Raw genomic sequence first — 144,179 nt, forward strand, 5'->3', positions numbered from 1 at the left:
CATTTTAGGAACACCGTCATAACCTTTATTTTAATTCTATTTTTAAGTAAGTTTAAGAAAAGATCAGAAGTGATACCAAAAAAAAAAAAAACCCAAGTCTAATGGAATATGAAGTCTAGCAGACTGAACGTTGCAATGTACTTTAGCAAATACAAGTTTCTTGATTCATTTTGGCATACCATTTCCCCTGCTGTAGCTCAGTTTCCCCATCTGTAAAATGCAAATAACAACACTGATCTGTTCTGGAAAATATGCTGACATGTATTCATTCAAAATATTAGTAAAGAATGTTTGCAATAATATGCAAATCTGTTATTATAGACAGACTATGCAGGCAAGATCCAGCAGCAAAAAAGAAAATATAATGATACATGAATTTCTCATTAAGCTTTGGTCTTAGTGTTCCTATCTCCACCTATTGCTCATAATTTAAACTAACTTTAAGTGTTACCAAAATCTTTGTGAATTTCGTACTTTGAAAAATGAGATGATCTTAGGCATGTTTCAGGGATTTGACACAATCATCCATTCGCCATAGCTAAAGCTCACAGAAATCAACAACCTCAGCTCAGGGTCCAAGAATCAGGACTAATCTTGTGTACAACAGAATATTTAAGACATTACACCCATTTTTTACAGGTCCTTCCTCCACTGACAGAACTATACTGTTTTCTAGACCAGAAGTGAAACGTTGACAGTGAACCTACTTAGTATTAGATGTCTCCAATTTACCTTTCCTTACTCCATTTACACTGCTCACTTCCCACAGTGGGCTGAACAGCAGTTTTCATGGGCATGATTTGTAAATCTGATGGTCAGCCGAAGAATGTAAAAAACGCCTCCCAACTGTTAGAATATATATGGTGGCACAGAAAATGGATAGTGGTAGAGGCTCAATAGTCCTGCATTTCAGAAAACTACAGCTTTAAAATATTCATCATAATATTTTGAGAAGTCGCCTATTCTGACCCAGATTAATTTATCAAATGAGTAAAATATGAGAATGTTTAAGAAAAATGAAAGTCTTGGATAGATTCATTTAAGAAGCACCTTTATGCCTTCTCTTGGATGAAATTATTTACCTTTTTCCACAAAATATCCAAAGAATTTGTATGTAATCTATTGGCTTCAGGAAGCCAAATACAGGACTGCTAGAATACCAAAGAACATAAACATTTCATTACCTATTAAAGGAAAGAACAAATAAGACTGTGTAATTTATATATATACACTGCAACAATTTTATGAGAATCAAAATATTAACAACTAATAATTAATAATACATCACACTCAAAACAAATACAGGAATTTAGAGAGTCTTATTCTATACTTTAAGTCTATTGAATGATATTAGATTGAAAAATGGGAAATGGGAATTCAGGACAAAAAGTTACAAAGGAAAAACTAAGAAAAGCATCTCAAATAACCTGAAGTATAGATGTTGAGATCTTGCATTTTCCTCCTTGACTGGCAGAGATACAAAGGCTTCATAGAAGTTTCTGTTGTACAGGCAGTGAAAAAAGCTGAACAAAGTAGACAGATTAAACTAAATTTACAGCCCCCTCCCATCAAACACCAAATTACATACAGTTTTTAAAAAGCTTTTTGCTTTCAGCACTACGATTTTATTCCAAGAGTAATTTGAACTTCAAAAACTTTCACTAGCTTCAATTCATTACTTTTCTACCTCATCAGAGAAGCTCTGGGGGAAATAAATCTTTCAAGAATTGATAAAATAGGTAAGCCATTATAACTGAATGATGTTACATAAAAACGTACACAAGACGACTGAGAGCTGTTAAATCAAACGTGGACAGTAAATCTTCCCTCCGTTCGCATGTCACTTCTGTTTGTGGTACAGACTCACAGAAAAGTGCTTTCCTTACACAGATAATGATCTCTAACCCAGATAATCACACTTAGAACTAAGCTTATTTAATTCCCCAGTGAATATTCTAAAGATAACCTTTCTTTGCCAGCTTGCAGGACAGAGTGGCTGTCTCATCTCTCACCTTCACCTCCAAGGTTGAATATTCTTGTCATCAGTTACTATGCACTTGACTTGCACCATGCTACTAGCAGGAAGCAACTCTGTGTAATTTTCTGTTTGTAACATTATAAAATTAACGCATGGCACCACACATCTGAAAAGAAACCAAACAGCCAAATAAAACTCAGTGTAAAAAGCTACTTGCCTGTCACGAGTAGAGATTTAAAGTGAGACAGAATAGTAACTCCAGGTTTTCTGACTATGCACTAGCTTTTTAAACAGTAAAACAAAACAAAACAAAATCCCCAATTTGCTTACTTGCAACAAGAAGCACTTCAGAGAAAGCTGCCTTTAACACACTAAAAATACAAGAAGAAGAAAATATTGTTTATCAGCAACTAGTTTTAACAGCAGAATTTTAAAAAGGTAATATTCAAATAGAGGGTGCATTGCTCCCTCTACTGTAAGGATACAAAAATCACAATAAAGAATACATTGCAACAGCCACGGAGTTAAAATGGTGCATCAGTGATACAGATCATCAAAAAAAAAGAAAGAAGTCATCACCTACTCATGACTTTTTCTTGTAAAAACTATATACTACTATTTCTTATATTTTTAATATAAAGGATAACAAGTTTTAACTTAGGTTTAACTTCTGATCTAGAATTCTCACACTTCATTAGTAAGAAGTAACCACACTGGAATCGGCAAGTGAATAGGCAAATCTACACCCCTGCGTTCATCCCTGTAACTCTCCCTGAGAAAACCATGAGATACCTTTGAGTTTTTCCCCTTCTTTTTCCTCCACTACAATACTAACTTCCTCTCTACTACTATTTTACAGTTATTAATGGTGTCATATAACTACTTGGTCCAAAACACAGGGAAGTACATACTTCTAGGTGTATATTCATCTGACTATTGTACTGGGTTAGACGATAACTTTGAGGAAAAAACCAAAAAAAACAAAAAAACCCGCCTTTGGAGATCAAGCTTCCTTTTCTAAATAGGTATGAAATCCCTTAAAAAACACAGAAGTCACACTGTATAGTAACAAGTCTGAGGAGATGTTTTAAACTCAAACACAATCTGCAGGGCCTCAGGATCATCTCTGATATTGTAAGAATCTAGGAAAAACTAAAACCATTGCTGCAGACAGCCTCTGAGAAGAACTCCTGGGATAGTTTCCAGGCAATTTCACTTTCTGCTACATATACAAAAGAAAAATATCACCTTTCTTGTGAGTGTGCATGAAAAGAATATGCATTGTGTTTTACACAGGATGTTTAATGGGTGGCTTTTAATCAATAATAATGCTTTCCTGCTTGGAACTCATTTAAGTGCATGCAGATACCTGTAAGACCAAGAAAGCAAAGTTGCCTTCTTCATGGAGCTGCTTCTGCAGGTAAAATTCAGAAAGTGAAACTTGAACTCTCAGCCAAATTCAAATCAAAGATTTCACTCAAGATGTGCTAAACAATTTTGTACAAAATAATAGAATTAACTGCTATTATTTGCAAAAGGGAACTTCTTCCCTTCAAAACTCCTACTACCAGCACTTGATGAAACAACTTGGAAAACCTTCTCAGTGTGTGTATATCCCCTTTTTACTCTGATTTCATGCTTTACAGATTTCAAAATTCTTATTATATAGGTAACAAATCGCCACCTCCCCATTCCAAGCTGTAATTAGTTTTCCCAGAATCTGAGAGACCCAAAAAATCATTTTCACTGCTTGTCTGAATGAGGCTGTGAAACATCATTCAGTATCATACACACTAGTTTTGAGGAGATTTGAGGGCCCAAGCCTGAAATATGATCTAATGCTGTTTTATGAAGACTATGCTATTTTATGAAGACTCTCTTAAAAGACAATTTTAAGAGATCACAACTCGTTTTACTGTCTTAATACCGGTGCAAATTGAGCTCCATTCCCTTCTAAGATGGGCATGGTTATACGGTAGATCTTTCAAGTCACTCCACAATTTCTAATCAAGGTAAACGATTTTTATCGAAGTTTTCTATCTGATGTAGCAATTGTTTCTATCACAGCACAGCACTACAAAGGCAGTCCTGATGAGATACCTGCTGTCATTAGTCCCCCTAAAGCAATGTTTACTATTAAGACTAGCACAACAATTTGCTCGATCATTTGTGAAATTTATCCAGTCAAATTTAAAGAATCCACATAATCTCTGTTGTTATTAGAATCCACTATAAGCAACTGGTTTCAGCTAATATAAGGCAAGTGGAATACCTACCATGTACAGGTCTGAGTAAGGATGACTCTGCATGCCACAGCAAGAAAACAATCGGGTTCTTGAACTAGCAACTTTTTAAACAACTCAGTCATGGAGGAAGAGAATGGGTACTACAGCAAAATTTCAGGGGGTCAATTCAGGACAAAATTAACAGTTGAGAAAGAAATTTTATTTCAAGCTTCTAAGGGGGTATTACAAACAATAGAGAATAAAAACATTAAAAACTATTTAAAAAGTAATTGTCCCTTTAAAATAAAGATTCAAGCAGGTTTAACAATGAAGTATGCTATTCAATGAAGTTTTAAAAAAAGATTTAAAAAGTATTGGTTTTGCTGTATTTGCTAATCTTTTATAAAAAAAGCTGGGCATAAATACTTCGTGCATTCATATGCATTATTTGGTGTTTCATATTATATAACTTGGTACAGTATTTAAGATATCACTGCAAAAGAGTTCAAACACAGTGCATTTATAAATAATGGAGTCATTATAAATCACATTGCAAACATACCTTGCCATTTTCATTGTTACAAATTCAGTATTTCAGTGAAGGTAGGAATAAAGTAGCTACAACAATCAATATCTTGACTTTATTTTTGTTTTTAATATAAAAATGCAGTTCTGGAAACCCACCCTCCTTCTTCCCCCTGCCCAAACATAATGCTTTACTTCTTAAAAATAAAAATAAAGTACTAATTCTATATACATCACATGTACCATACAAAAATGTATCCAAAGTTTCTATTGCTACCAAAGTGTTCTAAATTAAAAGTTACATAAATCCCCTCATTGGAAACAAAAGATTACAAGTTACAAAAAAAATCAAATTACACACAAACCATCAAGTTATTTTATACAATTTCCAATACATTTTTCTCCCAAAGCAAGTTGTCTTCTCATGTGCCTGTATAAAAATGCATATCAATATATTTGTCAATTTTATTTTTCATTATAAAGCAAATTAATACATTTTCTACAATAAATAAAACACAGGGAGGCAACTATAGCAACATAATATAATCCATGGGAGATAAATGGGATATGGTTTTGAAAGAAATAATGTGCTTGCAGGCTTTAAGCCAGGTTTGTTTAAAACAAAAACAATCATAAGAAGTTATTTTGGGCAACAATGGAGTGTTTTTGGTGATTTGCAAGTGATGTACATAGCATAATTTTTCTCTTCACGTCTTTCTCACAAAGTACCCTCCAAAATAATGCAACTTCCTTTCTTAAAATACATATTTGTAACTGTAAATTTACATCAATCTTAAATACGTGGTACTTTGTGCAAAGAGCAATGATTTACACAAACATTCAGAAGTCTTTTTCAGAAGCTACAGACCAAGGAAGAAATGATACAAGCAGCACCATATTGTATACGATTTAGGCAAACATATATTTGATGTCATTTTGATATTAGGCTTCAAATCCACTAAACACCTTAAGCTGGAAGATGGTGCTTAGGTAACTAAAAGGAAAAGGGAAAAAAAAAAAAAAAAAAAAGGCATGGAAACAAAAACCGACTCCCTCCCCTGCAAAATTATAAAAAGAATTAAAGAGCTACCTCTAAAATCAGAATAAGTTAAGTGTTGAATATACATTTATGTACAATTATGAACACTATGAACAAGACATTTTAACAGGTTTAGTGGAAAATCCTCCAAACTACAACACGATAAAATCATTAATCAATATGGCAATGGTGATTTAGAAGAATTGCTCTACTATTTCAAGTTTGCAGAACTCAGCCACTGAATCAACAATTAAGGGGTTGAATCTTCAATACATTCTTTTAGACAAAGAAGTTCATTAGTAGAGTTCGAGTCTGCGTGTGGTATTTTTCACGCCTTGGTAGAACCTTTGTTAGTCAATATCACTGAAGTCACTGACTGGCTCTCCATGTACTCTACTCAGATGATTCATAGCACGATCAAAAGCAATTCTTACTGCTTTACGAATGCTTGAGTTACGGCCTTCCATCATTTTTAACTTGTCTATGGTCTCATCTATCCCAAGGGGCACCATTTTGGATTTGGGAAGCCACTGCCTGTAAGAAAGAGCAAAATAATTAATTATGCTAAATACAGAATAAAATGAAGAGGTTCATCCAGTCTGCCCACCGTAAGGGCTGTTACATCTTATTTTTCATTTAGTGAGTCAAGAATTTGCCTTCTTAAATGAAGTGACAAAATTCCAATTAAGTTGGTACTTACCTGCCTTAAATCTTTCTTTTAAAGAGATGTAGCACTAAGTAAGCGTCTTTCATGAAATAAAGACTGCATTCAAATTCAACAAATAATGTATTGTGTAATGACAAATACCAATTAAAAAGAACTATAATTAAATACTGATAATGTATTTATTTATTTAATGTATTTGCAGAGGACAACTGCAACTAACAATGGACGTGGCTCAAGATTCAGCTGACACAGTATAACTTTTCTTCACTCTTTCATTTCCAGTATTACAAGGAATTTGCAGATGATGAATTTTTGCCTTACGCTTTGAAGACATCTCAGTTTGGTCTTTATGTGGAAAAGCAGCATGCTTTTTACCCTGCAGTATGAAATCCCAATAAGTCAGTATTCAGAGTACTTTTCTGTTTTAACTTCCAGGAATACCATTAACTACTGGGGATAGAGGAGCGATAAGGGAAAAAGCTTTACACTCCATGCTTCTAGTTGAAGGAAAAAACATTTTAACTGTTTAAATAAAAAGTTATCTAATATATTTTGTGCATGTCCATAAAATAGCATTTTAATTAATTTTGTTTTCTTAAGTTACATATATTAAGAAGAAAAGTCAATGAACTAATAAACATTTATTAAAATGTTACTGCAGTCTACAATTCCAGCCCTGCAAATGGCAGGAACCATGCTTCTATTTAAAGATTTCAGTTTGAGAGGCCATTTAGAACTTAATAAACTGTAAATTAGATGTTAAAGTATCCAATATTAACATTTTCATCTGAGTCCCGTCCCCCCCACCAAGAGTAACAGAAAAAGCTTCTCATGAAACATTATTTGTATTACAGTGCTCTAGACTACAACCCAACCGTACTGAGCACACAGACTGAGACCAAAAATATTTAAAAAGACAACACAAGGATACAGATAGAACTGCAAAGATTAGTAACATCAGTGTTCAGCATGATGGGCAGCAGTCCAATCATGATCATTTTAGTACAGATCATGAGAAAAGTTTTAAGAACGCACTCTTTAGAGCAAGCTTTCAGAAAGACCTCCAAATGCAAGGGACAGAGCTGGGGGTGGGGGGGAGATATGTTTATTTGAAAAGATCCATAGATTACAGAAGCTCGTATCACAGACTGATGATGACATACACCTGAGGTGGGTAAGTCTTAGACATGGGTTGAAGAGCAAGGTCAGCTTACATTTCATATAAAGGAAGCAAAAACGAGCTAGCGTGATGAGTGCTGAAATGGCTGAAATAATCAGGATAAAAGAAGTGTTAAAGAAAAAGGCAGTACATTAGTCAAAACATAGAAAAAAGCCTGAAAAAATACTTAGCCTTTCCTGTTCATCCATTCAGGATATGTATATTTGAAAAACTTGGTCTTCACAGCTGGGTTATCCTAGGAGAGGTTAAAGGACTCCCAAGACCATGCAAGAGGCAGTGACAGCAGTGATTAAGAAAGTGGCTAGAGAGATCTTGTGTTACACATGCGGTACCAATGACAGAAGCACGAGACTCAGAATACCTGAATCTCTTTGAAAAATACATGTTCTCCACTGACAGACAGGCAGAAGAAAGCAGAATCTCACAGAATCATGCACAACTGAACAAGGAAAATCCTCTGAAGGATATGCCAAAGCAGCAATTAAGAAAAGAATCAACGAACAGGAAGAAGTAAGCCAAACAATCATGATTATGCCAACGATCTAAGAGGACAGAAAGGAATCACCAGTTCTGAATCTGAGGCAGGAAGTCACTTAGGCAATAGCGTACTGGGACAGAGAGAATCAGAAGGATGGCAGCATTTTTAAACATCTCAGTTAATCAGCTAATAAGAAAAACAGCATCTGGAAACATAAGTGAATTCAAGAGTAGAACAAAGATACGGAAAGATTTAAAGGTAGCTTGAACTGTGAGGAAACCGAAAAAGGAGAGGGATTAAGGAAAACACATGAAAGAAAGAGAGGCCTGGATGAAAGGAAGAAAAAGTAGCAGATGAGAAGTTTCTGTATCTAACAGAAAACAAATGAACAAACAAATCAATGAAACAACTAACAGAAGAGAAAAAAATGTTGTGTGTGTGCATTTTCCCTTCAGACTCCACATAGGATAGTGCTGATACTGAAAGAAATGGAGAAAAAGGAAGGTTTGATGAAGAACTGAAACAGGACAAAGAACTGCAAATAAGAGCGTTAATGAAGCATTTAACTGTGGAGATCATAAACGTAAAGAAAGTACACCTGAGCAGAGTGGGAAAAGTGTTGTCGTTTGGAAAGCAAAGATGAAGGCTGACAGAGACAAATGCTAAAGAATACTAACTTAAAAAAATTCTGTTTAGTCCAACGAACAATTTAGCCAAGTCAAGACCAAAAATAGAAGGCTCATAAATCTTATATTATTTACTTCCAAACTGGCTATAAATAAAACATCTTTCAGTGGTGATACGCCTTGGTCCAAGAACAGATTCAAATATATACATCCATAGGAAAGCGTGTTTCAGTTTTCTTTCAGACTTAAGGAATAGTTTTTTAAAATAGTTTTTTAAAAAGTCATTGCATTAACCAATATGTTTCAATAACATACCAACTTCTTTTATTGTCAAAAAACAGTACTAAGAAAAGCTTCTCATCTGATTTGGTCTGCATTTGTTCTCCAATTTTCAATACATCCAGAGGTGGCACTGGTATTGTAACACCATTGTGATGGCCAGCAACACGAGGCATCTTAGGGTCAATAATCTATAAAAACAGAAAAAAAGGACAGTTTCTAATTTTTAAAACTACATAATCCAGGGCCTTTTTATTATGAATAAAGTTAATCAGAAAAGAACCATAAACTGAAGAGCCACCGTATATAAATAGGCTTTGTATTACATACATTTTTAATTTTTTAGCTTAAGTTGAATAGGTATGAGGGTTAAATTAATTGAAACAAACAGGGGCCAGAGGGGGAAAAAAAAACCCAACTATCTATAGAGCATTTTCTACCCTTACTAGCTCTTCTTTAAGTCACTTCTGAATTTCACTTAGTACAATTTTGCAGATCGACAAACAGGTTTTAGAATAAGAAATTCGAACGAAGGTTTCTAAAAACAGCTAGTGATAACTGATCTCAAGTTTGCGGTTTTGAATTTCAGACAACCTAAAGAGACAGCCTATATTCGGGTATGATTATCTCTTTCTGAGTGCGTGGCATGTTCTTCCAGCAGCTGAAGCACAAAAAACCCTAACCAAGCAAAAAACGCAAACAAGCAGGAAAAAATCCTAAAGTAGTGTTCAAACTATTGCCTAAGCAATTTAATGATCAGAAAAGGCGACTCACTTTTCCATTCAAACATGTAATGACAATCACAAATTATTTCAGAAGAAGGTCCAAAGATAGAATAAAATATAATGCAACTAACAACATAAAACTAACTAGGCTGATGGAAGAACCGCTTGGTACGTAGGGTACCATGTTATTAAGTGTTCAAACACTTAAACAGTATCACTAGTATGCTAGTGGTGGGAAGCTCTGTACTCACCAGAGCTGGGTAAGAGGGATATCCACTGCATTTGGCCCATACCACTTTTAGAGGCTCAAGAACGGATGTTGCAGCATCAGTTGAAATCCACATACTGCTGTGCCCAACTTCTAAGAAGAAATAGTAATTCAATACATTAATACTGTAAACAATCCCTCTTCAGTTGTTTTCTTACCCATACCTCATGATCTTTAGAATCAAAATGTATCTTAATACCAATCTTCATCCTCATACCAAAAAAAAAAAAACAGAAAATGTTCACAACATCTCTTTAAATAATAGTACTTTAATCCAAGTCAACAGTTAAAGAACAAATTTTTAGAAGCCTATAGAGATTGCACATCTTAAAATATCTTAATTCTCAGAAGACAAGCGTTCAAATTCTAATAATAATTTCAGTTTTTAAAAATCTCAAAATATGAAATTAAGGTACTCCAAATCACTAGTTTCTTCTGAAGCTAAGGCAGCCCTGTCAAAGGGGTGGAGGCACTGAAAATGCGGGTTGCACGGATGTTCCAAAAGAATTGCATATAATGTATAACAAAATTATCACCTGACAATTTAAAATGTTTGTCTGATACATACATCCTCCTGTTCTCTGTCTAGCTCTTTCATGCAACAGAGTTTAAAAGGACCAACAGGATGCAAGGAATTATGTAGCTGCAATAGCGGTTTTCCCTTCTCCGCAGGTAAGATAACAGACAACTGAATTTATGTTACTGTTCTCCTCTACCAGTGTTCTTACGGTTCTCTTCTCTGTAGCTCACCATTAGACTGAAGGACAAGATGGGTTTAAGTCCTTCAGTCAGCCAGAACCATGGCCCCCTAAAGACACACAGGGTAAGAAAGGTCATCGAGTTATCCCCTCAAGAGGTAACTGGGGAAGGAGAAAGTAGGAAGATGGAAATGAAAAAAATTCATTAGCTGGAAAGATGAGGCACTCATAGGAGAAAACTGGGTACCAAAAATGCAGCTCAGAGGTTACAGTCACAATTTTTTAGCTCTGAGGCTAAAATACTTGATAAAAGTAGCTCTCTGCTTGCCAAGCTAAAATTTTTCTTCAGTTCTCCCGAATCTGCTCCCATTTAAAAAGGGTAACACATGCCATAAGTGCAACAAAACCTGATAGGCAGATATATGTTCCATCTCAAGATCAAGAAAAGTATTAGTAGAAGGTGGCCTCAAACCTTATAAAAGTACAAGCAGCAAAGAGAAAGTGCTTAAGGAAATCAGCGGAAGAGGGCAGTCAATTTCTGCAATATACTCTAGGATAAGTTTCAAACATAAGCTTTTCATTCATAATTTATTTTTAATCAATAACAGTGTCAGCTTTACCAAGAAAATACTTTACTGGGAAATACAATTTTAGAGATTCCCAACTTTATATAACACCCACTGTTATTAAGCAAAATATCATAACTTGACACAACAGCAGGAGCCATTGCTTACTGAGCTATACAACCTTGGAAAAACTACTATTAAATCTATTGACTGGTTAAACTCCTATTTGTTCCTTCGTGTATATTTTTAGAGAAACTAAAGGGTCTGTCTAGGACATTCTTCACTTTCTCATGAAAAGACATAATAATATTTTTCAGGTGTATAACGCACAAAAATAATATATACAGGCATTCCTATACTTCTGACAGCATAGGTAAATACATAGCTTACCAGATATTATGGAAAGACATGCCAAATGCAAACGAACAATTTTGGTAGCATCTCAAAATAAAAGAGTTGGTCAAAGTAACTTCCAATACAACAGAAAAGCTAATTTAGGCAACTTCTTTATTTCTCTGCTCTACGAATACCAATACACTGAATATTCAGATTAACAGCTAGACGCAGTCATAAACATTTAGATGAATGTGTCTTTCATACACAGACTATTTGTATTTTGAAAACATTTACGTAACAGATACCATTCTGCATAAGCAATGCAAGTCTTGTTCTCAAGGGCAGCTAATAAAGAAAAACTTTAAAGCCTACATTATTTTCAGCTGCAGAGGTGATGCAATAACGCCAACATTTAAATGCTGGGAGGCATGAATAATCTCACTGGATACACATAGCAAGGCTCCCTCAGAGAATTCTCAGGTATACAACCCATAAGGGAGATCCCTGCAATCTCTTCATTCTAAGAATTTATTCCGTTTGGTGATCGGGGTTGCTACACCAATATGCATGGCTAGTAGTTTTGCCTGTTTTGTTTGTTTGTTTCTTTTCCTCCCTCTACTGACTTTCTACCTCTTGCAACATTTTTAAAACTAGTGGTGGTGGTGGGTTTTTTTTTTTTTTTTTCCTATGAACGTTCTCCTAATGAAAATGATGTTTAACTCCATGTGGGAAACCTGAGAAAGAAAAATACCATTTAGCTGTTTGTGCCATAAGCATCAAAACTTTAAAGCCACTTATGTCATCAAAACTCAGAGCTAAGAGCTTCAAACCACAGCTTTCAGAAAGGAACGTGAGCTTTTCATAAGTCAGTTGTTAATGAACTTTGTTTTAAACTAGAAATAGACGGGAAAGTCTATTTACTGAAACACGGCTTGAGTAAGTGTGCACAGTGTTGTTTTCTTCTCTTTTCTTTCCTTTTTCAAGGCATACAGAGACTACTTTGATTTTAACACCTAAGGCTGCAGGCAAATCCAATGATCCTGAGCATAGCACAATCCTACTGCTGATCAAGAGGTACCTGTGATATTTTCAGAACAAACGATCATGCTTTACCAAAAATGATATAAATTGAGACTTTCCCTTTTACTGTGTAACTCCTGGCTGGGCAAGTCTTCTCTTCGATCTCTGTCAGTGACTTACCCGTTGGAATGAAGACCATGCAAAGGAAAAAGCTATCTGAGACAAATGCAGAGAAATATTCCCCTATTACCTGCTCCCCTAATCAATTCTCAAAGCAGTCAGACCAGCACAGTTGTATGCACAGTGTTTATTCCTGAAGTATGTACACTCTGTCAAGTAAAATTGTTTGAGATGTTTTGCTAAGAATGGACGACCTTGTAGCTTAGTTTTTGTGAAATCAGGGATTTTACTAGTGATAGTAAATCATGATAAATTTCCAATTACACACAGAACGGATGCAGGATATTTCACTTCACTCCTACTTGTTTCCTGCTTTTGATCTGCTGAGGTATCAGAATGCAGAAGGTGGCCAAAACAGCACAAGTTAGAGGGAAGGTATAATAATATATAAAATAATGTTGCTAAGTGTAATCAAGAGAGAACAAGAAGAGTTCAGGGTACAAAGAAGAAAAAAATGAAAAAATGAAAAACAAATGAAAAATGAAGAAGAGATGAAGGAAAAGAGAAAGGGGGTGGAAAAGAAAGGGGGCAGAAAAAGAGAAGTGCAGGACTTCCAAGTAGAAAATATTAAATACAAGACTGCTTAGGACAGAGGGGGAGAAAAGCAGATCGAAAGAAAAGTTTAAACACGTGTATAACAGGTTACAATACGTAAAATAAATATATTAAACCTGTGAGCAAACAAAAAGCAGATGAAAATAGATTAGCTGCAAGAAATAAAACAAGTCTAATCATATGGAGAGAACATAACAGACTAAGGTAAACAGTCATACAGAAGCACCAGAAAAACCTGAAGGAGTCCTGGACAAGGAACACCACAGATGAGAGGGGGAAGAGTTTTAATCTTAGAAACTGGAAACAGGCCTGACAGACACAGCCAGGTCGATGCAGAGGGAACACTGTATTCCACAAATACAGTTCTTACGGATGAGACTACCTATTTAAACCATGAAATACAATTACAATACAGAAACTCGTGGAGAACATACCACCAAGCACAGTATTTTCCCTAACATGTGGTAATCTATTATGTTGTTCTTAGAAATTTCCTGCTTTTAAAATTTTCTCCAATTTCAAATTTTTCCTGGATAAAAGGGAACCACGTCTTTATTCATCTTTCAACACGTTTATGCAAAAGAGTATATAAAGAATAAACCTCAGAATAAAAAGCTCAGCAAAGAAAAAATGCGGACAGAACCACAAACAGTACCTCATTCCAGGTTTGGCTTGTGCTACTACAGTAGCCTTATTTACATCAAATCCAACTTCGCTTTCAAAAAAAATCTGGTACTATATTCTCTTTAAAGTTTAAAAACTCAAGAGCAGACATCAGTAGTTTCTGCAATGCTATGAACACCACTTTCACAATGCTCAAATGTATTTCAACAGAGAAAACAAGAAAGTTGGAATCTGTTAAGTAAATGGATAAAATGTAATTATATCGTATTCTTAAGAATACAATTGTCTGCAGTTACCTGCTGCAATTCTTGCTGCTTTGGCATAGTTTCCATTTTCAATGCACGATATCAGTTCGCTTCGGTCTTCCAACGTGTGTCTTCGTATAAGTGCTGGTTTACCCTTACCACACTTTGGTAGGCTGAAACTGTGAAAATATTAAAGCCATTACCTGATAATTAACTTCATTTACCACAAATCAAGACTTTGAACAGGAATTTAAAATTTATCAGTACATCCTGCAACGACAGCAGCAAGCTCTGATTTATTTCATAAAACACGCACAAATTAACCAACAATATAAAAGCTAAAAAAGAGTATTTTTGTGTACATAACTGGCTGGTTATTGGCAAAAGACAAACGGTATGCGTCTGCAACACAACTGCAGTGCAGACTGTACACGCACAAAATGAGAGAAGGTGCTTTGTCCCAAGTGTTTCCATTTAGCCAATATCCACTGTAACATGTTCCCTCTGCTCCAACTGCCCGACTATGTATAAAATGCAATTACTTTTTCTCTCATTTTTCCATTACAAATTCAAATCTTTCAATTGCAGATAGGAATGTCCCTACATAAGCAGAAAGATTTTTCTCAGGAGTCTCTACTGCACACCTGAATTTTCCTTAAGAAATCAAAGTATTTGAAAAGGAATTATTCTAAATTGTATCCTGAATGTATTACATTCACAAGAGATGGACTATTAAATTCTCTTTGTTTGTCTTAAAGTCAGTTTGACACAAATGCATTAACCCCATCCCCTTAAGCAATTTAATAGCAGGCACGAGCAGATGAACAAAGCCTTTTTCAATGGATTTGTCCTACGTTGTCGTATGCCTCATCCCACTCTAACAAGCTCCATTCTTCTATTACATTATTTTCAACCTCATCACCTCCCACGCTGCATGAACAACTGAAAGTTGTGTACTGTCAACAGATCACGTTTCTAGGCCAGCAGAGCGAAAAATAATTGCCATTTCACGGCCCCAACCAAATCTATCAAACCTCACGCCTCCTATATATACACGGAGTGTATACTCCACTTCCTTCCAACTCTCACATCCTAGGGCTGGAGTTAGCTTCCTTTTACCCAGAAATTAGTATGCTTTTGGAAGATGTGCACTGGTGACAGAAACATGCATCAATGATGACAGAGGTCACCATCTGACAGACAAGTGTCCTTCCTTCCTGTTCTAAAGCACACAAATGGATGTGCAGTCCCGTATGACCTCTTCTCGTCTAGTTCAAGGATCTTTAACAAAAGATTCCACAAAGAGGTGGTCAACAGTTCGTGCGTAGGTACTATCATCATTGCAGTAACTGGCCAGTAACTCAATTATGGGCTAATATTCTAGAGTTCTGCAGCTACGGAAATTATCTTCCCTGGGCAGAAGACTGGGCTTTGGAATTCACTTTCCTTAAGGACTGTCCCCAATCCCCCCAATTAAACACACTCATTTTTAGTTTTTAGGATTGGAAAGGTAATTAAAACAAATAAAATTATATAAACACACAACCATATATATGTATATGCAAAGAGATCAAGAGAGTGAGAATGTGCCCAGTCAACTGCAAACGCCTGGATCTGCAAGTCTGAATATAATAAATGAATCCTAGCAGTCCTCAAAGGTGTCTTAGATTTGACACACAACTTAAAAAAGAGAGAAAGAGACATTTAATAGCTGTGATCCTCCAATAAGGGTCACAAGTAGTATAGAAAATTGACATATGCAACCTCAATTTCGTATTTCAGATTTGCATTTTTACCTTGAATTACATAAAAGACTGTTACTAGATGAGATACTAGATTCCGAAGCACAACGGCGACGAGGTTCAACTTTTCTTCCAGGAGTATCATCCAGTGTTCTCTCTTTACTTCCATCTCCAAAACCATTTGACAGACCTGTAACATAACATAAAAATACACTGCATTAAACCAGAAACCACACTGTTTTCACTAACAATTACATATTTTCATTAAAAAGTGTGTATATACACATATGCATATCATTATCGCTCTGTTAACTCTTAAGTATTTTTATGCGACTGAAAGGAAAGAACATGAGAAATTACAAAACACTTCATTTTCAAAATGTAATATTGTAATTAGGAGGCTCTTGCAGTCCAGTTTTTAAAGTTAGGATGGAAATTCAGGCAACGTTAACAAGGTGAAGATTATAGTATGGGAAATGCCAAAGGGATTATCAAATCAGTCTATGTAATGTTTCCCACAGGTAGTATGTTAAGACAGTCACAGTCAGTCTGGAGAAGCTGGGTAGAAAAATCAAGAAAAAAAAAGAAGCGTTACAAAACTTGCAGAGTCATAATGTCAACACAAGACTCATCTGTATACAACGTTGCACCCGTAAGTCCAGCACTACTGAAAATCCTTTTCAAATACGCAAAGTAAAGCAAAGTAGGCATTCTCTTATGACCCTATTTAATTCTTACCGAAAATTAACAGAAGTCTTTCCATTGGTATCTTTAGGCGTTACAGAACTTTTAAATAAGCTCATACTGAAATTATCCTGTCTGGTTCTGGCACCAAAATCAGTAATATTTGATTATCTGACTGTCCTTCCCTTGGCACCTGACTGTGTATACATTAGAGACTGTTTTATTTTCATTTCGTAACTGCAATGAAAAGGTGACAGAAAGCTTTTATATTACTTGCTACTGATTTGGTATTTGTACAAGCTGGGCTGCTACAAGTCTATCTCTGGTTTGCTTACTCTTTAAGTATAGTACTTATTAAGCCATTCCCATATTTAATTGAAGTGGATAAATTATGAGGTTTAATGTGTAGTTTTCTGAAGCTGTCCCCAAAGCAGGGGGAGATGGCAGAAGGAGAACTGGACACCCTTCACCCTCCTTTTTTAAATCAAGGATCCAGTATAGACTCAAGACTGTCAAGGGAAATGAACTGGCTTAAGACAATGCAACTAGCTAACAATCAGTTATTGTAGACCTTAGACTGTAAAGAGAAAAACAATTTAACCTGAACTCATTTCTCAGAATATTTACTTCCTTATAATAATTTTAAGTTTAAGATGTATGACCATTATACTTCTAAAATGGTAAAAAAGAACTATCCATTCAAGCCATTCTATAATCATAGTCTTAAAGGTCATCACAATCTCTGCTCATTCAGAAATAGCTAAACAAACTTCTTGCGTACCATCGCATGCCTCTACATAAAGCATTGCATTAGAAGATAATTATGAACTACTTTTAAAGTTCTAATTCTTTCAATCTGTCTGCTATACAGGTCTCTGCAAAGAAGGTTAAGAACTAATGAACTTCTGTTTAACAAGTTATTTTATGTGATCCAGTTCTATTTCAAGGTGTTCCCATACAGCGATTCAAAAGTTTTGTTTTTTTTTTTTTTCCTCAGAAGAGCGTCCATTTTGGATTAACAACACAACATTAGATTTTTAAGACAAACAAAAGAATTTATTCAATGCTCTAAAAGATTTAAAGAATTCTTTTGTTGACATTTATCTTACATTGTAAAACATTTTAAAAGCTTCCAAGTGTTTTTAACTCTCTGATTTGCCTAAATAATAACTACATATACACATATATAGTACTTCTCAGATTTTGATTTCCTATACAATAAAAAAAAAGTAGAGTTGGCAATGTCTTGACTGTTGAAGCATCACAGGCTATTGATTAATCTTATGCTCATTCTACTAACAGCTGGGAATCAAGTAGGAGTTCAGTCCTAGGCTATGCTGAAAGACCTTGCCAAATCAGAGTATGTTTTATGAGGATACTAACTTGAACTCCCTTATGAACTATCACAATATACTTTACAGAGCATCTGAGACAAAAAACTGAAAAGCCATTTCGAAAAGATAAAAAGGTAACCTCTTAGGTCTCTGCAGATAACTTTTATTTTTTTAGTCTTCAAAGACTTTAGTCTTTGAAGTCTTTAGTATCTGGTCAGACCTATTTCGAAGTGAGGTCTAAAAACTGCCACATCCTGCCACAAGCCAGGGATGCGTTACTCAAGTTATCACTCAGGTATCTAGTTATTAGGTCATCTGTCACCAGAAACACATTATATTATAGATTAATCACTTCATTTTAGAGGATTGAATAAATAGTTACCAGAATCAGAGTAGAGCTCAGGTTCCCAATGGACTGGGAAAACCAAAGGAGATGTATGCTTAATTTCTGAAGAGTTTGTCTAAAACATTCTACCATGTATGTCACAAACATGACTTTGTTTATGTGGTACGTATACCAGTTCTGGTTTAAACTGTTTCTTATCCGATGGTTCTTTCTGGGCCAAAAAAAAAAAAAAAAAGATTGCTTTTCAGTTGCTTCAGCCAGTCATACTGTCGCTGAAATGGACAGTTCAGCTCTCAATCTCTAGTAATGTTTTCTTCTCATCTTCATTGTGTCAGTACCAACAAAAATATGGTACTAAAATAGTTTTCAGTCCTACAGTGAGCAAAGCAACCAAAACCAGCCTAATCAATAAGTTAATTCACCTAACCACGTGATCACATGATTGCTGATGCTGAAAAAAAGGAGAAGCGATGGAAACATGCAGCTACAGCAATGAAGACAGCTCTGTTCAGTAGTAGTCTAGTCTTGTACTGGTTTAAATGTAACCCATATTAAAAGTTAAATGATTCATTTAATTCACTAATAAAGGTTTTGAAGATTACAGTAAGCAAAGTTTTTGAGCAATCATAAGTGGTGTTAAGAAAACCCTGTACAAACCACAGTCTTCGCTGTTTGATAGAGGGTTTGAAATTCCTGAGCTTAATTCCCTTAAGGAGACTCAGACACAGGATGTTGTGAAGGATAATAAAGGTCTGTAGCAAGAGTAATTGGAGTTCAACTATAAAGCAAGACTTGCAGTTTGCTAGTCTCAAATTGTGTTTCGAGTTTAGTAGTATATGGAAGTGTACGGAAGTTTAGAAGTATATGGACGTGCTTGAGAAACTCTGTAAAGCTTACAATACATTCAGCTATTTCTCATTACTCTTTTCTGAAAAGAGCTAATTTAACTAATTTCATTTTCAGAAACTGTTCTTCTGGAATCCGTAGAACAGTCATCAATAGTGCAAAACAATATTCTCTTCTCCTGACAAGTAGGAAATATTAAAGTGCAAAAGAATTCAGAGCCTCTTCGTCTCATCTCTCCCTTGTGGAAGTATGAAAAAACTAAACAAATGAACAAGTAAACCCACACAAAACATGCAGGCTATAAACAGGAACAAATTTCCTGAATACCAAGCCCTGAATGAGACTCAGCATACACAATCAACTTTTCAGAAATGAAAAGGAACAGGCATTCTTATTTTAAGAAAGGAAGACCTCAATACATATTTCAAACAAAACACATTCACACCTAGTTACAGATGCAGCAGTTGCCCAAATGACCTCATAACTTAACAGAAGCATCTACGCAATGAAGTTCTGAAGAGCTTTATACCATCTCTGATGTGCAAAAAATAAACAAATGCACTACATTTTAATGCTGAAACCGGGAACTTGTTTTCTGGGTCACTATAAGAACTCCTTCTCCCATGCACAAACACCTAATCTCCTGTAGCTATTAGGAGTGGTGAGATTAAAGATCCCCATTTGTTTTAAGGCATTTGTATTTTATTGACTCAGCACAAGATATTATTAAGAAGGCCGAACAGTAAAATCCATGGGAGAAATAGCTCATCCTGCTTGTTCATGTTAGTAGCCTAGGTAAGTTTGTAACAAAGCCATGCATGCCCATATACATTTTCAAAAAGCTCGTGACTTAACATCAAATGAGCTTCCTCCATGGTACATGATTTACATCAAACGAGCTTCCTCCATAGTTAAGAGGAATACATTATAAACAGCCACGCTTCAGCGGAGGCCATGGGCCAGAACTTCATTAGGTCAGGTACTAAAATGTTGACATCTCTCCCGCCCTCAACCCCAAGTGAAAAAGACACCAAACTCTTTTTAAAAGGTTTCATTACCGGATGATTCCTTTTTCTTTTCCTATCTACTCTTTCGTTTCTTAAAACAAGCAAACAAACAACCCCCTTCCAACAGACAAATAAACAAAAAAAGCCGTCAACTCTTACAGGCAGAACTCAACATTTTTCTTAAAAAAGACTGGTAACAATTTTAAATGTAGCACTATTGTTCCCAATCTTAAGTTCTAGACTTCAATTTACATAGAAATTTTATGATGTGAATCATATGAACCAGTTTGAGCCACGTGAACCATGAAGTATAAATGCAAGCATCTAAAAACAAAGAAACCCTAACGAACACAAATGGCTATAAACTTAAGAAAAAAAGGAAAACAAAAAAGCCAAGGAAGATCTGCCTGATAGCTGTTCCCAGGTTTCCTACTGCCCTGAAATTATATTAGACAAAGTTTCCACTTTGCCTTAACAGTAGCGGTTTGTTCTTTACATGGCAACTAAAATATTCACTAACTGCCTACATCAAGTAAGTCAGAATCCTGATGTCTGTATCAAATTGACTGAAGCAGGAAAAGGTAAACTGCAGAAAGACAGAGGAGAAGTTTGGAAAACGAAAGGGGAATAAAACCCAGGAAAGTCCAAAGAGTAGCATGTTCTATGAACGTACAGAATGCTACCACAGAATACACAGTTGTGCATTTAAGGCTGCAATCTCATTTTGTAGCCCTGCTGACACAAAAAATTAAGCAGCAGAACTTGTATAAATTTTTTCAAAGCTATTCAAACTTTATTATACACAGTTTAATGCAAAAACTAACATATCCAAGCACAGGAAAGTGCTACACTAAAGCCACAGCTGAAGAGCTGATAAATGATGAAATTTTTAAAATAATTTCAACCACTAAACAAGTCCAGAAAAGATTGCATACAGTGCGCCAGTACTTACATAACACTATTTAAGTTCATTTTACCAGGCAATAGGAAATCAAGCCCTGAATTGTGCACTTACCAGTATGAGTTAAAACCTCTTGGCCAAACTCTTCATTAAAAAAGTAGATTTTAGAAAATGTATATTTTAACAAAACTATATAAATGCACAAAAATAGGTAGAGCATTTCTTGTACGCTTTATTTCTCCAAGGAAGGTTAGAGTGGTTTTGGGGGAAAGGAAAGAGGATGGCGATGGAACATTCGTAACTAATCAGCTCTCTCAGGGCACAGTTCTTGGGGAATAAGAACGTTGGGACTACTAAAAATCTGCGACCAATTTGTGTCACATATAGTATAACACATACAACTTTATAACTTACGGAAATGGGGCAATATATTGAATGAAGAACATAGTTTCATATATGTCAAAGACTTCCTCCAACAGTGTTCATGTTTTTTTTGATTTGTTTTGTTTTAAGGATGGCTGGTGTCTCCAACACGATCCAAAATAATTACTTCAAATGTAATTGTCTTTCTGCGTTCCAAAATGATCATTTAATTGAACTCCATTCCATGTTGAGGTTAACAGAAAATAATTAGGATCCAAAGAGATAAATACCCAGCATGATATTAGTTAATATGAGAACCTGGAAGACAGTGAAAAAGCCATTAAGTCTCACTGAAAGGAAACAAAGCTTTTAAATAAATAAGCCATCCTTACAGCAGGGTCCAGAGACAGTGCGAATGATACAAGTGTTCCATGTACTCTAATACCAGCACTCAGCATAACTTTCTAAAGGGGCAAGACTAAATCAGAGACTTCCACTTTGAGTCAGTGCTGTTTTTTGAGAAAGAAAATTTTTGTAAGTTGTTGAAAGAACAGAATATAATCTTCATCTGCATGGTATGCATCAAGAACATGGTTTTGAAATGTATTTGAAATCCTTCCAATAAGAACAAGAAGAGAGATGACCCTGCTTCAAGAGAATTTATGTATACAGTTATGCACAGACAGGGTAAAGGAATACTTTATGTTAATAAATAATCAGAAGTCTTGAATGTGCAAACCTTGACAATTTGCAAACGGTAGCAATAGGAAGGCATCCATGAAGTTTTCAAAAAGTGAACCTTAGAGTAACTCTAAGAATGCCTATTTCCAACAGTAAATTCTGAAGTGCATTAAGAATATCAGGAACAATCCTTCTGTCAGGATACACTGATGAATATTTGAGCATGTCAAAGTTCACAGATTCTCAAAACAGTCCTCACAGTATGCAGATACCACAGGAGCCAGTTACTTTTAACATGAAGATGACAAAGGCTGGGATGAAGAGTAGCCTTAGAAATAAAGTTTCCAAAAATTGCCCAAATCTTGAACATGGCCAAACGTTCAAAGATAGCTAAGAAAGCTCAGTGTGAGCCCACGATGTGAGAGTGCTGACATCTACATGCTAAACAGAAGCAGCTTTTAAGAACCTAAACAGGAAATTTTCACGTCTGGAAACGTGGACAACATGTAATGAATACAGTCTGGTGGCTTACAGAAGAGTCAAAGTTTGATACGTTTCAAAAGAATGCTTAAGAATTCATCATGTATCTATTAGCATCCTTCTAAAACTGAGAATAAAAAGTCTCTCTGGCTCATCAGAAGAATCTACCAAAACAGCTGAACGCGAACTGTACAACAAAGGAAAAGTAATCAACATCTGTAACTGCAGCTTCTACAAGAGAAGGATTATCTGGTGGCCTGTATACTACAACAACAGGATCACTATATTGCGCAACTACTGTTGAAGACATTTTAAAACATACAACTGGGAGGCAACAATGGTGGAAGAATTTGAAAACATTCCAGACAATACGAAAGGAAAAAAAAAAAAAAAAAAAAAGAATATACCAGCACGAAAATTTCATAAAAATATTTTGTTTTCTAGAAGAGAGTTTAAAAAACTGTTCTAACAGTACACAAATGATGACTGGGGTATACACTACATGCCATCAAAAATGCACACGTAAAACTTGAGGAATTTAAAATTACTTTATAATATGAAATCAGTCAACTCTAGCTTGTATGATTTACGGCAAGTCAAATACATACATAGGTGACTATAAAATACAAGACTAAGTGCCTGAATCACATATAGATCAATGATATGTCATTCTAGATCAAGAAATATGATGACCATAGAAAGCCATTAATATTTAGGATTGTTTACTTCTGATGTATCTTGGCATAGACTATTTATGAGAATTTAAAAGCAGAATTTTTTTTTTCCTCCTCAATTATGCAGTAATACAAACAGTAAAGGCATTTTAGGAAAAATACTTTTGTATTTTCCATTTAAGTACTTCTGTCCTCTCATCTATTGAATACTGATATAAACGAAAATTTGAAAGAGCTGTTAAGAACTTGAATGAATAAGGCTTATTTGTGTTCCCAACCTCAATTATGAGAAAACATGACAATTAATCTGTCAATATCTTTTATCAAAAACCTAGAGTCCAGCTGTCTTTCACAGCTGCCCAATAGGACTCGCTCAGGCAGACTATTCAATTTCTTACAAACTTTTTTTTTCTTATATTACCATCTTAAAGATTTTATGCAGAGCTTTTACCAACACATTTTTTTATTTGAATATAAATATTTCCCATAATTTGGGGACTATAATTGCTGGGCCTGGTATCCAAAGGAAAAGAAACTGATACACAAGCGACCTTCAAAGTTCTTATGTAAGCACGTCCAGAAATCCTGTTCTATTAGAAAGGTAACAAGCCACCTTTATTTACCTTTATTTAGAAGAAACAGTTCTTAATTTCCGCCTCATTCTAGAAGAGTGAACAGAAACTGCAGTTGCCATCTGAGAGAATGACGAAAGCTGAAACGTTTACCAGCGATTTACACTCTTCAGATGCTCATGCAGGACTATATAGTAAACTGCAAGTACCTGAATTAGTCAGTTATTAAAGTTATCCAGCTGCACTTTTTTTGACCTATTTTTTCAGGCCTTTTGCACCTTGAGAGGAATTTCATACAAGGAGGTGAAACTTCAACTGATTCTGTATAAATGACCCAGTGCATCTTAAAGACGTGGAACACCCTTCTATGGTAATTTGCGCTACACTTGAAGAAGCTAGTGACATGCATTCTTTAAGAGAATGCAACACCACACTAAACAATTTTATTGCTTAGTAAAAATTAACAATGCTAGTAACTTATAAGCAGTGCTTGCAATTCTAAGACTGTCCTCCTGGCTTCAAAAATAGGACCTGATAAGATAATACAAGATGTTCCAAAGCTCATGCAGTCTGCCTACCAGTGCTTGAAGTGTCTTCCAGTGAAGATAATCAAGGGCTATTAAACACCAACTCAACTTTGCTATGCTTAGGCAGCACTGACCAAGAAGAGTTAAAATATGGCTGAGCCACATATTCATATAATTCATATATTTTAATCTAATCAGATGGATCTACAATATGTTGTCTCCTCTCAGACTTAAAATACTTTTATTTTCAACACAAATATTCTTAATAGAATTTTGAGTAGTTATCCATTCTCATCAGTAGGTTAGTTCCCTTGTCAATGTCTGCTTTGATCTCTACCTTTTCCAATGAAATGACTTCTTAACGTCATTTAAAGAGTAAAATGGGAGAAGAAAGGAAGCAAAAGGAAGGAGGAGAAAAAGGAAAATGAAAGGGGGAGAGGGGAGTTCCTATATTAGGACAGCATAGCCTCATAAATTTAAGCCATGAAATGACAGAGGAACTGCTGTGGTTACCAACAGACTAAAGTAGCTTCTCTTCAAGTATTACTTGTTTCATGAACAGGTAAAGTATTTATTACTTTGTATCAGATATCAGTTCCTCCATGCACTGAAGAAATTATGTCTGGGTACTACAACAGGAAACATGTGCAAGAGCTATCAATTAAAAACATCCCACAACAGTGTATCTACAAGTAAGGGATTCTTAGCCAGATATGCCACTTGAAACTATTTTAATTGTGAATGGATTACAAAGACTACTCAGCAAAATCAACAGAAAAATCAAAGAACAAGATTTTTTGAATGAACATTTTTCTTCAAGTTCCCTTATCAGCTTAATAAAGATAACAGGAAGCAAGCAAATTCTAATTTTTAGGGGAAGCATATTGGTCACCACCACTTCTGCTGATATTCTCATTAAAACTGTGTTCCTGAAATTACAGAACTGCAGGTAATTATACACTACCGGACCTGAGATAAGATATACCTCTTCCTACTGAGTAAGTCATACACAAGCCTACCATGCCAATCTTCTGTACAGTATACCGATTACATCATCAAGGCAAAAATGTTACGGTTCAAGTAGCTCTAATTTCAAAGGTTTACTAGTTTACCCTGTCAACATCCAGAGTTCACTGAGTCTTCACTCATTATCCATACCAAAAGCACATTATTATGTGCTTATTAGTATTCTACGTGCCTCATTCAATAAAGCGATGAATTCTACCATCCTGTGGGATGTCCTTGTTAAATAAACAGTTAAATAGCACTTACCATAACAACAAAAATTGTAACACCGTTCAACTACTTAATACTGCCGCATCCATTAAGTTCTGAAACACAAGATGGTTATGATTCCTATCTCCTTAAGTTAGCTGACACCTATGTGAGCCTAATGGTGAACAAAAAACTACTCAGTTCATAAAAAATTTAAAATCATCTTGAAATAAAAGCAATGCTTTAAGGTATTTTCTTAAATATTAATATAATTTATCGCAACACTCTCATTGAGTTCTAGCTACAAAAAGAAAGCATAATCTATTTTACTTCGAGGAATAAACTTAACAGGACAGTTCCATGTAAAAAGTCATTGAGTTAATAAGCCAAGAACACATGACTGAACAGTAACTGTCCTCTTTATTTTAAACAATATCCCCAGATTTATAAGATTAATTTGACTGTCTTTTCCTAACTTACCAGTTGGAGATATTACCGTTATTTAGAGGATGTCATAAAGTGTCACTCCATAAACATTATAGAGAAGATCACAAAGATTCAGGGGGAAAAAAAAAAAAAAAAAAACCTAGCTCCAGGTTTAAAAGACTAACACTAAATATTTTCCATAGCATGCAAAACATAATTCAGAAATAAGTTTTTCTTTGACAATATATTGTGCAACTACCACAAATGATTTCCTAAACAAATTTTCCTTCCCAGAAAGGAGCCTTCAGAATATTAATTACCTTCTGCTTCAAATGCTTAATTTTGCTTACAGTACTGCCTCAGCAGAAACATTAATCAACCTCCCCTCTGACTTTGTAAAAAAAAAAAAAAAAAAAAAAAAAAAAAAATTCAAGCTCTATTTTTGTAGAGCGCTTAAGTCCAGCACGGCACAATGGAAGGATGCCCTCATCGAAATGCATATGAAAGATTTTTGGTTTAGAAAGAAAAACATAAAGAAACAGATAGATTATGTAATGACGAACATGGCCAAAGGCTTATAAAACACTTAGGCACTCCTGAATTTAGAAAAATTTGCTCTGCCAGAACAACAGCTAAAAGCTAAAAATATATCACAAACGGAGGATTAATATTTTGCTACTAATGACAATGCAGAAAGACTGCAATTGTTGCTGTTTTCTTTCAAAACAAGGAGGTACAACACTACTGGAGCAGTCAGAAGTTGTTCACCTTGCTATAGATGCAATGCTTTTTGAAACATTATGTCCTTTGGAAACTAGATTTCAGACCCCATTTACTCCCAGGAGTAAAACTTACTAATACATTCCTAGCAGTAAAAATACTGCTTATGCTTTCCAACACACAGCGCTAGAAACTTGAGCAGATAGTATTTCGTCTTCTGAGAGTATTTCGAAGCCTAAATTGCATAGGGCCTTTTGGTGGGGGTGGTGAGGGGAGATGCAAAAACTAGCTAGTTAGTTAATAAAAACAAAGAAGTAATTGTTTTAAATTAAACACAGCTTAAAGAGATCTTACACAGATCTTGTATGTCACTTGAAAAAAAGTTAATATCTCCCCTCACCCAAAAAGCAAAGAAAACACCCAATGAGAATAGGTAACCATGTTAACATACACCACAAAGAAATAGGTAATGGCAAAAAAGATATATGCAAGTTTTTCTGGAATGCAACAGAAAGAAAGTTAAAGAGCTGTGCAGCTCAAGAAGCGTACTGCCAGGAGTATTCACTCTAAACTGAACAGCTCAAGACTAAAAGGTACATTCCCAATACAACATTGTGATGAACCTTATACCTCTACAGGGCAAATTCTTTTATTACTCATTAATAACAAGATACCTGAAAAATTGGAAGAGCGATAGTAGGAGATCCGTGAGTTAAAAGTGACCTACAGGAATTTTTATTTGGTGAACAAAAAAGGAAGATAAGCCAGGTTTCTGTTACAATAAATAGCCAGGTGACAAAGGTTTTCTGTCTTTAGTATTGTTTACACATTTAGCTTTCAAACGTAACTGCAGCCTGCCTAAGTTAGGCCAGGGTTTGTCCCCACCATTTATACGAATACAGCTACTTGCGGAACTGTGCTTTAAACAAAAAATGATCCAGGTAAAAAATAAATTGGGATTTCATTTTTTTCGGGGGGGAGGTGGAAGGCATGAATCCATTTTCAAGTAAAAGGATTATTAAAAGAACAACACACTTCAATCCGTATCCAAAAGCTACATAGGAGGAAGAGATATTTATTTTTGGCCTGTAATATATATTAAGAGTTATATTCTGGCTCTCATTTGTATACTGAATAGAGCTGTGATCTGAATATACTGTAAGACACAAAAAGAAATACTATTTTACAGCAACACTGAAGCAAAAAGTATATTGTGCTTGCACTACCAGAAGAGAGAATTAACAGGAATTATATTGGGCTGTCAGCTCTTAACTCTATAGCTTAGAATTCTCCACTGACAAAAATATTTGAGAGTCCTTCTTCTAGGGTCAGTAACCTTGGACAATAATAGACCAATACAAATGTTAGATTAGCTTTGCTCTGCTTCGATTTTTCCTGTTTCCGATGCTGCCCTCTGAAAAATATCAACTCTATCTAGTTTAAGTCTACTAGAGTAAAAAGGGAAAGATGTTTAAAAAGTAATTTAGAACAGCTGTACGTCCTTTCTAAATGCATATATTAAATAAATAAATAAAAGAGTGCTAGTCATTACTGACATGGTAACACAGATCTTTGCAAACCCGACATGAGAACTGCTCTTTCAAATTGCTGTAATAAAACTGTTTCTGAGAAAAATGTAACATTTACGGGTTTATGATTTCGTACGCCCTCTTTTTTACTTCAGATGAATATAAAACATTGTACAGGAAAAGAATGAAAAGAAACACTTCACTCACTGACTTAAGGAATATTCCCAAATTTGGAATATTATAACAATGGAAGGAAGGATTCAGACAGCATCTATGATTCAGTGAGAGTACACAGTCCTGTGCACCATAATCCCTCTTATGGATATCTCTCTATGCATGTAACTACATAATCTGTTCTCACCTAGAAAAGAAAAAAAATACTAATTCTGACAGACATTCATCTCACAGTCAATCATACTGTGGGAACTGTCTCCATCTCTCATTAGAGGAAGGAAACCTAAGATAATTATATTTTTACCTCCTCAGTTCAGTGCCTGAAGTTACTGTGGGACTTAACTACGAGTCACATGTTTATGATCATCCAACTCTTGAAAAATCAAATCTTTAAGCAAATATGTTCTAAACAGGTCAAAAATAAGATGGCAATATGATCAGCTCTGGTACTTTCTGTACCTGATATGAGGGACTTTAGTATAGGGAAGTTATGAATTAGAAGTCGCATCACCTATACTCAGCCCCAACACCAAGGCAAGTGTGCCCTTAATTCATAAACATAATGCAGATCTCTAAATTCCCTAGGGTTTTTTTTTTTTTAATACCTTCAGAAAAAACACAGATAATTTATTCTCTGATTACCATCAGCACCACAAAGAAAAATGAATTAGTGTTAACTGCCATAGATGAATAACATAGAGGATCGTGACATTTTGTCCTTACATAAAGGCAAAAATAAAACACTGGTTATGGATAGCTAAAGGTAGAAAGACCTGACAGCGCACAGACTCTAAAGCAGTGCATGAGCACTGATACTAAGCAAAGAGCAGTCTAAGCACAGCCCTCAACCACTTCAAATTCTTTCTGGAGTCTAAAATTTCAATGCCTTGTATACTAAGCAAAGTCCCTTTTTATGACTTTTTCCCTGTATCCACTAGAATTGATTATATTTAACATTCACGTCAGTCAAAGAAAATCCTGTAACAGCCAATCCTTGTCATTTACAATGATTGCAGCTGAAGTAGCTAACTCACAGGAAAGAATGCAAGGAGCCTGAAGCATGCCTCACATATGACTATATGTCTTTCAAGGGAAAGGCTCATGATCTGCTGAACTCTTTTAAACAGCAGCATTTTACCAATAGCATGAAATTACAATTTCATGAACAACATCCAAATAGAAGGAAAAAGAAAAAAAAGATTAAAATTACATTACTGTATAGATCTCATCTTTTTTTAAACAGAGCACAAATATCTGCATCAATTTAACACAGTTTGCATATACAAAAATGAAATAATTCAACAGGGTTTACATCTTGGAAAGCATTTGGGGTTTGTGCAAACAGAACTACTTCCTGCCGAACCACAGCTCAAAATAACCACCAATAATAAATTGCTCACTCAAATTTGTATGAGGCCACTAGTTCAAAAATAACATACAAAGAAACTCTCCAGCATGAAAGCAAAATTTTTGATCGTAAATGGAAAAAGAAACATACAAATAAGATTTAATAAGCACATATATCCGTATATTCTTATAAAAGGGAAAAAGAGAGAGAGAAAAAAAGAGAGAGAGAGAATAAACAGATGCTACTCAAACCTCTGGATAAATTCAGTTTTGGTAAAAGCTCAATTAGCAGATATAGTCTCTTCTTAAAATGAAAGAAAATGTTACAAAACATAAATGCCTCCTAGGTATTAGGTCAATGTAAATTTTATTTCTATGCCTAATTTTCATTAGTTTCAAGAAGAGGCTACATAATTTTAATAACAAAAAATCATGGCTTCTAACTTTGGGGATTTTATTCCCATCACTGACTTAAATATCACAAACTTAGAAATTTTGAAATGGGAAGTGTACTAAAACTAGGAGAGAATATACATAACTTTTGCTTTTTTTTTTTTTTTAAAGGGATAATCAAAACATATTTCTGCCACATGCATGTATACCACAAAGAGAAAAAGAATGAAATGACAGATCTGAAATGTAATTCAGAAGTCTGATTTATTGATTCATTTATTACGAATTAAGTCAGTTTTCCCACAGTAAAAAATCTTCATCCCTATTCCTGCTATAAGAGCATGTACACATGTGCCTTCCTAATTTATCAGATCAGATATATGGGCTCTTTCCAGACTTTCTTCAAAAGGAAACCAAAAAAGGTGGGGGAGAGGAGAGGGAGGAAAAAAAGATACCCCTCCCCCTAAAAACCAAAAAAAGCTCACCTCCCAGCTTTTAGAGCACAACTTGACAACAAATGATTTTTTAATTAAATTCTTAAGGGTTTCATTCAAAGGCATAGAAATTACATGCCGTGTTCATGCCTGTGTACGCGTTACCAACACAACTAGGAAACAGAATGTTTACTTTAAAAGGTAATAGAAATTGTAGCAATGGCCATAAAAAATATCAAGGAAATGCACTTTAGTAATTTCCTGATGTTGCTGTTCTTCTTTATCCAAACTTCTCCAAACAGAACTTTGGTTCATGAAGAAAAGGTGCAATTAATTCCTCAACTGTACTGCACCATCTAAATTAGCTTTCTTTTAAATTGCTTAGCGAAGTCTCATTAAGAGCATAATTCTGCATTTAGATTCTTCAACTTTTAATAGGTAAAGCGCACAGACTTAAGAAATGGAGGAAATGTCATTTTACTTTGGGATTTAAACACTTTCACATAACGTGTAAGTATAGATAGCATCTGACATACAGTCGTCAGTTTTACAACCTAGAAATATGCTTGGAGTAACATTACAGCGAAATAAAGTTGTATCCAGAAAATGTATTTTTCCATGTTCAAGAGAATTCTAATTTTGGCACCATACACGAAGTTTCTTTGTAATTCAGCTCATTCACCTTTTCTTTGGATGCAACACAAGGAAACAGAAAAGAACTAAAAAAAAAGAAGAAAAAAAAAAAAAAAAAGCAAATACCACACACACAGGTAACTTGAGGTTCTAGTTACCAAAATGAAAACTGTGAAAAGATAAAACCTGGTTCACCCTAAGTCCAACTGTGAGGGCCAGCATAACAATGAATCAGTAATTTTCCTACAGTAATCAAATAACTATATGTACTTATTCAACTATAAGGAAAAATTGCTAAAATCTGAAGATTAACAATTACATTGTATGCAAAAAAAATTAACAGGTATGCTATCTTTCAAGATCTATCCATTGAAATAAATTGTATAACATTTACCTGTATCCAAGCGCTTTACAGGGGACTCATCATCAACCTCAGAATCTCCACATGCACTCCTTGATCTTTTCCTTGGGTGCAGAAGTGTCTCCAACCTTGGAAGGACTACAGACAAAAAGGTTTTGGTCCCTAGCTGTGGAGAAGTTGGCTGGGTTTCAGTGTTCTTTGCAGACTTTTGGGGGCTTATACTTTTCGATTTGCAGAAGAGAATGGATGTACGTCTGTTTACATCAGTTGATGACTCAGCTACAGCAGAAACAGTCGACTCATTGAGATTACTGTCAAGTAAGTGTTCTGGAGTGTGTCCATTTATTTCTTTCTGAATGGAAGTGCTATATAATTCATTATCAAATTTTACTCTTTTGTAAAGCTTACTCTGCTCTGGATTGAGTTCTACTGGTTTGAGGGTTGGTGGTTCTGAATTAGTCTCCAAGTTTGAAGGAAGAGGTAATGCATCTGATGGTTCAAGTTTAGGGGGAGATTTATCTCCTGAAAAAATTATAAATAGAGTGTGATTTTTGAAAACTCGTAGTTATAAAGTCTATTATAAAACTCACTACAAATGTGCAGCCCACCAAATAAATTGTTGTTTGGAAACAAAGCATAACATTTTAAAAACAAACCTTGTCTAGTAACAATCTGTCCTAGTTAGTAATTCCTACTTTTATACTGGGAACGTAACACGGATAGAAAAGTAGGTGTTTATATTTGGTGTGTTAACAATTTACATCTGGATAAAAACTTTTTACTTCTCATGCAGTAATGTTAATTTCATAACTAAAAATCTAAGAAATTTACTTTTTTTTTTTTTAAACAGAAAATTGGGGTGGTGTACAATTTCTCTCTTAAGCACGATTACACCACCATTGAAGTAAAATGTTTGATAAATTACACTTTGCAATTTTGTATATTCACCTTATCTGCCTAAGGTAAATTTTATCAGGTAAGCATTTTAAAGAAAATGGTGTTTCTAACCTGATCTATTAGTCTGAGCTAGCGAGTGTTATAAACTTTGCAGATATGCAAGTTATGCAAAGCTGCCTTACAACTGTGGATAGTATTTTTTTTTTTTTAAATCAAAAAAAAAAAAAGTCTTGCTGCTTTACTAGCCACTACACGGCAAATACACTTTTGCAGACTTGACAGGAGAAGTCAGAAAAACCACCCTCTACCAATTTTTTCTTCCTTCCCCTTCTTTTACACAATCATTTCCCAGTTAATTTCAATAGTTCCATGCTGGGAAAAGGCAATGCCGATTTTACTGTGAGTGTACAGAACTAGTTTTAGCTTTTCATCCCAAGTGATCAGAAAAAAAACAAAAGAAAAGTAACATTCTACTCTCAGAGCATTCCCAAATACCAGTAAAATAACTTCCTAACCCCAAAATAACAAACACATACAAAGATACTAAAACTTTCTAGCTTTGATAGGAAGAATCTTTTAAGGTATGAATTAATAAGGAGAAAGGTGGGTTTTTTTCTAGAGCAGCTGTATGAGAACAATGTATCCAACAGAAACATTCATGCTGTCAAACAAAATGTTTGTTTCGATAATTTTCTATGTCACCTGAAAAAAAGATGTGAAACACCAAGGGCTTAAACCCTGTATCTGCAATGGATTATCTATTATCTATGTATTGTTTTGATTTTGGCTCCACAATGCCTATTTTGAAATCAATGACTTGTGCACATCAAAGAGACTGCTCCATCTGTATAAGGCATAATTCATATTAATAACAAAAATCGTTAAAATAAAGTGCGACTATGTTCACATCCTTTGAAGGCATGCAAGAATTAGAATTGATAAATAGTATTTCAAGACCACCTTAAGAATGAGATCCACAGGCAGATAAACACAAATTTAAAGCACCATCCCTTAGAAAAAGAGAAACCGTTAAGAATGCCCTGTGCTTTTTGAACAAATTCTCATTTTCTTACAACTAATTTGAAAAGATTCCCATAAAGATCTAAGCACAGAAAAACACTTGTAAACTATTTAGACACTACAAGACTAATTTCACTGAGTTATTTTGGTACCATACGCCACAGGAGTTTAGGACATGATTTATCACATGTTCAGAAGTTCAAAACGTAAAGGGTAATTCATAGCAATTCCAAAGTCAGCTCATGTAAAGATTCCCTTGTCTACCTTGTCAGGATTCTACTGATTACTTTCTATATCTCTCTTTTTGGCAGCTTGCTTCTTTCCTCCTCCATTTCAGAATCTAAATTTGAACTAATGCTTACTATTCTTGACTAGATCAGAATTATAACTTACAGTGCCAATTAGCTCTGGATAATGCTTTTCATTAAGTTTTTTAAAAGGAAGTATTTCAGACCAAAGAAAATAGTTACTGGTCAGAGATCGTACCTACACTTTTAGACTGCTATTTGTACAGCTGCTGCCAACAATAAAAGGCTATCATAAAAATGTCAAGCTAGAAGTAACAAAAAATAGTGTTTTTATTACCTGCCAGAAAGTACATTCCTAAATAACAATATTCATTCGAATAACTATAATGGTTCAATGGCACCATTACTAGAAGGGGGAAGAAAGAAAAAAAAAAAATCCCTACACATGCACATGTACACACACAAACCCCAACTATCATTAAACATTTTAAAGAATAATTAGCACCTCAAAATTAGATGGATAGGTTAGATGCTGATTCTGGTACAGTTTTTCTACCATTGTCATTCAAATCTCAGGGAATTTATACTTTTGAAAACCGTTCTTTTAACTGCACTAAGAATTAAACATCAAGCTGCTGTATGAACTGCAGTTAAGGACAGTCATTTTATTCAGTTCGGCTTTCAAGAATTTTGATAGCATCAAGCTGCTCAACATAGACTACTATTTTTATCACGCTTACACTTTCCCTTCCATCTTTTCCTCCCACATCCAATACTATTAGATGAGACATGCCTCTGCCTCTCCTCAAGAAAAACAGGTAATAACTTTTTAGAGAAGAGAACGCAACGCTGATCATGGGACAAACTGTCAATTACACTCTTTTTCTTTTCCCGTCCAAGAGGCTGGATTTTTGTTTGAGTTATTTAAGAGGGAGTAATAAAGATATCAGTAAGTGATTTCAAAGCAAAAAAACAAACACAACATTAAACTGTAACTTGAAGTCAGGCCTTGTATGTTGCTCTCGCTAAAATCAGCGGGAAATGCACAGGAACAGGTATGGATCTGAGATCGCTATTTTGAGGAGGAAGAGAGGCACAAGGGGAAGGGTAGTTAGACATGGCAGCCTTGATTATAAAACATCAAGTTTGGTGAGTCCTACCTCTAGTTAGCTTTGCTTCCTTTAATAAAAACAGAGTAACCCTCCATTCTTCCAAACCAGTCTGCGTTAAAGGACAGAAAAGCTACAAAAGACAGTATAATGCCTACTTTTCAGCACCAATGACTTAAACTCACACGGTTCCTACATACATTTTGACATGTAACTGGGTTTCCAAAAATACCAAGATGGAATGAGACATTTTGAAATCCTTTTCCATTCTTACGTTGTTTGTAGTTTAATTTCTTAACACTCAAAACTTTTTAAAACCCTTGCTACTGTGAAATATAAGGGAGAGGATATTGGTCAAAAGCATCACTTTGATAGTCCTAAAATAGTAACTGTAAATAAGCACTATTTGTCCATTTAAAAATAAACAATAACATTCATTTATTATACTATTTAATTCACAATATTAGAGCACCTGACTGAAGAGGTCCACGGTAGGACTGACTTAAATATAGTTTAAAATCTTACCTTCTTCTTCTCCTTCTTGTTCTAATGCTGCAGTTTCTTCTTCAAAACTTCCAATACCTGACTCTATTTGAGGAGCTTGATTGTGTTGCTGACTTAGCTTGTTGCGAATAATGCTGATTTCTTTCTTTAACAGCTTTGCTCTTTTGCTCCTTGACCCACTCGATTTCATTGCACAGGTGAGATCAAGCTTTTCTAGCAACTCTCTCAGCTGTTCTTCCAAGGACATATGCACTCTGTTTGCAGGATTCAGTAACCTATCCACTGCAGTCAAAATATGCATAATTGAAAATGTGTTAGTGTTTATCAGAATATTAACAATAATACCAACAGGAATGGGGGGAAAAAAAAGGTGCTGTAATTAAAAAAGTCAAAAAAACCTACTTCAATTACAGTTTTAGTAGCTTCACTGTCACCAGTGAAGAACTGTTGCAACAAACTCCTACTGTGCAATATTACTAGAATTCTTCTTGATCAAGATTTTGTTTAAGAAAACTAAGTAGAAGGGCAAAGAATTTTTAGGCCTGAAGGAAGACATCTTAAAATGTAATTTGCTTCTTTTCAAAGAGCAGGATGAGATTATGGTTCTAAACAAAGCACGTTATTTCTCCTTCACTGCCACTTGTCTCAGCTTTCTGAGTTTTTAAGTCAAAAGATGACTTTTGATTTCCCAATATTACAAATTTGCTTAATTTTTTTATTGAAGAAAAAAGTTATTATTAAACATTAAATTCCTGATTCAATAGGTAGTTTAAGAATGTGTTTATATTTATGCACACTGTCATGTTCTGACTTATGAGCATATATGATTATGTGAAAGAAAACACTCAAAATTTAAAATCTATTTTCATATATATATATATATTTAAATTAGGCTCCAAGCTTGTTACATTAGAATCTAGAAAACCGTTTTCTAATGAAAGAAGCAATAGAAGAGAATTAATTGAACCTTCAAAAAAAGAAGTGTGTAGTAGAAAAAAAACATTTCTCATCAGAAAATCCAACAGGTACAATTTTAAACATGTGTATGGTATGCAAAGACTGTATTTAATAAAAAACACAACTTAAAAAACAAAAACTTCTTACCATCTTCCCATGAGAAAGGCTGGGGTGACTCGAGTTTAGGCCGTTCAGGTAAGTGCATTCCAGTTTCATTATTAAAACCGATCCCTTCAGCATCTCGCCTAGCTTGCCTGAGAACAACACCTCCTTGATCTCTTAACCGCACTGCAGCTCTATAGAATATTGTATCTTTTGCATTATATTTCATACAATTATCTATGATAAGATTGAAGTCTTCTTCAAACTCAATGAGGTTTTTATAGCCTTGAGCATCTAACCGTTTCCTCATGGTAGAGAAATCCATAGGATGTTTAATATGATCCAAATAATCTGGAACCTTTGAATAAATATTTAAAAGAAAAAAGGGTTAAAGTACAATCAAATTATTTTATTACAGACAAATTAACATTAGCTATTAACCGAGCCAGGTTTTTTTCTCCCCATTATTTGGTAACATCTCAAATCAAGAACTGGGAAACTAGTTTAGAAATGCACATTTTGATCTTGCAAACGTTTACACACACAGAAGTTTACATATTACAAGACTCTGTATCCTAGATAATAAACCTACGCCATAATAACAGATGCCCAAGCTATTCATTTTTAGAATTCTGGAAGAATACCTGTGTGTGCGTGTGTGCATGCACATGCACACACACACACACACACGGATACACATATGTACACACCTACATACATATGCACACACACGTATGTACAGCCTAAGGCGATCTAGTATCCCACTTAAAGAAATGGAAATTTATCTTCAAATAAAACATAGTATCTACATTTTAATTTTTTATTAAGACATCCTTCAAACTTACTTTATCAAACAATAATATGTCAGAGAAGTAAAGCAAAAACAAAAATCCCAAAACAACTCTAAAAAACTCATTTAGCCTGAAACGTGTTTAAAATAACCACTTTATACAAAGCTTAAAAAGTAAGATTAGTATGTTCTCATGTTATACCATGCAAATGCTTCCCAAAAGACATTATTTGGGATAAACAGACATAAACTTATAGCAGTAAGTCATTATGTAAGTTACCATAATAGAGATAAAAAAGATCTACTATTTAGTAGTAGATCTAAAAGATCTACTACTCCCTATTTTGCAGTGCAATTATTTGTTCCTTGTTATTAAATGCAACAAAATTGTACCCAAACACAAGCAAGCACTTTGGAAACATTAACTTTAAGACATACCTCTTTAAGGTTCACTGGCTGAGCAAATATACGAGCAGGATCCTTTTCCTGCAGCTGATCCAGAACTGACCGCAGAAGTACAGTGAATGGAGTAAGCTGAAGTTCCATAGCAACCTGCTCAATCTTGACCTAAACAAGAAATAATTACCCAGTTAAGTATTTTCCATTAAGATAGTGTTTTGAGTTGTTTTGCAGCAAGAGTAATGTACTTCAGTATGAACTTGATACAAATATTTTAAGTCATTGAGTTCTTTAGTTGGAATATCAAAGAAAATGAAGTTTCAATTTCAAAAATAACACTTCTAGATCTTAGGTTACTTTCAATATCATTAGTTGGCATTGGTCTGACATATATTTTCAGCTGATGTCTACATAATCACTCTCATCCCTTTGCTGCAAACTCAACTTCACAATTTTTCAGAACTCAGATTCATATTTTACCTATAAGAATTGAATTTTGTTCTATTTTTTAATTGGAATTATTTTCAAATAAAAGATATTACACCAGAACAGCTTTGCATAACACAGCCAATTGCAAAAATAAGAGCGAAAATTTAAAGGTAACATGCTTAAAATTAAGTCATAGTAGTAGTTTAAAATAAAATAATAATAAATAATAAAATAAATAATTTAATAGATAATTTAAATAATTAATAAATAATTAATAAATAATTTAAATAATTTAAAATAATTATTAAATAATTTAAAAGACCAAAATCTACAACTTCTTCAAATATTTGGTTTCCCTTTAGAATTTCCATTTTTTTTGACAATTTTAAGACTCCTTTATAGCTTTATTTTCAGGACATTTAAAAAAATCACAACACTGAAACCGGTTTGTTATGGCAATGATACATTAATGGTGTGTTTGTCAGTGTGTGTGTGCATATGTGTGTACTTACATAATAAAAACACAAAGTATACATACATATACAGGCACACAATCAGGTATCTTACAGACAGCAAGTGATACATGAATATACATAAACAATGCATGGGCTCCAAAAAGAACTTAAGAATTTCTAATTAGATTATCTTGCAATGAATGGTGCAGCTTACAAAACAGAGAAATGGAAAGCTGTTTGTATAACAAAGGATGGCTAAGGACTCAGAAGGGCAAACTTGTTGCTTTCACAGTTTTCTTATACAACGTTATCCTTCTGTATTATTGCTTCCTCACTTTCCTTCTCCCAGCTATTAATACTTCATAAAGTTGCATGATTTAAATGTAGCTTTTTTTTTTTTTTTTTTATAAAAAGCAACTCAGTATAGGCACATGTGCTGGCAGAATCAATTTTTTTTAATAGTTCTTTAGAAATATATCAACTTTGCAAGTGTAACTGAAAGGCCTATTCAATAATTCTATGTATTTTAAACTGTGTGTGTGTGTATGTGTGTAAATAATTCTATGTATTTTAAACTTGGGGGGGGGGGTGCACGTGTTCCTTAATCCTAAAGGAAGATTAAAAGACAAAAATTGTAGTTTTCTTACTGAAAAAAATGTGCACAAGAATACTTTAACTACCTGTTGTTTCAGTAAAGTTTCACCAAATTAAAAGATACTCTATTTACCTGTTCTCGTTTTAATTTTTCACGCTTACGTATAAGTTCAATTAGCAAACGAGCTCTTTCAAGATCATGGCGCAACCTTTGCCAGTACTTCAGTTTTTCTTTTAAGGCTTGCATTTCTTCATCATCTTCTCTCTAAGAGAAGAATTAAAAGGTTTTAACAAAATGAAACATGCTAACCTTTTTTTTTTTTTTCAATATACAATGTATTCAGTGAAAAGGAAAAACTCTTGTTTTACAGTCATAGCATTCAGTCATGACCTTCATACTGAAAACAAAACAAAACAAAACCTTCTGGTCAGGATATCTTCTTTAACTTCTAAATTATCTAGTTGAAACCAACATCTGCAAAACCAGAAAACAATCCTATGATGAAGACAATTTACATCAGAGAAAAACAATATAGCAAATAGCAATCTAGCAGTATAACAAGCTGCAAAACAAGATCCAATCTTTTCACATCAAAATCCAAACCAGCAGGAGCATCCATTACCTTCTTCAGAAACATCCCACTCAAACCTGGTAGAAGTAAGTTCTTGTGCTCAACACAATCCCCCTCAGGCAGAATTAGGACGCACGCCTGATAGAGTAACAAGATCACTATGACTTCCGAGGACAGGAAATAAAAGCAATTCTCGACCAAAGGGAGAGGAGAAGGGAAAATAAAATAAGTAGTTTCTGAAAAAGTTAAGACATCCTCAAAACTGTAAATACAGCCAGTTACAACCTCCAAACTGAAGCAAATAACTTCAAATGGTATAGGCAAATGGACAATACAGTAATAAAACCTTTTAGTGAATGAACAAAAGAATCTGATTTACACATTTCTTGGAAAAGGCAGTGTTTTAGTACCTGCAGTATTTAGCTTGATTTGTACATACAGTGAACAAACCCTTTCCCTGTTGTAATTTTTACGATTTTTCACATACCTAAGAAAAGGAAGAGTATCTAAATACTCCATATAGTATTAAAAAGGGATGAGTAATTCACCAGAAACAGAGAGGTTAAAAAGTAGAAGTCCTGAAACTAGTCCTAAGTACACAAAAGAAACATCTACTTTACAGAATTATTACATTTAAAGAGAATATTTAATAAAAGAATCTCAGAAAGATCAAAAGCTTCATCTACTTGCCAGGGACTAGCATAAAACAATATCAACTTGATAAGCAACTTTTTTTTTTTCTTTTAAATCAACAAATCCAAATTCCCTAAGTTATAAAAATTAGATGGCAAATGAATAAACAAAATTGCCTGGTAAGCAGGGGATCAATGAAAACGATCACACTACAGACTGTTACACACAGGCAAAAAATTTCCTAACTGAAGGTAATACAGAAATATTATAGATCCTCTAAAGGAAGCTTGTGCAAATTTTTCAGACAGAAAGTTCTGAAAACAAAGTTGCAAGAACTGGCAGTTTAAAAATTCCATGTGGATTTCCAAGTGCTGACAGATCCATACAATATTTTATTGCTTTACATACTTTGGAACTGTAAACTCAAGTACCTATGGAAGCTATGAAGTTTGTTTTCTTCAAATCTCTGACTGCACTACAGTTGAAAATACTTATCTAACCAGTATAAAATATTGTCTAGTCCAGTATAAAATATAGCCATCTGGAAACAAGGATTTGTTCCTCTTTTCAAAAAAAAAAAAAAAAAAGACTGAAAAACGGGAGGCATAAAATTCTAGTTCCTTTTCGTAATTACTACTGCTATTGACAGTTTTTTTCCCCATTTCTTTTAAGTCTAGATTTAGGCACTTATGTAATAATTTAACTGATGAGGGTGATATTTCAGAGTTAAATTTGACAGGAGAACAAGTATTAATATAGAATTATTCCTTAGAATAATTATTCCTTAGAATTCTCAGGGACTCACTGAACTAGAAAATCTACACTGCCACTAATGCCTGTCCTCGCGCACACCTCATCATCTTAGAGTACAGATCCCATGTGTGGAAAAGTAATCTGTTAACTGCTATATATTTTTTTTCCACAGTTTTACTGTTTTTTCAGGATAAAACATAAGTTTTGACTGCTGCTCAAAGTGGAGGTCTTGTCCTCTCTTCACTTGCAGCCACTCAATATTGTCTGCTCTTTTGCCCTATGCAATTGCATAAGAACTGATCCTGCTGAAAGCTCAGCCAACAAAAACAAACCAGTTTTAAGGCAGAACAAGGAACTTAAATACAGCTAGGAAGATGTTATTTTCTTATACCAGGTTTTAGGGAACTTTATTTGAGATCTAAGTATTTGGCTACATCTGAAGATGCAGTTGTGTGTGTTTTTTTTTTTTTTTTTAACATAACTTGATATTAATTTTTTGTTAGAGGGATTATTCTTCTATTTGGTTCAGTTGTTTCATCTGGTACAGAAACACCCACTGGACAAACACACGATTTCATCCCATAAGGTAGCCACGTTGGTTTATACCTGCAGAAGTGACCCAAAGTATCAAGAGCATCTTCTCCTTTGCTTTTTTGTTGTGCGCATCCCCTTGAGTGCTACTTCTGCTTGCAGACTAACAAAGAGCCTCCAAATTTGTGCTACGCCTACGTAAAGTGGGGTCGGCAGACATGGCTATACTGGCTGCGATTAATTCCCTTTACGCTAACCTACTGCCTGACATAAAACATATCTTTAATAAGATTAAAAGTTCCAGACAAGCTGGAAAGAGCCATGATGCACGGGCTTCTCATATCTATCTAATGAAAACAAGGGTAAAATGAGTTATTTCCAACATTTTTAGTTCCATAAAGCCTTTTGTCAAGCAAAGGTTCTCGGTTCTATTAACCTCCACAGAAATTATTTTCCAAATTTCTTTCTTTCTATAACAAATCCAGAAAGTTTCTTGCAGCCGACAAAACAAGAAAAAATTAAAAGTTTTACGACATTGTCTGATATACTTTCTTCTTACCGAACATCAAATATTACATTATCTGGAAAAGCTTACATTGCCAGATTTACCAATACAGAGGGAAGAAGAAAATACTTAAGTCTATACACCATATAGACATATACAGTACATATAACGTATAGAACATACATGAATTGAGAACTAGCCTTCAGCTCTAATTGTCACCATGAAGAATATGTTACCACTCTATGTATAGAGGTAGGAGTACTGTGACCCTGTATCAACAAATCATTCCTTGTGCTGGATGCAAATACGTGGGGACAGCCTCACTCTTTACAGGGACTCTAACTTAACATAAGCCAAGGAAAATTATTTGTATTGATCAAGATCCAATTTTATCACTATAATTCTATTTTAAGATTCTCTCCTGACACTTGAATGACAGTCAGCCAACACCATTTTATGACTGCAACTAATGAAATGTTCTTGCTGAAATCTTCAGTGCAGTATGACCTTAGTTACAAGCAGTTTCTACTTTGTTTTTTCCAAATAGCAGTTTTAAAACAATCTCACTGCAGCAGGAACAGCTATGGCACTTCAGTTTCATTCCTCATCTTTCTCCGGACATTCTTTAAGCACAGAAACAAAAATAAAATAAAATAATGAGGACAAAAGCTTGTTTAGGATAGTTGCAATCTCCCCTGAACTTCCAGATGGTGAGAGAGAAGTGATAGGACAAAGACAAACATTAACCATTCTTTCAGAGTGTTCCTCTTCCTTCAAAATATCAAGTAGTATACAAGCCAAGAACTTTCGGTTCTGTTTAGAACTGTTAGAAGTTTATAAAATAGCACCTTGAAAAGCGTATCATAATTTAGCTCTGAAGAACACTGATTAGGCAGTTGCTCTGTATCATGCAAAGTTTTTCCCCCTGCCAAACTCATTCTAATAAATCAAATGTTATTAGAAAGGGATCAAAATACCTTCTACTAGGTGTTTTGAAATCAATTTCAGAGTTTTCGTTTAGAATACTTGATTTTAGTATTTCATTTCAGTTTAAATGAAAAAAAAATAAAAACTATTCTGTGGTTCTTTAACACTTTGACTTCTCCCATAAAAAAAAAAAAAGACACAAAGAATCTTCCCTCTAGATTGAAATTACCAAAACAATTATGCTTGCTTTCCCCATCTGATTGGAGCAGGTAATCTACGTTGCACAATTTTGAGTAGTTCCTTGTAACAGCTATACCATAGCTGACTATTAAGACCTCCCTTACGGTTTGGCTTACACTTGGAATAACAAAGATGACTAATGCATCAAATACTTTGCAGTTACAACTATTTCAATAGCTGTTCATAAGACTAATTGAAGATACTATGGAAAGATGTACAATGTCACACAGAGGATGCTTACACGCTTTTCATCAACAGGACCATTTATTATTCAACTTTCCTCGAAACTTACATTTTCTTTTCAAAAGATGAAGTTCAGATCAATTGAACTTGTCAAATAAGTACCCTAGTTTTTAATCAAGCAGTATAAATATTTCATTTCAAATTAAGTAATATAATCTTTTAATTATTTTCTTCACTTGAGAATAGTGCATTGTTCTAAAATTTAGAAAGAAAAGACAGAAATCACATGTTTGGACAGAAACACAAAAAAACGAAGGCATTGGAAACAGCTGCAGTTTAAGGCTTGTTTTGGCTACAATCAAACATCAATTATAATAATCATCTTATTTTGGCAGTTATTCATTTATTCTTTGGTAATTCTGTGCTTCTGATTCACCAAAACATGACACCTTAACAGCAGAAGTACTTCTCAAACATCAACCAGTAAATATAATGTTTTCAGGAACTGTAATTATAGTCTAGCTAGGTTTGTGCTTCCACATGTGCCCTGGATTTTCTATGCTTGATTTTAGTATTTTTTAGGACTTAAACTCCGTTTTAGAGTTTACATGAGCAACTCGCAACTTCTGAGCCAATCTGAACAAGCAGCATGTCACCTTTACAATTTTCTATAGAAATTTAGTGCTGTAACCATTGACATTAACATAGAAATTCATAATGATGTCTGATAAGCAGTTATCTAATAGGTATCAAATCATATTCTGAAATCAAAATTTTATAATAGAATATTTAGGGAAGTTACAACCCCCCCAAAAAGTAGCATAAAAATTGAGATAACATAGAAGCAAGGAAAGAAAGATAAACAATTAGCCAATTTATAAAGTTAATTCCACCTAAAAAGATAAAAATCAGTTACTGAAGTAATATTAGTATCAATGAATTAGCAATTAGGTTTTTTCCTTTAAAAGCTAAGAAAAGAAATACAGAAGAAAAAGGAAAGATCAAAGAGAATTAGGAAGCAACGTTGACCATGATGCCTTTATGACTGTACCAATTAATGATTTACCAGCAAATAACAACACAATACAATTCCAACATAAATAAGAGTTAACCTCTAGTTAAGCTCTAGTTAAGCTTTAAAGGAAAAAAAAAATCTCAATTTAACACAAGTAAACGATAATCATATACAAATTTTTCAAAGTTATAAAACGCATTCTTAAGTCCTAGAAGCTATTTTACATGAACAGTTCCCCTGGAAGTCATAAACATCCGGACACTGACAAAGAGCACAGCCAATTCATTCTCAGTTAAATTTAAAGAGACTAACAGGTATGCAATAAGAATATCTACATTATGCTCTTTCACTGCATTTCAGGGACTGCATACACAGGTCTATCTACAGAATTCAAATCAGAGGTTTTAACTATTTTCAGAGTCATCTAGTGACTTGAAACGAGACGTTAAGACCTACCACTCTCTCTAACGTCCCTAAAGAGTTGATCGTATTAAAAAAATGGGAAATAAAAGCACTGCCTTCTGAATCTGATACAAATTTGGAGTGACTGTTTTTCTTTCTGATTTTCAGGAATTCTGACTGCTAAATGAGTGTAAGTTTAATCAACGTAGATGCATTTTAGATAGGGTGCATTTTACCCTTGCAAAATAATCAGGATAAATTTGTGCTTGTCTATAATCCCACTTAACTATGTCAAAAGTGAAACTGAAAGTGGAATCAACAGGTCTTTGACCTTCAACCATGATTCGTTCTTTGTTCTGTTATTACCAAAAAACGTGGGCAAAAAGGATCCAAACATCAAACACTCTAAACTAAACTAATACTTCTAATCTTTACTCCGTAAAACGTTCCCATTTTTCTTAGTTCTATGTTGCAAAGTCTAAATTTACTTTGCATCTTGCAATGAATTTAAAGTAATATTTATTTTTATCTTACTAAGATTCATGGCATTTTGAGGAATGAGTTCCAAAAACCATAACAGTGATCAATAAACAGTAGTATTAGGAGAGTTTTGGTGACTGTAATTTTGTGAAAAATTTAAGCAAAACAAAAGATAATTTTACACAAATATTTTGCACATCTCACAAGAAATTAAAAAGAAGTTGTAAGAGTTAGATAATGTCTAATTTTAAGTGTAGAACACATTACTTTAAAAATATGGAAAAGTTTTCACTCAATGCTATGTTTCCTGGTTAGTATTTATTCCTTAAAATAGAGACTTTTTGATTTCTTCTTGTAAGCAAAAAGTATGTCACATACCTGTTGTGTGTTTCTTTGTGACTGTAAACTGGACTGCAGCCTTCTCAACAGAGGAACACCATTCCTAGACAGCCTTTTAAGCAACCAGTAACTGTGCACTCGTTCAACAAACTGCTTCTTCCGTTGAATGGCCACCTGATTCATAATTTTATTTAATCTAAAACATGGAAAAACTGATATTGTATTTTTTGCAGCAAAGCATATAGTACATTTGTCTATGGAAGTTCAACATCAACATAATGAACGTATAATAGAGTAACAGCAATGATCACCATATCACTAGTGTCTTTCAACTACACTACTTTTAGTCTAATGACTTCCTAGCAGTAAATTACGATCAAATACATCTCCTTGGCGTTTTAGTTTCTACTAAACATTCAGATTGAGACTAAAGCTTCATGTGAATTTTAAATTAATTCTCCTATTCAAAATAAAATCGGAAATAAAGCTCTAAATCTACACTGAAGTTTTCAGATAGTTTGTTGCATATTTAATACATGCAACATAATGCAGAATTAGTAATCACTTACACACAATTAGTATTTTTTTTTAAAGAGAATGAACCTTCAAACTTTTTATGCAAAGAAGTATGAACGCTCTCTCTGAAGTTCACAATAAAAAGCTTGTTGCTGAAGTATTAATGTTAAGTAAGGGGAAAGTAAAGGGGAAAAAAAACTTTACAAGAGCAAACACTTATGATTTTCTCCTACACATATGATGAAAATATCCACAGAGAAAGGCTGCAAAGGAAGATGATAACATCAGGTAAGTAAAGTATTTTGATTAAAAAAAATACTGTTTTCTTCAAAACTTGTTTTTTTTTTTTAATAGATACAAATAATATGTCCCAGGGCTCCAACCACCTGTATTCTGGTTTTTCATTTTTTTATTTGTTTTTTGAGGGGGAGGAGGGACTGCTAGTTTGGGGTTTTTTTGGTTTTGTTTTTTTCTCTCTCTAGCTGACCGTGCTTGAGCAGAGGGATCAAACAATCTCCAGAGGACCCTTCCAGCCTCAACTCTTCTGTGATTCTGGTTTTTTGTTTGTTTGTTTTGGGATGGGGAGGTAGCTGAAGAGAGGTAAGGATTTTCCTGAGCAGAAGATAAAAATGGAATTACAGAAAAGGTAATATAAATGAACAGAAGTGTTAGTTTTCTTTCCAGTAGATTACTACTTATAGCAAAACTTCTAATACTAAAATAGGTAGCAGCAAATTCAGAAGAGATGTCTGATTTGTAGAGTGCTATGATGAGCCTTTAAAAATAACAATGTTCTGAACACATACGTATCAGTATTCCTAATATTAAAAGAAGAAAGCAGAAAAATAAAGCACCTTCTCAGCTAAGTGACAGAAGAAAAATAGTCAAATACATAAATAAAATGTAAAGTTATAAGTAAACCTCAGATAAAATGATTTTTGAGAACACTTGAGAAACTTGTATGGTAGTTTTCAAAGAAAGATACAAGTGAGTTTACTGTGAGTTCACCAAAAGCAATCTATCCACAATCATTTTTTCTAAGCTCCATAGGAGGTAAGGCATAGCAGTTCTGTTCAGTGCGATGCTAACTGCAGCTACAGACCTTTTGGTCACCACAGAACATAGGCAGAGCAAGCACAGGTCTCCTCCTAAATGTAGTGTATAGTACCTTTCCCTTCTTCAGCGGCTTTTGTTTCTCAATGAATAACCAAATAGGCAGCTCTGAAAAACTCTAGCTTAGTTCAAAGGAAGCTCAGAAAGCCTGCAAACAGACTCAGAACTATTTCAAAAGTCTTTTACTGAACGACAGAAGGTGTGCTCAGAGTTACATGACCGTATTAAACGTCATACACAACAACAGAATTACAATTAATTATAAAACGTAATCAATTACTTTCACATCCCTCTCAGAAAGAGCAAAACCCACTGAACTAAGCCACAAAAAAGCAAAGTCAAATATACCTATCTGGAAAGACCAGAGAATCATAACTCAGCATGAAGAAAGGTGCCTTGGCTTCATGCCCATCAGATGTGGCAAGACTAAACAAACATCTTTAATTACAGCTTCAAGTACAGTTGCTTTTTCACAGATGGAACCATTCTATTCACAGATAATTGTGATAATAAAATAGTAGAATAAGCTTTGAAGAGATGTTAGCAGAAGATATTCTCCTACTTTCAAAATACTAATAAACACAAGGTACTTCAGACTGCAGAAACTAATTTGGCACGTTGTAAAAACCTACTCTTCTCTCCCCTCCAAAAAAAGAACAAACACCGGCTGTTCATATTTCAGTTAAATATCAGACTTAGGTAGTGGCAATATATCATCCATCAAATCATGCCTTAATTTATCTAACTACAGCAAAGCTCAGAGGCCCTTCACATGGCACATATCTACAAAGCATCTACACTATGGTCTTAATGATACAGCAAGGACGTTTCATCTACCACAAAAAATCACTACCTACAGCACAGTTCTTTCATCATCTTTCTGCTTGGTCATAGGCTCCGAGGTAGACTCTTATTGCCTGCAACTATTCAAATGCTGACACATACAAGAGAAGCATTTGGGGGAAATAAGATTCATCTGCTGCTGTAGAACCCTGTGAGCAGCACAGATCAGTTACTGATTTTAAAGTTACCGCCCTTGATCATCATCACTCACTTATCACCTTACTGGGAAAGAAAGTCTCATTCACAAAGATGCATGCGGCTGCAATGAATTTGAACACATTAAATACATACGTGTCAGTCCCGAACAAAGATCCTCCTGCTTCTACCTGAGCTAGAACTAAAGGTAAGATTTTAAAATTCTTAGAGGTCTCAAAGGAGGTTGCTGAACACTCAATTGTTTAATACAAAGACATAATATAATTTAAAGGAATTTCTTGAAGAATAAAGAAAATGTATCTATTTTAGGCATGTAAGGGAAAGCTGCCGGAAGACTTTATAGTTTGTAATCCAGGGTCCGATTTGCACAAGACAGGACTAACTGCTGCACCACACCGACAAATTTCCCAAGCAGAAGCAAAGTTTACAAAAGGACTTAGATCAGCTCCCAGAATAAACACAACAAACAAGCAAAGGCTTTCTTTTTTTTCTTCAAGATAACTGTCAACCCTAGAGCTTTTACCCAGGGTAAGAATATCACAGAAGAACATCATTCTGTCGTTTTATCTTCTCATAGCAAGTGTCCACTGCAAGTCAAGCATACTAAGTACTGAGAGAAAAAAATTTTGAGATTTAAAACATGCATTAAACTTTGTACTACTTTAAGCTATAGTATTTTCTCTTCGGAAATAATAGACCAATCTCAATGCTTAGGTATTTCTAATCTCTCTGTTGAGACTGTCAAAAGCAAGACTACTGTGCGAGACTGCCCAAAGAAGTTAATTCAATGCACATGTGGAAGGTACAACCAGAGCTACCATCTCCCCTATCATATAATTAACTTTAGATAGGTCAAAAATAAAAACCTCAGCTATGGTTACCACAAAGAGCAAGCAGAAGGGATCAAAAGTACTATTGCTGCTTTAGTTCCTTATAGAAGGGAGAATTTGTTAGACAAATTTTCAAGTGATCTTCTGAAAAGGATCGTATTCAGTGCTAAATATGTCTCTCTCAAAATATCAAAATGATTAACACAGTTAAGCTAAACACAGAGGAAAACTGTTCTTACACTGTACACAGACTGAGCAACTCTAGCCCGTGTCAATGTGTTGAGGGCTGAACAGCATGGCCCAAAACATGTTCCCCTCTCTGCCCCACAATTTATCAGTTATTAAAAAAAAAAAAAAAAGAGACAAGATCGATAAATAAGATTAACACATTTCTCTAAGCACTATCTCTATAACAATACAAACTGAAACAAATTTAGCAGTCAAAAAATCCTTGTACATTTTAGATCTTTCAAAAATTCTTTAAAAGGTAACTGTGTTTGCATGAATTTCAGTAGCTCTTTTTGCATAACTGATCCTGTAACGGAAGCATTAGGTTTCAAGTTGATAAAAGCCAACAGTACTGATGCATGAACTATCATTCCAGTCCAGCCATTTTCTCAAGCTGTCTGACTACTGCTGCCTTTTGATTTCTTGGCATGCCGACCAGGCATACTCCCTGTTGATTTTCTGTTTTTTGGGCTACGTTCCAAGACTACATAGATGTCAAAACATTTTTGAAAACTATTGTATTTGTGCAACAGCAACTGGGAAAGCCAGTACTGCCTCCCTCCCCCAGCTCCACTTGTATCTTACTCTAAAACACTGTGATATGTACTACAAACATGATATTGAGGTATCCTACAATCCCTCTGCTTATCTTTCATATGGGGAAAGCTCCCTTTTCAACTGAAGTTTTCAAACGGCATTTGCAGTCCTGATCCTGAACTGTAAGTTAGGAAGAGAATAAATTACAGCATTAAAAATATCCTGCATTTGTAGAAGAAACAGAAGGATGAGGGAAGGAAACTGTTCTGTCTTGAAACAGTAAGATAGACTCCAATCATGTACATTAAATTTAATTTTAAATTAAAATATCTTTGGTGAGAATTTGTCATTTATCAGCTTTTCTGCACTAACCCTCTCTTCACACAGAGGTACTTGATGGATAATCCACCACATATCGAGGGTGGTGCTCTTAATGCAGTGGTCAGAGCATTCAGAGAAAGACCATAAACATAAACACTTAGTCCTATGTTTTGGGGTTTTTGTTTGTTTGTTTATTTTTTTAATATAAATGCATAAAATATTTCCTCCAATATAAGAGATCTACTCTTGTCATATTTGGGGTTTCACAGTCTCCCTCTTCCTACTCATGACCACTTCCTCTCCCAGTTTCAGTTACATATCACTGTGGCAACTACTGCAATTAGTTACAAGAAAAAGTGAAAACAGTATTTTTAGTGCCTAATTATACAGCAGTTTAACATAAGGAAAGCCAGCAAAGAGATAACCAGCCACTTTTCTACTAATCATCACTAACCAGTCCAAGGACTGTACATTAGTTGGCGTTAAAGAAACAGTTAATGTACAATAATGTATAACACCTGCTTTCTGACCCCCCAGAATTTCATTTGTATTAAAATATATGAAGACTTCTATAGTGTCTTTCCATTCTTAAGTTTTCAAAATATAAGTTTTTCAAAATATTAACCAGAGAGAAAATTTCCATCCTGCAGCACGTAGGTAAGAAGGTAAGAATATAATGCAATAATTATTAAGGTTCAGTAAGATTAAATACCTACTAGAACCAATCAACTTTTAAACCGCAACTAAACCTAGTATTTCATTACAATGCTTCTACATAACTTACATTTAGCATACTAAAATACCATTTTCTCTTGATTTACGGTAATACCTATAAACAGCCAAATGAGGTTCCACTGCACTGGGCAAACAAAACAGCCCTATTTTCCAACGCAAAGATTATAGATACTTTTTTTAGAAGTGTCGGAACAAAACATAAAACATCTAAATTGAATACATTTTAACAAAGTAAACTGACTTTCAAGAAGGTTTGAAATTCTAGGACTTGTTCTGTTGAATTCTACAGAATATACTAACACTCATAAGAAGTAGGAAAAAAGACACAAAATTAATCCCACACAATTGCAGTAATACCACTAACACTAATTGGGAGAGAATTAGCAGAAAACCAGAATTTAAAAAAGCTACGAAAGTTTCTATTTTGGGAATTGAGATGAATTCTGAGGTCTTGCCAATTAATCCTCCTAACTCTGTATCCAAAAAGTTCTGCTTCTAGAGATGAGAAAGAGTGCTTGGACTGACAAAACTCAATTCTTCTCATTTAAACCTTCGGCAGCAGCTGCCTATCCAAAAAATGTTTGCAAATCTTTGCTTTTCAATACACTATTTTTGCTGTGGGGAGAGACAGAGACAGAGACAGAGACAGAGAGAGAGAGAGAGAGAGAGAGAGAGACAGTTTTGTTATTTCAACTTCATCCCTCAATAAGAAATCCAATTTCCTATATGATTTCCATTAAAAATATATATAATAAAAATAAAACACATACATGAATAACTGTAAAGTCAGGGCCCATTTGAATTTCATATTTCCTTTTGAATAGGGATAAGATTTCTTTCATAACTAGCAGAAGTTAGCGGACAGACGTCCACCTGTTTCAAAGGGATACAGGTCAAATCCTGACGACAATGGCAATTTCATTTAAACTTCTGAGCAACACAAGTCTATAGAATTTCCATGTCACTAATATGTGTCTTCCTAATTACGACTGCTTCCTAGCTTTTGCATTGAAGACTTCAAGAAACGGGACTTTCAATCATTCCCCTTACTAGCCTAGTGCAGTGTTGAATCACTTCACAATCATAGGCTTCTCCTTTTGGTTTGTATGTGTTAAACTTCTTCCTATGAATTTTGCTTTTCTCTGCTAGGTCGAGGATCCAAAAGATCCGCTGACATATTTTCTGAAGCCTGGAAATTTCTCCAGGTTGCTATTCTTTACTTTACATTTACTGTTATTCAAACAATATCTGGTTTTGACGGAACACATAGGAAGCCCTTTTTCCTGCCTCACATGACTATGAAGCTGGGCATCTACTTCTCGCAAAACCTTGACTCGAACAAACAGCTTGCAAAATTTTTCTTACACAAGAAAGTAGAATGTTGAACTTAAGAGTTAAGAAAATGGTTTGCTGGCACAAGTTAATTTCCCATTAGTTGTTTAATGTTACTCTGTTCCTACTCTAACAATTAAGTTTGTGATCTTCCAAACCTTCGGGGAAAACACAAACAAACCAAAAAATTACAAAAAAAAAAAACACTGTCACACTGGAAAACCTTAGTCTTCTCTGAAAAAAGTCACATGCATAGATTCACTTCTACCACTCTCTAGACATCATACATTCTGAGTTATGACTTTTCTTTAAAATTATTCAAAATATTTTCTTTGCTTCACTTTTTGTATATAACCATGACACACATGATTTTGAAATAATCTCAAAAGGCTAAATCCATTAGCAGAAGAGAAAGTATTAATTAAAATTTGTCTTTTATTCGTAATAAAAGAAAACTCAGCATTAACCTGCTAATTTTTTGTGCCTTCTATAACTTGACAATTGAATAAATAAGCTGCTAGGAGATAGCTCTTCAGACATGCTAAAAATCATGCTTTTATATAGTATTTGTAAGATCCTGCAACCTGTAATTGCCAAAAGAAAATTTAAAGGAAAGTCACACAATTGAAAACAAAAATTATTCAAGAATAAAAATATTTGAAATAGCTGTAGGGTTTTAATGTTATTAAACTAGGAGCATGGATTTTGATCTTATCAACCGAAGAACAAAAATAAGCAGAATCAGATATGTAATCACTGAAGCCTGACACCCTCAGAGGATGCACAGCATACTAATGATGCACCTTACAGAAGTCTCTAACATATGTTAATTTCCATTTTAAGCTTTTTTTGCTTAAAAAAAGTGCTTCTATTGCTTCTATTACTGTATATCCTTCACTGTACCTCTGAAAGAAATAGAAAAGAAGACATGGAAAAGAATAAAAAGATATCTACACCATATTCCTATACTCCCTTTTCAAAAAACTTTAAATAAGATGCATCCTTTCCACCCTCTGGACTTTTATAGGAGGGAAACACCTTCTCTCCCCGACAGCAGTCAAAATAAATACTTTTAATGCCAGACACGCAACCATATTCCCCTCCTCCTTTTTTTAAAAAATAAAAATCCACTTTTACAGCATATTAAGAAAATTCACACTTTCTCAACCCCATTCATTAATTCTAATTTAATAACCCAATCAGAGTCATGGTGAATTAGCATGAAAAGAAAGCTTTGAAGCTACCTTATCATTTTTTAAAATAGCAGTGAGGCAAAAGTAGTGACCAAAATCTAGTAGTCCTTTTCCCGATTTAAGCAGAACTATTTTTTGATTTAAGCAAAGAGGGCACTGTCTTCAGCAGTAGTTTCCACAGTGACCAGAAAGGTTCTAAAGTTGACTAATCTTAGAAGAAACATCAGATTTTACTAGTGACACAAATGTCTTACCTCTTCCAGAGTCCACAGGTTTCTTATAATGATCTGATTATTCAAACAACTACTCTTTCACCCAAAATCAACGTTATACAATAACTGTTCTGCAAAACTATTTCCCCTTCCACCGTACTAAGGTAGCTGCATTTTCTAATTATTAGGTGAGGCTATAAGGCATAATCTGCATCATCTTCTTCTGTAATTCAAAGAAGTACTTTCAGATCATTTTGTGAAAGTATACGTACTTATAAATTCAAGGATAAATGGCTAACAGACATCACTCCAGATTTATTTATCTTTCCATCTTGTTGCAACACTGTCTCTAGTGGTATATTACAGTAATTATTTATGTTTACTTTTAAGTAGCATTTCTTATTATTTCCCCCACACACACACTTAAAAACTTTCTGAAAGTATTCTGAAAGTATTCTTAAAAAATAAATGAATAAATAAAAGCCCAAATTAGTTGAAAAGAAGTACTGTCTGTGCATGCATACAATACTGTTTCAAAATACAATAATGCTTCAAAGGAATGTTTGTAAACGCTTGTTTGTAACTGTTCTTATCAGCTTATTCTGCGTTTCATCACTCTCTGTGTCTTTTTTTTTTCCTGGTCCATACTTAACTTGAGAGGCAATCAAGATTCTTTTGACCAGAGATCAAGAAGACAATTATTTGGTAAGTTAAGTTCAGGATAGTTGTGTTGGAGAAATTATGAAATAAAAGGAAATATTGGTTGTACACAGCACACAGTAACAAAAATCTGGTTTTTACTACCAGGAACAATGTGTTCTCTAAAAGGTCAACCCAGAAAATCCAAGTAACTTGAAGCATATGAAAATATTGACTGGAAACAAAAAAAAAAAAAAAAAAAACCAGCTGTCCTAGAAATTAACATTTAGGAGTCTTAAAAATTTTTCCTCTGAGCTATCTTCCTATCTTACCTACTATTGTAATGATTATTTACTCTTCTTCCAATAGTATGGAGTAATACAGCTGATGCACACAACTTGATGAAGAAGCATAACACCTTGTTCTGTTTGTTATGAACATGTAGGGGGAGCTGCCTATTTTTGCTACCTGTAACTACTGCATTTCAGATGCTTTCTTAATTTTACAGAGGAAATATATGCCTTGTAGAAAGAGAAATTAAAGATGAAAGCAAAGATTTAGACACTGTAAGATAGCTGCTTCCATTCAAAAGAACAATACTTGCACAAATGGCATTGTAACAAAGCAGTTTACACTGGATCTCAGTGCATGTTTCCAAAACATTCCGTTTTTCCCCTGAGCATAGGCCCACACAACATCCTAGTTACACAAGATTTTTAAATGATATAAATATTGATACTGGCTTTACATTTCACGAGGCAATCACATTTTAGATGCCTCTTTTGGTACACAAGAACAAGAGACTACACCAAAACAACATCGTTTGTGCTACAAAACCAAACATTCAAAAATAAGAGAAGATAGCTGAAGTTTTCCCAGGTAACACTATGATTTTGCTTCTTTATGCATCCATCCTATTCACTATATAAGGCAGCTGTTATTAAGGACGAGGAGGAGCAGCAAAAGGGGGAAAGAATCCACAAGAAATGAAACAGACAACCAGTAGAGAATCGTAACTCACACAGACAAAGAACAAAAGTTAGCTTGTAAAGTCAACCATAAAATTTATGATTTTCTAACTTTCCAGTGTTGTACCTGCAGTCTAAATAAAATACTTTCAGTATTTCTATAGGGAAGAAAAGAATAATTTATCTATTAGGCACAATTTTACCATCACATATCAGCAGTAGAGTATGAACCTTGGCACCACAGACATAATTTGCCACTGTTTACAGATAAATAAATAAGCTGGAGGCAGCAGGAGGCCAGCTTTCTGACCACCGTTTACCAAAGGGTACAAATACTGTCTGGATTCTAGCTTCCCCCACACACACAGTCACACAGTGCAACTCTTCTGACACTCAGCAGCTCTTCCCAGAAGCATGTGACTACTTGAGACTAAGCTCATGTCTGCCTCATGCATGCTTACTGTTTTTTCATTTTTTATTTTTATTTTAAAGAAAGGCACCAAAAATCTCCAGCTTTAAAAAAAAGCAGTGAAATCAAGCAAGCAGGCATTCACCTCCTGTTATCATCGTTTTAACACTTCTAAAATCTGACCCTACGTGATAGCCTGTGTGAGGCCATATCATTAGATTACAAATGATCTATAGAATGACACTATCTACATAACTTGTAAATGAAAAGCCTAGAGTACGACATCTGTGTAAGAAATTCTAATAACTGGAAAGGGTACAGTTCTGAAAATCATTCAAGGCAGTAGCTCAGAAACCTGATCTACAGATAGGTCGATAAAGAAATTTAAGAGCTACAAAAAGTTGTTTAGAAATAATGAGGTTATGTTGGTTTACACCTTTTAACAAATCTTGACTATCGAGACAGCTGTTTTGGAAAACAGCATTACTGCAAAAAGTGTCAATAAGATGCTCAATCTTTCGTACACATTCACCATCCAGATCAGGAAACAGAGTATCACTATGATCTTAACATTGGTGTATTTCTACAGCTGTCTTCCCTAAATAACCGACTATATACCAAGTAGACCTATTACTAGTATTGATATCAATCATTAAGAAATTAAATCAAAATAAATAACTCTACACAGGTGTCCCAGTTTTCTGAGATGTAGAGAACATGCTTATTTCAAACTCTTTAGGGCAAAGAGGGAGGAGAGAGAAATATATATATATTTAAACTTGGAGCCTATATGTTTCTTCTCTAACTATTTAAAAGGCTTAATCGCTTTTACTCAAGGTCTCTGTCTGGAAAGGCAAATCAGGTTTCAGCTCTAAGTAAAAAAGTGATTTAAAGAACAGATTAGAGAAAAGGGATTATTTAAATGAAGATTGCTGTGAACTGATTTACATCATTCATTACGGTATATGGATGTGTGTTAAAAAAATGCACATTGCAGTTTTTCTAAAGAGAAAAGAGAAGTAAAGAAAATTTAACAATTGAGATTTGGGTCTGCAGTAAGACCACTTCTCCTTTTAACACACCCATTTCTGTTTTGCTTCTTATTGAGAGTTTAATTTTCTAGGACTACAAGCATTCATTTTGCAAAAAGTAATTAAGCAAGAATCTCACTGAGCCAAAGACAAGAAATTCACAATAAAGCTTAACTTTAAAATATTTTTTAAACTGTGCTTGTTTTTAAACTTCTGATATAGAATATAACATCCAGAAATTTTGTCAATTAATATAAGGATATATGTTAGTTTTCAGTAACATGAAATCGAGCATGTCCACAAGAAAGCTGAATTTCTCTGCAATCTTGGAAAAAAATCAGTTCTGATTAAAATAAAAAAAAGGGCTTTATTTATGTGTTCCTGACATCTAATGACAATGTTAAAATTATAATTTCATTCTGATGATAGTATTCTTTTAGTATTAAGTATTATGAAAGTTATATATGAGAAGAATCGCCAGAACTAGAAATGTGCATTCTAATTCCCAACTGTCATTTAGTTCATGTTCTTTCTTATTTTGTCTTTCACAAAAAAACTCAAACCAGATTGTGCTAATTTAGTATATCGTTTTATATAAACTTGCCGTCTACCACAAACATGGGTACCTGTTTAAATAACAGCATTTGTTACCTGCTGTCACCTTAAGCTTTCCTTTAATATATCACTAAACAGAAAAAAAATCATAATTTTATCAGGCAAATCATGACAGAGAATAGTGCAATTAATCTGACGTTTGTAAATATCACACAGGACCTACAGGCTGTTTGTCAAAGTCAGTCAGCAATTAGTACATACATTAACAATAAGGGAGTGCACTCTCAAAATTTTTATTTATTCAGATGAATTTCACTAGCTTTCCCTGTCCACTACCTGAGACTTGGAGTCAGCTTTCAAATAAGCATGGTTTGTTTATATTATCATAAGAGCACTCACTGTCTCAGCATTCAGAGTCCTGTCACAGTATATATGATGAAACTGCACATAGAAATTGTGTGTTTTTTAGAAACTCAGAAGTACTGTTCTGTCAAATTCAAGGGGTAAACAAACACATGGATGTTCTAAATGCTGAAAATAAATCAAATATGGAGTGGTAAAAACAAACTTGTACTTAGCTCCCATGCATTTTTGCCTTTTTGGTTTTGCATTTTGATTGACACAAAATTTTGCATTTTTGAGCGCAGTGTAATTAAGTCTCAAACATTTAGCGAAGCGAAAGCTTTATTTTTCTACCCTAGAGCTTTCTTTCATTGCTTAAATCCCAGAAATGAGCTTGTTTCCACTGCTGAAATGCATTATAACTCAGCTCAAGTGAAAGAAATCTGAGAAGAGATGCTACTGTTCTAAGAAAGATATAGCTAGATTAGAAAACTGGAGTTCATTCTAAATTAGTAAGTTCTGAAATAAAGAGGTTTGAAAATCTTCATTTTTGCTCCCATTCTGTTATTACCTATGAAAACATCATTTAAAACAGCTTTCTGATCCAAGCACCACTTCACTAGCCTCATCAGATCTATAACAGTATGCCAGCTCCCTAATCAACACTGGTAAAATACAATAACATGATATTAAATGTGAAGGGCAACTTCAATTCTGATTTTTCTTTTTTGCACTTGCACTTACAATACTCTTGAAACATGTTTTATATTGGCAATTACAACAGCTCCTGCAAGAACTGCAGCAGATACACTAATATAAAGGCAGTGTAAACTAAACTAACCAAGTATACATCTGTAAGTAAACACACAATTAAGATTAAAGCTCTCTTGTCACATGCTCTAATTGCTTTTTGTTCAAAAAGAAATGTTCTACTTAAGCCATAAGACAGGTATTTGCATCACTACAGCATCACTGCATGGGAGGGCACACATTTTGGGGGTTCCATGACTAAGAATGTATTAGCCAACTGACTTTTCACCACTTACTTCCTTTTTTTTTAAAAAAAAAAAAAAAAAAAGTCTGCGAAGTACCAAATTCTCCCAAGCCTTGATAAACACCACTGCACTTGCAAAAGGAAAATGCAGATTTAGGAAGAGCCTCCTGAGAAGTTACTCAGCACCACAAGAGAATAACGACTAGTGCAGTTTTTCTGCACTACTTGCATAGATTTTAGGGTACAAGTTTATATTTAAGTTAGGCAAGACAAAACAAGATTCAAACCTGACCATACACAGATCTGATTTTCTTTTTGGATCCCTTACAGTCGGGAACAGAAGTTCCGATTCCCAATTTATGAATACAGTTAACCCCCACCTTGCCTGTATTTTGAAATGAAGGAGTGTGTGTATATATATGCGCGCGTGTGTGTGTGTGTGTGTATACATGTATACACACACACGCGCATATATATACACACACACACGCACGTTATTTTAAACTAAGCAGTTAATTCTGAAAGGTATTGCAAACAACAACAACTAAGGCACAAACATCATTTGGTCTGACAAAAAAACATTTCCAAAGACAAGATAGAAATCTACTGATTTCTACAGGGAAGCTAATGCATTTTTAATGCAATTTCAAAAAAGTACAGCATACACAATGTACATTAATCCTTGGCCTTTAAGGAAGGCATATAAGAAATGTATGAAGACCTCTAATCTGTATCTTTAGATAGCATCTTTAGATGGCTTAAAATTAAACAGACAAATTAAGCGCACGTTTCTCTCAGCTGGATGGTTTGCTTACCTCTGGGGGGGGATATAAGGAGCAGATACTGTTGGCATAACTGTACAGGGTTCAACCACTGTTTTCTTGGCCTTTTTTGTCTTTTTTCTGACTTTTGATGTAGACCTAGCAGTTCTGACTGATCCCTCCTTTCTACAAACACCGTTTTTGATTTCAGCTTCTCCATAAATATTTAGAGGTCTCCGTATGCAACCTGGTGGAGTATGTACATCACAATATGCAGTCTTTTTCACAGAGAACGTTGTCCCACTGCCAGTTAGTTCTTTCACAGGTTCCATTTTCATATATAGGCCAGCTTTTTGAGCACACGTCACATGGAATGCAGTATAGCAATTTGCTTTGTGGCACTGGATGCAGGCACCAACACCTTTCTGTTTACAGAGGTAGCATGTTAACTTCCATCTGGCGGGGGGAATGTTCCTGACACCATCAATTGGCTCAATAAAAACTGTATTGGCAAATCCAACTTCTGGAATCCACAAAGCACACACAACATGTCCCCATCGATCATCATCAGTCTTTTTAAAGGCACCTCCCTTGTTTGGGCACAGCACACAGTCTACAGGCCGAGAACGGGATTGCAGACAGTGTCTGCAGAGCCACTGGCCCTCAGGTATATATGGCACCCCATAGCATTCCTGATGTACTGCTAAATTACACATATCACAAAATAGGATTACATTGCTGTTCTGACATTCACCATCCATGCATATACAACACACTGCATCTTCATCAATTAAAGACTGATGATCACCCTGTTTTTGGTTCTCACAATAAGACTCTTTTTCAAACCTATCCATAAGGAATTCAAACATATTTTGTGACACAACTGACACTCCATCACTTTTCCGCTTCTCATTTATTATTTCTAACCATGCATAATCTTCTTCATCCATGTCATACTCAACTTCATTATCAAGTTCTTCTGCTGATTTTTCAATGAATTTATAATAAACTGGAGGTCGCCGAGGAGCAGAAGGTGGACTGTATTCAACAATCCGTACTTTTGGTTCTGGAAGTGGAGCTGCTGTAGCGGGTATACCATGTGAGCTTGGAAGAACTTCATTTTTCTTTTTCACTTTGTTATTTTTATGCCGTTTGCTTCTTAGACAAACTGGTGGTCTTTCACTATTTTCTTTATTGCTGTTGCATTCACTCATTTCCTGGGCTGTAAGATCATCTTCTAATATAATCTCTAACGGATCAAAGATACTGATCCTATGCAGGCGACCTTCAATTTCTATTTCAACCATTCTTTGAGCTTGAGCGTACGTCAAGGTTTCTCGTGTGGGGGAGTGCTTAATACTGCATGGGGAAGAAGAATGCCTTGCTGCCGATACTCGATGACATCTTCCTTTTCTCCTCATTTGGTAATGTTTACCTACAATAAGAGCAACAGTTAGTACAATGAACTACAAACATTTACATTAAAATATTAGCTTTATTTTAGTAGGAAAAAACCCTTAAAAGTTGTATAACCCCCAAACTATCTAACCAATTTCCGAGAGATCAGTTAACCTGTCACCTTTACTGAACAGGACTGCTCAGGCTGTTTTGAAAAATTTTACCTAACGACAGAAAGTAAGATCTCCTAAATATTAGCTTCTTACATAAGTACCACTGTACAGAATTCATATTATAAAATAAGTGCTACATACACACTAACTGTAGCAATTCTGTAACAGAGAGAAAACATTTCATAAGTGCCACCAAAAAATACAGTTTTGATATACTGTAAGAAAACGTCTCTATAATACAAAACTTCCAATTCATAAAGAGTGTCTGTAGTTTCAAATTTGTTCAACATCAACAGGTTTTCTTCATCTCTCCCTAGTTTCTCTAAGTGTTATATTTAAGAATCACCTCACCTCGTTGTCATTACTAGAGAGTTACTAGCATCAATGTAATTTTACTGTTTTAAGTGGGCCCACATTAGGAGGACGACCCTTATTCAGTGTTAAGACTTTAAACTCCAGTGAGATGCACCAAAGAACAAGAACACAATCTGACTTGCAAAACACTGAAGCATGGACCACAATTATGAAACATTCAACTCGTAAAGTAGATTTGACCTAGAACATACTGAAAAATTCACTGTGCTTGTGTGTGTGTGTAAACACACATATAAACACCCTTATCTTTCAACCAATTCTTCAGGATTTGTTCTCAGAGCAATTGGGGTAGATAACAATCTCACTCTCTTTAAATCCAAACCCAAGGCTTCTTCTAAAATAAAATAACATCATTTTCAAGTTGCTTTTCAGAACAACATTTTCAAAATGTTTTTCTTTTCTGGGGGTTGAAAATAAGACAAGACAAGAAAGATGAAAGATAAGAAAATAAGACAAAAGACAAATTAATCAAGTCAAGCTAATAAGTTCGTTCTCTATTCCCCTCGCTTTTCTTCCTAATAAATTCCTAATAAATAAACAGCAAGCATAGCTGTCAGCTACAGAAAAGAAATACTCCTGATGTTTAACCGTTTGCTCAAAGTATTAGGGCCTCACCATTCCAATTCTGATCAAGTTAGAAATTCTGCAATTCAAGTCAATGCTATTTAGTAGCCAAGATAATTCAACTAGCGTTAGCATACAACAAATAGACAAATACAGAGACCAAAATACAATTACAGTGAAAGAGAACCATAGCTAACACATGTAGAAAATCGGAAAGACTGGAACAATTAATACATCAATTATCCACAGCCTGCATTTGCTTTTGTTCAGTCTATGATGTCAATCTCCCTGAAAGTGTACCTTCACAATTCTGCAGGAACTCCATTAAAGATGACCAGATATTTTAAGTAGCTACCTTAGATCAGACCCTCTGAAGAGCTAGTTTTATCTGCTTGCACAGATTGATCTTGTTTTCCCAAAGAGAAGTGAAGAGAAAAAAAAAAAAAAACTAAGTTTTATTATCCATGCAAGTGTTACTTACAGATCTCGCTTTTAGATGGATATTCCTTAAATCTTATTATATGTTTCATAGGCTAAACACAGACACAAAAAAGGACACTCAGTGTTCAATCATTACAGGCCTCTCACCGGCTCTCTATAAACAGATGAACAGAAAAGATCACCTCTCTTCATATAAGTTTGGGTGAAATACTTAACTGAATTCTACAAGATACGAGTTAAGCACACCAATTTCTTACCGACTGAAGAAGTTTAAACCACTAATAGTGGTATAAAAGGTCCAATAACTAGAAATAAAGATACACCGATAATTTATCTGGAATTAAAGTTCCCATATCAGAATTTGTAATTCAGGGGCCAAAGATAACACATTTGCTCTGATTTCTGTTTATTAACATACACACCTAGCAACATTAGGGATTATTCAAATAAAAAACATATATGTGCTGATGTACAGCAACCTGCTACTGACTAGTACGGTGTCACTTTATATTGTTGATTTTTTTGATACTTGTCTTTCATTTAATCAACAAGCAAGAAAAAAAAATCATTAAAAAAGTTTCCCTCTTAAAAATCTAGACGAACTTAATGTCTCTTCCTACAACTACTAAACATGCGCAACCACCCACACTATTCATCATGACAGTGACTGTTTTGACAAATTAATGGGGTAGGGATGAGAGAGGTAGCCTTCAGAAATCAGAAAATAGGCTTCTTGTCCACACTTACCCATGTAACTTAACCCAGTATCATAGAAAAAAATCCATTAATGTTAGATTTCCAACCTCTTACCGTTCCCCTGCCAAAATTCTTACGCAACCCGGCAACAGGAACAGGAAAAAATATTTTAAAGCACAAGTTCTTGCACTGGGACTTATAACTGCTGTCATAAATGTCAAATAAAAGAAATTGTATGAACCTGAAAGATAAAAACGATTGGACTAGCATCTAAGCACCTTTTCTGTAATATTCACCTGCAAATAAAACTAAACTAGAAAACAAATTACAACCACAGTTACATGGAAAATGTATACCCTACAAATATAATGAAATGAACACAGAATTGGAATTGGTGCTCCTCTGGCCTAATTTTCTAGAAACTCAGTGCGAGTAACTTAAACGCTCTGGGAGTTAAAGAAGTATTTTGTGTTTTGTGTTTTTATTTTTTTTAAAAACTCCTATTTACAAACTTCCTAAAAATATTCCAGAGGAAGACCAGGTTTCTGCATAATGAATCTACAGCTGGCAAACTGCTTTGCTTTTCCGAGTTACTTATCACAGGCACCTTTCTTCCCTCCCCTCAGTAGTAAGCTGCAGATCCACAGGAATGAAGACCACGTGCACAGGTTTGAAAACCAGTAAAGTCAGATAACAGTTTCTGTTCAGCATTAATAGCGATATCACACTGATGGGAAAATACAAATAACGTATTTCTGCTAGCACTCTTCTGCCTCTTATAACAACTCAAAGGCTGTAGGAGATAAAACTGGAAAGTTATCCATAGCTTTCCTCTCCTGGAATTACATCAGCTGCTTGGGAAAAAAAGTCATCGGCAGACACTTTCCCTCACAACAAAAGTGCACGAAGACAGCTGGTTATGTGGAATGCGCAGTATGAGGCAAAAGTAGCTTTTACTGAGGTGTAGGATAGCTAAAACCAACAGAAAAGTATAACACCACACGCTTTCTGATTACGAATCCCTTTGCAGTCTCTCTCCTAGTTACCCTCCTCCACTCCAAACAATCGCCTTTGGTGCCTGGATCCCCTGTCCCGTGGAAAAGAGAATGCCATTCTCAATGGATACTTTCATGCAGACCATTAAGAAGAGAAAGACACAGGAATGCTCCTTAGTCCTAGACAATGAGGGTAAGCAAACACTGCTTGCATGCACACAGGGAAGACACCACCCTCAGTTTCAGCTGCGGAGCAGGACCATTTCCCTCAGGGGAATGCGGAGAATTAGCGCTCACGTAACCCGCCCGATCGGCCCGGCGTAGGCTACGCCACTTGGCATCACCACAGCCGCTCTTTCCCCTGAGCGTGAGGGGTGCGGGAAGGAGGCCGCCGACGCTACTGACGCCCCGGCAGCTCTCCCCTCCCCCGCCTCCCGGGATCAGGCACTCGCCCCGGCTCCCGGCGCGCCCCCGCCGCCCCACGGCGCCCGCGCGCGGGGCCGCCCTGCCCACGGGCCCGCCCACAGCCGGCTTCTGCGCGAACACTTCCTGCCCACGCCCAGGGAGCCGCCAGCGCGCACACACCCCTCCGCGCCGATGGTTCCTGCCCGGCCGCGGCATTCCCCCCTCCCGGCCCCCGCCAGGATGGTTCCTGCCCAGGCCCATCATCTCCAGCCCTTCCCAACAGCCACCTCCCTCCCCGCCGCGAAAATACTCGGCCCACCAATATGGCGGCTGACAAAACAGCCCGAGCGGCGCCCTCCCCCAGACCGCCGCGTTCAGCTTCCCCCTCGCAGCCTCCCCGCCCGCTGCGCCCCGAGCCGCCCCGCGCCCCCCCGCTGGCCGTGCCCGACCCGCCTTTCCCTTCCCCCCCGCTCCCCCAGCGGGCTCTGCCTCGCCGCGCCGGCACCCGCCGGCTCCCGGCCCCGCAGCCCCCGGCGCCCGCCGCCCGCCCGCCTTCACTCACGCTATGGGAGCCGCTGAAAGCGCGGCTGACAGACCCTCCCGCTCCGCCTCTGCGGGCCGACGCTGCGGCCGGTTTAATGGCGGAGGTCCCGCCGGCGCTGCCGCCTGGTCCCGCGCCCAGCAGCCCCGGGCGGGCAAGCGGGCGCCGCGAGGGCCGCGCTGCCGGCGGCCGCGACCCGTCGGTGGGTGGGGGGCTGCGGCTGCAGCCGGGCGCGGCGCATTCGTGAGGCACGGCGCAGGTCGCGGTCCGGCTGCGGGCTCGGCGCTCAGCTCCCGGGGCTGAGAATCTCCCCTCCCCCCTCGGCACAAACAATGCGGCTTCACCACAGCGCTGCGCCGACGGGGGGGGGGGGGGGGAAGGGGGGGGAGGGAGAGGGAAGGGACGTGAGGGCGCCAGGCACCGCCCAGCCCGGCCGCCGCCGCCGCGCCGCCCTGCGGGGCGGGGCCTCGAGCTGCCGCTGCCCCCGCCCCGCCGTCAATGGCCGCGGAGGGAGGGGGCCGCCTCGCGCCCTGGCTCGGGCAGGCGCGGGGCGCGCGGCGAGGCGGCAACGCTGCGCCTCAGGGCGCAGGGCGGGAAGGGGCCGCCGCGGCCCCGCGCCCAGCCGCGCCGCGCCGCGCCGCCGGCTCAGGCCGGTCTCTGCCGGCCCGGCCCCGCTCCGCCTGCTTCGAGACGCCTGTTCCGGCGCGTTGCGACGCGGCTGCCTCGGGCTCGCCGACCGAGCTCGGTCACGTCCGCCCTTACAGAGAAAGCCGAAACACCCAGCTCACGGTCAACAAAATGGGGTGCAGGAAACAGCACAGGACTTGCGTGTTGGAAAGCCAGGGCTCAAAACTGCAATATTTGGCACTAGTTATTTCTTTAGGGAAAGTCAGAGCTTGCAAGTTAACTCGTGTAGGTCAGGCTTTTGCTTTCAAGCAATCAGCAATATCCTTACATTTTGACAAAACAAAAGCGAGTTATTTCTAGCTCTCCATGCAAAGAGCACCCTTTGTTACGTACTATTTTTAGACTGCCGTTGCAGCCATAGTCTAGATTTGGCGGATTTTACTGTATCTGCTTCTGTAAGACAGCTGCACCCACATGCTTAAATGTCTCCTTTTCAGCTAGCCCAGTCCGGGACAAACACTTGTCTTTGCCTATCACACGGAGCAAGCCCTGTACGCACTAAACAGAAAAGCAGTGAGGAGTACACATGGTACTCCTCATCCATCTGTACCAACCACACATTCGTTAAAGCTTTCTTCAAAATAACTTACCTGTTTACTCTTGCATGGTTTCTAGTACTACAGTGTTGGCTCGCCTCAAACACCAGCTTGTCCAACAGTAAGTTTATAACTAGGAAATCAGACATAGATACACCTGTCATTATTTACTTGTAGCAAGTGAATTAAGGTCCAGAGAGCTTAAGTAACTTAGCTAGGGAAACCCTGTGGAATAGGCAGTGCAAATACTTTCTAACTCATTTTTCTGCCTCATCGGGGACCACCCAGCAGCTTGCTTTCTAACAAAGCAGAATCCACCAAAAGAGCTAACGTTTGTACAGCGCACTCAGTGAAGAAATAGGTCTTTAGGAGCAGATTGGCCAAGCATCTTCAATTTTACATCTGAGGGGGGTGGGGGGAAGAAGAAAATATATGCACTATGGAGCTTATTTGCACCCTGCTTGTGAGGAATCACTTTCTGGTTACATCATTTAAATAAGCACATTGTCAGTTTAAGAAGTCTTACAAGGTGCTGACTTAAGTTAATGTAGTTGCATAGGAATTCAGATTGTGAGACAAAGATATTAAAGAGGAAGCAGCATACTAAGTCGTATACATTAGTGTACAGTCTTAAGTAGCAGGCTGAGATAAAAATGAGTAGGGTGACAAACACTGTCAAGAAGCTAATACTAAGAATCATTTAGGCTAGAAAACACGTCGTTCTGTCTTTTAAGCGATAATCCACATGTATTATCTGTCCTGCAGTCGAACAAATGCTTTACAGCTGGAGACAAGTTTTCCACAGAGTGCTTGATGGTGTCCATACTCTCATGTGTCTGAGGCACAAGTCTGGCACTTCTCCAGTTTCTTTTTTTCTACCAGGGAAGTTAACAGTGCTCAGCAGCTAGGCATCCCTTCAGTAATGCAATGCTCCTTAAATTTGTACTATTTCACCATCTTTTTGCATTTTGAACCCATGCTTTACTCTCTGGTAAGCAATACTTACATGGCTTTTCCCAAGATATATCTTCCAGCTGTCTCCTGTGCACAGGACAAATTTTGCAAAAATACCCCATCCATGAAGTGTAATCTCCTAAACTTCAGGCTGATACGGGCAGGCAGTGGTAGTTCCAAAAGGATTTCGTTAATAATGTAACAGCAGCCTCATTGATTCTGACAACCTATTGACCCAGGACTCACAGCACAGCTTGAATCTACCATGACAACGTGTGCTACGGTGCCAAAACTAGATCTACTAATAGTTTTGAAATGAGAGGCTTCTAATCTACTTTGGCCTAATGCAGAATGGCCTCCTTGCCTCAGATTCCCTGCAGAATTTCAAAAGACCGCTGAGCTTTTTTTTTTTTTTTTTTTCTCCCCTGCAGTCAACAGTGAAGATAGTGACTTCACCTCGAATTACTAACCCACTGGCACGGTTCGTCAATGGTCTAGATCCTCTCAATTACTCTCAGTGAGAAGGTCTGAGGAATCTTTGCTATGGACTGTCCAGGCTCTGTCACAGAACGCATGCAATAACTCCTGGTACAGTACTTCTCAGCAATGGCACAAATTCAGAGCAGGCTTGACACACAGCCCAGTACTAGAGGCCTTACAGTGTCTTTCAAATCACCTCTCATTGACCTTATGACAGGCTACCAGATCAGGATCCTCCGCCCTTGATGTTAAATGTAAGGATCCTTTCAAAATGCAGCAGCATGTGGTTTTGCTTGGTGGGTGCATTTGATCAGTCCAGAGCGCACACTTCTATAATCCTTAAGATGTCCATTTCTGTTGCCTGTTCCATCTCACAAGTGAAACTCAATGCCTCAAAACAGTGTTCTCTCAATTTTGGGGAAGGGAGGAAAAAAATGCTACTGGGATAGCATACTATTTCAAGCAGAAATATAACTGGCCTTCTCTGAACCATTGCTTGATGGCAACAGGGCCCTCACTGGCTTTGTTGGCACTAGTTCAACATGTTTTAGGTGTAGGGTTTTAGGTACCAGTCCACCAGAATCTTCATGCTCCTGTTTATCAGCATCAGATTTTGACTCAAGTTACCACTACCGACTCACTGTGCAAAAAAGACTTCCACAGAAGCAATATCTTCTGCTTAGCAGCTTTCACCTGCACCAGTTACCAAATGCTCAAGAAAATCATTTCAACAGGGAAGAATCAGGCAATCAAATACAAAAGTCACTAATCCGCTCTGGCATCCTCCTCTTTTCCCCTGTGGGATCATATTTCATGAGACATACTTCTACACTGCTAAAGGATATCACCTAAATAGTATTATCTTCACTGATTAATAAAGACCAACTCAAGACATGCCACAGCACTTAAGTGGTATGTACTTTCCCCAGACGGGGCTCTATATCCCTCTTCCTGTCTGAAAAGCTGGCTGGTAAAAGGACAAGAAAAAAAGCTCACCCACGCCACAGATTCTTTAGAACCTCCTTGCAGGCATTTTGGTGTCTCAGCTCATACTCATCCAGTTTGCAAAGCTCACTGGAATGCTTCTACATCTTCGAGAATCTTTCTATTTCAGGGTAGGTTTTGGACCTCCATAATGCATATGCATAGGACTTCATCCTACCACCGTGGCAAAAACAAAACTGCCTAATCTTGGTAAGTCACATGACATCTCTCTTGTGAGATGCCTCAATCCAAACTATCCCTATAAAGTTTTCAAGCCTGGCTTCCCCACTATATGGTTTCCTCTGAGTCCCAATGCCCCCTAGAATACCATGCCTTGTAAGATACAATCCTACTACAGTGAAGAAGTCCTTGTATGCTGCAAGAGGATGCTTCGCCATTGCACTCACCTTATCAGTTATGGTGAATGGCACTGGCAAGGCACTCAGGGGTATGACTGCGCAAGGCCAGGTGGTTTCAAAAGAGAGATTACTCCCAAACTCGCAGAAGCCAGAGCAATAAGCACTCTGTGTAAAATGCTTCAAACCCTATCATGAGGCCTGACCATCAGCAATGTGATAACAAAAACACAATTGGTAATGCTCACTGCGTGAGGTGGTTTAATGTTTCTGCACCTCTTTTGGCTGATCTTTAGAAACTACTACATTTAAAGACAAATACATGCACCAGTGACCCATCTCCCAGTTATCATCAATATTTAGGCAGAAAGGCAGACTTTTCTTTCATATCAGATTGAGGGGAATATAAGGTTCAAAGTCCTAGATGACAATTCCAGAACAGGACTCAACCTTTTGGCCTCAAATATCAAAGAAAACCTTTGGCTTTTTTTACTCCTAAATTTTTATCGAGTATGATCATGGTTCTACTGTTAGGGAGATTTGTGTACATTTTCCCTTTCATTCTCTGATCCTGAAGTTTTTGACCATATTGTGACAAATTGTGTCTACTGTCACCATATTGTGATCCATGTTCACCAACTGCTGAAGAGCCACTTTTTTCTTTTTTTTCCCTTCTTCTTCTTTTGGCCTCACTTACTCAATTCCTGCATGTACCGTCTTTCTCATCCTCAGAATAAAAGTGGTTCTCTTAGTTATTAAATTAAGAAGGAGATCATTTAGATTTCCAGAACAGTTCATGCTGATCCAAAGGACAGACCTTCTCAGACTGGGAGGGACTTTGTTGTTAATAAAACAAAATGTTGTTGTTAATACAACAAAGAAAGTAACTACTTGAAGTGGAGATTTGTGTCAAAATGCTCCTGGGGAAGACAATAGTGCTATCCACATAAACACCTGATACATATTTCTCAAATCAAACATAATTTTCAATAACTTTAGTCCTAATTTTTTCCCAGATTTTTCCCCAATTTTTTTTAATGTAACTCTGACCAGGTTTGAGATTCAGAAGCTTTTTCATTTAACCTGAATTCAAATAACTGTTCAAGCCAGCATAAGCACTACAAAACTATTACTGCAAACGCATTATAGTTTTCTCTCATAACCCGTTCCTTCTTCCTTCACCTTCTCTCCCTTGCTCCTTTCTTCTTCACTGGACACAGCCTTCATCCAAGCAAAGAAATGTTACTCGCTACCTCAATAAAATAAACTTTATTATTAACCTTTATGAATTACATGCCTTAGAGTGACTTTCTCCATTCTCAATTCCTTGTTGTGATTATCACAACTGGTAACTCTGGCATCTAATGAAGTGTGAACTGTGCCTGAAGTTTTCTTTTTTTCCTTCTTAGATCACTCCAACATGCACCACCAAGGAAGAATCTCTGATGTTTACTATAAGCTAATGCTTCAGCCTTAGTATAATTAAGTTAAAATTCAATCAGCACTGAGACACAAATCTAGTCTTAATTACTTTACTACCTCTTCCTCATTCATTCTAGAGGACAGACCTGGTCTACAGGTGATTAAGACGGTATGCAGTGGAGGAAGCTTTGCTGTTAGAATCCCTAGTCATTTACCGCAGAAGAAATCCCAAAATAGATGGGCTCATTCAGAATTAAAGCTCTGTCTCCTCATTTACATGGGAAGGACGACAAAGCAAGGTCACATCAAAATCCGAGGAGGAAAAATAAAAAGGAAGGAAAAAAAAAAAAAGCCAGAAGCAAGATTCCAAGCAAAACATCCACAAAATAAACAAACAAACAAACAAGCTTCACCCCCCTCCCCCCCAAAACCAGGCATAACTCATTGCTTCAAAAGAGTCCTAAGAAAGGTATCCTCTGTTCACAGAAACCCTACTCTTACATATCATTTAACAAGTATGCAGTAATGAGCCCTATGCAAGTTTTCTTTCCCTTGTCTCAGACACGGCTACCTTGGCCAGTGCCTGATGCTGGCTAATAAAGAGATCTTCCGAATTCACGCACATACAAATCATGTATAAGGCAATATGACCCCATAATGCCAAGAGAACCTCAATAAGCTCCAAAAGATGCTCGAATAGGATCGTCAACGTGAGCACTCCCAACAGACATATAATATATGTCTGCTCTATTCATAGTACAAATGAATCCTATGAACATTCTGTCTTATGTACAGCTCCATACCAAAACCACTGACATACAACACTGGCATGCTATAAACCCAGGACAATACAGAGATTAGCCAGTCGTGTTTGTAATAAGGCAATTAATACAAAATGACAGCAGCATCATGGCTTTGGCAGTGAACGCTGCCACGAAAAAACAAATTCTATCTTTGTGTCTGCCACAGAGCAGCTGTATCATGCCAGGCAAATTACTTAGAATTTCTCACAAGTAGTCAATAACTGTTCATTTTTTATTTTCTGAGCATTTAGCTTCACCCTTTGCGTCCAACGAGCAGTGTCAAGTGCCAGCTGAAGTTAATGGGATACGTACGCTAAATATAAAGTACTCTTATGTTAAGTGTTTTTAAAACTCACATCCTTGTGAAATTAAACTGGACATCCAAATTCAGTACCGCTGACCTTTATTTTAAGGTTTTGATGATTAAGTTTGCACAGTCTACCCAGGGCCCTGGAAGAGGCTGGATCCTGTACAAAAAGAAAAAAAGTATTTTATTAAATATACTATCTTAATGCATAGGAAAGGTAGCAATCCTCTGTGCTTGACTTAACCAGTATCATCTCTTTTTTGATATGATGATGATACTATCTCATCAGTTTTTGTCGTCACGGTTTAATACTGAAAATGCATCACTGATATAGAAATTGTCAGAGGTGGAGCTGAAGTTTGAGTGATTCAGTAGGGAAAACAAGATTATTGGAGTAGGTTTGGAGATAAACACATTAGCTGCACAATTCTGCTAAAATTAGATAACAGCATCAAAACAGTTAATACTACTTACACTGGTGTTATCGATATCCCATTAAAACATTCAATATTCCCAATGGTATACAAATTCAGGAAGACAGAACCACATCAGTTCGTCATTACAGTATCAATGTTATCTTCCCTACCAAGAAATGGATGGAAGAAAGGAAAAATTTAGATTAAGACCAACAGTACAGCGGCCAGAGAGACACTGGGACTACAGAACACAAAGGTCCATCTGCAGTAATTGAAGCTCCACAATCTTCTAATAAAAACATAACAAAGACTATTGACAGAGAAGTGCTCATTTTAAAGAAATATTTACAGTTTTGAGTAGTAGTAATTGAGACTAAGATTTAATTTAGTTGCCAAATGATCTTAGGCTCTTAGTATAGCCTCCCCGAGAGCCTTCTAAATTCAGCTTCCTCCCTATTATTGACAGGGACAGAGAGCAAGTTACTTATGGCTACTTGGGTGAAGCTCCCTTCTTCTCTGAATCTGACACCTATATTCCAGAGAACCCAAACAGTTTCTTCGGGATCGTGCTTTCTTAAACTTCTGACACTCCACAGAACGCACCAGGGAGCAAGGCATTCCGCAGATTGTTAGAGGGAGCAGTTTATAAAGTCACTACAGTCTAGAATGAGGAATGACTTATTGATGTTCAGTTACTTTGAAATCACTTTTAATTCATGTCAAGTTAAGTTAAACGTACAAATAAACGTGTTTATTCACAATATCTAAAACAGATAACACAAGTTTATAAAAGGTGCAAGGCAGGGGGGAAAGCCCTACATTTACTCTACTAAGATTAAATACGAAAGTTTTTGCTTTCTTCTTTTCCAGATGCCTTGCATAGGCCTTTCCGATATACATCTTACTAAAAGACTGCTATTTCACATACTTACAGCTCAGACTGCAGGGTTTATGGAGAACCTATATCCTTACATGAGCACTACCCCAACACTGCTACACTCACCACAAGCTGGCAGTCTGGAGCCTTCTCTACATATGGCGATGACTTTTTCTTTTGGTCATGTCACCAAATCACAGCCACCTCTTACTTTGTTTTATTTATTCTTCACGTTAATTAGTTGTTTGTGAGATGATTTTTCAGCCCTGGTTTTACTTAGATTTTTAAAATCTACTTTCTTAAGTTGCAGATGTATTTCTGTAAAATATTCATGTAAAACAGAAAGAAGTTCAACTATTTCACCTGATGTTTGATATGCCTGCGTGGCTAAATGGTTCTCAAGTCACTAAGATGATAATTTAGAGAAATAATTAACCCTTGTTAGCGCCTAAGGAAATTTTCCTAATAGGCCTATGTAAAAACAGTAGAAAAGGTACAGAGATCCATGTGGAAACAGAAGGCAGGTAACCGAACCACATGTTATCATGCTTTCCATGGTATGGTTACAATGACTATAGAATTCTAAGTAAAATTCAACATGTTAACATTCTATAGCATATTAAGAGATGCTTTACGAGATAACATATTTCTATTTATTGTTATTTATTATTATTGTACGCTAAATAATCATCATAATTACCAGCCTAGAGACTGGTGACAGGGCCTTGTCAGCTAAGCTCTGAGACCTCTATTACCGACTCCATTTGCCAGATCCGGCCAAGGCCAAACTTCATTTTTAAGTAGCTGTATTCATATAAGCACACTTTTGTAATAGAGGAAACAGGGCAAATCAAAGCAACTTGGCTGCGGTATTCCATACCGGCTTTTCCATCAATTTAACTGTACCAGTAAAAACACACTGTAAGTTAAGCAAATATAACATGCAAAAAAACAAAGGACCTTCAGCACATAACATAATAGCTATCTGTTGTGATTTTGGGCAGTATGTCAGTGAAAAAAACTTAATAAGAGATTTCCAAAGGAACCATTGATCACAACAGACCAATTACTTTATGTTGACTGGCACCATCCATTTAGAAGATTCCTCTAAAGCAAATACTTTAGAAGAATGTTCAACAGGTCCGCTATTTCAAAACTGAAGCAAAAGGATCAACTGATTTATTTATATACCGTCATACATCCACCAAAACAATTTTTGAATAAGTTTCATGCATTTTAAACGTGCAGTCAACCGACGAAGACAATTCGGATTAATAAGTGGGTAGCTGCTTTAAAGCTTTGGCCAAAGGGGGAAAAAAAAAAAACAACACCTTCTACCTCTAAACATTATCTTCATGTAAAAGACGATATAGCTTTCAAAGGAAAATTTGGTACCAGAGTAGTTACTTCTGCTCCCAAAGGTAAGACATAAGTTACCATGATCAGTCACATCAAAACCAAACAAGTAGAAATCTAAGATCGCCACTAGGAATAGCGCCGAGAAAGGTCAAATTCTCACCACATCATACACTTAATCACCACTCCGCACAGGTAAGTTATGTTTAAAAAACAAATACAAGACAAATAATAAAAACAGTAGATCACTCAGTTAAATTAACAACTTTGACTAATCCTTCTCAGTCACAGAAGACAACTGAAAAACAACCGAATGTCAAAAGAGGAGAGAGGCTTTGTACAAAAAAACCCTCCAGCACACTGCAGACTGAGGTTTAGCTGGAACTAACACCGTTCCCATCCCCGATCCGGCAGCAGCTTTCCCCGCGGTGGATACCCAGGGGACCCCATTCACGCGCCACGCGGAGCAGCCCCGAGGCAGGCAGCCGGCAATACAGACTCGTGCTACAAGAGACGCTACCCAGAGCCAGCGCCAAATCAAGTGGCTATTAGAGCACTAATACATGCAAAAGCTTTTTTTTTTTTTAATTATCCAAAAATGAATACTTGAGATTGGAACTCCTAAAAACACGAAAGCTCCCTCCTCGCTAACGACGCGACTCCGCTCCTGCTCACCGCGGGCAGCCCGCGTGCCCCAAGGCAGCGGCCGCAGCCCCGTCGCCGGTCTCAGCGCCCGGGCAGGCGCCCACCGCGGGCAGGCCGCCACCGCGGCCGGCCGCGCGCAAACCGCGCCCCGCCAGCTCCCCGCACCCCGGGCCCCGAAGCTGCCAGCACGGAAACGCGCCGCCGCCCCGGGACGGCGCTCCAGCCCGCGAGGCCAGGCCGCGGGCACCGGCGCCCCCGAGCCGGCCGCGCCGCGGGAGCCGCCCCGCCCCGCAGCCCTCCGAGCGGCGGCAGCGGCCGCCGCCCAGCCGCGCAGGAAGCGAGGCGGGGGCGAGACTGGTGGGCGGCTGCCGCCCCTCCGCGGACCAGGCGCGCTTCCCGTCGCGGAGGCGGGCGCAGCCGGACGCCCGCCTTCCAGCGGCCGCCGCCGCCACCGGGGCCGCGCCAACGCCCCCTGAGGCGTCACGGCCCCGGGGGCAGCCATTTTGCGGGCCGCGGCCCCGATGACATGAGCGGCGTCTTACGTGCCGCCGCGGCGCCGCCCCCTTACGCGCGGCGCCTGCGCATTGCGCCCGGTGGCGGCCGAGCCGGGGCAGCCTGATCAGCGCCGCGGCGGCGGCGGCTGGAGACAAAGCGCCCGGCTAATGAATGGGACGGTCCTGCCCGACCCTTGCTTTTAACTCCTTCGGGCCCGGCCCGCGGCCCTGGCAGCGGCGACCTCCGGCTTCCCTTGCGGCGGCCGGCCGGGGAGGTGAGTGGCCCCGTTCCGGCAGCGGCAGCGCGATCCGGCGCTCCCCGCCGCGGTGCCGGCCGTGCCCGCCGCCGTCCGCTTCTGCCTCGGCGGCGCCGGTGCCCGCCCTCGGCGGCGGCGGCCAGGCCCCCGCGGCCCGGGCGCCCCGTCCCGCCGGGCAGCGCCCGCAGGACAGCGCCGCCAGGCCGGGGAGGGGGCGTGCGGCGGCGGCGGCGGGGCGGCGCAGGAAGCCGGCGACTAGGCCCGCACCGCTGCTCCATTGTCTGCGAGGCCCTGGGAGGGGGCTCTGCCCGGCCCGAGCGCCGGGGCTGCGGGGGGCTCCGTGCCCGGCGCTCGGCGCCCGCCCTGCCCTGCCTTGCCCTGCCCTGCCCGGGGGGCTCCTCCGCCTCCCCGCCGGCCGGAGGCGGGGCGGGGGTCGGCGGCCCGCCCGCCGGCCCGGCATTGTTTGCGGCGGGCCGGGCCGGGCCGGGCCGGGCCGGGCCGGGTTGGGCCGGGCCGGGCCGAGCCGGTGGGACACCGGCGCGAGCTGCTCGCCCGGTCCCGCCTGGCGGGAGCCGCTCCGCGCCGGGGCTGGGAGCGAGCGTGACCATGTGGCCGTGCCCTGCCGGCCGGCGGCCGGCGGCCCGCGCAGCTCCCGCGGCGCCGGGCCCGGGCGGGTACCGCGCCGCGCCGCCGCGTATCCTCGGCGCTCGGCTCCCCGTTGCCCAGGAGCCCAGGAGATCCCAGAGCCTCCCTGTGCCGGGAGCGTGAGAGCTGGGGCAGGAGGACGTTTCACTGCGAGCTTCAGCGGCGGCGTAAACACCCCATCTCTTCCTGTATCGCTTGAAGTTTCCAGCCTGGTGTTTCTTAGGGCTGAATCGTTACTGGCTCTGAAAAGGTACATGAGGAAAAACTGCGGAATCTGACTGTACTGTATTGCCTTGCTTTTACTTTTACTTGTTGTTATGCATCAAAATGCCTTCTATAACTTCCAGGTCTGCGCTGGGACAGCCGCTGACAGTAGACACCAGTTGCATTGCAATACATGTTATTGGGTTTTTGAAGGGTGCCTTGTGTATTCTGAGATGAAAGCTAAATATCCGGAAGGGCTATTCTGCATTGGTGGTGATTCTAACTATTATTGCTAAGCGTAGCAGTGTTTTGCTTTATAGGGTAGAAAAAAGTTGGCTCTCCCGCTTCTTTTCTGCCTGGTGCTTCTGTGTTAGAAGCGGTTGTGTCTTGTTTTGTTTGGGGATCTTTGAGGAGTTTCAGTAATTTGCCATCAGCTGTCAGGCTACAACTATAAGATTGAGTACAGAAAGTCTTTCAAGCCCCTATAACGTAAACATACTTATCAGGCTTTCCTTATGTGTGGTTTCCCATATGTGCTATGGTGTGTGTGCATGTGTTTTGCTTTTTGAGAGAGAGAACATAATTCTCTTCTTCTGAAGGTTACCTTCCAGAATGCAACATTTCATTTAAAACTCAAACCTGCACCCTTAGGAGGATGTTTGTGGAGTACGTATTTGGGGAAATGAAGTCTGGAAAACTTTATCAGCTGTCCCCAAGATACCACACTGACACTAAAAAACCAATGTTTGTGCAAATTTTGGTCCGGGGGCTTTCTAGTTATCATTTGCTATGAAGTCTATTTTGAGTGAAGAAAGAAATATCACTTCAGTGTGTATGAGAAGCAGCAGAAGTTCTTCTGTGGACTCTCAGAAACTTGATTACTGTCTGCTTATCTTACTAGGGATAAGACTTACAGGCAAAGTGTTGAAAGTTTCTGTATAGTTGGAAATCCTTCTACTTCGGGATTTTCAGTATTGCTAATATCTTCCTACGTTAACAGATGTTGAGAGTGGGAATTTATTCTCCACGAATTCCGTAGGGAAGACAAGAATAAAAATGGATTGAGAATAAATAAAATGAGCCTCACAAATGGCTAAACTGAGCATCTCAGGGAAAAGAGTTTTCTATTCATTTATATGTTTTAATAGTAGGTGTCTAACTCATTTACTGGTACTTTGCATAAAGCAAAATTGTGACAGATAGAGCATCCTCAGTTACAGTGCAAAAGCCAAAGCATGCAGTCACGAAGGCGAGACAGCTGATGATCTCAGAGAACTGCTTACTGTGTTTCTGTTACCTTGTCTCCTACTGCCTCCGTCTCTGTTAATTGTATCCACCTATTGAGGCTCATTATATACTGAGACTACAAACCTTCTGAGTAGGAACTGTGTTGGCAGAACAGCTAGTATGATGGGGTTCTAGATCTTGGTTAGTGCCGAGCAGGTCTATCTTAAAACAAATAATACATCAGTAGGGTTTGTAACAGAAGGCACAAACCTTCTGTTTGCCTTCTTGCGCCAAGAAGGCAATTCAATTTCACATGCGTTTATTTAATAATCATCTGTCTATCTTCTTTTATATACCATGTACAATAAATGGGATCCTCTGGTCAGAGATTCTTAACAAGCAGGCATTGCAGAAGGAGGTCTTAGCAAACTTAGCTTATAGAAAATAGTTGCTGTCTTATGTGACCTTTGAGTCTATTACACACTTTTTGTCCCTTGCTCCTTGGAACTTGTTTTTTTTCTAATTTTCCACAACCTGAAGACAATAACTTCATAGAGATTTCTTTGTGACTAAGAGGAAGTTTCGATTAAGGAATGCAGATGTTTTGTGACATACCTGCCAACATATTGCTGCATTTTACTACCATTCACAGCCTAGGAGACTCTATATAAGGGGACTTTGTAAATTCTGTCTTTTGAGGCTCGATTTTAGTTTATAGGACTTCTCATCTCCAAAATGAGCATATTATGCTTGCCACCGTAATGTACAATTAAAACTGTTTAATGCAAAATCTGTGATTATACATGTAGATATACATGTAGGTTTGGGTAGAAGGCACTATTATAGATAGTCTAGTTGGGAATTTTGCACAGTGCAGACCATAATGTTTAATTCACCTTCATGTTTGACTTTTTAGAATAGTGATAGTTGTACTTTATTAGCATTGACAGAAATATAGTTTGTAATGTTGTCTGTTCTAGCTGTACGCTTTTAAAATATCCTTCAAAAAAGGTGTTTTCCTGCATGACATATGTGCGTTTTCTGTGCAACTTTGGCTGTTTATTTTGCATTTGCTAGTGGCATCATTGCTATCTGTCGACAATTCACAGTCATGGGATTGTTTAATTTATGCTGCTTAGTGAAAAAAAAGGAGTAATTCCTGTGGCCTACAGATAGCTTTTAAGTGAAATCTAGATTAAAGTTTTAGAAATAACACATGACAAGAAGTAAGAACAACGAAAACACTTATCAGTTTTATACCAAAAAAGAGAAACTTCTGTCCTAAGTGATACGTAGTTTGCACGCTCTTTTGTTTTTCTTCTGTGATGAGGCACGGTATAACGCGATGGCCTGCTACAATAGCAGTAGGGAAACACCTTGATTTTCAAGGTCCTTCTTTTTGTTCAAGTTTAGTAACTTAGAACAAACTGTGACTTTTTGATATTGAACAACATATTGGAGAGAGAAAAGTATCAGTCTTTGATATCAGCAGTGTAATATTGTTTTCAGTGGATGTTGACATAATAAATATTATGGTACTACCATCATCTTTATTTAAATTAGCAACCTATGTGCTCTGTTTAGATATTACGACATACTCGCCTCCCTTCCATCTCTCTGCACTTTCCCCTCCCACTTTGCTTTACAGTGACATGCAGGTTTTAACAATCATTCTTTGAAGGCGTAGAGGGGTACTAGTTCATTATTATAGCTGTCTACTAGCTTATTGGATATATTTTTTTTCTTTTTAAGGTGTTAAAAAGGTCTCCAGGCATTCACCGCTAAGTCAGAGTCAGACTCATACGATCGTTTGTTTCAGGTTGACCTGGGTGCCTCCAAAGAGGGACCCCGCTCTGGGAGTCACATAATTCTTTTGTACGTTAGTTTTGCGTTACATCATTCCTGCTGACCAATATAATTTTAAGGTAAGGGTCTTATTCTACTGCCATTAGTTAACTTAGTTGCTAAGCTAAAGTTAAGCGAATACATTGTTAATTATTCCTCCCAGAAGTTGGACACACTACGTTCACACCTTCCTCTATCTTCTTGGCAGATCATTTATTCTTGCTCTCTTATCAGTGACATGCAACTTTTGGTCCATTGTGGGGTCTTCCTGTTTACAGAGTGATTCTAGCTGGTTCTGCAGTTGTTCTGTCAGCAGTATCCCACAGGTTCGGTTAAATTTCAAGCTTAGGCTTGCAGGCTTTGCTGTTGCAAGCACTGATGCTACGTTAATCAAGGTTATGCCAATGGAAAGAACAGTAATTTTCTTACATAAGGCATCTTTGCTTGCAAAAAAGCTGCTAGTTTACATTCTCTGCTGCCATGCAGATATATTTTTTTCCATTGGTATGGTAAAAGTTATTTTTGCACTGAGTGCTCTGATTTTTCTGTACATTTAATACAAAATCTAGCTCTGACTTTCTGTAGTCAATAAGTTGAAGCTTATATCTGAGAATAGGCTTATTTTTACAACTGTGACATTTTAGTAATGCTCTTTGGTAAGTCTTTACAAAATGTTTTGAAAAAGTATTTAGAACTAATACTGTGCTAATATTTTCTCATATATGACAGCGATCAAAGAATATGTACCGAATATGTTCATTTCATTAGCATTTTGATAATTTTACTGCTTACCTGATGCTATAGTTCTGTATGCTATTTTCTGAAACAGTCTTTTTCTCTGAAAAAAGTAAGCTCAGATCCGGCTAAAGAGACTTTTTCTTTGTTATTCTTTTCACTAAAAGAAGCCATCAAGAAAACCCAAACACTAATTTGAATTGAATGGAATATTTGGCTCAGCTTTGACCTATTTTTCAAACATCTTTTACAAATGAAAGAAAGGGAATGGAAGATATTTTTGTTGTTGATGTTTGTTTGTTTATTTAAAGACATCAGGATGGATAAAGACACGTTATTTGTGGCCCTTTCTTGCCTGTAGTCCGATGGCTCTGGCACTTGCAAGTAATGTGGGAGAGCCAGGCTCACTGCCCTTCTTCACGGGAGGAGTTGAATCCCCATCTCGAGAGAGCTCCCTCCCTAACTGCTCCTGCTGAGTATTCTGAATTGGGTGGGTCTCGTCTCCTTAGCTGACACCTTCCACTTTGTAGACATTATTTAAACGTTCAGTGGAGTAGGGACAACAGAAGTGTCCCTTCTTAACAGGCAAATTACGTAGCCACAGAGCTCTAAAGGTGTTTTGTCTTGCTTAATACGGAGTATTGGACTTTTTTTTTTTAAGTGAAAACGTCAGTAAAAAGGCTACATGTATTTCAGTCCATAACACACAGTAAACAGCAATCAGGACTTTCCTCTCTCTGAGGAGCGTTCTGCTCCTCAGGGAAGTATATATTCAAGTGTCCCACAGTCTAAGCAAGTGCAATAAACCCTGAGTTGCTGGGGAAAATGCTTTGCTGACTTAACCCCTGTTGACACTTGAGCTGTATGAAGTCTAGAAAAGGAGACAAAGCACCATACTGACCACTAGCTACTGCAGGATCTAGCATTTTCTTCATTCAGAAGGAGAGTAGAAGTTAACTTACTGGATTTTCTAAGATGGCAAAAAGGTTTCTTGGTGTTTTTTAGTGTATAGTGGTGCAGTGAAGCAGATGGTTACTCTGCCCAATGATGCTTGTATCTATATGAAAATCGATGGGACTCGAGAAGCAGACCTCTGAAAATGTGTCCTACGATAGACTGTTTTGGTCATTTTTTTGTTAGTCAAAATAGCTGACTCGATACGCTCTGCTTGCAGTCACCCCTTTCATGTATATGGGGAATGATAGTCTGTGTTGATCCTATGCTATTACATGTGGATTAATACAGATGCTAGGTGCAGTATGCAAGTAGTACATTTAGCTCATGAAGAGAAGGCATAACAAGCTGCCAGATGGATCCTGCAGTGCATAAAAAAGGTGTTGACAAGCTCCTTAGAAATTTTGTAGCGTCGTGTAAACTACGGTCACGAGGTGAAGTGAATAAGTTGCCTTGGTCTCGTCTTGGAGACTAAATTTCATGTGGTTATCCCTAAGCATAAAAAGCATCCATAAATCAACACCGAGATGTGCTTAAAAAATATCTTTTAAGTCTTTTTAATTCATTTTTTCCATGTAGGTTATTTTGTTTTTTGCTTTGAGGTGTAGAGTTGAAAATGTCCAATTTTACTTGACAGGCATGAAGGCTAGAGATTTTAGAAAAACAGTGAGAACTAGTCATGCAGCTCCCGGAGCTATGACGTAAAGAGAAACTTGAAACATCCCTTGACTTACCATAACATCATGACAGTTAACATGACTAAAAATTCTGTTAAAGGGAATTACTTTCTTCTTTTTCTTAGAAACGATCATCATCAAGTTTGAGTACCAAGCATTTAACCTGAAATGAAGCCTCCTGTGTGCAGCTGAATAGATGTGTAAGTCTCTCTCTCTCTCTTTCTCTCTCTCTCTCTCTCTCAATAAACTAGTACACAGCTTGTTTTCTTGGTTTGGGTCTTGTATTATTACTGTTATTAATTTAGAGCAAGCCAATGGATGAAGGACCTGAATAATCATGTGTCTGTGAATTGACTTGTATGGAGCTTAATTATTTAGCAGGAAGTTTGTGCAAGTATCCGAGACTTAAATATTAAGTTTGGAAACCTGGATATCTTTACAATGTCACAATAATGCTTATGATTTACGATGCACCTCCTACTCTATGGCGATTGCCTGCAAAATACCTCCTGCCTTACCCTGCAGTCTACCCCTTAAAAAGAAGGAAGTAACTTACATGCTGTACACTCGTCCTATATCCTAATTACGCTTAGCTTATTCAGGTGTTCATATCCTCCCTGACACAGTAAATTTCAATATTTTCTTCTAGGTTTTTTCTCCAAAACACTTTTTTTTTTTTTTTAACCTATTCAGTTTGACCTATGAGTACAGATTTTCAGAAGCACGAGATTAAAGATGTATTCCACTCCTGACTAAGATGCAGTGGAAAAAAATGTTTATGTGTAGATTAATGTTTATAGGCAGAGTATAATAACCGCTATTCTTAATGTTTCAGAGCATGGTGTTAGTTTTTTTTTCAGTTTCCCTGGTACATGCAGTTCAACTTTTAAGCTGTCAGTATTATTGATTAGCCTGCGTATTGGAAGCAAATGGACACAATGTTTAAGATAGGTAAAATGTTGAGCCAGAAAATCTTGGTGGGATCATGTGAGACTCTGTTAGCCTCAGTATGGAAGGAAAAATAAAAACCTTATTCATATTCATTTCTTAAAAGAAAGTTTTCCTAAATTACATATATGGAAGCTGTGAGGGATTTTGTTACATACTATATCTGCTTGTGGATTTTTCTTTACTGCATTCTACACAGACATGAACTGTTACTGCTTTCTAAGTCAGTAGCATAGCTGAAGAATAAGAAAGAGTAGTCTTCATTTGCAGCAGCCTTCCAAGTCTGTTCTAGAACACTGCAAAGAAGTTTTATAGAAGGGACTATGTTGTTTTTACCAGAATATCCAAAAGTTCACTCTCAATACATTTAATGCTGAATTCTTAAATACACATCTCAGAGATAGTTTATGCTTTCTACCATTTCATTATATGACGTTAAGCACGGTAGCTTTTTACAGTTCTAGCTGAAGTGACTTTATAACGTGACTCTCCAGGTTAAAAGCCTCCAATGGAAATACCACTTTAATATTACTTGTCTACTGAAAATGAGTATCTTAGTATCTTCAAGAACTGTTAAATTATAAGCCCAGATGAAATAACTGTTGACTTCAAGTTGAATTGTTTTAGTAACTTAGAGATTTGTTATCTGCTAATCTTAAAGAAAATAAATGCTAATACACGCTCCATCAGAAATGTGTACATTTTTATTACTTATTTTTTGTTATGCTCATCATGATATGCTGAAATTCAGATTGTAAGCTCTCTGGAATAGAGTTTAGACAAAACTTCAAGTTTAATTTTGGTCAGCTTAAAAACGTATGCATAAACTATGTTGAGTTGTGTGTGACAAACAGTCTTGTTTTATTTGTTTATTTTAACCATGTTGTTAAGGCTTTAGAGAACGCATAGAGTCATTTTTCCGCGTTCATTTTGGGAAGTATGAAATGTAAGGAATATATCAAAACTATAATATTTTTAACTAATCTCGTACTACTTTCTGTTTGGCATTGTTTTTCTGTAGTGGTTTATACCTAGCCAAATTTAATTTACGCTTCAAAATATTCTTCTTCGTGTCATAGTTGTTGAAGAATAGCTTTGTTTGCCCTATGTGTTTCAGTGCCTCAATATGCAGTATTGATATATTGATGATGATGTATTCATCAAGACAGATTGTCCCATAAAGCTTTGTGTGAACAAGTCATTGCGTACTAGACCCCAAAGTTGAATAGCGCGGCCCTGAGAGCCGGCATTTTGCAGGTGTTCCTTCTGCCTGTGATGCTTTCTTCGTGTGTGATGAAGAAGGCACTGTTTTGGTAGGATGTGTACCGATATGGAGCTGAAGAGTTTCCTGAGAAGAAAGATACGGATATTCTGCAGGCCAAACGTTATCTTCTGCCTTCTCTGGTAAAATTTTAAATTTCAGGAGATCTGAAGTCTTGTAAGTCTACGTTCTTTAGCATTCACTCTAAATAAGAATAAAATTATTCAGCGGATATTGTATGCAGTAGCTTTTATTTTCAGTTTAGATTGTTGGAGAAAATATAGTTCCCAGTTAGAGGGATCTAACAGTATTAGATGTGCCATGAAATGATAGGAAAGGACAGGGAAGCACTGAACTCACTGGCTGCTTAGAATTTGCACTGAACTATTGGCTCCTAGCTTTTTGGAGCCTTTCTTATATAAGATTTACGACAGCAAATCCATGCTAAAATGTAACAGCAACCATGGCAATCATATCTTATTTTCTACCTTCTGCTTTATTCTGAAGTTCCCCTTCTCGATTAAAGGTTTGAACATGATATGTGAATAATTGCGAGAGCGTATCTAAAGCCAGGGAAACGAAAGACAATGGGGCTGACGTTACATGAAAGGTTTTTACTTTTTGGTACTAGCATTAGTCGCCTGTGAAATGGCAGGAAGAACAGGTCAGCTTTCAAGGAACTGGTGTGCACACCGTGGTATTGGCAGCATGATTGCATTTGACACTGTGGAATAGGAGGGACGGAGGTTTCATTTTCCTTTTCCTTGGCTAGTGCCTTTGAGTTATCTTCTGTGATTTACTGCATTGTGGGGAGACCATAATCTAATTACAACAGGAAATAAGATGATGCTCATAAAGAACAGGGTACTTCCTAATCCTTCCCCTTTCTCTAAATGTTTGTATCTATTTCCTTTTGTTTTTTTATACCTCACAAAACAGTAGGTTTATTCAAATAACTATTTTGACTTCTGTAGATTAATAGAAATCAAGCAAATGTAAAGAGCAAAGGCTCTACTCTGCCTTACCTGTTTTTGTATGAAAAATGTCTCAGATGCTGCTCTGAATAAAGCATACCCATGTTACCTTATTGTGTAAAACTTATTTATATTACAGGCTGTATTGCATAAATTAAAGCTCATGCAGTGCATTGCATTGGTAGTATCAGTACTACAAAAAGCTTTATTTTTACTTAAAATTTGTGTCCAATTGTTTCTTACCTCTTAGAGCAAAACCCTACTTGCTCAAATGAAAACCTGTATCTGCAGCTGTAGTATGGTTCTCCTATAACCAGTCCTTTGGGGAGAAAGAGATTGAGCTGTTTGTTTGCCAGGGACAGGGGTGTCTTTTTGGATTTCCTGCTAATGCTCAACGTGGTGCTGGTGGAAGCAGTGTTGGTTTTCCTGACTTGGTTCTCCCTGTTAGCTGTATCTTTGCTGCAGAGTCTTGCCTTGTCTTGCAGAAGGTGAAAAAAATGAGCTCCTAAAAGAGGCCAAGAGGGAAAAGATGTCTTGTCATAGAGGCTAGGATGTTTTGTAGGCGGAAGGACAGGCCGGCTGACAAGGGAATGGGGCACTCTCTATGCTCATTTCCCTTTCCCTCTCCACCGTTTTATGAATTGGAGTGCTTGTTTTTAGGGGAACAAAGTTGAGGTTTCTGTATTTAAACCTTAAACTAGACTATCAGGTGAAGACGTCAATATGTTAGGGTTAGTCGCTACTGATGAACATACAGTTGATTTTGAAAATACGACAGAAAATAGTTCAAAGGGATATCAAAAAGGTCACTCCCATCATGGCCATGATCAGTTGTGCCTGCATCTGTTATGGAACCTGAAATTTAAAATAGCTAGTTGTTTTTATTGCAGTTCTTGTTCTTATTAGCAAGATAAAACAAAGTATTTCTAAACTTTCTAAAAAGTGATTATGTGATTATGGTTTTCTGTTATATTTGAGAAAGAGTTAATTGCAATGATCTTTTACTGGCTTCATGTAAAATCTGGATGTATTCCTTCAGATTATCGTATAGGGAAGAGGAAGGCACCTGGTACAAGGAAGAAGTAGAGATTTCTTTGGAGATTCACTTGCAATTTATGGTAGCTTCTGCTTCAAAATAAAGCTTTGTGACAAAAGAATGATTAAACTCAGCTGTAAAAATCCATATAAAATATATAAACTAGTATTTATATTATCCTCTTGAAAATATTTGCTACATTCTCAGGGACTATGAAGGTTTCTTTCTAACCTGCCTTTATATGTATAAGCTATGAGTTCCAGGATACAGATGTCTGGTAGAACATAATTAAATGTCTTATTACATGTATAGAAAGAGGATCTAAGTAAATCATGGAAAACCTCTCCACAGCACAAGTGAAACTAACTGGCATTGATATGAGCATGGAATTACATTGATGGGTAATTGTGAAGGGTTTTTAAAACAGACCTCTTCAGACCTGATTCTGGTTAGTATCAAAGTAGCTAGTTACATATGATAATCTTAGCAGTTCGAAAGAGAATCTTTCTTTCTTTCTTTTTTTTTTTTTTATAGGAACGTTCTAGTCAAAACAGTTAATATTATATCCTAAGTTGTAAAAATGCCCTATTTTCTCCTAGTATTTATATGGCTGCTTTCAGCAAGAGTTCCAAGAAATTTTACTGTACACTGATCATGGCACATTATCTCCTAACTCCCTTTTCATTCCTTGCCATCATAGTTATTTAGCTTTGTAACCCACAGCTTTCTCCTTTACAGCCACCTCACTTTTAACTGATTGGAATCATCCTTACTTTCACTCTTACTGGTTTTAACGATAGACATTAAAAAACATAAAGGCATATGTTTTCTAGTATACTGCAAGCTTGGAAGATGAACTAGGTGAAGATGAACAGGTGAAGAAGCCCCTGCCCTAATTATACCCCACGAATTTCCTCCACTGTGTGCTGCATGGGAGGAGGAAGAGCAGTGTGACGGGCTAGGCAGAGGGATGGATCATTTAGGGGAGCAGTGTCAGAGGAGCTTTGCTTTGAATTTTCTGATTTTTCTGAAAGCAGAACACTGTTCTTCGACTGGCAAAATGGAGTTTGTTTTGTCTTTTGTCTTTAATTCTTTCTGAACTTATCTTTTGTTACTGTATTTTTGGTTGTGTTTTGTTTCCTATTCTGTGGTATTACTGATCTGTGTTCGCTACTTTTGTTTGTTTTTTTTTTTTGTCTTCCATTTTTCACCTTCATAATATGTTATTGGAGCCTTTGTTCATCTCCCCTTCCCCCACCCCCAAATTGTACAGCATGAGATATTAAAAACAGTGTGGTTGTTCACACTAAAAATGCGAAGAGCCAAGCTGTACATACTTCAGCTTTTTTAAAAAAGTATAACTTTTTACTTAATAAAACTGCCTTATCTCTCTTGTAACACCTTTTTAAGAGTTGACCCATTTTATTATCATGTAGTAGTTACTTATCCAAAACTGCAAATGATAAAAATGTCAAAATAAGAGTAAAATCTCCTGTTGCTCTCCCTTGGTGCAAAGTTGAACTGATGTGCAAGACTTCTGAAAATCCCGCTTAAAATTTAATTTAATTATTGCTTTAAACAAATGATAGAAAGATCTGACATTTGTCATATGTGAACAATGGCATAGAAACATATCCTGACAGTTGCTGCAGTAGTATGGTACCAGGTGATGAGAGGTAAGGTTCTTCAGCACTTCCGGGACAATTCAGATCCTACAGAAATGTTAGCATTTTTCTTACTGTGGCAAATCCATTTAATGAGTAACTCTCTGTAAAAGCTGGGACAAAAATGATTGGCATGTACAATCTGCTTTTTCCCCGCTTCCTATCAGTGCACAGTTATGGGAAGTTAGCAAAGGACATGTGAAGGGAGACATCCCCATTTCAGATCTAATGACATTCTCAATGCACTAAGGAAAAAAAGTAGCAACAATTAAAGGTTTGTCAGGTGGCCGTAGGGGTAAGTAAGTAGTGTTATTACAGTGTATGGTGGGTGATGCATAATATTATGTGCAGAGATGCATACAATGTAGTGATATTTTCTTTTTTTTATATGTAACTTTAGAACGGCATTATTTAGGCTGAGATGGAATTTAATTTTTGTTAGTTTTAGCTTTACATTTTTATTTTGTATTTTTAAGAAAAATACTATTTTAAATCTTGGAATAGAGATTTCTGTGTGATGGGTTTTACAGTGTTTAGCTTAGAGTTGCTTAAACCGAGGTGATGCAGGCTAATGCTTCAAATAGATGAATGTTTTCAAATAAACAATGAAGACTGATGTTTTTCAGAAATAATTTTGTATTTTGGTTCCCTACCCTATATCAGATGCCTGCTTTATTAGACATGCTGAGCAATCAGCTTGTGTCATTGCAGTCAGGTGAAACATTTGGGTGCGTAGCATGCTTCGCAAATCACGTTGAGCCCTAAATAGGGATGGAAGAATTAAACTTGGGCCATCCGTGAATAATATGCATGCTAACACAAACATCCTTTTTTGTATCAGACTTCAAAATAATAAATACAAAATGTAAAGCATTTAAAAATAATATTCCCATCTTTTAAAAAAAGTTGTATGGTTGATATGTTGATGTAAGAACTGTATTAAGAGCCAGATAAGGATTTTTAAATGGTTTTATTTCTGAGAATGGAATCTTATTTTGTTTTTGCTTTTTGTATATTTAAAAGTTGTTTTTTAATGATGCTAATCTGCAGATCATACTATTTTGCTTTAGTTTGAGCAATTTTTATGAATTATTTTCACTTTTCTTATAACTGTTATAAGCATTGTAAGAGCCAGTGTATGATTTTTGTAGGGGAAGCTGGTGCACACAGTTTCTTCCATACACTGCGATGCAGATGACTGAGTTTGAGAGGAAGACATTAGAACAAAGATGAGGGGGAGAAATAAGAGGGTATAATTTACAGTAGAAACAAGATTTCAGTTCTTGAATCTTTCCTGAGATTTTGGGGAATATCTGGAAAAGATGGGTAGAGGCCACCCATAGACTTTTTGAAGTCCAGAGCAATAAGAAGAGAAGAGATGTAAAAACATACACTGGCTTTTAAAAGAGTAGAAGGCTAAATCAGTTTGGCTTTATCCCGTGATACCTTATCCCATATGTTGGTTAGATTTTGAACTTGACACTGTCCTTTTAAGAGGCGTCTAAAACCTAAACCTATCCCTTCTGAGTTGTGTTGCTGGTTATTTTCTTTCTGCATAATTTTTAATCTAGTAGTGGTGGGTGTGTGGTTTGTCTTTCTTAATCCAAAAAGAGAACTTTGAAAATAATTAAAAGTGCTTCAGGAGTACTCGGGGACTGTTAGTGAGAGTGAGATCTTGATGGAAAAGGCGTGCAGGAAGATGACGCTGTAGAACCCGGAGTGGGAACAGACAGAACAACAAAGAGCAGATGAGTGTAATAAAGTAGTGCAACCCCTGGAGGCGGGAGGGGCTCGTGCAGGGAGGAGTTTGAACTTCTCCAAGACTCGAAAGCTTGTGACACAGCAAGACTAAACCCAGATACAGTTATTTCTGGATCCGTATTCAACAAGGATATATTTCTGTTACTTCAGGCTTTTGTTTTTAAGGTATGCATTAAAAAATTGTAAATAGTGGAGATTTTAAATAAAAATACTTTCAGTGGCTAACATTAGTTGCCCCCCACAGACACTTTAGTAGCTTCAGTTATTTTTCTCTCTGTTTATACCTTTTTGTTTTTTACTAGCTGGTGATGATGTTTCCCATTCCATTAATATGCACTTTTTTAACCCCTTAAGTACACATTTCTCTAAACTTCACTTCCTTCATATAAGATTGATAAAAATGTCTAGTATTACTTGTCCACATTGTTACATTCAGTCCCAGTCCAAGAACAGCATCAGGTTAAAGTGAAGAATATTCCTGTCAACTAGGAGCAATATACAATACTGCTGACCCTGTTCCCACACTTCAGTCTGTGTCCAGGTGGAGCGTTGAGGGCTGCAGGCAGAACAGGATATTTTGCACGTTGGAGAGACTGCCTTTGTAAAACCACAGGAGTTATGGGTTGACGTAATCTGAAACGCAGCTCACAGACAATCTGGGTTCAGCATAAATGAAACTGCAAGGAAATAAGCTGTAGATCAGGCTGTCAGCTGACTGGAAGCTATGGAATAATAAATATGGCTTTACCCTCTTCTTTTTTTCCTCTCCCAACAGTCCTCTACAAATCATACCTCCAGTGAGGTCCAGAACAACTTGTTTCTTTTAAGTATAAAGCGTAACTTTCTGGAATTTGGTCCTAATTTTACAGTTGCATCCATTATAGTTCATGCTTGTACTTCTGTACGAGTCTCTTTTAATACTGCATTTTAATCACTCAGTCTCTTACAGACTTCTGTAGTTCTTTTGGGGTGAGCTATTACTGATACCTTTTCATATTAAGACTCTCCCCCCTCCCCCTCCCTCTCCCCCCGGATTTATATCTCAGAAAAGAAAAGCATTATGATTTAGGCTATCTCCTTTTACAAATTTGTTCTGCTTATTTCTTACTGTAAGCTTTTTAAGCAATTAAATATTCCTTATTTAGCATGGTACTTACCATTGAAGTGGAAGTTAGTAATTTCTTAAATGTCTCTTCCTCCTCCTCTGTTGCACGATTTTGAGATTTTTTTGCGTTGATGTTCTTAATGATGCATGTACAGTTCCAAACCTTGTTTATTTGGGGAAATATATCTTTAAAATTGACATCCATTGGTGCACATTGATGTATAATACATTTTTTTCCATCTCCTTCTTACTCCCAAAGTCTATCACTACTGTTGATCTTTTTTGAAACTAGTGCATAATTTTCCTTTCACTTTGTTTCTACATTTTGCATCTTTCTTGAAAGCACTATGCTTGCATTTTGCACAAAGCGTGGGCATGTCTGTATTTACTTACATTATATGCACGCATAACTTTAAGTGTGTTGTTTTAAACTACATTCTCTAGACCATTATTTGCACTGAAGTTCTGTAATATAATCAACTCTGTGATTATCACCTAACTATTCAATCTAGAATCCAAATTTGTTTAAAGCTTGCAGGGTGCTATCAGCTTTAGAAACAAATTATCTGCTCATGGTTCAGTGTTCCCACATATTTTTCATACTTCTCTGATTGTTAATATACCTCTCTGCAGTCCTTAGACATGCGTGTTTCTCTCTCTCTCTTTTAAATACAGTCTCCTTCACTAGTGATTTCTTCCAGTTATGATGATCTGCAGTGACAATTTCCACTTTTTGGATCAGTGACACCCCCTAACATTTCTTGTCAACCACCATACGTTTTCAGTAGTTCGATTTTGAATGTAAAATCCTATAAAATGTTTCTGCAGACTACTTACCGTAGCAAACCACTGACTGTCTACTGCAGTTTAGGAATTAATAGTCTGGAATAGTAGATTTGAGTAGATAATTGCTTTGTTTTCATTTATTTTCTTTGAAGACCCTGTATCTAACTGAGGCGATTCAAAGGCATAAGTCACATTACTGTTGAGCTAACTGCCTGTAGCCTTTGGTACCTTTCAAAAGATTTTCCCTCTCCTTGCATATCATGTTTGTCTAGCAGCAGTCCTTAGCTTTGAGTAGTTTGTGTCCACAGTTAAATAAACTACTTGAGGTGGTCATAAGCAAATTCATACTTTGTTCTAGGCTGCTGTAAAATTTCAACATAGGATGGAATTTTTTATTTGTTTATTTTACAGGTTGGCTCTATAGAGTTGGCATGGCAGGGAGAGATGGGCATGCTCTATTTTAGAGAAACTGTGTTAAGTTTAAACCCTCAAAGGTGTTGGAGGGGAGAGAATTTGACTTAATATTACAGTATGATATAGTAACACTCAAAGTAACAGAGATTGTACTTAGGTATATGAAAGAAAATGAGAAAAATATGCAAAATCTTCTAAGGGGCAGTCAATGATGGGGATTTCCCAGAAACTAATACAGCAGCACAGACTAGTCTCGTCTAAAAATCTTAGCTATTCTGCATTCCTAAAAGAAGGCAGCAATGCCCAGAAAACCGTGTATTGTGTAGCCAAGCAGAGACCTGTAACAGCCATAAAATAGACACTAAGCAGCATATAATTAATGTTTTCTTGCCTTGAACCCAGACATTAGTACGCTGCAATAATGTAACTGGTAACGGTATATAAGCATTTTATAACACTGCTGGTAGCATAACCACCAATAACGTAAAAGCATTTTGTAACACAGCTAAGCATAAGTACATAAAATAATGTGTAAAGGGAGACTTGTGTTTTAACTGTGGAAATAGGGTGCAGACAAATGTATGAATCACCAATACACGTAGTAATATCTGCAAGTAAAAACAAAGGCTACCAAATAAGCAAGAAACATGTCTGGTGGAACAAGAACAGGTTCTAATGCTTAAAAAAAAAAAGTATATATCTATATGCTTAAATAAGTGTGTGTGTATATATATATACACACTTGTAGGTATAAAGTATCTAAGAGTGTGTGTGTATATATATATGTATGTATATGTGTGTGTGTATATATGTGTATATATATATAAACGTGTGTGTGTATGTGTGTGTGTGTACATACATACATACATATATATAAAAATGTCAGAAGCAAATGAGATTCCGCCTCACAGCCTTTTTTGTTGGAAGGGACGACAAACATTAAAGTCACAAAGTAACGGCAAGGAAAAATGGTGAAGAAAAGTCTCGCACCTTGATTTCTGCTTCAGAGTCCAAATAGCTTTTTCACCTATTCAGCCTAACTGCAGCAACTAAGATCATCAAGGACCATAGCCATCAGCATTAATTACATGGCATCAGCTCAGTGGTATTGTGTACTCAAAGCTAATTTAGGATAAGATGATTAAGGACTAACTGTTTGAATATGTAGTGATAATGACTGATAATGGTTAAGAACTAACCATTGGCAATGTGTATTGTTAATGAATGTCAATCGAATAAAGTGTTGTTTTGAAGTCTGAAGCTGGCCTAATTTATCAGTCTTCTAAACGCACCTATCACAGCTATGTAACCTTTAACTGTGACAGGCAGTAACAACTTCTCAGGGCAGGGACAAATACAGCAGCTACATGGATTGTTCTGTTAAGAGCCTAGGATGCATAGGAAAGAAATTACAGACTGTAGATGCGACTGCCTGTTTTGAGGCAACAAAAAATGCACAAATTCATCAGAACCTGATGTTGACAGATGTGTGTTTCGTGCGAGTCTGACTAAGAATTTATAGTATGCTTACCATAACTAGGCACTTGCATGCTTAGGTTATGTTCTGTTACCTGTGCATGGAGTGACTTGCTCATGGGCCTATTCTGTGGTCCCAAGTCATAACCTATGTACCAGATACCCTTGCTTTTCCTGTTTGCAGTACAAGCTCAAAATTCACAAATTATATCCAAATGAAGATGGAAACATCTTTTTTGGTTTCTACTCAAAATGTTGACTTAGTATCCTTCTCTCTCTCTCTCTCTCTCTCTCTACTCTGTCCCTGATGCACTTGCTTCCATATTATCAATACGTGTGGGATCACTAACTCTTAATTCAGTTTTATACTAAGCAATAATTTAGGCTCTGCTGCAAGAGTTGGTGTTCTGAAACCCAGGCAGATGTGATTTCACGAATCTGTGGAAAGTATGTTAAGGGAGCTAGCTTTTTTTAGAAATTGACGATGGTCCTTTTTTTCCAGGTCTCTCCTGCTCCCTTCCCCAGAATTGGAGTTTTTCATCCTCCGCCCTCACATTTCTTGGCCTCTGAAAATATCTTTTTTCCTCAGGAGGGAGGAATGAAGAACAGAGCACAAGTACTAAAACTTTCACAAAAAGAAAAAGCAGAGCTGCTGCCTTCCACTTTTGTGGAATTTGACTGCTCTGTATCCTTTTTCTTAAAATAACTGTAATAAGCTGATTGTCCCTCCTTTTCCCTGCCCTTTTCCTTGCAGTGGAAAAGAGAGAAGGTATAATTACAATAGACTTTCCAGAAGTCTGAAACCCATAGGAAGTTACAGTTTCTATGTGTTCTTTTTGATTTCACTTGTAAACAGACGTTTAGAAAAATATTAGTTGGAACAGGTTAGTAAAGCTAACGCGCCATTGGTCTTGATATAGGAAAAAAGTCTGTGCAAGCACCACATAAACGTATCGTGTCTTATAGTTATGGCTAATTTTAACTTCTGTTTACTGCAGTCCTTCCTTGCATTTGAGTAACACATGAAGAATTGTGTTAGAAATTCTTAAAATACCTGCTTCAAATTTGTGTGTTTTGTCTTCAGCTAGGAGAACAGTAGTCCCATAAAATCTAATTTATAGAAATTAGATTGCATAGTGTAACATCAGCTATGTGGTCAAAAAGCGTTTGTTGTCTTGAATGAAAACACCAATAACTGCATTAATGATACAAAAGAATAACTGGCAAAATTTAGAATTCTAATAGAACTGTAGTAAGAAAGAGAGTGGCTGGCAAATCCAGACAGCTGCTTCAGCTGTGTATGCGGGCAGTGGATGGCTTATATGCAGCTGTACTTCAAAAACCTGTTCTTTGTACTGGGATTGTTGGTGGAGGGAATCTTTACCTGAGAGGGAAATGAGCTTTCTTGGTAAAAATGGACGTTCTAGTATAACCCGTCTCGCTTCTGAGTGATGTTGTTATGCTTTTCGAAGACCTTAGTCTTATTACAGCTTTTGCATAGCCCAGTTATCCTAAATAAAACATTTCAGTTTTTAATCATGAAAATCTAAAAGTAGCTTGTTTCCATGGTATGGTGTTGCCTGGAAGCATTATGGTATGAATATGACCAATGAGACTATGGTCAGAGAAACAGAGATTAGTGTGACTAAATGCTGGACACCCTTACAAAGGGCAGTTATTAAATGCTTCCTGTAAAATGTAGCATTTTTAATCACTGCTGGCAAGAATGATGGGGCCACGTGTACCAGAGAATAAGTTGACATTTGCTTTTAAGTGCATACTCCTGTATTAACATAACTAAATGCCTCTTTGGTTTTTTTATGCAGACACACACAGACACAGACAGACACAGACAGACAGACAGACACACACACACACACACACATAAATACACAACACACATATATGAATGATTATGTAGTAGTTGAATTAGGATGTAGGGTAGACATAGGTACGTCCAACCAAATACAGAAGCGACGCTTGGAGTCTGTATTTCGCCAAGGCTGAGCCAGTGCAGCGTGGTGTAGATGTGTATTTGCCTATAATAGATGTATTGAATAAGTGTTTTTTTCTTTTTTCCTCCAATAATAGATACTTAATTGTTATCTTGAAAAAAAAAAAACAAAAAAAACAACCCAAAACCCCAGAACATTTAGTGCATGTTTTCAGTGCAGGTTTACTACGGATATTTGGAACGTGTTAGTTAATTTTGTCTGTTGTTTGGTTTATTTCCAGATGGTATAAAGGAATCACAGTTGCCCAGTCAAGATGAACAGAATGGCTTCCTTGACCAAGAAATCAGAGCATTCAGTTTTTAGGGTTATATCTACAACATGAAGCATTTAACAGTAGCTGTCTTTGAGAACATTCATCTATGACCTGAAATGTCCTGATCCTGGGGGAAAAAAAAAGATTCAATTAATTAAGCCTATAATTTTTAATGCATTTTTATGACTAATTCAATCATATTTGCTTATGCACAACACAGAATTCATAAACCAGAGATTATTTAAAAATATAAACACATTTGTATTTGTGCATTCAGTATTCAAAATACATCATTTAAATCAATTTTTAAATAATCTTTTAAATCATTTATATTTATTAATAAATGACTATTTGGCAAAAGGAATTTGTCAGCCATGGAGAAGAGTAAAGCAAGTTCCCCCAGAATGGAAAATAATTTTGTTTTGGGTAAAATCAACAATTTAAAACTACAGCATGAGCAAGACAGCATTAACTGTACTCTGGAAAGAATGGATATAAAGACAGAACAAGATTTCAGACATGCAGACAGCAGTGATGAACAAGAAGACAAAGAAAAGAACTTTATTACCAACAACCCTGGCAAATTTTTATCTACAGAAAACGAAGATGATTATGGTTCTCTCTTTTCTCAGTACAGTAGTACGCTGTATGATGTAGCAATGGAAGCTGTGACACAAAGTCTTCTTTCTGGCAGAAATATAAGCTCCAGAAAAAAATCACCTGCCTGGAACCATTTTTTTATATCTCCTAGAGATAGTACTAAAGCAATATGTATGTACTGTATGAAAGAATTTAGCAGGGGTAAAAATGAAAAGGACCTAAGTACGAGTTGTCTCATGAGACATGTGAGGAGAGCCCATCCTACTGTACTAATTCAAGAAAATGGAAGTATGCCAGGTATATCCTCCTATTCTTCACCTACGTTGTTACTTCCTCCTCAGTCTGCAGATGTCGGAGATCTAAGTACTATGTTATCCCCTATAAAACTGGTCAAGAAAATGGCATCTAAAATACCATCTCCAGATCGAATAATTGAGGAATCTGTTTCTATTGTTTCTTCTGAAGAAATATCAGATCTCCCAGTTTCTGAAAAATGCAGCAAAGAAGTCATGGTTGGGTCATCTCCACAGCTACCCAACAACCAGTATGATGAAACTGTGGAAAACGTAGCAGAAAAAACTGTTGTAATTCCAAAGAGTACATCAGGTTCCAGAAGGAGATCTGCTGTCTGGAAACACTTTTATTTGTCACCTCTCGATAATTCTAAAGCTGTTTGCATCCACTGTATGAATGAATTCAGTAGAGGAAAGAATGGAAAAGACCTGGGAACAAGCTGTTTGATAAGGCATATGTGGAGAGCCCATCGTTCCATTGTCCTGCAAGAGAATGGAGGTGGTACCAGTATACCACCTCTCTACACTGCACCTCCAACCCTGTTGCCTTCTTTGCTGCACCCAGACAGTGATCTGAATTCTATGTCATCCTCTCCTGGAAAACTAATGAAAGAATCAACTTCTGTTTCTTCTTCTCCAGACAGACTGACTGAAGAGATCCATGCTAATCTCTCTTCTGGAGATGCTTTAGTGGAAGATTCGTCAATGCTGTCGTCATCTGATGATATAGGTGAAGTCTCCTTCGTTTCTTCGCCCGAGAAGCAGTGTGAGGGATTAGGTCCACTAATATTTGAACCTGCTGCTGTATTTCAGCAAAATAAAAGGATTATGAAAAGGCTTAAATCAGAAGTTTGGCATCACTTTTCACTGTCACCAGCAGACAGTCTAAAAGCAGTATGTAGATATTGCAGCTGTATGATAAGTCGCGGTAAAAAAGGAGACGTGGGCACAAGCTGCTTGATGAGACATCTGTATAGACGCCATCCCGACGTGATTGGAAACCAAAAGAGCTTTATCGATGTTAGTTTGGCAAATTCTCCTTATGCCACCTTGGCTTCTGCAGAATGCTCCTCATCAAAATTGACAGACTTGCCTACAATGGTTACCCATGATAATCAAATTATATTTCCTGTTAATAGCAAGAAGACCTCAAAACTGTGGAATCACTTTTCAATTTGTTCTGCAGATTCAACAAAAGTAATATGTATGCACTGTGGACGTACAATAAGTAGAGGGAAAAAGCCAACAAATCTGGGCACTAGTTGCCTTCTAAGACATTTGCAGCGGTTTCATAGCAATGTATTGAAAACTGATGTCTCAGAGACAGTATTATCCTCATCTACGGATAATCACATGCCACTGAGCACAGAATTATTAGGACCTTCAACTTTTGATGAAACCAATGACAAGTTTTGTGACTCTCACCCAGTTGCCAAAAAAATCACAAGTCTTGTAGCTGAAATGATTGCACTTGACCTTCAGCCATATTCTTTTGTAGACAACATTGGCTTTAACAGGCTTCTTGAATACTTGCAACCTCAGTATTCTTTACCTTCTCCATCTTACTTTTCTAGGACAGCAATTCCAGATATGTATGATAACGTAAAACAAATAATTATTTCACATCTTAAGGAAGCTGAAAGTGGAGTGATCCATTTTACATCTGGGATATGGATGAGCAACCAAACACGAGAATATCTAACCCTTACAGCTCACTGGGTAACATTTGAGTCCTCATTTCGACCACAGTGTGAGGATTACCATTGTTCAGCACTATTAAATGTATCACAGATTGATTGTGACTACAATGGAATCAGTATACAAAAGCAGTTAGAGTACTGGTGGGAAACATGGATTACTTCTGTTGGCCTTCAGATTGGGATTACTGTTACAGATAATCATAGTATAGAAAAAACTTTAAATGAAGGTGATCATTCAAGCGTGCAGTGTTTTAGTCACACTGTTAATATCATAGTAAATGAGGCTATTAAAAGCCAGAGAATGGTTCAGAATTTGCTTAGTATTGCAAGAAAGATCTGTGAACGTGTTCATCGATCAGCAAAAGCGAAAGAGAAATTAGCTGAGTTGCAAAAAGAGTATGAGTTGCCTCAGCATCAGCTTATTCAAGATGTTCCATCAAAGTGGAATACATCATTTCATATGCTTGAACGTCTTATTGAACAGAAGAGAGCAATTGATGAAATGTCAATAGAGTGCAGCTTTAGGGAGCTAATAAGTTGTGACCAGTGGGAAGTTATGCAGTCAGTGTGTCATGCTCTCAAACCCTTTGAAGCTGCAAGTAGGGAAATGAGTACACACATGTCTACTTTAAGCCAGGTGATTCCAATGATTCACATACTTAACAGGAAAATAGAAATGTTATTTGAGGAAACAATGGGCATAGATACCATGCTGAAATCTTTGAAAGAAGCTATGGTGAGTAGGTTGTCCTCCACACTTCATGATCCAAGGTACATTTTTGCTACGCTTCTGGATCCCCGCTATAAAGCATCCCTATTTACAGAAGAGGAGGCTGAACAATATAAACAAGACTTAATCAGGGAGCTGGAAATAATGAGTTCTACCTCAGATGATGATAAACCTGTTTCCAATGGATGTGATATAGGTTCACCATCTACAAATTCGTATGGGGAAGATAATCTTTGGTCACTCATGGGTGACATGAAGAAAACAAAAGATCTGAAAGAGAGGGCAAAGTTACCAGAGGAAATGGTGCTTTCTTACTTGGAGGAAGAAGTGCTTGAGCATAACTGTGATCCTCTAACTTACTGGAACTTTAAGAAGTCATCATGGCCAGTACTGTCAAAATTGGCTGTCAGGTTCTTGGGTTGTCCACCAAGCATTGTTCCTTCAGAGAGATTGTTCAATACATCCAATGAAAGCAACAACTTTAGTCAGTCAAGGCTAATGATTGAACACTTTGAAAAGCTTATCTTCTTGAAAGTGAATCTTCCTTTAATATACTTCCAGTATTGAAACTAATGAACAAACTGCTAGACTAAATCTATTGTTGCTCACTGGATATTAACCATCTGTAACTTGGATTGTTAAATTGCTCCAATAGGGGCCATGTATGACATCTAATCAGTGACTATAATTCCAAATTTTAGTTTCCTTTTTTTCAGATTTCAATATGTCTACATGTGCCTTATTCATAGTACTTCAGGCCAGATATTGTATATATGTTTTTTAAAAGTTCACACTAGAGATAGCCTGTCTTGTCAAATTATACAAAATTATGTAGGTTTTAATCCATAATTGTAAATGAACTTTAAAAAAGCTCAGTCATTTGTTTTAATAGAATGGCAAAAAAGATGTAAACAGTTCTATTCTGTAGTTTTTTATTCAATTATTATGTAAAAACCATAAACCAGGTACTGTATTTTAGTTGAATATTGCTTTAATTGCAACAAAACAGCTTTTGTAGATGTCAAAAGAAAGCTGTACATAAAAGATGGAGTCCAAGCCATCTTTTTATCTTGTGGTGTTTTCTTAACTGCAAGCCCTAAAGTACTTAAAGAATTAAGAATTATTGAGGAAGATGTGTTTACAGGAGACTGTTGACTTAGTATCGGAAAGTAAATCTTAAATTTGAGATGATATGGAATGTCAGTTATACAGTAATCTGTAGTAAAAACTTCCCATTCTGGGTTCTCCTGTTCAGGTTTTACATTGTAACTGAACTACAGAAATATTCTGGGTATTTATAAAAGCTCTTTGGAAGTTTTATCAAAGTTTGTGAATTAATGCTTGTTATTTAATGCCGTGTACAAAAAAAGGCCACAAATTTACAGTGAACACTCTAATGTCATTCTAAAGCCCTTTCTAATCTTTAGTGCATCGAAATTATAAGGTTCCCTATTGTAAAAATTGAGCCCTTACTCCTAAGGTAATTTCAATTGTGTACAACAACCTGTCTTAAAGTTCCTAGTATAAAAATAACTGATCTTCTGATTTTCAATAATAGCCTTATGGATATGGTGCACTACTTAGAATTCTGTGTAGTAGGGTTGATTCATAACCGTTAGTGTCCACCAGGCAAATGGGGTATCATAGGGCTCTCAAAACTTCAAGTAAGGTGGAAAAGAAAAATAGCCAGCATTTTGATTTGAAAGGACCGTTCTCCATGGTTTTTTAACTTTAGAAGGATTAATCTTCTCATTTCAGTTTTCATTAACCGCTTTTTGGGAAACAAGTCATCATTTGCCTATGACCTTTTAGAAAAGTTGTAGCTTTGTTAAAATACTGTACCTATGCCTAATCTAATTTTGCATTTACTACGTTTTAGTGTATTTATAAATGGTGAACTCAGTTTCTGAAATTAAACATTTTATTTGCAATTTTCTAGTGGTAGTCAACACTGCCTTTTTATTTTCAGATGGATTCAAGACAGGCATTGAATAAAAACTGATATAATCATAAATGTACCACAGAACATGCAATGTGAAAAGATCAGTTTTCCAATTAGCTCTCTGGACTTTCAGGCCTAGAGTCTAGTTCTTTTCACGTCACTCCAGCTATTCAACCTCATTAACTTAAATTCTTCTTCAAGTGGCTTAGGTTCTCTATATGACATTCCTCTAAACACTGTATAGTTTCCAACATTTCAGTTGTTACTTAATCAGTTACGCTTACACCTATATTATTTAAGTAAATGACTATGCAGTGAATTTAGGAGGAACTAACACTGCATTTTTGTTTTAAGTATTTTAAAAGGTAACTTTTAATGCTGTCAACAATCAGCTTTTCTCTATTCTCTTAGGGTTAAATGAGAACAGGTACAGGTGTTTTCTGCAGCAATAAAACAACTTGTTCTAGTTTAGGTATAGTTGGAACTAGATGAGTTTGAAGCAGGTTATTGGGAACCTGTTTAAAAGGTTACTAGTTAATTATTATCTCAATTTCTTTTTTCCTACAATATATTTTAACTGTGAATATAACCTTGACCTTTGGTAAGGAGATGTTTAATCTCTCCAAACCAGTAGAGAGGTAAGTAGAGGGTGAAGAAAGGGATACAGTTTTCACGCAAGGCTGGAATGTGAATATGGCCTTGGGCTTCAAGCGTTGGAGAGCCACATCGCTCCAGCAGGAGCGTTGGGAAACGAAAAACTTCCCCAAAATTCCCAGTGTGCTAGAAATGAGCATCTTGGCTCCTCTGCTTTAAGACAGTCTTCACTGTAGCTCTTGTGGAAAGTTGAAATGATTGCATTTTGTAGCCTCTAATTTACCTTTTCTCCCTTATATGGATATTTAATTGTATAGTCCTGCTTTTTGTAAAAACTTTTCCTGAGAGCACATGAGAACTATAGTTACTATTTTAAAAAGTAAAACTATAGTCACTGTTTTAAAAAGTAAAACAGAATCGATTAAAGTAAATTTACTCTGCTTTATTGTAATTGCAGTTTCCTTTTCTGAAGGGTATTAGTTCTTAAGACGGCACTGTTCCAGTATCAGCTTGGTTCAGAATTAATACTCTGTTTACATTAGATCTTTATAAAAATAATTTGCAGGCCTGAAAGGCCTTAAAATTCAGACATGGAGTCTTTTAAAAACCTAAATAAACATATGAGGGACTGAAAGCACAAATGTACTATTTTTTGGATGTAAACCATGATCCTTCTGTAGGCGTTATAGAAGCATCTACATCTTCAGTTCAGGTATTGACTACTTTGAGAAAAGAACGACTTCAAAGGACAGGCTGGAAGTGTTCATTAAATTATTGCGGTAAGTTACTGAATGGGCAGATTTTGTGTTGTTTTTCACTTGTTGAACTTATTTTCACTTGAATATTATTTTTAATATAGGTTCTTACTGATTGCCAAAATCTTCATTTTTTCCAACCCTTCTCAGATTTGTAACGCATAGAAGGCTCCCTTATTTTCACATTCCATGCAGATCCTCTCAGACTATAATAAAAGCACAAGCTCTGTTAACGGTGGAAGTTTTTATGAAGTTAAGTTTGTGCTGAACCAGGTCCTGCAGCAGTAGACAGCTCCCTAATACACACCGATTTGATGAACCTGGAATAGTGATACTAAAATGGAGTCAATTTCAGTACATGAGCAACTTAAGAAATTTAGTGAGTAACCTTTTTGTTAACATAAAACATGAAGTATAGATGCTTCTTTATGCATCATCAAAATCATAAGGATCTCAGAGCTTTTCCTCTTATAAGAGTAGGCAGGAATAACAATTTGTACACTATGCAGCAAGAACTCTCTCTTCAGTATTAAAGGTAGGAGGGGGAAGAAGCAGAGATCTGCAATAGTTTTGAAATAATTCAAGTTTTGTAAAGCATTTATATAATATAAAGAATCTATTGAAATCTGTATTATGCTGCAGGAACTTCTGAATAACGCTTCCTATTCCCAGTCCTCCATCTTGCCCCGTTTCCATGTGGCCTCCATCCCCCCTGCCCAGTAAAAGAGAAGTAAACCTCTTTGCAGAATTTAGGCAGTGACTGTTGACTAGAAATGTACAGAGTTTTTCCCCACCCAAAATTAGCTTCTGAATTTACAAAGAACAGAAATCTCAGTCTACAACATAGTTTAATTCTAGCACAAGAATGTGACTAATTAAATGTAAATACAGACGACCATCTCCAAGTAGAGGTGTACATTTGTTGAGATCTGTCCCTTAAAAGGAACTTTTTTTCCCCTCCACTATACAGAGCTGACGGTAACATACTTGCATTTAGGTATCTCCAAACCCAGGAAAATAAAAATACTAAAATTAGCAAATAGGACTTTCTAATTCCAGGTTATTCAGATTTGATAAGCTACTTATCATTTTAGTTTTTCCAAAAGTATATTCATACTCTGCTTTATTCTTAGCAACAAGAAAGAGTGATTCTTTACCTTTTCGATTTCCTTGCAAAACTGACCCAAAACTGCCTCATTTCATCCCCAGCTTTACTATTGGCCTGCATACCAAATGGCTAGAACTTGGCCTGAACTATCCCTAACTCTTTTCTATATAAACTCATTCCTTCTTTCAGTTTCTTGATTCAAATTGTCAGTTCTAAAAGATGGACTATATTTCCAAAAGTGTGTTTACGTTAGATTTGACATAACTGGACACAAATTAAAGCTTGGTACAGAACCAAGGCCAGTTGCAGCTAAAATTAAGTAGCATCTGTGAAAGACTGCCCATCATGGTAAGATTCAGAGTTTCAGGAAAACACTGACTGTTCTTGCTGTCATAAACAAAGGTCCGAAGTGAACACCCAGAAGTAGCTGGAATTGATCACATTAATCTAAAGAGCTGCTATAAAATAAGAGTTGCATACAAAAAGATCATTTCATTTATTTAAAAATAGAAATCACATACGATTAAAGAAAAAATGAAGAAAAATTTCCTTGAGGTTTTTTGTCATTTAACTTCAGGAATTTCTGCAAACACCATTTTAATCTTGCGTCCTATGTTAACCAGGTAGTGATAAATTTCATTTAAGATATGGTTGAGACTGATTATGTAACCGACTAATTGAAACAGCTGTGGCTAAACAGTCTTGCTGACATTGATGATATACTTGGTTTGAGGTTTTGTTCTTTTGCAAACAGAAAGAAGTCATTTGTACAACACTAAGATTGAATACTAAGTTACAAAGAAAGCCCTCTGAGAAGGGAAAGGGGAGAATTTAAGAAGGAATACAGGTACAAAGTGAGGAAGGCAGCAGTAGACTTCTGTGTAACTTTTTTAACGTATGAAAAAGTGTTCTCAAATTCCAGGGAAAAAAACAAGAAGCTTTGGGTAACTTTTTTCTTATTTGAAACCCTTAAATGAATGCATGCTTTCCAGAGAAAGATTATATTAAAAAGTATTCCCTCCCGCCACTACACACACATTTGCTTTGATGTTGACATGCAGCAAACAAGCGCTTAAACTTCTTACCACCTTTCAAACTCGAATTACAGACATAAGTAAGTCTTGCAACAGTTTTCACTCTGCACTAGGAGAGGCAGCACAATCATCTGTCTTGTTCACCTAAACGTGTGATCTGTTGTACCAATGGGAACTGTGAAATGACCAGGTAGTGAGAAAAATGGATCAACCTGTTTCAAAATGCATTATGCAGTTACATTGCATTGAGGTTGTGTTCTGCTGCTTTGAAAGAAATAGGTGGTATGGGAAAGAACCTGGGAAGGTATGTTCTGACTTTTCTCAGTGTTAACAGGTAAATATTTATATGCATATCACCTAATACAGCCATTCTCCAGGTCCCCTCACCCCAGAATTCTCTCTCCCAAGAGACCCATAGCAGGTACTTAGGGAAGGCTGTAAGATAAATAAGTCTGGTATTTTTCCTAGCTGTGAACACTCTATTTCTTAGAGACTTTTGAGAACTCGAAGTTGTTCCTTTATCTTCTGTTTCTTAGTTCTTGATGGGATACTGATTTGTTTAATCCTGTTTTGAACCTCTTTTAGCATACAAAATATCCTCTATGAACGAATTCCCTAACTTCTTCCATGCAATCTAAAATTATTGTATTTAGTTTGACATCTATCTGCTAATTTATATGGTGTCATAAATCTTGTGCTACAAAGGTGATTACTCACCTTCTCTGAGCCATTCCTGGCACTGTATTTGTGTCCTAGTCATGTGTTAGCCTTGTTATTTACAGGTACAAACCTTGTTTGTAAGAAATTAAGTCAAACTTCAAAAGGCAATACATGCTGCTACTGAACGTTTGATGACCTGTGGGAAGTTTAAGAGACATCCTAAAATAAATCTCATTCTACAGCAGTATTATACATGTTAAATGCATTTTCTATGACAGTGTTTTACTGTCATAGATGTAACAATTTACAGATGGACTGTACTATATATTTTTGCTTTGTTTAATTTAGCCCTCAATTATTTGAATAATGCTACTTCTGCTCTTAGTAAGAAACACTATATTTAAGCCAGGGTTGTGTGTAATCACTTGACACAAAAGGAATTTTTCTTTTAAAAACGTGAGTTTTCATGAGAGAGTATTTTGAAGTCCCGTGATAAATTGCAAGCAAGTCTTCAGAGCGTGCCTCTTACCTACAAGACTCATGTCATAACTCTGGGCTTCCTCCAACCTTCCCTTCCCCCCTCTCCCCTAAAAGCCAAAAGAATTTGTAATAGCCCCACTTTACGCGCTTGTTAAAGGTGTGGGAGACTTGCTTAGTACCCTATTATATCTAAGGGGACTTAAGAAAGAAAATACGAGTTTTAATCTACATTAAAGAGTACTAATCTATAGTAAAGAAGAAAATAAGCTTCCTGTTTCCGCAACTTTTCTGGGAAAACTCTGCTGGCAGACCTTCACTGAGCTAAAGAAAGCAGACACGGGGCTCAGATTAGAACGTTCATTTAAAAAGAAAGAAGAGCTGGCTTTTAGCTTCTATTCCAAGGACTGCTTATTTATTGAAGGTAGCCTTGGAGGAAAAATTGCTGTAATCCTTGTCCAAGTTTGACAGATGGCCCTTCTTATTTAGAGTGTGGGCTACTAGGACGCTCCTAGCATATGTTGTAGGGGGTTACACACACTGTCATAGAAGTCACACGGCCACTGGTGCTACAGTGCTGACTACTGGAACAGCTGCATCAGTCATGATTTAGTCCTTCGATTGCTAGCGCCAACAGCTTTAACACCACAGGCAGAGCAAGATGCTAGAGGACCTAAATAAACTTTAGAAACTGCACAAAACTGCAATACATCTGTTTTTTGTCTCCTTATACTCCTTTTGTCCACCCCTAACAAATATACTAGACAGGCTATTTTGGCCTGATAGCTCCTATTTACACTGGTAGCTCTGCCTGTGTGGAGTACTACACGCTACTGCCACAGCTAAGCACTAGCACTGGTGTAAGTTCGACCGGCACCTGTAAGTCCGTGGAAGGTCCTTGTCAACTAAACGTGCCTAACACTCAACAAGATTAAACTCGTTGTATGCATTACGGAGTGCCAAATGTCCGTACATCCTATGCAAATTTAGGCATCGACTTGAGGTGCATATGTTACAAGCATAATAGGCTGAAGTTTTCTCTTGTTAGTAGAAAAAAAGGTTTCTGCAGAAGGGACTCAGGCAACCAAGAATTTGTAAAGCTGGAATAACCATATGCCTAAGTTTAGCAGTTCAGATTGGTCTTCACTAGGGCAGGATACATTTGAGTTTAGGTACTCCACTTACAGATTACATTGTAGGGGAAGTTTTGAAAAAGTTAATTATTATGCTTAACACACAAGGGCCTATATCCTTTGCATTCTTCTAATTTTCAGATATTTGCACGTGTACTTCCTTCTGTACCCTGTGAAGTATTTGATGTTCAAATTGGCTCTGGAGAAAAGTTCAGTTTTCTTCCAAAGAGAAGTCAAATAGATAATACTCCAGTAATTTCAATTTCAAGAGAGGCCAAAGACTGGAGTAACAAGTTCTGCAGGTTACCTTTGCCAGATCTCAATGTGAGAAAGCCTGCACAACAGCCACCCACAGTGGAGCAGGCTCCACCCAACCAGATTAGTTCCTGAGATACATAATCCAGGGACTAAAAAAAGAAAATACTATCCTAAAAACTGAAACACATACAAAGGTAAAGGTAGGGCCCTGAATGAAACCTGCTTTAAGGATGGAAACAAATAAAAAAAAAACGAAACAAAGAAACAAAAACTTTTGTTCAGTTAGAATTTTTTTACTCTTGAGTTTTCAGTCAGTAAGGAATAGTTTTCTGCCCATGTTTATTTCTGGAACATTAAATTTTTAATATTAGACCTCCTGCCATATTATAACTGCTCCTAACTGAAATTCTGACTTTTCTTCTTGGTATACCCTCTAACTTCTTCCACCCAGCAAGCAGCAAGGTAGACATTCTTCAAAACAAAACAAAACAAAAAAAAACCCCACCACATACCACTTCTAATTAAGAAGAGATTACAGAGCATGCTATCTTATTCTCATTTACAGAGTGCAACACATTTGTCCATGACACACAGGCACATTCATTTCCAAAGGGACTACTTAGTTTATACAGAAAGAAAATAGCACCTATCTTCAAGTGTATTCAAGTCAGTATTTCCATAGGTAACTTTTGCACTGCAAATTATGATAATATCTTTGCAGCAGAAAAGAGGAAACATCATTTTAAAAATTATCTTTTTTCTGTGAAATCCAAGTTGCACCGCTTATTCATGCACTGTTGGAATACAGACAGCCATCCTTTAATACTCAAATCAGCTATGAAACAGTGCTTGCCAAGAAGTGCAACTGCTTTTCAAATGAATCTTTCACTTTAATTAGTTTGGTAGCCTACAGGGCACAATTAGTTATTGTGATGAAGCTACAAGGAATATGGCTTTGCTGTGTTGATTACATCATTCAAGTTTCACACAGGCAATCTGACAACTGAGGGGGGAGAGTCACAATCCTGCAGATAGGTCAAATGATATATCTTTGCACACACGGATTACTTATCAAATTACTGCAGTAGCACAAACCGGTTCCATTATGTGTCTTATATAGGGCAATTAGGACATACCTGTGCTGCATTATGAAATAGCTGCTTGCACTAAGTACATGGGTTTTACTTAATAGCGCTAAAATTGTAGGTACCTTCTCTCAAACTTATCCAACGATATAGCTCAGTATTTGAGTACTGCCTAGGAATGTGGTGCAATATTTATGTAAGAAAACAGAACATAGCTAAATATCAATCAATACCAAGATTATTTTCCATACCTTTTCACAGAATCTGAATTGCAGCGCTAGAATGACAATTTGCAATTGTCTTATTTAGTCATCAAAAGACTTACTTAAAATTCACAGTCAAGACAATAGGGGAAGTTTTTCCAACAGTACTAATTTTGGTTTTAAGTTTAAAGTAAAAGGAGGTAGTGCAGTGAGGTTCAACCCAATTTTACTGATGCCAGGTATATTTGCCAGGGGCCTGTGGGTTGTCTTGTAATGTGACATTTGAAGAGGATTTGTTTCCATCAGTATATGTGTATAAGAAAACATCAACTGGTCTCCTGGTTTAACATCTTCTCTTTTGTCATACCTGTAAAGAATACAGAAAGCTTATTTACATTCTTCTCTTTACATATTAAACGCCTCCATTACCACAAGGCCATATAATATCCAAGATGAAATAAAAAAGGAACTACAACATTCTCAGTTATATCACAAGATTAAGTTATAGCTGAGAAGGAAATGGTTTTTTTGAAGAGTTTGAAGTCAATCATTCCAAGCAAGACTTTCTGCTGCTACTGTGATAAAAACCAGAACTGCCAAAATACTTCCCATCTAATCCTCTATTTCAACTCTAGAGAGAAAATGTCTCTACAGCAGAGCCTAAGACTGTAGAAAAATGGACTGATTAAGTTTTATTCCATGGAAACTGGGTTTGGATGAGGGTTTATAGCAGAAATTTTTCCCTTCTGGTAGTAAAATGTTACAGTAGAACCCTGAGAGAATAGCTGGAAGAAGACTTCCTTGAACACTCTAGGAAAAAAAGACCAGTCTAGCAACGACAGTATTAACCTGGCACTGGTTACTTGTGGGCTCAGTTGCCTGATACATGCAAGCTTCATGTTTGGGTCAGCTTTTATAAACATGTTTAGGTACCTAAACATAAATAAATTTATAAAAGCACACACACGTGTGTGTGCGTGTGTATATATAAATAAAAGCAATTCGTGAGTTTTAAAACCATTTAACATGTAAACTTACAGCGTGTATTAGAAGAAACTGTATTCTGTATTTAGCCTCATCAGGCACTTTTGTCAACCTAGCCATAGAGGAAATTTACAGGATGACAAAACAAGTTTATATATAAAGATTGCCTTTTATACAACAGAAAGCAACTCAAGCATTTGGTAGGGATGTGAAAGATCTAGGTGCAAGTTCAGTCATTCTGTGTCTGACCTGAGCCCAGAACTGAATCAAAGTTCCTCATCTCATAGGACTGTGTGAACCTCTCTAGGATTACGGAATTTAAGGTAGATCTCTCACTGTCTCATGCAGACATTGCTCTAGTTCACAGTAGGTTTTTTTTATTCACTCACTGCAGAGAAGCAGGTGGAATTAATAGCCCAAGGGTTAAGATGCTTACATAGGACATGGCAGTCTGACAGAGTCCTCAATCCAACAACCATTTGTTAGGTAAAAGAGAACAACTTCAGAAGGGAAAAATAAGTCAAGTTCACCCCAGAACACACAGACCACCATTTCATGTATTTCCAAGACGTGGGAGATGTGGGTTCAAATCTTCGCTGTTTATCCCAGCAAAATATGCTAGCCTAATAGTGGAGAACAGTCCAGAAAATAGAGGTTAAGATGGAAGTTACCTACCTTTAGTCTGTGCATGACAAGACTGTCCTAGGCATCTAACCATACAGTAGCATTCATACTGTGTATCCTAAGTGAAGAACAGTGCCCAGTTCTTCACCCTTTGTGCTGCCACTCCTTACAAACTATTTCCACCGGCTTGTCTAGCTCCTATTCTTAGGCACCTGATTCCTCCCATACGTTTCACAAGTAACTTAAGTCTGTGGCTTTTGTTACATGCACGGACACAGATAAGGGAGTGCTGAAATCCCAACCCTAAATACTCTTAGAGGCACCCAAGACTAAATCCAGTCTGCATCTTTTGCCACATGTATCTTTGAAGATTTGGCCTTTAGTGTCTCCGAATTCTTCTGTGAAAAACTAGAAACAATAATCTTAATTTCTGCTACCTAAGGAAACCTTGTAAAAATAAAGTCATTACCATTTAAGATACTTAAAGTGACAAGTACTTTACAGTAAACTGGAGGACTTGTGCATATTGTTAACTAAAATTTTGGAAGTGGCAACAGAGAACAGACCCCAGACTGATAGAATCCAGAAGCAATCAGTAAACACATCATACAGTTACAGAATTAGACCTTGCACACTAAGTGCTTTCTTCTACTTAAAATTGCACATTAATTTCATCTGCTTATTTCCAAAAAGATCACAATACCACTTAGGATGGTACATGTGTCCTGAATGGCAGAAGGAATAGCATATGAATTGGTAAAGTTGTTACTAAATAACTTTGCATTTTGCTCATCAGCAAATAAAGGGCCTTTCATCTGGCTGCAAGCATTTCTGAATTTTATTATTTTAAAATACTTTAAGCTTACACAGCATATTTATTTCTGGTTCAAAGAGAATGCACTAATTGAAGACAAGATCATAACACCTGTCCTATGTTAGAACCTACACCCAGTTTTTTTTCAATCACTCTTTGAAGAAAAATAATGGATCACCTGCAGTTTTCTTGAGGAAAACAGATCTAATCTGAGCATGCCACTGAAAGCTGCTACCTTTGAAGACACTTTTACTTATGGATTGCAGTTATCCTGATGAGTCATCACTCTCCCTAGCCACTCCATCCATAAATCTGTTTTCACCTGATATACAGTCTATGAAGATGGTAAATTTTTTGCCCATCTGAAAACGCTGTCACTTCCTTGAATAAATAGGAGATAGACAGCTGGTGCCACTACACTTTGGACTATTGTGCTGTCAGACAATGTGGTACTCCTGCGTATGATTCTCAGTTGCTGTTTTTGCGTGACCCTTTTTTATATGAAACTTTATGATGAATTAGGCCTCCCTTGAGGCCTTTTTATGATGAGTAAGATAAAAGCGAGAGAGACAAACTGCCCTTCAGCTGCAACAGTATGAAACATCCATCAGTGACAGCAATATTATTCGTCTGCTTTCCAATCCCACTGCACTACAGCCTTCCAAGCAAAAATTACCTGCAGTTAAAAAAATATATATATAAAATAAAAATATAAAATTAGGTATTGAACTTAGAGGGTATGTAAATTATTGATAAGGTTCTTTTAAGTATATTCAATAAATAAAGATTGGAACATTTTAGCTATCATGCCTGTTCTATCTTTTGTACTCCAACAGTTTTAAGGTCTTTTCCGGACTGTTCATGGCTTAGGACTCCTCCAGATTGAATATACAAAAACTAATTTGATATAAACATTGGATTGGTAACGCTGAGGGTAATCACAGTTTAAAACAGTCAGTACCATCATGGTATCGTGAAAAAGCACAGTAATAAAATAAGGCATAGCAACCTAAACAGTTTCTGCAGGTTTCTCAAATGCCTACTTTTCTTCTTTCTCCCCAAAACATTATCTCAAAATTTACCAATAGTTAAATTGTGATTCTTCATCTGATACTCAAGACTATAACTGGGGAAAGAGAACTCCATACTCAGAATACCTCTTAAACTAAAACCAAATTTGGCTAGGACCGTTATTGTTTTGTGCATACACAAAGTGAGGTACTGTGTACCTTTATGCTGAATCATTTCATTAAGATTACCTTTTTAATTAAAAAAAAAAAATAGACTTTAGTTGAAAAGGTAAGCCTAAGAATCAAAAGTGTACCTTTTCTGGTGTACACCCTGAAAAGCAAGCAATATCATCCTATAAATGTCTCCTACTATTCATTTAAATATTCTGACTCTTAAAACTATTTGTACATCACTGCTGCTTACAGTAACAAAATACTCAACTGTTCTTCCTCAGAGCTAATGAACATGACTAATAATCCACATGCCAGCAGCTTCCTATGCCTTGTATTTGAAGGATGTTACACATGACAACAAATAAAAAGAGCCTTACTTTGAATATTAACGCACAGCAAGCTTCACATTTCAATAGATCATATAAAAATAAACAAAATAAAAATCCCCCCCATTTGTTCTGCCATGAGCAGAAAGTGTTCATCTACAGCTTTTTTTATTGCATCAAAAGAAATTGCATTAAAGCTATCAAAGTTGTAATTAGCTTATAATATTTTTTGCATTGTTTCTGAAGTCTTTAAAGAATCCATGATACTTAGGCAAAAAAGAACCAAAAGAGTTTTAAAAATGTTGCAGTTTTCCAGTTCTACAGCATTAGCACTGCAGACATCATCAAAAGTGCCCGAAGATTTACACTGTCCTTGACCTAGCTTAATAAATATGCTGTAACGGAAACCATACCCATTATATTTGCCACTGTGCATATACAAAACAGGAAAAAGCAAGTGCCTATCTTCAGATCAAAATCCCTTGTTAATAACATACCTCCAATCTGAATTGATTTCTAGGAATCGAGAAACTCCTGTTTGTGCTGCAGCCACATCAATATGAACAGACACCTCTGCATAAACAAACAAAATACAGTATGAAAATGCCTGAAAGAACACTCTGATTAATAAGTTAGCAAAATAGTAATGGAAAAGATGCACATAAACAGTGTGAAGAAACAATATTCAACATACGTGGAGAAAAAGATACACTAGCGGAAATAATTACAGTTGAAATGAGGTGAACATAAACCATACCAGCTTCACATACCAGCTGTAGAGGGTACCAACTCATGTAATTTCTGCATTGCTACTCCTCCAGGATAATTGAAATGCGAAACGTATAAAGATGTTCCTGAATAAGCTGCATTAACCAGAAGATGCATTGTAACAAAGAGCGATCCAAGTTTGTACAGCCAGGATTTCCGGTAGTTATTTAGACTAACAAGAGAAAAAAAAATGAATAAGAAATAACTGTTAGTTTTCCTTCATATCGGTCACTGGTTATTGTGATAGAACTTTTATGAAAAACTCCCCTGCTAGATAACAAAGATCAATGCAAACTTCATACAGCAATTGTTTATAAGGAATGCATTTATTACCCATTTCTAAAAAACTAACTTCTAGTGACAAATATTCAACATTAGAATAAATATTCTCATTAATAAAGCTAAGTATTTCTCTGTTTGTAACCAGCAGCTATATATGTACTCTCTTTCAAAGAGGTTCAGAATTTAACTTCAATTTGTTTACTCACTGTAACCAGGTTAAACTATTTGATACAAACGCCATGTTTTGCGAGTCTCAATTGTCTATTAAACTATATCCTGACAAAAGTTACAGTGGCAACATGGTAGCATACTGGAACGTGTCTGTTTCTTTAGTGGATAAAATAAACTGAATTGCAACAGCATGACAGAAAGTTGGCATTCTATTATTGACTCTGCCACAGACTTGCCAAACGACCCTATCATATCATTTCACTTTTCTGTCTCCATTTCTCTCATTAGTAGAATTGGTAAAATGATACAGACTTCCTTTCTAAAGGATCTCAAGATAATCCAGGTTCCAAGATGGAAAGAAGTGCATAAAACAATAATAACAGTTTTACGTGCTTTTACATTTTTAGAAAAAAAAATTTCAAACTTACATTCGTGAGCAAGTTTTAGCAGCCACTATGTTGAAGACAGGGAAAGTATACATGATAAAACGCAACTCTTTGTGTGGAAGAAATGAATACAAGAAAATAAAGCCCAGCGCTGGCAAAAGTAACATCCGAGTCCTCTTTTCTGCCGCACCTAAGGGTACAAATAGAATGCTGCATCCCAAAGCACGAGGCAGGGCTGAATAGAAATACCACAAAAAAGGAGAGGTCTTCAAGGTGAAAAGGAGAGTTAAGGACGCTTTCATTGCCAGCAAGTGTGTAAGGTCAACTATTTTTTACAGTAGCCTACACAACTTTTGCAGATATGCAGTATGTTTTTTCTATATCATGTTTTTCTAGGCATTTAATTTTCCTACCTTACCCTTTGAGAAAGAAAAGCAGGTGCCTAGCTACTCTCACATCATACCACAAATCACGTGGGAAACATCAACAATCAAGGGGAAGAAACCTGGATTTATATTTGTAGAACAGGAACAAGCATGAAGAATAGGTCAGCAGAGGAAAGTTAAAATTAAGGAAAAGATTTACAGAACAGATATTGCCTCAAACTTAAAATAAATTCTACTTCTTCCATCAATTATTTCATCAACACCACAACCGGGTCTCAGGAATGAGTTATGTGAAGCCCTTTGTTTAGCTCACAGCATTCTAAAGATCTCTTTTCCTAACACATTCCAAAGGATACTCCCCAGTTGGAACTTTTGTTTAAAACCGTGTTATACCAGAGCACTTTCCCTTCAGGCCACAGAAGTTGCCTCCAAAATAGCGAGTCCACAGCAACTGTCAGTCCTAGAAGAAATATAAACCTGCATGAATTAAAAACTAGAGAAATCCAAAGTCCATCAAAGGCACATATTTACCAATTAGATAACACAAACCGGAAAATGCACTGTAAGCCTCTCACAAAGCCATACAGAAGGCTGAAGCTATCCTGCAACAGAAGCGCAGGGGAGGGATGCTACACTTTGCATTTTTTAACAGAAATCTTAAGAGAAGCATATTAGATAAGCATCTGGGTGAGATTGTTCCCACCCCCAGGTGTGAAAAAGAGTGGTTTAAAGTTTTTATAAAATATTAGAGTATTGAAAGTAATGAATATTAAGAAACCTGTTTTAACTTCATATGGCATTAACTAGATTTCTACTGAGAAGTCGATGAGTAAAAACAAATCTCCAGTGGCTTCCCACTACATATTGGGAAGGAGGGAAGAAGGAGGATAATGCATAAAAGGCACACAGACAGGAAGAGTAGGAAGCCTGTCAATCCTATCTCCTCTGCTCAGCTATACGAAAATTGCTCTGGTATTTGGAAAATTTGCCCAGTGAGGGAATGGGAATACATATGCCTTATTCCTGTTGGGCCTCCAAGCTCTTATACTATGAAGCAACTTCAAACGTACGTGGAATGATCTTTCACTGCTTCTACTGTCCACACTGTGGAAAGGTCAGCACACTGCCAGAGTTCATCACCAGGCACCGGTCAAGAGCTTTTTTAGTTAGGTAAGCTGGCTCAGTAGCTTAAAATATTTACAGGCATGTGCACAAGTCTTCCATAGATATGCAGAAACAAGGAGCTTTTTCAACCTCTCCAGTGTGGACCATCACCAAAGCCATTACAATTAGTGTATTAGGAAATAGATGCCCAAAGAATTTTCTTAAAAATCTTGAGAATCATCCACAAAGCTAAGCTGCGACTCTCCCCACCATCTCTTGCTCCGTACCCCTCTGTGTCATGCTGAACCATATTTTATCCTGGGCTTTAGCTTATCATCACGGCAATAGACACTACGTTTGATAATGTGCCTGCAACTATGAACAGGTACTAATTATATTACAATCCACTTGCATGTCTAAGCCTTTTCAAAGCCAGGACCTTATAGTGTAAGAATCTAAAGGCAGGGGTCAGAGTATTTTTCTACAGCTCTGTGCACATCTATTTCTTCACACAGAAATGTTCAAAGAAATACTCTTGTAATATTACTACTAAATGGAACCACAGACAAAAAAAATCCCTAAGGTCAGCAGAGAAGGCAAGCAAATCTTTACCTCTAATATTCAGAAAATTCTACATATTCCAAACCATTATGTTTTCTAGTTCTTTAATTATTTGACGTGTACAGTATAAAGTTTTAATTAAGGTATTACTCACCTTTCCTAGATTAGTTTCACTAGTTCACAAAAACAACAACAAAAAAAGGTTTTCTTGTGAGGAAAACGCAGAAAATTTATTACTTCTCATTTTCTCAAGTATTTTTTTACTTTAGGTGTATTTTTGAAAAATTTAAGACTTTGATTGGATTTAATATGACATTTGTTTTTTTTTTCCAGACAAACACTTACCCAGCCAAAACATGCCAGCAGGAACAGCATGGGAAAGCACCTTTAAAATGGAGACTCTTTTATTCAATAATGTCACCAGAAGCATGAGGCCTAAAAACATACAGAGCTCTGATCTGAAGACTATAATTGCCAAAGCTGAGAACCAAATGAATGGCCTTTGCTTTTGCTGTATCCAAAACGTCAACGCCAGGAGCACTGCAGAAATAGATAAAACACATCATCTGATACACTGAATACCTTCACTGTTTGTTTTCTGCAGACAAATGCACCTTTTAACGCAGGCTTCTTGTTCCTCTATCTTCACACTTCTTTCCAGCTAATGCTTTCTTGGTCCTCCTAGCACGTCTAGTCCAGTAATTCTCTCTCTCTGAGAGGGGGATGTAATTTGGAATAACGTGCAACGTTCCATCGTTGATGCTTAACTAATTAGGAAAAGGGTAATCACACGAAGCAGGATTTGGGAACTCTTCCTGGATAGTTTATTTAATAGCTTTCCGAACAAGACCAAACTTAAGGGAGTACTGAAAGCTTTTCAGATTAAGACTCATAATTATTATTGCTCAGTATCAGCTGACGAGTTTATTCTTTTGGCTGAGTATATCCTGTATTAATGACAACGGCACCCCATTTCAATTACGGAAAAGAGACTACAGACTACTGCTCAAGAAGAAGGATCTATAAATCCATACGGGTGGTTAGCTGGAAACATATCTCTACAGATGAAGACTTCTCCACTTTTTCACAGTTTAAACCACACGGTAACACTGCCTATATTGTAAATTAGTCACAATCCTAAGAAAAACGCAAGAGAACACAACAATGGATTATAAGTGAAATAGTAAAAGGATACAAAACATGTTTTAGTATCTGGGAAAATGTTCTGGAAAGTTTACTACTATGCAATATTTTCTTGACAATTTAGCGAGTTTTTTTTCTGTTTTGTTTTAATTCTGATTCAAACAGATTCTTAGACCAACCTCATGATTTTAATAGCTGAAAAACTTCCAGTGAAGCATTAAGTGACTAAGCTAATATCTGTCACATGTGATTAATTTTTCCTCTCATCATCTCTGGGGAAAAACTATATGAGTAGGTTAATCTTAGTTTTGACTTGGTATACTTACAGTATGGGGGGGGGTGCTTGTCAAACTGTTTATAGATTTATAGGTTTATAGATTACTCTAGAAAAGGAAAGTGAAAAGGTCGCTGTGGAAGTTTGTTCCAGTCTCATGAGAAAACTGTTTCCTGCACAGACTAGATTTTTTTGAACTACAGGTGTACCCCGTGAGTTTTCAATAGCTAGATATTTTATGCATCACATATATATACTCAAACCGCTAGTTAATCAAATTTATCTGACAAACACTATGTATATTTAGACTCCGTAAAACATACGATTACAGTCATTTAGGCATAGGCTGCAATAAAAGCACAACCATCTAAGTCTTCCAGTCTAGTTATCACATAATCTAGTCATCAAGCATATACATTAATTTTGCCTGGCTGCACTTTTCCCATACGTGTTTACTACAAATTGGAAAATAATTTTGATATTTTAAAATTATTACTATGTGGATACTTACCAAAAGGAAGTGCAAACACATTAGGAAGGGTTCGTGTACAGTAAAACATCAAATGAAACTGAGTAACAGTTATGAGACAGAAGACTGTTGACGCAGTTGCTCCAAACTGCTTTCTAACTTCTTTTTGTAACTTCCATAAAGTGTAAATCACACTGAGCCCCAAAGTTCCTCGGACTATTGGAAGAATAAAAGTGTGATATAAAAGTAATATCAGATTGATTGCTGATGGACAAACACGTTACATACTGTAATGGGAAGATGTTAGACATTTCACAGTGCAACCCACCTTAAAGACCCCTATTAGCTTATCTAATTTAATCCTCCTTTAAACTGATACTTTTGCAGAAAAATCAATGCTTCTATACCCAAATAAAACATTATTTTCTCAAGTGTATGTGCAAGCACACTTGGGAGAGTATTCTCTGAAGATACTTACTTTTCCAACAGTGTTAGATGTTTGTCATCTTACCATAAGCTTTTTCTGCGTTGCTATGTTGGTCCAAAAAGGGGGCTGAAATTACCATGCTGGCAGTGACTGCAGTTGGCAAAATCCCTCATTAAGGAAAAGTATATCAATGTTTTAAACATTGGTCCAAACCCTGAATATCACAACATTAGTGCAACAGTAAAAATACCTCTACTCTGACTTGAAAGTTCTCATACCTATCAGCTGGGAGTAAAACTTGGACATTTGTAATACCGAAAGTACGTATATAGCTGGGCTGGAAAGAGCAGCAATAAAAATTGGTCCAAGGAACGTTCTTGGGACAACTCCAGGAAATTCATGATGGTCATACTGCAAAAAGGAAAAACTAAGTAAGACAGGCAAACCAGAAACAAAGGAAAATGGGATAAATCATACTCCTATTGCCATTCTCTTGTATGAGTTGGATAAATGCAATCTTTAACAGAGTCTTAGAAGAAACACTGTCTTTCCAATTTACCTTATCCAAGTCTAGACGATGGTACACAACATCGTGGATGGCTTGTAGGTTAAAGCTTTCCTCCACTTTTGTAAATGGACAGACAGTTAAATGTACAAAGGCCACGACAATAATCAGCAGCAGCAATGGGCATGACCGCCTACTTGAGCTCCTCTTCTGAGACATCCTGAGCTTGAAATTCACATATATTCTGTTATCAATGGAGATTAAAAGAAAAAGAGAACACATTAGCATCACGGCATAACGTGTATGAACACAAAAGGACAGACTGATTCGTATGCAAAGATAAGACTGTAAAATAAGTGTAAACAAAGAGCAATGAACCAATTTGTATGCAATCAGTGAATGGAGTAGATGGCCAAAAGAATATTCAGATGGTATTTCATGATTTACACTGCCTTCTGAAACAAAGCTTTTCATTTTCACCTAACTCTCCCCAACACTCAAAACCCTGCGACAAGATAGAAGCCACTTAAGAAAATATTTCCATTCGAGTTCTGTACCGCCACCACCGCTGAGAGCACCATCTCATTTACGCCTGCGTTTCATGGGAGTAACGCCTTTGTAATTTGCTCTCACTTTAATCTCCCACTGGATTAATACATTATCTTTAGAGTATACTATCTCTTTTCTCTAGGACTCTGAAATTACTGGGAGAGGAAGTGTGAGGGCGAGAGACGGTTCAGAAAAACAAACAGGTGCTTTGAACTTCCGAGATCCTTAGTTTGCCAGTGGCTAGGTCTGGACTTGGCAGGTAAAGGAAGAAAACCCTCTGGCACCCGTACCATATGTCATTACTGTGTGACTGAGCATAGTCTCAACCCAATCCTCCAGGCTCCAATTTAGAAAGAAAGGCCCTAGTGCTTAGTTTCACAACACTGAGCTGACCCGTTTTTACGGTATTATTTGTGATGTATTTTAGGTGATGTCAAGGGTACATAAAGCATCCATATTTTAACAGTTATACAGCTCATCCTTTTTAATTTCACATTATGAGCCAGTAAGGAGAACATCCTTTTATGTGAACACTTCTAGCAAAACTGTGGTAATCTATTTCATGTTCTTTTAATTTGAGTTTCCTACTTATCTTGTATTAAACTGTAAAGTTAGCAAAGAGATTTTGGTTATTGTTACGTTTGTTCTGTTCTCACAGAAACAAAACGGTAAGAATAGCACCTTTACGGTACAACTGAGATTTTTGGCTAGAGATGTTTTCTCCTGTGTTCTGGTCTAACTATGTCCATTAAACAGATGCAAGACAGTTGGCAGATTTATCAGGATCACTTAGCAACTGCTTCCTAGAGTTGCCTTTTCCTTAATGGATATATTTGTCCCACTCATTATTAAAAATAAAACAGATAAGGAATGAGCTAAATGTTATTTTCACAGCTAACACAAATAAACCCAGAAATGTGTGTGCACTCACTGCAGATTGCACGTCTGCACAGTATACTATATATTAACACTGTTCACACGTCTTTATCTCATAAATGCTGCTGTTACAGATTGTAACTGAAGCTTTAATCCTGGGCTCTAAGTCAGAGAATTCTGTGGTGGCTCTTCATGATTTTTGGCTTGTTTTGCAGCATTAAGAGCCTAAATAAATACCACATCCCCAGGAAGTGGGAAGAAGTCTTTTTAAACTGTGCCTACTATTACTTCTTTATGAGGGAAAATAAAAATGGGTTACGCTACAACAGAATCCTTTTTCCATAGCAGTAGTAAAAGAGGTCTTAGACTGCCATCAGCGCAACTCTGAGAAGTGTTTGGCGTGAATCAAGTCTCTGCACAGTACAATTTATCTTGTACAAAATCTTGCCTCTAGAAAGCTCTCTTACTGAACTCTTCCAAAAAAATACAGATGCATCTTACATTTCTGGCCAAATTCGCCTGAGAGAAAAATGGACACTGAAGAATAAGCCTACGTGAGGTCACAGAGCCATCCAAATAGCCTGAGTTTCATATGAAATAGTACGTAGAACACCAATAGGTCAAATACGCCTCACTTAGAAGCCTCAGCTTCCCAAAATTTCAAGTATTTTAGGAACTTTGCAGACGGACCTGAGTCCCAAAAGCTATTTTCCCCCTTCCTATCGTATTAGCTATCTAATAAAATGGTATTACCTCCCCCTTTGAAACACTGCATTGATTATATGCTGACCAGTCTACAACATAGCCTATTCCTGACATCTTTAATTGATTACCGCATATACAACCAAACCCCAGTTTTCTAAATTTTCTGAATGACAGGGAACGTACATATCCCATACATGGTTTAATCATAAGGATTTTTACCTTGTTGACTTTGATCCTACTACATGCCTAAAGAAAATAAGCTTGCCAGCAAAATCATATACTTTGAGGATAATTATACGTATTATACATACTGAAATTCCCTGAAGGGAAACACTTTAGAACATTAAAAGACAAAGCACAAAGACAACACCTAGGCTTCTGAGATAAAGATTATAAATTTAGAAATCTTGTCAAGTTTTAGAATAACTGGCTTAGTCAAAAACTGATGTTGACAAACTTCAAAATTCAAGTGAAATTTTTCAAGATAGTCAGGTAGACATCGAATTTGAACTTTAAAAAATTTTTAGCACATAAAGGCAAAATATTTGCAACTAGATCTTACAGTTTTCTTAAAAAAAACCTCTCAAGAAACAGTCAAATAGATTGAAATACTTTTAACAAGTGAAAAATAATGAAGGTGAGGGAGCTATGAGAATTTTATTCATCATTAACATTCTGACCACCTTAGAAGAAACTTCCTCAGGCTCTTGCAATACTGCCACGTTTATTCCCTGTCAGATGTCTACCTTGACATGGAATCACAGGAAAGGAAGGAGAGATTTGCAAAACAAAAACAAAGTCTGGGACAGTACCAGGTATAAAGGTACTTGGAAGCTATGTAGAAAATACCATTCTTGGAATTAGAGCAGGGAAACACAGAACATTCTTAAGTCAAAAAACACATACGTAGAAAGCTTAACTGGACTGCTACCATACCCTAAGGAGACCACCAAATCTATCCACGAAGCATGTGTCTGATCTCCCTCTAGTGGCCAGCTCCCATGAAGGATGAGAACCGACCTGTCACCAGCTGTCTCACCTAGAGAGAGTGGGCTGTGCTGCCTGCAGCCAAGCAGACACATGATAATACTTCCTTTTGTTCTCTTTCCCTCCGTGAAGCCAAAATAAGTGTTATCCACATTTCTGTAAAAAAGTTGAAGCTACCAAGTTATTGCATGCTATCAGTCCTCACTCTAAACAGAGGATATAAAAAAGCCCTGACGGCTATTTTGTTGCTGCTGATTACTGTGAACGATTCATACATGTTAATAACTAGATTGCATGAGTTAAGGTGACATTATTCCGATTCTACAGGTGTGAAACTGAGTCAAACAAATGATAGCTGATGACTAACTTGAGACTGCAAAAGCCAGTTTTTAGAAGTATACAGGTTTCCATACATCAGTATAGACTCAGAGCAGATTCAAAATTACTTCTCTTTAAGTTACTATTATTAAGCTTTGGGCTATTTGAAACTGACTATCGAGAAAAGAAGGAACACAAGAGTCACAATCACTTTTGAAGAATTTGGCCTAAGTATCTTCTCTGACATTGTACAGGACCTCTGCGGTAGAGGCAGGTATAGCATCCAGTTCCCCAAGGTAGCATTCAACCACCTTAACGAAGAGATTATTCTTTTTCTCTTCGCAGTTCCCTGCTTCCATCGCTCTACAACATTAATTTATGCTTGGGCCATGCTATGTGACAGAAGCCAGAAAAAAACTTTAAAAAAATCTGGTGATAATAATTAATGACTGTACTACTCTATAAAAATTATAAAATAAGCACACCATCTCTCATTTACGCTAGTTTTACAAGTATTTCAAAGTATTTTCAGCATTGTTTTAAGTGTTTTTAAACAAGTAAGTCTAAGCAAGTTTGCAATTCAGGTACACTACACTTTATTTGCACCACGTTTTGACAATACGTTATCGGAAACCTCCCTTAAGCCAGAACCGTTATGAACGATTTTCTTCAAGTCCGGGCTGCACAAACTGAGACTAAGTACCAAACGGCGAGCTTTCTAGAGCTGAGTATTTCTTCAGCTGGACGATTAAGAGAAAAGAGCGCAACAGGGAGCAGAAAAATCACGGGGGAAAGAAAACCCCTAAGCCTCGCCCATCCCCCGGCGCACACTCGCACCCGTGTTCGTGGCGGCACCGCCCCTCGCGGGACGCCCGCTGGGCGCGGGGCTTCGCCGGCCCGGCCCGGCCCGGCCCGCCTTTGCGGGCAGCGCGCCGGAGCAGGCGGTCACACAGCGCTGCCCGTCCGCGCGCATCGCCGGCCGTTAGCGCTCGCCGCCCCACCCGCCGCCGCCCTGCACTCACCGGCCGGGCGCCCACGTGGCCGCCCCACAGAGGGAGCCGCCGGCGGCACGCGACGCGGCACGGAAAGGAGGAGAGAGTAAGGCTGGAAGAGGGGGAAGGCCGTACCCACGTGACCAAACCTCCAGCTAACCACGCTAGGTGAGGGCAGAGCGCGCCCTCAGCAGTGGAGAGGCTCTGAGCTGGCTCCCGGCTGCCAAATAGAAATGGCGGCCAGCTCTGAGGCCGCTAAGGCGCTACCGGCTACCCACACTGACAATGGCGGCGGAACGCCAGGCGAACCAGCATTACTCCCGCTACCTGTTCCTCCTCAGCGCACGCGGGAGGCTCCAATTGGTCCGGAGCGTGGCGGGCGCTGATTGGACCACGTTCCTTCTCTCCGGCAGCTCCACCAATAAGCGCCGGAAATTGGAGCGTGCGTGAGGCTGACGCGGAAATCTGAATGAAGCTCGCGGGCCGGCGCCTGGCTGGTTGCTACGGGGGCCGGGGCGGGGCGAAGCTGGGGTAACGCGCTGCTTGTGCGGCCGGTGCCGCCGTTGCTGAGGCCGGCTCGGCTCGGCTCGGCTCGGCGCCGCGACCTGGTGCCTGGGCCGGGGGCGGCCCTACTGCTTCTCCCGAGGGCTCTCCCTCCCCTTCCCCTCGCTATGCGGCGCTGCCCCGCGCCTCGCCCCGGCCGGGCGCCGCTGGCCGCGTTGCTGGCGCTGTGCGCCGCCCTGCTGCTGCTGCTGCCGCCGCCCGCCCTGGGCGCCGGCGAGCGCCGCCGCCTGGCGTGCTCCACCTGCCGGGGCATCGTGGACAGGTTCAACCAGGTGGGCGCCGCGGCCGGGAGGGTCCCGCGGAGGGCGCGGTGGCCTCGGTGGGGGCGGGGGGCGCCGGGCTCGCCGGCCGGGGACCGGCTGCGGGGCGCCGCCGGCCCTGAGCGGGACGTCGGAGGCGGCGGCTGCGCAGGCCGCTCCGCGCCTGAGGGGGAGCCCCGCGGGCGGCCGCGGCCGGTCTCCGGGCCGGTGCGGGCTCACTGCCGCCCGCATCCCCCCGCAGCAGCTCGTGTGGCCTCGGCGAGCACCGTGGAGTGGCTAGCAAGCTGCTCGGGCACCGCCTGGTGTGACGGGGCCTGGGTCTGGGTCTGCCAAGAACCGAGGGATTTGTTGCCGTCGTGCCCCCTCATACGGCCGCGCAGCTCGCATGGCGTAGCCGGTAAAGGCCCTCGGTCACGCTCTGGATCCCTCTGGTTGCATAGCCCTTTACGTGGCAGGTCATTCACCTGAAGTCAGTTCAGTATGTGGTAGCCTTTTTCTTTCACCTTAAGTAACAATTTTAGTCCTTGAAGTAGTCGATAGCCTAGTGAACTCCTTACACTCTGCCAACAAAGTCTGTGCTGTCAATTTAATGCAGAAAGAACTTGCTATCTTTGTTCTAGCCTGTAGATTTTGTGTGACTTGTTAATGGTAAAGCATCATCCCCTAGAAAGTGTGTGTAGTGTTACTTGTAACAGTGAGGCAGAGTAAATGCAACATATGCAACAAGGGCGCCTCTGCAGCCACAGAGGTCACACATACTTAATAGTCTTTGTATTTATCTTCAGTGTTGTCAATTTAGTTTTTGAGATTTTCACAAAGTATGATTTGACTGTAACTCGGGGAAGTTTAGCCGAGTTGTCCTGTTGTGATTTAGTTAAGTTGACCCGTTACATGGTTAACAGTGAAGATTGGCCGAAGTAGTACCAAATAAGAATGATGTAGAAGTGCAGTTCAACTCAATTGTAAATTTTTTGAGAAAAAGATATAAGCTTTGACACCTGTATGTTTTTTTATGTAAATGCAGACTCTCATGAAGTCTTTTTTCATTATTATGAAAAATGAGGCATGGTGTAATGCTATAACTGATCTTTTCTCACTTCTCATGTTATCAGTTGCCTTTTTTTTTTTTTTCTTAACATAGCAATTTGATTACCATCACAGACTTACTGAAGTTTCTGTAAGGCACCCTTCACAATTTTTGTTCAACTACTTACTACTGCACTTAGTTTTGGTTAGAAATAACACTGTGTTCTGCTTGGATTCTTTTGGTACTTTCATTTGTCAGGGATTAGCAGATACAGCAAAGAAGAATTTTGGTGGTGGAAACACTGCTTGGGAAGAGAAGACCCTATCAAAGTATGAATCGAGGTAAGCTGCCTCAGTGCTTTTGGTTCAGCTACGCTTATTGTTCACTATGTGTAATTTTACAGCACAGTCCATCTGAAACTTAAAAATTCAGCATGCCAGTTAAGGGTTCATGTATCGGAATCCTAAATTCCTACTAAAATATAGCAGGTTACACTGTATTTGCAATTTAGAGTGAAGACTGAAGTTACTTGTTAACTTTTATTGCTATCAGAAATGAATGAGATCGTTAATGTTATCATTGGTCATAATAGAGATTTTTTTTCTATTTAAGGCCATTTAAGTCTCAAAATAATGATATTTAGAGTATAACTAAGTAATTGTCGTGGAAGCTTTGGATTTAGTCTTGGAGTACTGCCATACTTGTTGTTTTAGAGTTAGCAACTGCTCCCTATAATCTGCACTCCTTCAGTGTCGAACAGGTAACTAGAAGAAGCGCAGACTGCTGTAGTCTTTGGCATATATGTTTAATTAGTAAGCAAAGTGATCTGATACTCTCTTACGAGTTTCAAATTCAGTTTTTAGTCTTAGTGTGATCACTGAGATGCAAGTATGGGATTTTCAGACCTCAGTTAATGAAGCTTCATGGGCCTATATTGCTAATACCTGAAATTTACTGTTGAACCTGGTAAAATACTGCACTTGAAATTTGCTGGACTGATTAAAAATCTAATAACGTATAATCTGTTTCTTATTATGTTTGCAGATAAGCTACTGGTTCAGAAAACACCATAAACTGATAAAGTAGTCTAGGCGTGAAGTTAGCTTCTCTTATAATATATCTAGAATGTCATAGACTATTTTAAAATTAAACTTATGACTTCCCCTCCCCCACTCTTAGTGAAATCCGTCTAGTAGAGATCATAGAGAATCTGTGTGACAGCAGCAACTTTGAATGTAACAACATGGTAGAAGAGCATGAAGAACATATAGAGAGATGGTGGTTCAAACTGTAAGTAACAGTTTTCTTGTGGAGACCTGTGTGTGGACAAATATCTAAGAGAATGCACCACATACTAGTTGTAGCATAAGGCTAGAAAGTATATAATTAGAAGTTCACTTTGTTCCCTTTACAGTTGTGGAGTACAGATGGGTGTGCAAATTTGAAGAATTATGAGCTTATTTGTACTGCACTCTCCAAATTAAATTTCCATGAATGAAAGTAGTGTCCAGCTATACAACAGGAGGAAGTGGGAAGAGCAGCTCAATATATTTTAGATGAAAAAGAAAGCTTACTGGAGTATTCTGTTTACTAGAAATGATGAATACTTGTTCTTCTTTTCAAAGATTATGTAATCAATGAATGAGGGCTTTTTTTTTTTTTTTTACCTTGAGTGGATAATATGCTAGACCAAGATTTTTACAGTCCCCAGGCTGTTTTTTTCCCTATATACAATAGGAATGTTTGATTCTGTCAGCCAGGCAATGATATGGAATGGCTTATATTGGGGATCCCACAATGCAGTTTGGGGATCTGAAAATTTGCATTGGAGAGGGGCTCATCTACTGCCTTTTTCCTTCTCTGTCCCATATAGAGCTGGATTGGCTAATTCTTTGTTATGCTTCAAGAGTTGCCATTGGACACTTAAGACTAGAAGTTAGCCTGAATCCAGCAGTAGTACCCAATGGCAACTCTTGCACTTAAAGTTGCAATTAAAATTCCCTTATTTTCATTTCCTGAAGTGTTGCACCGAAGCATCCAATCTTACCTCTCATACGCTGTCTCCTACTGCCTCTACAGTTACCAGTGGGTTATTGAAACAAACTAACAGTGGAAAACTTTAGATTTCATTACTTTGATCCTATTTTTCTCTTTTCCTTTGCCTTTAAACTGTAGGGGGACTTTGTTTCTTGTATCTTTTTTTCCACCCTGAAACATTGTGTTGTCCTGATAATTTAAAAAAAAAAAAAAAAAAAAAAACCTAGATACACTTATAAAAGTCTTGGAGTTAGATCTCTTGAGGATGGTAGCAGTTGCCCCTGTCTGCCTTCCCGTCTGTCCCATGATTTCCACTATAAATGAGCTTTTTATGTACCACTATAAAATATAATTAGTGTGAGCATGGCGTTGTAGCATGTAAATTTCTTTTCTTGACTCCAGATCGTGTTTATTCTGAGTGTTCCTTACTTCCTTAGATTGCCAGCGCTGCCAGTCAGCCAGAATTCAGTAGGATAAACTGCCATTATACCAATTCATCCCTGGATAAGGATTTTTGCTAATCCATTTGGTCCTTAATGACTGCCTCATAGCTTATTTTGTTACCTGACTGTACAGGAAATGAGGGCACGTTAACATGCAAATTGCGCAAAGATGAGATACACAATCTAGAGTAAAATCTAACTCGCTTTCCTGAAGCTTTCTTAACTTTGTAGAACTGAAAGAAATTGGCCTTGAACTAGAGAATTTGACCAAATAGATCTAAAATGTCAGCAAAACCATTCATAAAATGTGTTTATCAATAGTGTATTTTTGGAAAATTTGCCTATTTGATAGACCTTTGAGTGAGACGATTGATTGAGTGCAAGGAGAGAGGGCAATGTTACTACTAAAAATGTGTGTGGTTTTTTTTTTTTTTTTTTTAGTAATTTCCAAAGACAGTTTACCGTAGGTACCTTAGATATCCCTCTCCCCCTGGCCAAGTTTTTATGTTCTGAGTGATAGTCTACTTGAATTCAATTTTCAGGACCTGAACCTTGGAGTTCAGTACAGTCAGATGTAATTGTCTAAAAAGAGAAGCTTGAAAAGAAAGTACCTATCATGGGAGATGCTGAGGACTTAACTACTGTCAGACGCTACCAATGTTCTAAACCTTCAGTAGAGCTTTCCTTTTATTAAAAGTTACTGGGATTTCGCTCTATATTTACACCATGAGACTTTAGCCCTCGGAATTATCATTCAGAACTGTAGTCTTCCTGCTTGCTTACAAAATAATACTTACTGATGTTACTGTTAATTTGGGGCGTGCTCTTGTTTTACAGAGTAGCACGTAACTTTTAATTTCTTAGTATTAATAAATCCTTCTGAAATATTACTTGACTCATATTTTAAAAAGAGGAGGAATTTTAACGTACGTCCTGTTAAGAAGTGAGATCTACAGTAACTTGAACAAGCGTTAATACCTGTCCTGGGTTCTCTTCTACATTCTTGAGAAGGAAGTAATCTTTAAAGATAAAGAGATACAGTCCTCTTTTTAAAGAGCAGGACATGAATAAGACCATTTAAACTGAAGAGGTTTTACTGGTAACTTATATCACATCTTCTGTTTAAATACAAGCTATAAAATATGAGTAGAGTCTGATAATAGCGTTATGATTTAAAAGGTACATTTTAAAAAACAACTTGAGTTGGAGGACTTTGATAAACTGCTTCCTGAAATAACATTTTTTTCTTGCTTTCAGAAAAGAAAATATTGCAGAGGTGTCTAGTCTTCTGTCACGTGCAATAAATATCTTGCATGATTCTTAAATGACTCTTACTCTTCTGAAGACTGTTTTGGTTTGCATTGTGCAAGTTCAGTTGTGTGAGGAGGCTGTCAAAGAATATTCGTTCTTTTTATTGATAAATGAATGTCTTCTGTATACAGAAAGAAGAAGTATCCTGATTTGTTTAAGTGGTTTTGCATAGAAACAATAGAAGTTTGTTGCCCTGCTGGAACATATGGACCAGATTGCCTTGGTAATTTTTTTTAATGAAAAAAGTGTGCTTTTTTACCTATCCTTTTTTACCTGTCCTCAAATGAACTGGTACAACACTTTGCTTGAGACAGCAACTGCTGTGTGGTAATCACTTGCCTGCTGCCTTGTGAGCATCCTGCCTGAAAAAAGTCTTCCAGGAATGAAGTAATGCACAAAGCTAGTAAGTGTACTTGTATGTGCAGGGTCTGTGTGATCTGGTGGTGTTCACATCCCTACCTGAACCACGCTTAAAGGGTCTCAGACATCTGGCGATTAGGTGGCCTTTCTGAAGCTACTGGTTTCAAGAATGAAGTGGCAAAAACACTGTTGGGGTTAAATGAACAAATTCACAGCTGATGAGTAGGTAAACAAGGAATGGGAGAAATAGATCTTACTTTTCTCCAACTGCCTCCCACCTATGAATAGAAAGTGATAAAGGAGGCATTTCAGTCACAGAAGCTTGTATAACTTACACATTCGTAAAGCTTTGCAACCTGTTAGAGAGCAGCTTTGGCCTCTTATATTTGCAGTTGTCAAAAGTGAAGTGCTAATTCCTGACACTGATCTAAACAATCACTAGTAGCTTTTGCAACTGCTGTATGAGCGTTCTCAGAAATCCAGAATAAATAAAGATACCAGCTTTAGTCGGAAAGCTAGGAAAATAGATAAAATCCTAAGCGGAGATCTTTACCCAAGATGAAGTTTATAACTTGACTTTGCTGAAGATTGTTTTGAGTTGTTCTTATGTTAGTGAGAATTCCTTGTTCCATGTGTTTTGCTTGCTGTCAAGGGGAAAAGATTCTGGAAAATCTATCCTGTTTTAGTGTGACTTTTTTTTACATTTTACTATTTCTGTGAAGTAAGGGACTTCAGGTGATTGTGGCTGAGAATAGGAAGCTACTTCCTTTAACATCTGATCTTAAAATATTTTTGATCCTTTTTAGCTTGTCGTGGTGGATCAGAAAGACCTTGTCATGGAAACGGCCACTGCGATGGTGATGGTACCCGAGGTGGTGATGGCTCATGTAGTTGCAGCAAGGAATATACTGGAGATTTTTGTTTGGACTGTTCTAATGGTTACTACAGTACCTTGAAAAATGAGACACATTCTGTTTGTACAGGTAACAAACTCTTTGTAATGTGCTTAGATCTTTGTCTTCAGTCTTCACTTTTTCCTAAACAAAAATAGGAACACTTATAAATGGACAAAAAATAGTTACAGGAAAATGGTCTTTAACTACTCGGCTTTAACCGTAAAGGACGTATCAATTGGTCATTGTTGTGGAATACCGAAGACTCGGTAAGTCACCTTTTCAGACTCCCCTTGACTTTTGTGAAGAAGCAGAATGTCATCTATTTCATGGGAGGGTGAGGGGAGTGGGGAGAAAAGACTAATTTTTTTTAGACAAAGTGTTGTGAGGAAAATCTTGAGCTGAAGTTGATCAGGAGCTAGTGGAGTATTTTTAAAGCCATTTCTTTCCTCATGTCTCAGATATGCTTAATTGGAATAAATGGACATGAAAACAGCTGATCTGTAATGTAAACTACATAGATTCCAGTTAAGTACATGTAAGTTTCATTAAGTAAATGTAAGTTTCACCAGATGTTAGGAATGAATTTTACCTTTTTGGGGGCGGGAGTGGGATTGAGCTACACTATTTTTTATGTGTTTTTTACATGTTGAATAATAATAATTGGTTAAAACCATATACAACATTATCTACATTGGGGTTTTTTATCCTACTGCGTGATAATTCTTATGCACGCACATGCGTGCACGCTACACACATGCATGCATTTGCATTACAACAAAAAGCTTATCCAGTCAGCTGGATTTCTGGTATGCTTCTGTGTGTCTTTAGTATCACTTCACACATTACTTCATTTGCAACTAGCTATAAGACCAATCTGATGATTCATTAGGTAATAGCGCTGAGTCTGGTGTTCATAAACTATTGTTCCAACACTATGCAGTTGGAGTGAAGTTTACTTTCTCGAGATTTCTTCTCTCCAAATATTTCAGAACTGGAACTGCCACATCTAGTGAGTAGAATTTCAAGGCACTCAGTTGTAAGTGGTGCACACCTCTGTAATTGCCAGGTTTGACTTCATCGCTGCAAACACCTTCCTGAGAAAAAGCTTACTGTATGTTTTTTGACTTGGATGGCTGGCTTTGGTAGGATGAAGCTGCAGTTCTGTAAATTATATTGCCATAAAGTTGAGATATAATCTTGTGAATGAGAGGGCCAAGCTGGTAAAGTGCGATAGTTTCTAGTGAATCCTTAATAACATTCTTTGAGAATTTGTAGATGTAAACTTGTTTTGGACCTCTCCACGTAGGCCTTCATAGTCTTCTCTTTTCTCAGCCTGCCATGCTGCCTGTGAAACTTGTACCGGATCAAGTAATAAGGACTGCCAAGACTGTAAAGAAGGCTGGGTCAAAAATGAAGAAGCAGCTTGTGTAGGTGAGTAATTCTTGCTAGACTTCAAACAGGATTTGCAACAGCAGTGGCTAATAAGATTAGATTGCATCAAGTTTTACAGTACTTAGTGTTCTGTCAGTTTAGACTTCTGCAATTTGTAGGGGTATTTTTGTTTGTTTGTTTTTCTTCTCCTCACTACTTTCACACTGCAGTGAAATATGGACCAAACGTTATGTCCTCACCCCAGTCATCTGGTGATTATAGTTGCCTTCATCAAACTGTTCACTTACGTTTTTAGTTCAGTCGACTACAGATAATAGTAAGTGAGGTGCTTCTTTTAAGAGATAATGTTTGTTTATTTGAATGCTAAACAGTGCCCAACTTTTTTTTTTCTCCTGCTTTTCCAACTACTGGAAGACTCTTACCTATTAACTTAAATATTTTTTGGTAGTTACACAATTATTTTTATTATTATATGTTTATAAATGTTCAGCCCTGATAGGGTTCAAACATCTCATTAAAAGCCGGCCATACTAACTCTTCTAATTATTGAGGAGAAATTATACCAGGAGAGATCAAACTCATCACTTCAATTCATCTGGCTATCTATTTCTAGATTAGCATTTGTATCAGTTTGAGATGATATGTTTGGAACATTTAAGGGAAAACCCTAATACTAAAAATATTCCCAATGCAGGATTGCACAACGGGGGAAGAGTAAGACATTGCAGTCATAAACTCTTTAACAAGTAGATGACGTATTCTATAGCACTGTTAAATTGGTCAAATTAAATCACTAAGAAATACTTTAATGTAACATCTAGAAACAGTATCCTAAAAGTTGTGTGAACATGACTTCTTTTGAAAAATACTAATGAGAAAAAGATTTGAATTACAGCTACTGTGATACCTGCTTAGACAACTGTAGAACACTAAGGTTTTTAAGATGCTCCAGTATTCTGTCGTCTGTACAGCTGTTTTTCAAAATAATCACTGCAACTGATCAAGTACAAGTTAAATTAAAGAATTAGTAGGAATGATGTCAACAGCAACAAGATGAGATGGACAGCAAGGATGACTGAAATAGCCTTTCTTTCTCTGAATTTTTTAGTTGTGAGTACTGTTGTACCCTTTCCTCGATTTCACCAGACTAGCATGTTTTAGCTACCTAGGTAGAACTGGTTTTCAGCTTGACTTATCCTAATCAAAACTTTGCTTTCTCCAGTTTGGCCTTTGAATAGGAAACTAAACCGTGTGTGTGCACGCGCGTGTGCATGTGTGGATTTTTTTTTTTAATACTTTAAAAGTTCCATAGCTTAGTAATGTAGGAGTAGCAAAAGCAAAAGTGTTGCAAAACAGTAGCCTGCCTGCTTATTTTTTTTGCTATTTGCGTAAAAAGTATAAAGAACCCATGCAAAATACTGACTTCAAGATGACAAGGATGACAGGTATTCTGGAAGTTTTCATTTATTTAACTTAAACATACCAGAAATTCAAGAAATTGTTTTTGTCATCTCCAAGCAGCTTCTGGGGATCAAAATTTTGTTTTGTTAGTGCAAGTTCAAGCTGGATAAATCAGTATATAAGCTACTAAGTTACTTTTATGTCCAGGATATCACATATCTGATCCTAAACTCATTGTAATGATTACTTTGAATGCAGTGCGAGTTTACAGCTTTTGTGAGACAGTTCTTACAGGATCTTGAAGCATAGCATTGAAAGATTAATCCAGCTACTTAGCCATGACCACGATTTTAGGTAACTTGTCAATTCTTCTATTTCAGATATAGATGAGTGTGCTGCTTCTCCTTGCAAAGATGATCAGTATTGTTTGAATACGGATGGATCCTTCTCATGCAAAGGTTTTTCTAATCTTCTTGTTCTCTTCCTAGAATACAATTCTAAAAGATAAAATAGACAATACTTTCACTTTACTCAACTAAAGACATTTTTTTGAAAAATATTTGTATTCACGAAATACCTCAAGTATTAATTGGAAACAGAGTTTGAGACGTTGTAGTGATACTTAAATCATTTCTCGTCACTCTTTTGTTTGACAGAACAACACTGTTTTGGGGGTTCTTGGTTAATTTTCCTCTTTCTTGGAAAGAGCCTTTTCAGTATAATCTAGTCTTTCTGTCATGCTACATGATTTTGAAGACTGTAAACGTATCTGTTAGTTCACTAACAGATAAACTTCTTAGCCTGTAAGTTTCAAAGGAGACTTATTCCTCTTGAAAAGAAGGAATAGATTAAGAAAGAAAAAGGTTAGTCTTTTCTTATGCTTTTTAAATTTTTAACTTGAGATAACACTAGAGAAGCGCCTGAGACTAGGCAACTAGTATAATGCTGTCTGATCCTGATTGGGTGTGGGGAGTGTGAGGCTTTAGGCCTATAGTAGCTTAAGGAAGGTGAAAAGTTTTCTGGTTATTTCTTTTGTGGGTAAGCTGACTGGCTTTAAGGATGATACTTTTTTTAACCCGTATTTATTTAAATTTTTTTGCTTAAATTATTCTGTCTTTAGCGTGTGATGCTAGCTGTGTAGGTTGCACAGGGGAAGGTTCTGACAAGTGTGAGACCTGTGCATCTGGATACATAAAGCAAGACGAAAAGTGTACAGGTTGGTGGATTTAACAGTATATTGTAGAATACCATTTAACACTTACACAGCCAAGTTGAGGAACTGTTAAGCACTTTCATGTTGTTCTGCTTTAGTTTTCGAGCCTATGGAAATACCACAACAGCTGATTTCAAAAAAAAAAAAAAAAAAAAAGATTATTAGCAATAAAAAAATCTATTGGCATTCTTTGTTGTTAAGTTGATGTGCATGACTAGGCTTAAAAGTGAAACATGCTTACAAAAAAAGCGAAGTATTTTATAGCTGATTCGGGAAACAAATATATGGGTCTCTTGTCAGTTATTTCTCATTTCTGTAGAAGTGAGAGTCTGTATCCAGTTCTGCAACAGGAGGAAAGTGTTTCAGTAGAGACTTTTGTGTTTCTGCTAATTCATAAATGTCCAAAGTCAGATGATACTTATTTCAGTGTTATAATTCACTATTAATAGTAGTAAAAGGAATGAAAATGGAGTTTCCCTGCAGGAGGAGAAGAGAAAGTACTGAGGATAAGTACCTGTTAACTGATTGTGACAGTGCAATATTTACAGGTTCCTTTCCCTTTACTTGTACCTCGAGGACATCAAAAGAATATCACCATGGGAAATCTTTGGTAGTTTGAGAGGAATGAAATCACCTAATTCATTTTCTCACATCGAGCCTACAAAAAATACAAAACAATACTGTCTGAATAAGTTTGAAACTCAGTCTGAAGCAGGATTATAATAGCATATTATTGTAACAGAAGTTAAACCTGTTGCAGCATCATTCTACTCCTCCGTGTTTCTATTAGGCAATTAACTGCTGTGCTGGAAATGCTTGGAGACAGCCTGTGTGATTGGATAGAACTTTGTTTATATGACTGAGCACAAGTAACAAAATAACAGTGGAATCTTCCTTTCTCTGTCCTATCTCTAGATATAGATGAATGTAACCTTCCAGAAAAGGTATGCATTAAAGAGAATGAAGACTGTGTTAATACTAAAGGTAGTTACAAGTGTGTATGTTCAGAAGGGTTTGAAGAGAAGGATGGAACATGTGTTCAAGTTGTAAAAACAGGCAAGTGGCTTTTGTAACTTCAGATTTTCTCAAGTCTTTTATATCTACAACCTAGAAGCGTATTTCTCTTTAAAGATTTAAGTCATCATCTGTAATATATATATTACAAGCAGCATGTATAACTTATCATCTTCCTACAGATGCAGTGTGAACTGGTTTGTGGTGGAGGCCACATCTGGCATACCTATTTTCTTGTTCAAACAATGCATTTTGTCCTGTTGTGTTAATTTATTTGCTTGATTTTGAGATTGCGTTTGAAAGTCACTAAATGTCTGGCTTCATTAAATAGATAAAGTGAGCTAGCAGATTGTTGCTATTATAAGAAGGAGGTCTTCCTCCTTGTCATGCCTTTTCCTTTATTATAATTACTGATGGGCTTGTCTGGTTGCATGACAAGCTGATTCAAGTTACTGAAATTTCAGAAAACTAAGCAGAGTGTTTTTTTGCTGAAGGAGTGAGCTGAATTCATCTTGTGATTACACAAGTGCCAGAGTTGGTGCGAAAGTAGATGGTAAGAAGGAGAAACAAGATAACATATATCTTGTAGCTGTAGGGAGCTGTTTATTTTGACTGCATCATGAACTGTACCTTTAGTCAAGAAATTCAAATATGATGTTAAACTTTATCATTTGAACTCTACTCTTCAATGTATGAAACATGCAGAATTGTGTTCAATATTGTTTCATTACTCTAACTAGTGTATGTGGTGTGTGTGGGTGTGTTCTTTTTTCTTTTTTTTTCTTTTTGCTTTTTACAATTCCAAAGCAAAAGATAGGATTGGTTTTGCAAAAAGGACTGTTAGGATAGATGCAAGGCAGACTCAGTATTATGACTTTTTTTTTCTAGTTCTTAGCTTATTTATTTTTCCTTAAACTCTAGTCTGCTTGTTCATTTCGCTATAATAGGTTGTAATGATCTGTGCAGTATTGCTCTGTAAGGTCATTCAGTTCAGAGCTTTACTCTCTGTTCTTATTCCTTTAGAAATATAGTTACATTGGTTTTCCTGTGCAGGTACTCAGGAGTTTAGTTATGTGTTTTGTTTTGCTTTTGTGTTTTCCCATTATGTAGCCTGCCATTTTATAAGAATAAAATAAAAATGAACTATTTACAACCTGACTTAACTCTTTTCCTAGATTAATGTTATTACCAGCATAATGAAATTGTTCTGCTGCTTAAAGGCTGTTTTTTGCATCTGCACTGAGCAGTTTGCATTGGATAAGATAATTCTGAGTGAACCTTGCCTATAGTGTTCAAAAACTAAACTTATAGTGTTCCTAAACTTTTAGTGGGGAGAGCAGAAACTTCATTGTAAATAGGTGAAAACAAAGGCTTAGAATAGAAATAGCAATGCTGCTTTTATTTTCCACTGCCAGTATTATATCAGCTTATTTGAAATGTCTTGTTTGCATCCAATACAGATTTTATAAGTTAGACCAGAAGACTACTGCAAGTAGTTCATCTGTATGGCTTTATTGCTTGCCTGGTCCTGATAAATATCCTGATTTGGGCTTTTAAAATTCCTAAAGTCAAAAATATATGGTGTAATTAATATACATGTTCTTATTTGTATTCTAATTATGATACTTAATTCCACAGGAGAGGAAAAAGAGACTGTAGCAACTGAGCCTTCACCTGGTGGACATGATGACTTATGATCTACAATCAGAATCAAAGACATTCCTATGTAAACTTTTAAATTATTGGACTAAGGCTCTGCTAGCTGACGTACTGTGGAAATGATATAAAATACGCAGGTTGCCATTAGGGTTTTTTTAATGGTGACAAGCTGCTCTTTAAGCTGCATTTCTTTATTCTTAAATACCACTTTTTTATACGGTTGTTTAAAAACAACACTCTAGATGGGTAAGTATAAAATTTGAATTAAAGCAATGTACCCAGCAATTGTACACAAGTTGCGGATTTCTCCTTGTAGTGCCTACTGGAAACTGTCATATTCTTGGAAGGACTTATGTTGCACTTCATAATTTCAGGAATAAATTGAACTAAAGTTTGGTGTTTCTTGACATGAGAAGTATTTCTATATCTGAAATACCTTTTAGAAGTTGTCAAAGGGAATCTCTTTGGGGGAAAAGTGCTGTTCCCTTAAATGAAATGGAATGCCTAATACTGCATTCAATAAAAGTTTATTTTGTTTGAATATGTCTTTTTTTTTTAAGATATTAATACCTTCCTTTGTTACTATGTCTGTTTTTCATTTGGGCAGGGAGTGCTCTCTGGAATTGATGAATAGATGATTTTCACTAGAATCTGCTGCTACATACAGGTTCCTCTCCTTTTTTTTTTTTTTTTCCTTCCACAGAGCAAGCATAGTACAGTCAGCTTGTCTCTCTTGTTACCCCTTATCCTGTCTAGGAGGCAAAGCTAATAAGCCTGTCATGTACAATGCTTTCTACATGTCTCTAAGCTTAACGGCAAACTTAGGAGCTGAAATTGGTTGGTGTGTTCTGCAGGACCTTTCCAGCTGTAAGTAAATTAAGGCACACCCAGCTGAAGCTCTGAGGGAAGTGATAAAAATCTGAAATACACTGGGATGATGGATACAAGGATAAGGAAAGAGTAGAGGATATGGTTAAAAAGAGCATAGTCTGCTTGGCTATGAAAAAGTCATAAACACTACCCTGATGCACTCAGAAATAAAAAGCGTGTAAATAGTATTGAACAGTTAAACATTGGAAGCCAAAGACAATGTATATACTTAAGAAAATTTCTGTGTTCAGACGAATTTTCTAAATGTATTTTTGTGATCAGTGAGTATAGGATCTGTGTATGCAATAGATATTTACAAGAATATTGTGAGAAAAATGATTCTACTGGATTCTTATGTTAAACAAAAGCTGTCAGAGCTGACCTTGTGAGCTGAAGTTTTAATGTCCAGTGGTATTAAAATACCTTCACCAGTCATCTTTAAGACTAGTTATTTTTCTTCAGCTAGTATGATTAGAATATGTTCCTTTGACAGCCTGAGAATAAAATCTTTTAGTTCGGTATTTTCCCAGAGTTTTTGCTCTAAGTGCCAGAGATGAGTCTACGTGCCACATATACTTGGAGTTTTAGGGTAAGTGCTGCATTTAATAAGGGCTAAATTAAAAGGAGAAGTAGTAAACAGTTTTGGGAACACAGGAAATACCACTCAAGGACCTTCAACAGAATTTTTTAGAACAGGCATAGCCGTTATGGTACTATCAAATGTCAAGAATCCGACAGAGATGATTGTCGGAGTGGTTTGGTTGATAGTACAATGAAGCATGAATTCTGTTTGGAAACTACTATCAACTTGCACTCAAAGGAACTATCTTCCCAGTAAAAATAGTTCTGTGAATGTTTCAAGCCAAAAATAATGCTTCCTCATATCAAGAGGAACTTGCTATTCTAAAATCCCCTCAAGTTTTTTATATAGAGGACTATGGAAGTTTTTTGATATTACTGGGGAATTTCTGAGGAGGTCCTTAATAGCACATTACTCTGTGGAAGTGTTCACTTTCCACTCTTTCCCCAGCTCTGAGGGGAAGAAAAGGACCAACTGAATTGGTCCTAGTTAAGCTCAACTCTAAGATGAAATAATGAAAAAACAAAACATCAAGAATTTATAGAGACTTTCCATAGCCCAGACTGCAAAAGGCACAGAAGTTTAAGTAATAAGAATAGTCTGGTATAACCAAACTGTTCTCTGGGTTCCAGAGAATAATGTTCTCAGCTTTCCATTACCATGGTAGAACCATTTGTGACATTTGCTGAGAAACACAGGGAGATGTTCCCTGGGTATTAACAATCACTATTATCCTTTATTCTCTTCTCCTCTGACCCCTGCTATGATTGCTTTCTCCATTGCTCCACCTGAAATTACTGTGGGTAGACTTGAAAGAAGTCAGGGGTCCAGAAAGGTGATTTTAAATATTTAGAATTTTCTCTAAAGGAATGTTTATGTAGAAACTCAATGTTGTCTCAAGAGTTAATCCTCTCACTTTGTTCTGCATCCTTTTCTTGCTACCTTGGACTGTAATTAATAAGCTATTCTAAAGACTGAAACTAAAAAATGTTCTGTCAGTATTCACTCTTTTTTTTTCCTTTTTGCTCTCTCTGCCTTGCATAGAATGGGTGTCACACTTCTAGTTGTCCTTGGTTTTGACCTGCATCATCAAAAACAGCATTTAATTACAGGTTTTTTAAACTGACTGATTAGTAGAAACTGACAAGAAAGGCCAAGTGCTTTGTGTTAACCACACCAGTCCAGAATACCGATCCTACTGTCAAAAAGCACAAAGCTCTTAAAATGCAAGGGGAACAGCTCACTTGGTTCCTTACATTGTAAGGATAGCTAGTTATGTAGAACAAATTCTTGTACTTACAGTTGCATGGAATTAGAGGCCTCAAACATCAAAGTATATGAGTATGTTGATAAATGCTTCAAAAGTTTTCTGATACATCCATTGAGCAAGGCTTTGGCCTTAGTGAAATATTGTTAAGGCATTTCTGGCATAAATACCACATGCTGATGTTATTGGTGAACTTTGATGAGCCTAGATTCTCTCTCACATCTTCCTGGAGACAGGAGGGTAGCCTAAACAGGTTGACATCAGGCTTACTGACCTCAGACCAAGCATGCTTTCTGCAATGAGAAACGCATTGCTCAGTCATCTAGCCATTTCAAAGGACAAAATTGTCTGGTAGGTTGTAGCTGAGCTCTGCAAGAGATTCAGCTTGTGCTCAAATGGGAATGCTTTCCAGGAACAAGCAAACCTGCAGGCCTGATTATTTCAATTAAAGGTCTACTTTACAATTAACTACATTTACTCTACGATTAAGGCCTTCTATCCACCATTTACAGCACAGTGCTCCTGCAGTGTCTAAATTCAGGCATCTAAACATGTGCTGAAATGCTTTCATCTGAGCATTGGGACATAATCTCAATATAGGACTTATTTTTTGGCATAAATACCCAGCATCTCTATCGTAGATCCTGAGTTTTGTGGAAAGCATGATGCCATACACTCATAAATGTGGTAAGAGAGGCCTGTTTTGCATAATAACCAAATGATCAGGTAAGTTATTCAGGAAGCCAGAGATCATCTGAAAGGATTCAAGGTGCGCTGTCTTATTTCTCAGGAGAGATGCCAAAGCCCATAGGTTATAGACAAGGTCAAGACACGGGTCACTGTGGAGTATGTAGATTATCTTATATGAAGACAATTGGTTTTTCCTTTACCTTTTAAAAGAGGATTGGTATATGTCATGCTAATTAATGAGGGAAAGTCTCTCTTCTCTGAGCGCAGCTAACAGAGGCAGTGAACGGATGCAGCAGTTTGCGCAGAAGGGTGCAAGAAGGCGACTTTGTCTCCAGCCATAGTAGCGTACGCTTCCTCAGGTGTGATTATGACATGCTGCAGAGCACGTTCCCCAGGAGCTGTTGGAGTTACTGGGTAAGCCATGTCAGAGGCTTCCAGCTAGACAGACCTCCTGGCAGTGGATGCAGCCCTGCAGGTCTCAGGCTGCAGGGAGTACCTGGGGCCTCTCTGTGAGGCTGGCACTGACAGTCAACTCTTCTGCAGAAGGTATGCTGTTGTTGATGAGTTGTGTCACCAGGTCAAGGAGTTATGGAAGGAAGTAAACAGGCTGTGTAGCATCCAAGAAGATGAGCAAGAGACAGGATATTCTCAGAGACCCTACACCTTCAAGAGTCTCAACCCCCCGTTGCAGTGGAGATGCAGGTGGGCTCTGTGCTATATGGAACAGTAAGCCATAATTCTGTACATGAAGGCTGGAAATTGGTCACTTCTTGTACGAAGAGAGAGGTTCTCGTTCCTCCTGAAAGCTTGCAGTTGATGAACAGATTCAGTGCCCTCCAAGCTGAGGAGGAGCTGGGCATGGCTTCAAGGGAGGCAACTGAGCCAACAGACCCTTTGCCACGCAGGAACACCCAGAAGAAGCAGCGAGTGATTGTTGTGGGTGACTCCCTGCTGCAGGGGACGGAGGCACCCATCTGCTGACTTGGCATCTTGTCTAGAGACGTTTGTTGCCTGCTGGGGGCTCAAATCAGAGATGTCATGGAAAGACTGATGAGGCTTGTCCACCCATCTGACTATTACTGCTGCTTTTTTATGTGGTTACCAATGATACCAAGGACAGCTTTGAAAGTATCAAATGGTATTTCAGAGCTCTGGGGATGGTGGTCAAGGGTCTGGGGTCCAGGTCATTTTCTCCTTGTTCCTGCAAGTGAAGGAGAAGGATGGGAAGAGGAGTAGAAAGATTCTCCAAGTAACCAACTGTATGCGCCACTGGTGTTGGCAACAGAGTTTTAGTTTCTATGACCATGAGACCCCATCTGAAGATTGACAACTGATGGAGAGAGATGGGATCCACCTGACTAAGTGGGACACATGCATCTTACTTAGCCAACGGGCTGGTCAACCTGCTAAGGAGGGCTTTAAACTGGGAAAGATGGGGGAAGGGGAGAGTTACAGAGACCATGCAGTCAGCAGAACAGGGCTCAAGTGGGGATACCTCCAGTAATTGCACGCAGTTAAGGAAGTGTATCCACAAGGCAAGACTTTTGCAGAATCCTCTTGCACCCCTCCTGGGAAATCGGCCTGCTTGAATACTTCTCTGAAGTGCCTATACACAAATGCATGCAGCATGAGGAATAAGCAGGAAGAATTGGAGATCCGTGTGCAGTTGCAGGGCTATGATCTCATTGCAATTGGAGACAGGTGAGATAGCTCGCATGACTGGAATGCTGTCATGGATGGCTATGTGTATTTTAGGAAAGATGGGCACTGTTTAATGATGCCTTTAAACTGGTTTGGTACTTAATCCTTCTGAGACAGTGACAAAGGATACAGAGAAGGCAGAGTAACTGAATCCCTTCTTTGCTTCCGTCTTTACTGCTAAGGCCATCCCTCAGGAATCTCAGACCCTAGAGACCAGGGAGAAAGTCTGGGGAAAGAAAGACTTTCCCTTGGTTGAGGAGGATCAGATTAAGAGATCATTTAGGCGAAGATGACACCCACAAGTCCATGGGCCCCGATGGGATGCTTCCATGAGTGCTGAGGGAGCTGGCGAATATCATTGTTAGGCCACTCTGAATCACCTTTGAAAGGTCGTGGCAATCAGGAGGGGTGCCTGAGGTCTAGAAGAAAGCCACTGTCACTGCAGCCTTCAAAAAGGGCGAGAAGGAGGAGCCAGGAAACTACAGGCCTGTCAGCCTCACCTCAGTCCCTGGAAAGGTGATGGAGCAGCTCATCCTGGACACTATTTCCAAGCATGTAAAGGACAAGAAGGTGATCAGGAGTAGTTGGCATGGATTCACAAAGGGCAAATCATACTTAACCAGCCTGATACCCTTCTATCAGCTTCTATCAGCTGGGCCTGTTAGGCCTGGAGAAGAGAAGGCTGAGGGGAGACTCTTATCAGTGTGTATAAGTATCGGAAGGGAGGATATAAAGAGGACAGGGCCAGGCTCTTCTTAGCGATGCCCAGCGACAGGACAAGAAGAAACTGGAACAAACTGAAACGCAGGAAGTTACATCTGAACATGAGGAAAACTTCTTTCCTGTGAGGGTGACAGAGCACTGGCACAGGTTGCCTAGAGAGGCTGCGGAGCTTCCATCCTTGAAATACCCAAAAGTTGTCTGGACACAATCCTGTGCGGTGTGCTCTAAGTGACACTGCACGAGTAGGAGTGTAGGAATACACGATCTCCAGAGGTCCTTTCCAGCCTCAACCATTCTGTGATTCAACCAGGCAATTATCATTGCTAGCCTTTGAACTCATATTTACAAGTTGAAGGAGCACTAGGAAAGAAGCTCTTGCCTCCCTCAATCAGTGTGCCTTGGCTTAATTTTTGAAATTCTCACCTATTCTAAAAGAATTTCTAGGGTTACTCAGAGCAGTGTTTTTTGTTTTTAAAGCTGGGAGTAGACATTATCTCACTCAGCTGTAGCTATCCAGAATTTAGATGTCAAGGATGAGTCTGGATGAGTAATTCACACAATTTCATTTAGAACATATTACTCTTACTGTTGGCATTTATCCCGCACCTGGTAGGTACCTGGCTCCCAGAGTGGAATCCAGAAGCCCAGATTGTAGAGAGAGAGCAATTACACAGAAGTCCTAACTGTCTGTCACCCCTCTGCACCGCTTCTGGCAGAATGCAGTGGAAAGTACAGGAGCGCCCTGAGATAAGGTGGGACTTGATTAGCCTGACTTTATTTTGCTGTTATGGTATTAAGGCCCTTAACTGAAGGTCATGATTATCTCCACTGCGACTACCCATTGAGGTTGGATTGGCAGGAAGTTGTTACCTTTCATGAATACTCTGACTTCTAGGCTTGCCTGTGACCCCGCTAACCTTTCCCTAACTGCAGCCAAAACTTGTTCTGCTACTCAAACAAAATTGAGTTTTGTCATTGCCCGAAATAAAAGCTAAATAAGTTTGAGATCACAGAATAGCGGAGTGGTTGAAGCTGAAAGGCACCTTTGGAAATCTTCTAGTCCAACAGCCCTGGCCAAAGCAGAGTCAACTATAACAGGTTGCCCAGAGCTGTGTCCAGCTGGATTTTGATTATCCGCAAGAGTGGAGACTTTGCAGCCTGCTCTGGCAGCCTATTTCAATGTTTGATTGCCCTCACAGTAAATTTTTTTTTTTTTTTTTTTTGTATGCTGAAGTACATTTCCTATATCTCAGTTTGTGCTATTGCCTCTTTTCCTTTCACTGGATACCACTGAGAAGAGTCTGGCTCAGGCGTCTTTACTCCCCCCATCAAATATTTATATGTATGGATAAATTCCCCCCTGAGCCTTCTCCAGGTTAAACAGTCCTGGCCCTCTCAGCCTCTCCTGGTATGACTGGTGCTCCAATCTTTTAATCATCTTTGTGGCTCTTTGCTGGACTTGTTCCTGTATGTCCATGTCTTGTACTGGGGAGCCCAGTGCAGGACACAGCATTCCAAATATTGTCTTACTGGTGCTTTGTAGAGAGGAACAGTCACTTCATCCAACCTGCTGGCAATGTTCTCACTAATGCAGCCCAGGTTGCTGCTGGCCTTCTTTGCTGCAAGGATACATTGCTGGTTCATGTTCAACTTGTTTTTCACAAAGACCTCCAGGTCTTTCTCTGCAAAGCTGCTCTCCAGCTGGTCTTTCCCCAGCCTTTACTGATGCATGAGGATATTCTTCACCAGGTACAGGACTTGGCATTTCCCTTTATAGCTTCGTTAAATTTGTGTTGGCCCATTTTTTCCAGTTTGTTGAG

The 144,179-nt window shown here is 37.6% G+C and overlaps 4 protein-coding genes across 23 annotated transcripts; 2 read left to right on the top strand and 2 right to left on the bottom strand.

Moving 5' to 3' along the window:
* Window positions 1-5,256: 5,256 nt before the first annotated feature.
* Window positions 5,257-74,357, bottom strand: BRD1 (bromodomain containing 1). 12 transcript variants are annotated; one of them, XM_068931205.1, is made up of 15 exons: window positions 73,513-74,357; window positions 71,994-72,101; window positions 71,614-71,679; window positions 59,457-60,837; window positions 45,727-45,883; window positions 39,241-39,372; window positions 37,669-37,797; window positions 36,486-36,798; window positions 35,403-35,663; window positions 31,637-32,125; window positions 16,011-16,146; window positions 14,266-14,393; window positions 9,974-10,083; window positions 9,034-9,188; window positions 5,257-6,301 (listed from the first exon to the last, which is right to left on the bottom strand). In XM_068931205.1, the coding sequence occupies exons 4-15, from the start codon at window positions 60,821-60,823 to the stop codon at window positions 6,118-6,120; spliced, it is 3,561 nt and encodes a 1,186-aa protein (XP_068787306.1). In that variant the 5' UTR covers window positions 60,824-60,837; window positions 71,614-71,679; window positions 71,994-72,101; window positions 73,513-74,357; the 3' UTR covers window positions 5,257-6,117. The 12 variants fall into 12 exon arrangements, with proteins under 12 accessions (XP_068787306.1, XP_068787291.1, XP_068787295.1 ...); XM_068931190.1 differs by having other exon boundaries at window positions 71,569-71,679; window positions 73,513-73,646; XM_068931194.1 differs by lacking the exon at window positions 73,513-74,357 and adding an exon at window positions 72,939-73,074 and having other exon boundaries at window positions 71,569-71,679.
* An 883-nt stretch (window positions 74,358-75,240) lies between these two features.
* ZBED4 (zinc finger BED-type containing 4) lies at window positions 75,241-118,461 on the top strand. 6 transcript variants are annotated; one of them, XM_068931227.1, is made up of 4 exons: window positions 75,386-75,582; window positions 79,460-79,565; window positions 81,977-82,051; window positions 95,512-101,841. In XM_068931227.1, exon 4 carries the CDS (start codon window positions 95,919-95,921, stop codon window positions 99,432-99,434), a length of 3,516 nt encoding a protein of 1,171 aa, XP_068787328.1. In that variant the 5' UTR covers window positions 75,386-75,582; window positions 79,460-79,565; window positions 81,977-82,051; window positions 95,512-95,918; the 3' UTR covers window positions 99,435-101,841. The 6 variants fall into 6 exon arrangements, 5 of the variants coding, with proteins under 5 accessions (XP_068787323.1, XP_068787328.1, XP_068787334.1 ...); XM_068931233.1 differs by lacking the exon at window positions 79,460-79,565 and adding an exon at window positions 84,057-84,203 and having other exon boundaries at window positions 75,416-75,582; XM_068931228.1 differs by lacking the exon at window positions 75,386-75,582 and adding an exon at window positions 76,149-76,459.
* ALG12 (ALG12 alpha-1,6-mannosyltransferase) lies at window positions 103,746-118,762 on the bottom strand. Of its 4 annotated transcripts, none has more exons than XM_068931236.1 (10): window positions 118,579-118,743; window positions 118,298-118,430; window positions 118,104-118,187; window positions 117,635-117,808; window positions 116,052-116,246; window positions 114,398-114,501; window positions 113,698-113,921; window positions 112,819-112,988; window positions 112,546-112,621; window positions 103,746-108,483 (listed from the first exon to the last, which is right to left on the bottom strand). In XM_068931236.1, exons 1-10 carry the CDS (start codon window positions 118,741-118,743, stop codon window positions 108,252-108,254), a joined length of 1,557 nt encoding a protein of 518 aa, XP_068787337.1. In that variant the 3' UTR covers window positions 103,746-108,251. The 4 variants fall into 4 exon arrangements, with proteins under 4 accessions (XP_068787337.1, XP_009666099.2, XP_068787352.1 ...); XM_068931251.1 differs by having other exon boundaries at window positions 108,361-111,214; XM_009667804.2 differs by lacking the exon at window positions 118,104-118,187 and having other exon boundaries at window positions 118,579-118,762.
* Window positions 118,763-123,401: 4,639 nt separating this feature from the next.
* Window positions 123,402-137,069, top strand: CRELD2 (cysteine rich with EGF like domains 2). The gene is made up of 11 exons (XM_068931262.1): window positions 123,402-123,513; window positions 123,598-123,787; window positions 125,061-125,143; window positions 125,982-126,092; window positions 128,725-128,816; window positions 129,760-129,936; window positions 131,182-131,280; window positions 133,023-133,100; window positions 133,763-133,858; window positions 134,771-134,911; window positions 136,508-137,069. The coding sequence occupies exons 2-11, from the start codon at window positions 123,623-123,625 to the stop codon at window positions 136,564-136,566; spliced, it is 1,101 nt and encodes a 366-aa protein (XP_068787363.1). The 5' UTR covers window positions 123,402-123,513; window positions 123,598-123,622; the 3' UTR covers window positions 136,567-137,069.
* Window positions 137,070-144,179: the final 7,110 nt, after the last annotated feature.

This window comes from Struthio camelus, chromosome 1 (genome assembly GCF_040807025.1).
Source record: "Struthio camelus isolate bStrCam1 chromosome 1, bStrCam1.hap1, whole genome shotgun sequence".
NCBI lineage: Eukaryota > Metazoa > Chordata > Aves > Struthioniformes > Struthionidae > Struthio > Struthio camelus.

Coding starts and splice junctions, on each gene's coding strand:
- BRD1 (XM_068931187.1), bottom strand. CDS start 62,442: ATGAAACATATAATAAGATTTAAGGAATATCCATCTAAAAGCGAGATC. Junction 32,126..35,402: donor ACAAGAAGGAGAAGAAGAAG/GTAAGATTTTAA, acceptor TAATTTTTTCAG/GAGATAAATCTCCCCCTAAA. Junction 14,394..16,010: donor AGTCTTTTATGTAATTCAAG/GTAAAAATGCAA, acceptor ATATTTTCACAG/TTTCAGCCTACCAAAGTGTG.
- ZBED4 (XM_068931222.1), top strand. CDS start 95,919: ATGGAGAAGAGTAAAGCAAGTTCCCCCAGAATGGAAAATAATTTTGTT.
- ALG12 (XM_068931236.1), bottom strand. CDS start 118,743: ATGTCTCAGAAGAGGAGCTCAAGTAGGCGGTCATGCCCATTGCTGCTG. Junction 112,989..113,697: donor GCTAAAACTTGCTCACGAAT/GTAAGTTTGAAA, acceptor TTCTCTTGTTAG/TCTAAATAACTACCGGAAAT. Junction 112,622..112,818: donor GTTGGTACCCTCTACAGCTG/GTATGTGAAGCT, acceptor TTGTTTATGCAG/AGGTGTCTGTTCATATTGAT.
- CRELD2 (XM_068931262.1), top strand. CDS start 123,623: ATGCGGCGCTGCCCCGCGCCTCGCCCCGGCCGGGCGCCGCTGGCCGCG. Junction 123,788..125,060: donor TCGTGGACAGGTTCAACCAG/GTGGGCGCCGCG, acceptor TTCATTTGTCAG/GGATTAGCAGATACAGCAAA. Junction 134,912..136,507: donor TGTTCAAGTTGTAAAAACAG/GCAAGTGGCTTT, acceptor TTAATTCCACAG/GAGAGGAAAAAGAGACTGTA.